At 43.1% G+C, this 144,179-nt stretch overlaps 5 protein-coding genes and 1 long non-coding RNA gene across 7 annotated transcripts in view; 3 read left to right on the top strand and 3 right to left on the bottom strand.

Annotated features, from left to right (window-relative positions):
* The first annotated feature begins 19,661 nt into the window (after positions 1 to 19,661).
* On the top strand, positions 19,662 to 23,797 carry LOC139546839 (heterogeneous nuclear ribonucleoprotein A3-like). Its single transcript, XM_071355692.1, has 11 exons — positions 19,662 to 19,770; positions 21,221 to 21,343; positions 21,428 to 21,574; positions 21,660 to 21,870; positions 21,962 to 22,048; positions 22,150 to 22,218; positions 22,306 to 22,359; positions 22,458 to 22,595; positions 22,718 to 22,846; positions 22,939 to 23,009; positions 23,114 to 23,797. Exons 1-10 carry the CDS (start codon positions 19,765 to 19,767, stop codon positions 22,992 to 22,994), a joined length of 1,020 nt encoding a protein of 339 aa, XP_071211793.1. The 5' UTR covers positions 19,662 to 19,764; the 3' UTR covers positions 22,995 to 23,009; positions 23,114 to 23,797.
* A 4,900-nt stretch (positions 23,798 to 28,697) lies between these two features.
* On the bottom strand, positions 28,698 to 36,163 carry LOC139546838 (nuclear factor erythroid 2-related factor 2-like). The gene is made up of 5 exons (XM_071355691.1): positions 35,966 to 36,163; positions 32,247 to 32,522; positions 31,888 to 31,980; positions 31,581 to 31,763; positions 28,698 to 31,024 (listed from the first exon to the last, which is right to left on the bottom strand). The coding sequence occupies exons 1-5, from the start codon at positions 36,005 to 36,007 to the stop codon at positions 29,774 to 29,776; spliced, it is 1,845 nt and encodes a 614-aa protein (XP_071211792.1). The 5' UTR covers positions 36,008 to 36,163; the 3' UTR covers positions 28,698 to 29,773.
* A 1,772-nt stretch (positions 36,164 to 37,935) lies between these two features.
* Positions 37,936 to 39,734, top strand: LOC139547234 (uncharacterized). The gene is made up of 2 exons (XR_011669369.1): positions 37,936 to 38,130; positions 39,018 to 39,734. It is a non-coding gene; the product is annotated as an uncharacterized lncRNA (long non-coding RNA).
* Positions 39,735 to 41,606: 1,872 nt separating this feature from the next.
* Positions 41,607 to 74,535, top strand: LOC139546837 (alkyldihydroxyacetonephosphate synthase, peroxisomal-like). Of its 2 annotated transcripts, none has more exons than XM_071355689.1 (20): positions 41,607 to 41,831; positions 48,736 to 48,825; positions 51,970 to 52,060; positions 52,162 to 52,282; positions 52,523 to 52,600; positions 53,650 to 53,721; positions 53,968 to 54,047; positions 55,304 to 55,384; positions 56,322 to 56,447; positions 56,797 to 56,905; positions 60,035 to 60,162; positions 60,773 to 60,824; positions 63,769 to 63,845; positions 63,953 to 64,065; positions 65,479 to 65,548; positions 65,941 to 66,002; positions 66,944 to 67,033; positions 70,338 to 70,437; positions 70,631 to 70,688; positions 74,287 to 74,535. In XM_071355689.1, the coding sequence occupies exons 1-20, from the start codon at positions 41,674 to 41,676 to the stop codon at positions 74,406 to 74,408; spliced, it is 1,878 nt and encodes a 625-aa protein (XP_071211790.1). In that variant the 5' UTR covers positions 41,607 to 41,673; the 3' UTR covers positions 74,409 to 74,535. The 2 variants fall into 2 exon arrangements, with proteins under 2 accessions (XP_071211790.1, XP_071211791.1); XM_071355690.1 differs by lacking the exon at positions 41,607 to 41,831 and adding an exon at positions 42,322 to 42,352.
* A 3,225-nt stretch (positions 74,536 to 77,760) lies between these two features.
* pde11a (phosphodiesterase 11a) lies at positions 77,761 to 138,078 on the bottom strand. Its single transcript, XM_071355688.1, has 20 exons — positions 136,921 to 138,078; positions 135,861 to 136,019; positions 125,826 to 125,915; positions 125,001 to 125,141; positions 124,703 to 124,767; positions 122,690 to 122,822; positions 116,827 to 116,902; positions 114,366 to 114,433; positions 114,119 to 114,211; positions 106,739 to 106,789; positions 104,880 to 105,026; positions 103,868 to 103,975; positions 103,313 to 103,422; positions 100,479 to 100,569; positions 98,944 to 99,044; positions 98,556 to 98,633; positions 98,395 to 98,458; positions 98,171 to 98,245; positions 87,730 to 87,813; positions 77,761 to 80,232 (listed from the first exon to the last, which is right to left on the bottom strand). The coding sequence occupies exons 1-20, from the start codon at positions 137,719 to 137,721 to the stop codon at positions 80,020 to 80,022; spliced, it is 2,748 nt and encodes a 915-aa protein (XP_071211789.1). The 5' UTR covers positions 137,722 to 138,078; the 3' UTR covers positions 77,761 to 80,019.
* Positions 138,079 to 143,013: 4,935 nt separating this feature from the next.
* Positions 143,014 to 144,179, bottom strand: part of LOC139546835 (cytochrome c-like) — a 2,498-nt gene continuing 1,332 nt past the window's right edge. Inside the window, exons 2-3 of the mRNA XM_071355687.1 lie at positions 143,808 to 143,981; positions 143,014 to 143,706 (exon numbers count right to left, since the gene is read on the bottom strand). Coding sequence (XP_071211788.1) covers positions 143,561 to 143,706; positions 143,808 to 143,976 — 315 coding nt within the window. The 5' untranslated portion in view covers positions 143,977 to 143,981 and the 3' untranslated portion in view covers positions 143,014 to 143,560. The remainder of the gene's footprint in view (positions 143,707 to 143,807; positions 143,982 to 144,179) is intronic.

The raw sequence follows: 144,179 nt of genomic DNA, 5'->3' as shown, positions 1-144,179 counted from the left end.
CCTTGACAGAACTGCAGAAAAACAGTGCCTGACAGGCGGGAACGAAGGACACTGTCTACCGGTGTCGCCTCCGCTAGTTACTCCGGTACACAGCAGGCGGAAGGCAACATTGTGTGCTAACTAGCTAGCTTGCTACTTAGCGACACAGTGTACTAGCTAGCAAGCTAACTAGTTAGCACACAGTGTCGCCCTCGCCTCCAGCGCACCAGAGTCATCCGTAGGACTAGCTAGCTACCACACAGTGTCCTTCGCTCCCGCCTGCCAAAAAACCTGCCTTCGTCGTCGTTAACCGAACTGCAAGAAAACAGTACCTGACAGGTGGGGGCGAAAGACACAGTCTACCGTTGTCGCCATCGCCTCTTCTTCTGTTGGGCTTATCGCCGGTTGGCATCCAATGTTATGGTACCTACTGTACTGGAGCGCCCCCACCTGTCCTAGCTTAAAGATGATTGGCCAATAGATGTATAAAGAGGGGTTCCTGCAGATGCAGGAATGCCCACATACAGGAATTTCAGGCTGCAATTTCACCCTTCTCATTTTCTCTGCCCCGGCTGAGAGGCTTCCATGGGTATGAGCACTGTCAACCACCCTGCCTGGATAGAATTTCGCCCCTGCCAAAGCTTAATTGAAAATAAATAGGACCCCCTTCGCCCCGCAATGTCTGAGCGCCCTAGACTTCGTCTTATTAAATCAGAGGTCTTCTAGACCCACACTACCAGCTCACTGCACATTCTGACCCACACGACAGGGCCAGCCCCACTGCACATTACAGACGGTCAGACGGTGCTATCCGGACTCCTTGGGACGTCCCACCCTAAACCCTAACCCTTACCGTAACCATTTTAAAATGTTAACTTCAATGGGTTAGAGACCCACTCCAGACGTACACAGGACCAGGCCCACTGCACACTGGAGACTATGACAATGCGACAAGATGGACATTTCCCTCCATTTCGCCCCAAACAAAATGGACTGATTGTTTGGTGTAAACATTGCTTGCTAAATTAACTATGCTATCTCTAGCCCCATCAAATGTTGTGCTTAATATATTGAGAGAACACAAACACCAGATTGTGGTTACCATTAGCGTTTATCTAGACATGTTTAGCTTTGTTTGGTTCCATCAATGTGCTTACTCATCGCCGCTGTTGAACTTCTGAGGTGAGCGCGCCAGTCATGTGATGCTTAGCCACAGTTTACGGGCCTCTCGTTCTTTGGTTCATCCTGGTTCAGGGGTGCACATTGTTTATAAGAAACTCAAACATTTATGCAAATGATCAGATATCATGAACATGGCGTAAGTCACTGCAGAAAATGTGCTTTAAAACTGCAACATTTTATCTACGCCACACTGCAAAAATGTGTAGAATTGTAGCACATTAAAAGATGGAGTCCACAGTAGGTGGAAACAGCCCCACCACCGTTATTGTTTTTGTTGCCGAGCTAGTGCCGTCGTGCAGCATGGTAAAAGACATTGCAGTACATATTGTGTTCTTCTAATCGCGCGTGCGATGATGTTTGAGGAGGGGAAAAAGTGTTTGTTGACTGCAATAACCTTTGTAATATGGCAAATGTGCGTGGCTCCGCCAAGAAGGTGGGGGGCCCCAACCAAATCTTGCTTAAAGGGCCCCCAAAAAGCTAGAAATGGCCCTGATCTTCTCATTCAGGGAGAGTTGCTTGTCTAATTGACATGCGGTGGTTATAATCCAGCCATATACTCAGATGCGTGAGTTTATTGGCTTTTGGCCCTGCGTTTGAGGTGCTTTGCCTTTAGCAAAGTTACCTCCACTTGAGGATAATGGCCAGTTTGTTATTTTGCTCAACAAATTTCCCATATTTTTTCTACATTTGCATATTTTCTAAATAAATCCTCTTAATCCATTCATCACTTGCACTGTAAAATAAATCCTACCAATTCTTGTACCAGAACCCCCGACTCAGGTATCAACTGTTGCAACTCCACACCAACTAAAAAGACTGCCGGGTCCTCCATCTTAACACACAGATATTTGGTCAGTGGAATTACAGAAAGACTGAAGTGCACAGCAGCAATATTTTTTTATCATTCATTAAAATAGATTTTATACAAATTCGTCTTTACCTTTGCATTTCTTTGTCTGGTGGAACTGGACAGCGTTTCAACAAAGAAAACTGTGTGCATGCAGTTCATGCATGTGTGTTTGTGTGTTTACTGTACACAGGCTATATGTGGATTGTATGTATCCTGGGTGTGTAGAGGCCTCACATAGCATGGCACACACACAGATCCGACCCAGCATTCCACTCAACAGTCATTTATTGGTGTGATCCATCATTATCATGTTTTATTATAGCCAGCGTTGGAGATACAATTCACAAATAGGCACACTCGGTTGAGATGACAGCCGGGGAGAGGGATGTCCTTTACCGTTGTCCTCTGCCAAGCGCTTTCAGGGGAGCCTCCATGGCCCTGATCCCAGAGACCCAAAGAGCAGCCCAGGGATAGGCAGGGGAGCATGGGGGGGGCGGTTAGCAGGAACCAGCCCTGACAGCCCAGTACACTGTGGGCTAGGCCAATAGAACCCCATTATTGACCAGAGAAAGAGAGTCAAAGAGAAAGAAAGAGAACTGCTGCTCTCAGTGACAGCAATGTCACATGACTACCTTTGTATTCAGTGGCCATAACTCACTGCCTGAGCGTGGGGATTGATTCCAGGTCGGATGTTCCCTGGAGGATCCCTGGCACTCAACAGTTTGATCTGCAGATTAATGCAATAAGGATCCCCAGGCCAGGCCTTCGTCTCTGGCCAAACGCTTACGCCTCCCAAATTTGTATCCAGCAAAAGGTTGAGTCCCATGTTTATTTGGGTAATGAATTGCAGTAATTAATGCACCTATTGATTCCTCCACAGAGTCTCCTACAAAGGCCAGTCAGATTTTTTATTTAGAGGGAGTGCACAGAGGGTGAGGGGAGGCCAGAAAAACCCAATACAGACAAGACAATTGCAATATGTGCTTGTAGAATGAGAGCGTAATTGTTCTATGAATCATATTTGAATGTATTCAATTAAATCTCACAAGTTGGAGGCGTTAGATATTCCCTGCTTTTATTTCACTTCTCTTTCCCTTCCTGGTTGTAATAAAAATGCAAATAGTGAGGGCAACAGGGAGCCGGTAAGGACGTTTGGCTGAGGAGCGTTTGGTGTCACACTAATAACCACAATGCAATTTCCTCCAACAAACAGGCGAGTGTGCATTAGCATATAATCTTTTGGAATTATGAATGTGCTAATCTCTATCACCTTTCCTTGTAAAAGAGCTGCTTGAGGCATTGGCTGAAAATGAGATGTGGCGGGAAACATTTACCTCAAGTACAGGAACACTTCTCTATTAGCCAGATAGGCATCAGCGATGCAATTATCATCCAACGATGATGAACTTGTATTGATTCAGTTGTGGATCATCATAACATATCCTTGTATTGTATGTGTATTACCCTTGGCTTGGGCCCTTAGCTCATTATAAAAGCACGAGGGCTCTCCCGATTGGTTGTTCTTCCCTGTGCTGTGGTTCTATGTCTCTGTGCCGTAGTGCCCTATGTAAACACCTGGTCACAGCTGCTCTGACACTACTTACCAGGGTCTGGGAGAACAATGAACACTGCCAGCCACCTCATTTATTATTATTTTTTGCCATTTACCTTAAGAATTGTTTGTGCCGCTTGCGAGCAATTATAGGAAAATTAGCGTTTGACCTTCGATTATTATTGGAGAAACTTGAGTTTAGTTGTACTATGATCAATAGTTTTATATTGATAACTATAGTTATTACAACAACAAAAATGCCCGACACCCAAGAGGTGGGTGGGATTTGCCAGGATTATCTCACAGATCAGCATCTGAAGAGACGCAGGCATTCACTAAACAGATACGTTTCCTAGTTGCCATGTGTTCTTTTAAGATAAGAAAACTTAATTGTCCATTTGGTTCGTGCAAAATGGAAATTCGTCTTTGGCGCTCTGGCACACAAAAGAATGGCTCGCCAAGTAGATTTATAATCTCATATACAACTTTTTCCCCCCATGTCTGCAGTTGATAACTTGTGTTAGCCCCGATTTAGCCCTAAAGTCTGAGTTGTTGTAGGATAGGTGCAATTGAATCATTTTCTTTACCATTTCAGTTGACGTTATATACCTGTTTTTCCAGTGGAGTTCTGTACACCATTTGAGTGTATAAGAGAAAATGTAACAGAAGTGATTACCAATCTCATTAATAACACACTTAAACTAAATCCTGGTTGGCAAACAGCTCAGTCTATTGTTAAGTTTTTCCCACTACTTAGAACAATGATTATGAATAATGATTTGTTTTAACCTCCTAAATTTCTCAAGAACCTATGGCATGCCTTAAAGACAAAATAGGTAGAAGACTAATTAAGCTGACCAATAGAAATGACAGCACGCTCAACTGCCAGAGCTAAGCAAGAGCTTGAAAAATGGCTCCTCTGCAGTTTCAATTAATCAGGTGATTTTGCTTAATTTTGTTTGACGTTGGCAGAGGAAACGTCCTCTGGGAGTATCTGTCCTTTGACCACTAATGCTTTAGTAATTCTCCCATCAGTAAGAGCATGATTGAACCAAATCGTGTGTGTGTGTGTGTGTGTGTGTGTGTATCCAAATTAGTATTGCATTCTCAGTTATCAATTACTCCTTGTTTTTTTCCACTGCAGAAGTGAATGGGAGTTGATTGCAAAGCCCACACAACCAAGAGTGGAACCTGATTAACCTTTGGTTGACTCTAGCAGCAGCACGTGTGCATAGCAGCTTCCCTTCCTCTCCATCCGATATCCCCAGCCAGGAGATGTTTCAGCTCACCTCTGCTGCAGTGATTCATTAACAATAGAACCATTCAATGGCCCAGTAATTACCAAACACTTCGGACACGGCAACATTTTTCAGCTCTGTCACACAGGCTTGTCGGCGGCACCGGCTTTCACCTGGAATCCTCAGGCGCCTTGCTCTTCCTAACTTTGTTTTCTCTGACGCAGATTAGATCTGCCACCCCATTACAGATTCATTTTCCTAATTTTTCATGTCTGTGCCGCGCCCCATCTGCACAGGGCTGATAATTGTGGGGACCAGCCCTGGTGATTAACATCAGCAGAATTAATTACGCCCGCCATTAAGGCTCCAGGTTGCACACAATGATCAAGAGAAATTAACTTTCTCCCCAGCTCCTAAATCATCTCACCTTCAAGTGGAGTGATGGCACAGAGAAAGCCAAAGCCCTGGCCCCCGCTTGCCACCTTCTTAACCAAACAAGAGGCACGCATCCCATGCCCACCCACCCACCCGCCTGCCGCCCACTAAGGAGATTACAGCCGGGGCTGACGGGTATCAATTACACCACCTTATGTGGTGGGATGAGAGAGTGGTACCCTGGGCCCTGCGACTAATGGCCCTGGGTTGGAGCCACCCTGCCTGCAGATACCCTGCCTGCAGCTGGAGATCAGGGAGCTAGCTGCCACTCCGGGTAGGCAGGACCTACTGCCAGATGCTGGGGGCTGATTGGTGCACAATCCAACTTGTCAGTTCACTGGCCTGACATACAGAGCTACAGTATATGGTTTATTACTCCAAAAGAGTGGATGATCTGGCTCTGTCGAGTCTTTCTATCATACAGCAATGTTTATCTGTGTGGGTCCAATGCAAAAGAAGAGGTATGGTATTGCAGCTCTGGAAAGCAGCCGAATGTCTCGAGGTTTGCCATTGTGTTTGTGTAGCTGTTCATACAGCATGTGGTCTTAGCTGTGTTGCATTGATAGTGAGCTGTGTAACGTGTGTGAGCATACAGTGACGGGGCAGGCCGGCCCCTCAAAAAGGAGAGTGATGTGTTTTTAAGCTCTGCTAATGAAACAGGCCCCGTGCCCCGGCTGTACCGAGAACAGTGGTAATGTCAGGAGGAGATAAGCACATTGCGCCTGTATCATATTGACTTGTCAAGGTTAAGCAGTGAGAACCAGGGGAGGAGTGGGAGGTGAAAACGCTCCATCCTTTCACTCTTTCCTTCGACTGCTGAGGAAGACGGTGGGGGGAGGGGAGAAAAAGGGAGGCTGCCCTGCTCCAACCTTCAAACAAAACACAGTACAGATCAATCAGGAGCCAGAGAGAAAGAGAGTATAGACAACAGAACAGTCATGGGTTTGGCTTTCTCCTCTCATTTAGATTGGATTTGATTTAGCTCCACATGATCTAATTATGAGCAGACCTAAATCCCTTTGGAGTTTTCTCCGCCATATTGAGGATGTCATGATGTGAGAAATGGCTGTGAGATATTAAACAGACCTGTGTGTATGAGTGTTTTATGGATGCACGTCACAGTGAGCAATAATGACAGTCATTGGATATCCTATTTGAATGGTAATAAAAACTGTCTAAGCATCTGTGTGCTTATGTTTTAAGGCCTATGGAATATAACGGCAGTGCAAATACAATGTGCATAGGGATATTGGATTTAAATCACAGTAATATATATATATATTTTTTTCTCATGATAATTGGCATAGGTGTTCACCTTCATTGTAATGGGGGATCTCAAATTTGCAGGGATTAAGACAGTCAGCATCTTTCCTTCCCCTAAAACGATGAGAGGTGCACTATCGCCACACCAGCCCCCCTGCTTCAGGAGGATTTAAAAGGTTAAAAGACTAGTCAGCAATTACCCTCTGTTCATTTGAGGTAAGCTGTAAAACACAATCGCATTACAGCTGCAGACAAATGCCAGGCACTGCATCTACAAAGGAAGTGGCCATCGCTTACCTCTCACTGCACCAGCTGCCTTTTACTATCCTGCCTGGAAACAGCTCCTTTGGCAAAGGAGATCAGAGGAATGGGATTTATTGTCCGTTGTTTACTTGTTTCTCTGTGTGCAACAACAGAACTATGTTCGTCAATCTGAGATAGTCCAGAGAGTGTCAGAGTGTCATTTACTGCACATATTGCAGGGAAACAGGTAAGCAGAGCACACCATCTACAAAGTAGTCCCCTTTGACTCCAGCACTCAACAAATCAGAGCTGATGGGCAGGCTGGAGAGGGGGCACTGACACAGAGCTCCTTAAGAGCCCTAGTGTGCCCCAGGAATGTGGTAGAGTAAGGCCAGGGAGGGCAGGGCAGAACAAGGCGATGTCTGGGGTTCGTCTGGGGCCCCACCCGATGTCTCTTCAGTCTCCTCTATTAAAACTACAGTATTCCCTTTAGACTTATAGAATGCTCTCAAATGATGAGCTATAGCCAAAAACGGATAAACTTCCAATTCTTTCAGGTTATCGATCAACAAACCCCTAAGAGTTAGGTTGGTGTGTGGGGGGTACCATCTCAATAGAAAATTAGTCCTGGGCGTTTAAGTCATTAGATAATACTTCCCGTATTATTGGGTAGGCAGACAGATTTACAGCACTCTGTGTGGCAGGCCAGCCAGGTGGCTTGCGGTAACGTGGGGGATGTTAACTCCACTCATTAAAAAACAGAGGATGTCATCACTCTGCGCCACCGCTGGACGGTACGTGTCACACGTATCCGCCATAGGGTAGCTTCTGTCCAGCACAGTCCACAACATCCTCTAAATCTGTCATCGCAGCCCAGACCTGCGACCCAAAATTGGCCATGCCACCCTGCTTTAGGGAGAGGACATGTGGGGGGGGGGGGTGTTTTTGTGGGTGGACATGTGTGAGCATTTAGGCACCCCTATGTGTAGGACTGTGGGAGACAGTGCTTGGGACACGGCGGCTGGTGCACATGGTCCGAGGTGTGGGCTTGGCGCTCATTACAGACCCGTTGCTGTACACTGACCAGATAAGCAGAGCAGGACAAGATGAGAGAACACTGCTGCCTACACATAACTGCAGCCAGCCAAAGAGACTGTCATACTGTAGCACTAAATTAAATCCCTTTCAAAAAGGTCTTAATTTAAAAAAAAAAGGAATAACATTGTCCTTGTGTGTTAGGTGTTCATACGCTTACATACACACTGTGTACAAAACTTCTGCTCTTTCCATGACAGACTGACCAGGTGAAAGCTATGATCCCTTATTGATGTGACTTGTTAAATCCACTTTAAAATAAGTGTCGATGAAGGGGTGGAAACAGGTTAAAGGAGGAATTTTAAGCCTTGATACAGTTGAGACATAGATTGTGTGTGTGCCATTCAGAGGGTAAATGGGCAAGACAAAATATTGAAGTGCCTTTGAACAGGGTATGGTAGTAGGTGCCAGGCGCACCAGTTTGTGTCAAGAACTGCAATGCTGCTGGGTTTTTCCACGCTAGAAATGGTCCACCATCCGAAGGACATCCAGCCAACTGTGGGAAGCATTGGAGTCAACATAGGCCAGTATCCCTGTGGGGTTGGTGGAACTCAATATTAGGAAGGTGTTCTTAATGTTTTGTACACTCACTGTATATCTACATTGAAAAATCTAAATTAGTGAACGTTTGCTGTGTGGTGGAATTAGGGGAGATCAGTTGACATACAAAATGAGAGAGTAATTTATTAGGTGCTGAGGATAGGTGCTGAGGATAAACAATTATTGCTATAGATGCATTACTGTGTTGTGTGTTACCAACACAATGTCACTTTCATTTTATTGGATTTACACAGGCTTTTTTTGTTATATGGGGTACTTACTGTGTGTGTACATGTATGACTATAGATACTGTATATAGCACATAAAAGTAAGAAAATGTGTTGTGTAATCAACAGATCCTTACTTTTTTCCTTTCCATGCACTGACATCATTTTCTTAGATCTCTGTGTTTTGCCTGTAATGTCAATGTTTTGCCTGCATTGAGAGAGAGAGAGAGCACGAGAGAGAGAGAGAGAGATGTTTGATCTGCTTCGACATCATGCGTACGGCTCCCTCCTAGGACGTTTTGAAGTATTGCACTATTTGAAGAGTAGTTTATCCTCAAAATTCATTAATTCTCAGTGACAGATATGAACTGTTTTACAATAAAGTTCTTCCATAGTGAATTACCAAAAGGCAGAGGGGCAATGTTACTACAGCAATCTAATTTAGCTCAATAATTGTCATGTTTATAGCCTACGAAACAGACGAATAAGAATGAGAGAACATTTGATGCCAAAGACTGTTAAAATATCGAGAAAAAAACACAAAAGTTCACTAAACAAAAATATAAAAATGCAACACGCATGAGTTACAGTTCATATAAAGGAAATTAGTCAATTGAAATAAATTCATTAGGCCCTAATCTATGAATTTCAAATGACTGGAGTACAGACATTGGGAAGTGGTTTGGGGCTGTTTTTTTTGTTTTTTTTGCCCGAGCAGCAGATGGCTATAGTCAGTGTGCTAATACAGGACTATTAAAAGGCCCAGTGCCCTACTTTTCTGAGAAAAAAAATGTGTATTGAGATTTTTCAGCAGGTGCTACAGCACCCCTACTTCCTTCAACTATGAATACGAATATGCATCTGTTACAGTGGAGGCTCATCCTCCTCAGTGAATTTCATTAAAATGTAAATAGTGAAACATTTGAAAAGTGATCCTTTTTAAATAAAACAATACATGCACGTCACAAAATAATTTATTAAAACACACTATTTTGCATTGAAGGTCTACAGTAGCCTCAACAGCACTCTGTAGGGTAGCACCATGTAGCCAGAGGACAGCTAGTTTCTGTCCTCCTCTGGGTACATTGACTTCGATACAAAACCTAGGAGGCTCGTGGTTCTCACCCCATTCCATGGACTTACAAAAGTAATTATGACAACTTTCAGAGGACGTCCTCCAACCTATGAGAGCTCTTGCAGCATTTTACATTTACATTTAAGTCATTTAGCAGACGCTCTTATCCAGAGCGACTTACAAATTGGTGCATTCACCTTATGATATCCAGTGGAACAACCACTTTACAATAGTGCATGTCAGCATGAACTGACATGTTGTCTACCCAATCAAAGGATCAGAGAATGAATCTAGTACTGAAAGCAATTGACTCAGAGAGAGAAAGACAATAGGTTTTGAACAAATAAAAAAATGGAGCGTTAGCTAAAGCAAATATTTCATATTTTTTTAACTTTCACTTAATTGGCTAGCAAATGCAGCTAGCTAGTTTAGCCTCAAACACCCAGCACAAACCGAGAAGAACGCTATATTAGCTAGCTGGCTATACAACACTGAAACTCTTCCAAGTCAAGGTAAACTTTTGTTTTTATTAATTTATTGCCACCGGGGCCCACCAGTATAACTGATAAACTCCTTGCTGACTGTACACTGTACTGCATGATTGTAGCGGGTTTACTAACACGTTAGTTCTAGTAGCTATGTTAACTATGAGATAATATGGTGACAACGATGTAGGATGTGTGATTGGAGCTAGCAGTTATGATATTTAGGTTTGGAAAGATTTTTTTGCCTGGTCACAGATTGTAGATGTGTTGTGCACTGAAGTCCACATTCGAAGGGAAAAGGTGAGAGGAGAGCGAGTAGATGTGAGAAGGAATTCTACAACGATCACAGGGATCATACTGTGTGTACGTGGCATCTATGAAACTGAACTGTGTTTGCATTTGATCAGGGGTGTACTCATTCCACCTATTCTGTTGAAAAAGGTATTTTAAAATGGAAGCAAACGGAACGAAAAGGGGATAAACATACCTGAATTTGTCCAATAGAAACTGTTGAACTAATGATTACACCCAAGATCAGCTAGATGCAGGCAAGAATGTGCAAGGCAGTATTGAATGTGTCAATGTCGGTCACCTTGATTACTAAAATTTCTCGACCTGTGCACCTACGTTGAAAACCGTCAAATCATAGGCTAAGTTGTAGCAACCTCATGATGGGTATAGGGAAATTTGAGTATCATGTAGCCTGAACCTATCGATGTTACATTGAGCTGAGAGAATGAGCGTCTTCCAATATGCTATAATAGAAATAAGGCCATGCTCATAAAAACAATAAATCGCCTTCCCTCATCTTAAACGGCACCAACCGCCTCTGATCTGTTGGTCACATACCTACAAAAAAACAAAAAGTAGGGGCGTGGATCAGAAAACCAGTCAGTGTCTGGTGTGACCACCATTTGCCTCATGCAGGATAACACATCTCCTTCGCATAGAGTTGATCAGGCTGTTGATTGTGGCCCTTGGAATGTTGTCCCACTCCTCTTCAATGGCTGTGCAAAGTTTCTGGATATTGGGGATAGTTTGTGCAGAAATTATTTGGTTGTGCAAACCCACAGTTTCAGCAGCTGTCCGGGTGGCTAGTCTCAGACGGTCTGCAGGTGAAGAAGCTGGATGTAGGATGTCCTGGCGTGGTTACACATGGTCTGCAGTTGTGAGGCCATTTGGACGTACTGCCAAATTCTCTAAAACAACATTGGAGGCAGCTTATGGTAGAGAAATTAACATTAAATTCTCTGGCAACTGCGCTGGTGGACATTCCTGCAGTCAGCATGCCAATTGCACACTCCCTACAAAACTTGAGACATCTGTGGCATTGTGTTGTGTGAAAAAACTGCACATTTTAAAGTGAACTTTTGTCCCCAGCACAAGGTGCACCTGTGTAATGATCATGCTGTTTAAAATCAGCCACTTGATGTCACACCTGTCAGGTGGATGGATTATCTTGGCAAAGGAGAAATGCTCACGAACAGGGATGTAAACAAATTTGTTCACAAAGTTTGAGAGAAATATGCTTTTTCTGTGTATGGGAAATTTCTGGGATCTTATTTCAGCTCATGAAACATGGGAACAACACTTTACATGTTACCTTTATATTTTTGTTCTTGGTGAAAATATATATATTTTTAATAAAACCGGACATACTGAAAATAAGATTAGACTTGGATGCTTTCAATGCACTATTTACATAAATGAAGAAAAGAAAAAAGTGTGTGCTGTCCAAACGTAGCTGCATATTTTATCCCTGTTAATTGAAAATATGTCTTCCTGGGGGAGAGCGAGATCAAAACGAGACGAGAGAATGGGATTTTCCCTTCCGCGACCACTTCCCTGCACAAGTCATCAAACAAACACTTGCCCCACAATACCCCCCCCCCCCGATACATGTGTAAATATTATAATAGTGCCTTCACTGAGACATTGACTTGTTCGCATTCTTATCTTTTATCATTTATTATTGTTGCACTGTGGAGAAGGAACCTACATGTAACATTTCATTGGACAACGTAATACCATGTGTATCCTGTACATACGACTTCTAAAACTTAACTTGAAACATTAGGAAGATATTTTGGGGATGAAAAACAGCTGGATTATGACATATTTACTACCCTTTCGAGGGACTTTGATGTCCATGTAGCATTCCTTCCATGAATAGGATTTTAATAGATTATGCACTTGATAATTATGTAACAGACATGTTTATGACTGCTAGTGGACATTAGCTAAATAAAACCGGTGTACTATTAACAGATGTAAAACACGATGCAATAGTTCACGTTCTGTATTGCATCATCATTTTAGTGTCTGGAAAAAGAGCATCCAGGACTGGAATGTTGACTTTGGGACATATGCAACAGTAGCATTGTCGATAAGGCTACATAAGTAGTGTGATATTCTTGCAGAGGAACCATAGACATTGTGAATTAGAGCCAGCCAATGTTCTTATTTCAGCACACAGAAACAATATGCATTAAAGACGGTTTACAGAAATAGCAGTGAACTAACAGTGCGTGTGGAGTGTGTGTGTGAAACGTCAATTTTGTGATGGCCAGGTGAGCAGGTCCTTATTCAGCTGGCCCATCCCGATGTAGATAGTGTTTATTCTATCCAAGTGGTGCCATTAAGCATTGTGTCTGCTGATATTTGGCTGTTTCTTTTCATCCAATAAATTGTCCCTCTCCTCTCGTCATCAACAGTGCAATCATTCTCAGTGATGCTAGAGCACTGGGGAGGAAAGAAGAGGCCAGGCCCTCCAAGATGGATGTGTGTTATTGTTTGTGTGATGACAGTGGGTTTCAATCAGGTCCTCGGCACCCTAATCCCAGGTAGAGCTTTTGAGATGCTGAGTCAGGCCCTGCTTCATCGATCCATCACCCCAGGCTAGCGGTGGGCAGGTGTAGTCCCCCTCTCCCCGGAGACACAGGAAACACCTGGCCTGCTCTCCTCGGGACTTCATCATCCCTCCGTCTCAGGCTGCTGGGAGCTCAACGTCGCCAAGCAGAAACTGTGAAAGCAGCACTTTTGTGCTCGTTTGTTGTCTGTACACAAGAATTAGGGAAGGTAGTGTGGCTCTCCCACACCTGCTCCCCCACCCCTACCTCTCTCGCCCAGGAAGAAAGGAAATGCACTGAATGGACCGCACACACAACTGCTTCAGAATTGCCTGAATCTGTGCAAGGCAGACCACATACATTTGTAGAATAAACCTCAATGACACCACACTGTAATTACCAATGCATTTAATCTTTATGACGTAACCCCCAATTTTTCAAAGTGAATGCTCTTTCAATACAGCTTTTAACACATCATTACTTTGATAGTGTGGTAAGAGAATGAGCAGTGGTTATAATTACATTTGAGGCTAGTAACAGGCCAGTGAGGGGCGAGAGTGTTTCTCCTGCAGCAGGTAGTCAATTAGAGGCAGAGGGAGACTGTGCAGCAGCGCAGTCCTCATCTCAGTTGCTTCTCCACTGAGGTGCTGTAAATAAAGTTTTATTACAGCACACTATCTGCTTCTCTTCTCCTACATCAATAGACCAATCCATTCCAATGTAATCACTTCTTCACCTTCTATTTCTCATTGAGACTAACAATAAAAGGTCATGGTTGCCACTTTAATCTGGCCAAGAAGGTGACCATTTTAAAGAAATAATGGCTGCCTCTTTTTCATTTGTTTTTAAATGTAGCTGGATTCCTCTGCTTTACACCCCAAGAGTTATTACGTGTGTTGTCGCTGACAAACTAAAAGAGAAAGAACGACCCAAACTGCTTTATTACTCCCAGAGAGCTCTGTGAAGACAGCTGCTGTTATCTGTCAATATTTAGAAAGGAGAGAAAAATGTTCCTGAGTCCAGCCTTGGCCTGAAGCTCATTAAGAAGGCTTCACCAGCGCCATCTTGACTGTATCAATACACAATATGGCGGAGACCATGTATCAGTCTACACGGATCATTCAATACAGCAAATCAAATTGAGCAAATCGATTTCATATCCTAGGAACTCCCAAACATTGCTATTCCTTTATCAGTCCATACAGAAGGCCATTGCTTTATGAGGATGTTTAAGTAAATTGCCTTGTCTTCCAAATCCTCTGAGGCTTAATGTCCTCGTAAGACGGAAAGCAGGTCGAAGTAGATTAAGCAAAAAAACATCTTGCTTTGTTAGTTCCACAAACACACAAAGTCACTTTGTGGAAAACTAATATGAACATTGGATTTGCACATCGCAGGCAATTCATTTCAATGCAGAAAACCTGAACCGCCGAAGTAAAAATAACATTCCGTAAATGATATACAGCCTGTTTGGAGCAAAAGGTGAAGGGAACCGGTATCATTGGCGGAGAGTAAAACTTCTGCTTTTCCCAGACAACTTGGAACAGTAAAGAGGACATATTCCACATTCAATAAATGGTATTTTCAAAATACAGACATCAGTGTGGAATCAGTTTTTGGCATAGCAGGATACCGAACTCATCAGCCAAAAGAGCAATTCCCTTTTGTTGAATATTTTATGCAGACCTATAAACATGGAGTGTACATGTGGAGCCCAATGGCTCTGGTAAAACTATTGATAGGAGTCCATGTCTTTGGTGTTTGGCCTTGGAGGGGAGACCACGCTGAGCTGTTTATGAGCCTCTTGAACAAAGAATGTACAGTGATCTGACATTCCATCAACTTTAGAAGGCATTTTATCGATGATTAATGTGAATGTCAAAAAATCTGCATGCAAATTGTGGGAAATGTTGAATAGCCCTGGGCTAAAGAGGCTCTAGGACTGGACTAAGTCATAAAATTGTGAGGTGTGAAAAGTTGCACAATTTTCCCTTATTAGAAACTATTAACTCTTTGTCTAACAAGCTTATCTGAAGCTTGTCTGTCATCAGTAGCTCTCAGCCAAGGTCTACAGTTTCGTTTGCAGAACACTCATATATTCACATGACACACACACACACACACACACCAAAAACAATGCCACAAATGCTACCTTTAGCTCCCAATAAGTTGTAGTTACACCATTAATTCTATTTTTATTTGGTGTGATTTACACCCATTTCCTGCATGCAATAGTACAGGAAACAGATGCTAGGAATTGTTCTTTTCCTAAATTCCTGGGAGAGAGATTCTGGTCAACACTGATGTGCGGGCTTGGCTTTGTACTCGCATGAGAAGGGGTGGTAGACAGTGACTAAATTGACTCCCTGGTTTCCCTGCTCTGATGCTCCATTTCCTCACAGTTTCCACATGCGTATGTCCGTTTGCCCAAAGCCAGGTTGGCCATGCTTTATGGCAGGCTTCCCTCGCGGAACAACCGCTGCGTTTTCCCAGGACAAGGTCAAGACTCGCCCTCTGCTTCTGCTGCGACAGACAGGTGATGGGTGTGACGGCTGTTCCCATACAGAATATGAGCCGAATACAGATGCATGGAATAAAGTGGTCGACACTCTGTTTAGACCCAGTTTTAGGGTAAATCATTATTAAAAAGGGAAATAATTAAACACCCTGGAATATTGGTGTGGGTGAATAAAACCACAGTTTGTAACAATTCCAGTTAGTTTAATTACGAAATGTTCCTTGAGTCAGGAAAAATAGACTTACCTAAGGAAACATTAAGGACCTATTACTACTGTTTATGACGTCGAAGAAGATTTTGAAAACAAACGATGTATTTTAGGCTATAGCTTCCAACCATGTATACAATAGGTCAACTGGCTCTTTTGGAATGTGATTAGGCTACAGTAGATATTTCATAGAATTGCTATTTGCATATGAAAATCTTATGGGACGCTTTAATCAATTGTTGTATTTCTGTTGGTGGCCCGCTCTTTGATGGTGTGCACAGTACGCATTTAGAGTGTGGCATCAACCCAATGATAATACTCCAGCCACAAATCATTAATTTTCATGGGCAAGAGCGCCATCTAGAGGAGTTTTGACATTTAAGGGAATGTTTTGACATCGCTTGCCCTATATCTATGCAGAACCCTGCTGAAAATGACAGACACTACTACCCGTTATTGTGGACCATCAAAAATGTACACAGTGATTTTGAAGCCAATTTGTTCACCAGTTTTAGTGATGGTTCAATCACGTATTAATGTTGTATTACTGAAAAAGCTGTTGGAATAATCATAGGAATTGCAGATCGGCACATAGTGACATCTACTGGTCCAATAAGCAATCAGGATCATTTACACAGTATCATTTACTGACAAAAATAATAGGTGACAATAATAATAAATGAATTTATTCCCCCACATAGCTCAGATGAACGCTTAACATAACAAAATGTTTTTTTTTCTTTGATTCATACCAGAAGTATGAATAAGGGCCCAAGTCTTCAAGGCCAGTGTCTTTACCTCTTTTGGGTAGAAAAACACCAACATGACGGAATAGATTTGGTGGCCGAAGATTCTGCATCTCAACGGTTTAATTTGAAAGGAATTGACCAGTTGCATGAATGCTCTCCATCACCTCAAGATACAGTCGGCAGCAAGCTCCTCCTCCATGAAGATTTACTGGATAGGAAGCTTTTGGTGACGGGGGCTACTACTACCACAGATATATGGTAAAACATCATTTGAGTTCTAAAATGGTTATAAAACTTGTATTAAATTATTGTCTTAAGTGCTCGCTTTAAAACCAAAGAGGATGTCATTCCCTTATATTCCAGGAGCTGGTTACATCATTAATTTGTCTGCCAAAAAACAATCTAGTGCAGGACTGGACAGATGTAAGGTAGGTAGCCTAGTGGTTAGTGCGTTGGGCCAGTAACAGAAAAGTTGCTGGATCGAATCCCAGAGCTGACAAGGTCAAATCTGTCATTCTGCCCCTGAGCAAGGCAGTTAACCCACTGTTCCCTGGTAGGCTGTCATTGTAAATAAGAATTTGTTCTTAACTGACTTGCCTAGTTAAAAAAAAAAAGGCAACTGTGTAATTTGTTTTTATGACAGACTATTTATCTGCAGGCTTTTATGCATTTGGTTCAAATCCTTTTAAAATTGTATTAATGAAATTCAAATGTGTCCTTTTGAACAGTGATGGGGTCAATTATAATTGAATTCCAGTCAATTCAGGAAGTAAACTGAAATGCCAATTCTCTCCAATGTTTTTCATTGACTAGAATTGACTCCAAACCTGCTTTAAGTATTTTGATGCTCAGGCACTGCATGTCATATGTACGGTGTATTTAACTACCCAACTCTGTGCAAAGAAGAGCATCGTCTTAATGTGGTATTTACTCTGCGAGTTTGGGCTGTGCTAAACTATTAGTAACATACAATGCGGATTACCCTTGATGTCCTGCAACAAGATGAAAGATGACAAAAACACGTCACTCCTAGAATGTTTTATAGAACCCCAGATTGGGAGAGAAAATATTCCCACCTGTAGCTGGTAATAATGTGTGGGTTGGGTCGGTAGTCTGTGATATATCTCAGTGTCAGGGGGCTGTCACCCCATGTTCAGAGAATATGGGGTGTGATCAACAACCAAACAAACATGCTGTCCAGGGGTTGGGGCAAGGAGAAGTACACAGAGCATCAATCAAACTCCATCTGTGAGGAGCTGATACCGCAGCACACATGCCTCTGCGCTCAGCTCTGCTAACCTCCCTTAACACCCAGCCCGCTTCTGTTTTGTGCTATTTCAGTCCAAAATTTGTGATAGAAACATTTTTTAAATGAAAATTAAGAGGTTGCTGGTTCATACATTCCTATGCTTTGTCCAAAGGTTACTGTCGAGCGCAGAGGTGCCAAGAATACACCAACGTCAAATAGACAAAGTTGGAAAATGCATATCTAGCATCAGGAGAAAACAAATTATTCAATTTGTGTTCTGATAATGGGCACGTCACTCTGTGGAAGTAATGTTGAGCCCAGTGTAAAGTCAACTCCTGTTCCAGGCCTCAAAGGCTTGTTGGGAGCATTTCCTCCTTCAATTGCACCAGGGTATGACTGACTGCCTGGTTTTTGACAGCATGAATTCGACAAATCCCCTCACATCTGCTGCTCCCCTCAAAACAGCAGCGGTTGGCATGGGCTTTGACTGGGCAGCAAGACATTGTTTATGGCTGATGGGCTATCCTTGGCTGTTCCCCCTGCACAACATTTTATCAGGCGTGAATGTTTTCCTTCTTAGCTGGTGCTATGGGCAAATGAGAAAGACTGGAGTCTTTGACAATGTTTTGGGCTTTCCTCTGACACCGCCTAGTATATAGTTCCTGGATGGCAGGAAGCTTGGCCCCAGTGATGTACTGGGCTGTACGCACTACCCTCTGTAGCGCCTTACAGTCAGATGCCGAGCAGTTGCCATACCAGGCGGTGATGCAACTGGTCAACTACTACTGTTCCTTAATTAAGGGAAAGCTCTGAAGCAGAAATAATGTTACCAGGCCTCAATCTCATTATCAGTTTAATTAAGAAATAAATGTGCTGGAACAAACACAGGTGATATGTAATCGACAGTGTCAGAGTGAAGGGTGGAACACAGGACTTATTTCATTCATGGTTATTCATGGCTATAGAATCCTTGTTTTCATCCATTGTAACAACTGTCTTAATAAAATGTTACGCTATAACAATATAATTAATCTCTGTAGTTGGAATGATCTTTTACTTAAAAAAGGTACAATACCACCTATAATATAACAGCACTGTAATAACCAAAACAAAGACATACCACACTACAACTCTAAATAGGCAATAAATAGAAATGAAGGTTAATGACAGTGAAATATTGTCATTTTTATTGGGGCTGTATTTTTTCCTGGCACCCTGTAATGGTAATGCCAGACATTATTCCATCCAATAAAACAGTACATGGATACTTGTCCAGATCTGATTTTCAACAAGATTCTATATTTATGGTGTAGCAGCTGATGGCAATAGCATATTCAAGTTGTACTGTCCAATGTCAACACTGACAGTGGTCAAATCCAAAACATTAACTTACGAGTATTCAGATACAATTTGCACTTGCATTAAAATGTGTATGCTAAAATGTGTATGCCAAGTGTTACAAATACTGAAAAACAGTTGCATTTCCCTGCATTTTATTTTAATAAAAAATATCTGTATTCATGAACCAGTAACATACATTTGCAACAAACAAGCTAAATTCACAAAATATTTATTTTGCTTTGTAGTTATGGGAAAATATGGAAAAACCTGGTTAATGTCTATGGGAAAAACAATCAGCCGAGGCTATTCTGGTACATTGCCTTCAGTGTCCACTAGATAGCAGACAACTTCTTTGATTCACTCCTACAGCTACATGGTATGTATGATACATGGTGTATGATTAGCCTACAAAGTCATCACAAATGTTAAAGATTATACATTATAATAAAAATATAATTTCATTTATATCATTAGACATTTAAATAAAGGTATACTATGCAGCTGAATACATTTACTCTGAATGATTGATCTTAAATCAACTTGCCAGGCCTATCCGGTTTATTATGGTAAAACCACAAAACCGATCCTGGATCAGTTAACGACTGCACGACCCGTTCAGACTTCCTATCACGTGGTGCAGTAGCTTCCTTTCTTCTCAGAACCAAGGAAAGAGAATACTTCGCAAAATGGAGGTGATAAATATGTTGATTGTTTATCAGTGTCTGCATATATTTGCGTTGCACGTAACAATGTTAAGTGTATTATGAGCAAACAGGTCTTTGGAAATGATGCAGCGACATAATGTGCACATGATTCTAACAGCATTTTTAGGAAGGCAACATTAACGTTAGCTAGCTAACGTTAGCGCTGCTGCGTTTCTCAACATTTGGCTAGCAAAATTATCATGCCAGTCACAGGGTTCTACGGTTACAATGTTGCAGTTATTTTGGTTTATAGAACGTCTCCACATTAACAAGTACTTGGATGTATCATTCATTGGAATACATAGGCCAAAAATGTAGGTCAGGCCATGTCTTACCTACAGATTGTAACACCAGACAATGATGTAACCCCCCAAAAGTGGTATCCAGTATACTGGGTGTTACAGGTTAACGTTACTGTTTGGTGTAACAGAGAATTTTCGACCAACCTTAGCGATTCGTCGAAACTGGGGTCTCATAAAATGTTATTGTCCAGTTGCAGGAGGTGTTTTGGAATTTAGAAAATGCTCTGTTATAATAAATAAATTAAAATGTTTTGCGCCATAAAGGAATCCAACAATGAGGAGTGTGTACGCCGCCATCTTGTCTTTTTTCTTGTTTTTTCAAGTCTTCACTCATTGATTGAGGCAGGTGGATCCACCCCAAAGTGTCGCATGTCATGACACACCTGTCTCGATCAACAAGAGAATACTTGAAATGGACAAGATGGCGGCATACATGTGGTTTGATTACTTAATGGAGTCATTTTATTTTAATAATGGAGACTTTTCTAAATTCAAATGGACAAGGACATTTTATGAGACTCTGGTTTCCAAGAATCTAAGACCATATTCCTAAGTTTGGTTAAATTATGTGCTACAACAAATGGTACCAAACCTGTAACTCCCAGTATAATGCATACTTAACCATGTTTGTTTAAATCACATTATCTGGTTTTACAGTCTAGCTAGAGAATAGCCTGTCCTACAGTTTAGGTCTATGTATCCCAATGAATGAACATTCAAACACTTGTTGAACTGTGGAGACATACCATCATTCTACAAACCATAATTACTGCAACATTGTAACTGTAGAACTCTGACTAGCATGATGCAATTTTCTAGCCAAATGTTGAGAAACGCAGCTGTGCTAAAGTTAGCTAGCTAGCATTTTGTCACTGCATCATTTTCAAAGACCTGTTAGCTACATAATATTTGCACTTTAAAATGTATTTTATAACACTTTTAAAATGGCAAAACTGTTTTCCCTAGAATGTCCAAGAGTCTTGGCTAATGAGAAAATTCTATCAATACATTTACACTAAGATATTGCAATCTAGGTTATTACACTGTAAAATGTTTGAAATAAGATGGTATAGTCTGTTATTCATACAATTTCATTGTTGTGTGACATGCATACCTGTTTTGAAATTTTTTAACAGGGTCATGAAGCTAGGGAGCCTGAACAGCTCAGGAAGCTGTTCATTGGGGGCCTAAGTTTTGAAACCACTGAAGAAAGTTTAAGGATCCATTTTGAACAATGGGGAAACCTCACAGACAGTGTGGTATGTATGCATTTCACAAGTGTCTGGTATTTACAATGCATTTATATGAGGAGTAATGTGAGCTAATACGTTGGTTTCATGTAGGTAATGCGGGACCCAAACAACAAGCGCTCGAGAGGGTTCGGCTTTGTAACATACTCCTGTGTGGAGGAGGTGGATGCCTGTATGGCAGCTCGCCCTCATAAGGTGGACGGACGTGTTGTTGAACCTAAAAGGGCTGTATCGAGAGAGGTACGTAAACTCTGCTTCACATTCATTTGCGATTGTCAAAATGTGACAAGTGTGTGCTCACTGCTCAGCTTTTCTTCTGTCACAGGACTCTAATAGACCGGGTGCCCACCTGACGGTGAAGAAGATATTTGTTGGGGGGATCAAGGAGGACACACGGGAGGACCATATCAGGGAGTACTTTGAGACCTACGGGAGGATTGAGACCATTGACATTATGGAGGAACGCGCAACTGGGAAAAAGAGGGGATTCTGCTTTGTCTCATTTGATGACAATGACACTGTGGATAAAATTGTTGGTACGTATGGGGTTGTTGCCGCTTTGAATTGCTCATTTTTAAATATCAGTAAACATTCCTTTGCTGAAGATTTGCCTTGTTTTCTTTTCAGCTCAGAAATACCACACAATAAACAGCCACAACTGCGAAGTCAGAAAAGCACTCCCAAAACAGGAAATGGAGGCGTCCAATCAGAGGAGTAAGCATAATAACCCATCTTTATATTTGTCCAAATGTATGAATGTTTCAGAGTGGCACATAGAACATACTTCAGTGTCAATATTGGCATTTTCTTTTTAGATAGGGGTGGTGGCTCTGGAAACTTCATGGGCAGAGGTGGTAACTCTGGTGGTGGCAACTTTGGGCAAGGTAAGTCCCTTTTCCATTTGATATGTGGATACGTTTGGAACTGTAATCGCACCAGCAATGTAAATGGAATTATCTTGTGTGTTACAGGAGGCTACGGTGGCGGAAGAGGAGGGGATGGATACAATGGATACGGTGGAGAGGGTCAGTATTTATGTAGCGGATCATCAGATAAGGAGCGGGAACTTGACGATGCATTTCTAAAAGAGAGCTTGCTCAAATCTGAGCGCTTTTCTGTCCAGGTGGAAACTACAGTGGGGGACCTGGCTACAGAGGTGGACGTGGTGGCGGGTATGGGGGAGGAAGTCCTGGGTATGGAAACCAGGGAGGAGGCTTTGGAGGAGGATATGATAACTACAACGACAGAGGCAACTTTAGAGGTACGAACACCTGTTTTAGCCTGTATATATTGTCATGCAACATGATCTGTTTGAATGAGCTGAACCCACATTAATTGGATGTGACGTCATTATTCTAAAAAATAAATCTCTGTGACTCGTAGGGAACTTTGGTGGTGGAAGGGGTGGAAATTACAATGACTTTGGCAACTACGGAGGACCGCAATCTAGCTATGGTCCCATGAAGGGGAACAACTTTGGTGGCAGAAACTCTGGTGGTGGCCCCTATGGAGGTGAGTATTCTCTCACTGAGCTGGATGAGGTGATGTGCTGTCTGTCTGATGTTGTGATGACACAACCCTCATCTGTCAATCATTTGTTCCAGGTGGCTATGGCTCAGGCGGTGGAAGTGGGCATGGCTACGGCTCACAGCGATATTGATACTATGACGCTCGGGTAAGTTCTGTTTGAAAACACTGTGCATACCTGACTGTATAGTACAGTGTGAGCCCACGCAACACTAGAATAACTATTTGTTTTATCCTGTATCCATTCAACAGGCTTCAGTTCTTAGCAGGAGAGGAGATGAGCAAGGATTTGTCAGGAAAGCTGCAGGTTACTGTACTTTTAGGCAGTCGTCTGAAAGCATGTAGAGGAACAGAAGTCAGAAAGTTATTGCAGCTTTAACGGGAAACTAATCCTAAGAAAGACTGTACACACAAACTACAAAGTGCAAGGGTGTAGCTAGTACCTTATTTGTGGTAGATGTTCCCCCACTTTATAATTGTTCCTTTTGTGCATCTGAAGTGTATGTATTGTTGTGCCTGTGGAATCAGGAGTTTAAAAAAATAAAATAAAAAAGTATTTCGAACTCCAGTCAGTTTTGAATAGTCCTACATTATTTTGCTGTAGATTGATAGATTTTCTATGGTCTTATCTTTGTCGTTTTTGAAAAACTTGGTCCTGTCAGAAGGGCCTATACGCATCAGGCCCTCAAATAAGCTAGAGCTGTCTTTTTTTTCTTTTGAAGTTAATATGATTGCAAGTCTTTGTATCAAGTGTATTATGATCTGTATTTCAAGAACCCCATGTATTTTATTAGTGACAAGTGGTTATAAGTAGTGCAGACAACAATTTTAAGGAAATGTGTTTTACACTACTTGTATGCAGTAAACAGAATTCTAGATTGTAAAAAATATTTTGACAAGTGGAAAAAAGTTTTAATAAAGTTGTGTAGTAAAGTCTTTTGAAGTATAGTGCATCATTGGCTCAGAGAGATTGAAGGATTTGATTCTTGTCATGTCCATCATCACTAATCAAGTGTAGCAAATCAATATCCTCAGAAGTATGTTTTGTTTTCTCTGAACTTTGAAAGATTCATTTTTTTCCTGCCTGGATGGAAAGGGAGTCTTGGCTAGTCCTAGGGCGAGGGACACGCATCGCCTAGCCAGGATTGCACTAGTAGGATTGTTACAGCTACAAGCCACTTCAGTTGGGCCTCAGCGGGTCAGTATGGAAGATTGCAGAGTGTTTTTTCAGACAGGACCTCTTCAGTCCCAGCACAGTGGACATGTCAGCATGTTGTGAGAGAAAAGAGAAGGCAGCAACGAGAGCCACACCCTTGGAGGAAAGCATATTCTAGCAAAAAAAGTAACTAGAGTTCCTGGACACTTAGAGATCCTGTTGAGTCAGATATGGCAGTTTACCAGGAAGTTCTTACTAGCTTTCAGACCTTACAGGGGAAAGGGAAGTGAGTATTTCACAAGCAGTGGTAACATAAAGAAGATGCAGGTAAGAGTAACCACTTTGCTTGGTTTACAGATCGTGAAAGAAGCATTACGACTACTCTTAAAGGCTGAAAATCTCTAATGACACGATTACATGGACATTTCTGGATGGGTAAGACTTAAGTAAATCTCAAAGTATACTGCAAGGTGTAAGACTGCACACACCAACATTCAAATAGGGGTGAACAATTGCTGTTGAATATGGAATCCCTTCTAAGAGTAAAATGGTATTCACTCCATTTTTGGTCATTTCTAAGGATCTCATGCATTTCTTGCACAGCTCACTGATCTCTGGGAGTCTGCAGATCAGACTTTACATTCACGCAGGCTTACACTACAGGTATCTTGATATTTTGCTCTGCATCATTTTAAAGATTTTCTATACAGTACATCGCTTTGAAAGGTAACATTTAAAAAAAATTAACTTAATTAAGGATGATGATTTTTTCACCCCCTGGTCAGACAAGGTAGGTATCATATATTCTAGTTTGAATACATTAATCCAAGTATGCATGTCTATTAGATGTGTTTCTTAAATAAAGACATCTCCTAAAAGGAATTAGTGATAATCTATGTACAGTACCAGTCAAAGGTTTGGACATACCTACTCATTCAAGGGTTTTTATTTATCTTTACTATTTTCTACATTGTAGAATAATAGTGATGTCATCAAAACTATGAAATGACACATGGAGTAACCAAAAAAGTGTTAGACAAATCAAAATATATTTTAGATTAATCAAAGTAGCCACCCTTTGCCTTGATAGAATGCCAAGAGTGTGCAAAGCTATCAACCAGCTTCACCTGGGATGCTTTTCCAACAGTCTTGAAGGAGTTCCCACATATGCTGAGCACTTGTTGGCTGCTTTTCCTTTACTCTGCGGTCCATCTCAATTGGGTTGAGGTCGGGGGATTGTGGAGGCCAGGTCATCTGATGCAGCACTCCATCACTCTCCTCCTTTGTCAAATAGCCCTTACACAGCCTGGAGGTGTGTTGGATCATTGTCCTGTTGAAAAACAAATGATAGTCCCACTAAGCGCAAACAAGATGGGATGGTGTATCACTGCACAATGCTGTAGTAGCCATGCTGGTTAAGTGTGCCTTGAATTCTAAATATATATCACCAGCAAAGCACCATCACACCTCCATTCTTCACGGTGGGAACCACACAAGCGGAGATCATCTGTTCACCTACTCTGCGTCTCACAAAGACACAGCGGTTGGAACCAAAAATCCCAAAATTTGGACTCATCAGACTGTCCATTGCTCATGTTTCTTGGCCCAAGCAAGTCGTCTTGTTATTGATGTCCTTTCGTAGTGATTTCTTTGCAGCAATTTGACCATGAAGGTCTGATTCACGCAGTCTCTGAACAGTTGATGTTGATGTGTCTGTTACTTAAACTCTGAAGCATAAATTTGGGCTGCAATTTCTGGCTGGTAACTCTAAGGAACATATCCTCTGCAGTAGAGGTAACTCGGGGTCTTCCTTTCCTGTGGCGGTCCTCATGAGAGCTAGTTTCATCATAGCACTTAATGGTTTTTGCGACAGCACTTGAAGAAACTTTCAAGTTCTTGAAATGTTCCTGATTGACAGACCTTCATGTCTTAAAGTAATGATGGACTGATGTTTCTCTTTGCTTATTTGAGCTGTTCTTGCTATTATATGGACTTGGTCTTTTACCTAATAGGGCTATCTTCTGTATACCCCCCTACCTTGTCACAACGCAACTGATTTGGCTCAAACGCATTAAGAAGGAAAGAAATTCCACAAATGAACTTTAGCAAGGCACACCTGTTAATTTAAATGCATTCCAGGTGACTACCTCATGAAGCTGGTTGAGAGAATGCCACGGGTGTGTGAAGCTGTCATCAAGGCAAAGGGTGGCTACTTGGAAGAATCTCAAATATACAATATATTTTGATTTGATAACACTGTTTTGGTTACTACATGATTCCATAGGTGTTATTTCATAGTGTTGATGTCTTCACTATTATTCTACAATGTAGAAAGTATTAAAAATAAATAAAAACCCTTGAATGAGGTGTGTCCCAACTTTTGACTGGTACTGTATGAAAAGTGGTTGAGATTATCCATTTGTTGAGAACGCTGTGAATACTCTATGTGAAGCAAACATGATCTCTTTGTTTTGTTAGCCTCAAAGCCTCCGAAAAGATTGGTTTGAGAGAGGGCGGAGAAAGAAGGCTTGGCGTTCAAAGGTAATGTATGTGGGTGAAAGGGCCTGGAACTGCAAATACTACAATGTGCAGTGCTATGCTTTTTTCCAACGTGTTTGTCCACTGGACCCTTTTGAAGTCGTCATGCATGATTCACATGAAGTGTAGCTGAATAATGGAGGTAAACTGTTATAGACCTGAATAAATGCAGTTGGAACCAGAGCCATACAATGCATTCATAAAGTATTCAGACCCCTTCACTTTTTCCACATTCTGTTACGTGACAGCCTTACTCTAAAATTCATTAAATTCCCCCCCCCCCCCCCCAATTTACACACAATACCCCATAATGTCAAAGCAAAAACAGGTTAAGACATTTTTGCAAATGTATAAAAAAAATGGATCACATTTACATAAGTATTCAGACCCTTTACTCTGTACTTTGTTGAAGCACCTTTGGCATCGATTACACCCTCGAGTTTCTCCCATTCTTTGCAGATCCTCAAGCTCTGTCGGGTTGGATGGGGACTGTTGCTGCACAGATATTTTCAGGTCTCTCCAGTGATGTTCGATCAGGTTCAAGTCCAGGCTCTGGCTGGGCCACTCAAGGACATTCAGAGACTTGCCAAAGCCACTCCTGTGTTGTCTTGACTGTTCTTAGGGTCTTTGTCCTGTTGGAAGGTGAACCTTCACCCTAGTCTGAGGTCCTGAGCACTCTGGAGCAGGTTTTCAACAAGTATCTCTTTGTACTTTGCGCCATTCATCTTTCCCTCGATCCGGACTAGTCTCCCAGTCCCTGCCTCTGAAAAACATCCCCACAGCATGATGCTGCCTCCACCATGCTTCACCGTAGGGATTGTATTGGCCAGGTGATGAGCGGTGCCTGGTTTCCTCCAGATGTAACGCTTGACATTCAGGCCATAAGTTCAATCTTGGTTTCATCAGACCAAAGAATCTTGCTTCCATCTTCTGAGAGCCTTTAGGCGTCTTTTGGCAAACTCCAAGCGGGCTGTCGTGCCTTTTTACTGAGGAGTGGCTTCCGTCTGGCCACTCTACCATAAAGGCCTGACTGGTGGAGTGCTGCAGAGATAGTTGTCCTTCTGGAAGGTTCTCCCATTTCCAGAGGAACTGTGGTGCTCTGACAGTGACAATTGAATTCTTGGTCACCTCCCTGACCAAGGCCCTTCTCCCCCGATTGCTCAGTTTGACCGGGCGTGCCAGCTCTAGGAAGAGTCTTGGTGGTTCCAAAATTCTTCCATTTAAGAATGATGGAGGCCACTGTGTTCTTGGGGATCTTCAATGTTGCAGAAACGTTTTGGTACCCTTCCCCAGATCTGTGCCCGACATTATCCTGTCTCTGAGGCAATTCCTTCGACCTCATGGCTTGGTTTTTGCTCTGACGTGCACTGTCAACTGTGAGACCTTATATAGATAGGTGTGTGTCTTTGCAAATCATGTCCAATCAATTGAATTTACCACAGGTGGACTCCAAGTTGTAGAAACATTTCAAGGATGATCAATGGAAACAGGATGCACCTGAGCTCAATTTCGAGTCTCATAGCAAATGGTCTGAATACTTATGTAAATCAGGTATTTCTGTTTTTTATACATTTGCAAACATTTCTAAAAACCTGTTTTCGCTTTGTGGAGTTTTGTGTGTAGATTAATGGGGGGGGGGGTAGAATAAGGCTGTAACGTAACAAAATGTAGAAAGGGTCTGAATACTTTCCGAATACACTGTATATTTAGTTAGGACTACTTTTATAATATTATTCAAATTCTAGACATTCAGTTACATAGCATTGTTTAAATTCTCCCCAATGTTAATGGGGCGCTAGCATGGCTGTAATAGAATGTTGAAGTGTCTTGTCTGGTTGGAACTATGTTTTATTTAAGTGTTTTGGCTTTCACAAAAGATTTTTATAGATTTGAATAGATTCAGTTCATAATATTCAAAACTAAGTTTAATGTACATCATGGGCTTTCTGTTTTGTGGACAATAAACAAGGCTATTGAAAAAAAACGAAGGTCTAACATAGATCAACCCAATAGCTGTTTTGATTCCATTGTGAATGACATTTGGATCACTGTAAACCGTTTTGGTTTGTTCTGTTTCGAAAAACACAGTTACGCAATCCCAGTCAGCAAAGCCATTATGTTCATCTGGCATACATTGTTGCATACTATCAAATCCAACTTTATTTATATAGCAAAATTCTTACAAATGCTTTTCAAAGTGCTTAAATAAAATTAAAGGTGGCGAAAGATCAAACGTTTCTATGCAAATATAAAATCAAGATAGACATTAAGAATAAAATAGCAGTGGATATGAAATTTTATGCAGAAAAGGCGGATAAAAAGTTCCTAATATTGGTAAGACAACTAAAAGCACTTTAGTTAATAGCACGGCTAAAATGGTATGTCTTAAGACAAATCTTAAGAATCAACAGTTTTTGAGGCCCTAAGATTCGGCAGGCTATTCCAAAGACCAGGACCGTAGAGGCTGAAGGCAGCCTCACCAAAAGTTTTGGTTCTGACATTTGGAATGACTGAAAGACCAGTGCCAGAAGATATATTAGACATTAAAAGCATATCAGACATGTATTCGAGTGCAAGGCCATGTAGTGCTTTATAACCTTCCGGTTACTGGCCCAACGCTCTAACCACTAGGCTACCTGCCGCCGCAAATGATATCAGACGGTAAACCACAGGTATGACAAAACATTTGTTTTTACTGCTCTAATTACATTGGTAACCAGTTTATAATAGCAATAAGGCATCTCGGGGGTTTGTGATATGGCCAATATACCACGGCTGTGTCCAGGCACTCCGCGTTGCATCGTGCTATATATCACACCCCCTCTTGCCTTAAGCAGAAAAGGGTCAGAAGATACAAAATAAATGGAGCTGCAAATCAAAGAGTAAAGTTTATAAAACAGACTTTTAAGTAACAGTGATTGCAACAATATAATTAGCATACTAAAACATGATATATACAATTCACATTTTCATATCTCAATAGCAAATAATGTATAAATGTATTTACAAGCAATATCAGTAAAACAACCTTAGAAGAAAATGGAGACCAGTACAAAAAACTAAAATGTCAAAAATATTATAAAGGCATTCAAGGAGAGTAGGCAAGGACTATATAATAGTTCTGCTATTTTACTAACGCTTAAAGCCAAGCATCTACAACGTTATTCTTTGCATAGTATTATTACTAATGCAGTACCAAGTAGTAAAGCAGAGAAGTGCTAGTTGTCATTTTTCTTGAAAAGCATTTTTTTAATGCGGGGGACAAGGAAGACTGTGCCATCGGTGGTCTGCTGGAGTGAGTACTCGGATGGGGAGTAGGGCTTCCCCTCCTCATCCCTCACTAAACTGAACACCTCCAGGTACAGGGTGTTAAGCTCCTGCTTCATCTGCCGCAAGCTGCTGTAATTCTTGGTCTTCTCTCTCTGCAGTCGCTCCTTTTCCTCCTTCAGTGAGTCCAGGTCATACTCCAGCTCCACGATGTTCTCCATCTTGCGTTTGCGGCAGTTCTGGGCAGCCACCTTATTCTTGCCCCGCCGGCGGATGTCTCTGACCAGGGCCAGCTGGGCCTCGTTGAGCTGGTGCTTGGACATCATCTCGTTGAAGTCGTCCACAGGCAGGTTGATGATCATGTCCACAGTGAAGGGGATCTGGAGGGCCTTGGCACGCTGCTCGTCTCTGGAGAGACGCTTCTCGGAGCGTCTCCTCTTCTTGTCTTTGGTGAAGGGGAGATCGTTGTGGCCAGTCTCCTCATCTGGCTCGGTCTTGCCATGTTTGGGCTTTTTGTCCTGCTGCTGACCTGACACAGAGAGAGAAGTCTGGAAACCATCAGGTTGGAAAGACAGTGAGAACATCTCGGAGTAGTCAGACTCTGCACTCTCAGGGTTACTGTCCATCTCCTCCATGTCTGAATCGCTGTAGCCACCAAAGGAGCCGTCCCCATACATGGATTTCTCAGGGGAGCTAGCATGTGGACTTGCCTCCACAGACACACCTGAATCCGAATCTGGAATTTCTGGCATTATCTCAGTTTTGTTGCCTCTGTCAAATGCTTCTCTAGGAGAAAGGTCATGTAATTCCATTGGTGTAAAAGTAGGCTTGTGTGATATCTCTGCCAAGGAGTTACCTCCATTTCCTTGGCCACAAGGTAGGGTGACACTGGTCACTTTTGTGTTGACAATGTCTGGGTAAAATACGTCACAGAAAGTTGCTGCACTGAAGTTAGTATTTAGGTCTGGAGCCTTTAGGGTCATCTGATTGAGGTGGTGGAGAGGAGCCATGTTGGGAAAGCTCTCCTCAAAGGCATTGATGAATTCAGGTGGGCAGACCTCTGCTGCGTTTGATGCCACCTCTGCCAGGTTGGGCAATGGGTAGAAGCTGTAGTTTGGATCCTGCACCTCAGGGGTGGTGTTAGTGGGCAGATATCCTCCTGTCTGATCCAGTGTGTCCTTCATTTGCATATTCAGGCATTGCTGGAAAACAAGATTCAGAAGAGTCAAAACAAATCCTGTAACCCATGCAGTTTATCAGACGTCAAGATGTAACATTATAGTAATATGCAGTATAGTACCATCACATTGACTAGCTGTTGTTCAGCGTTTAAAAATACTTCTCAATAGTAGGTGAAACTTTGCACAGGTTCAAAATTCCAAATAAATTGCGAATCCTTAAATGGTTAACATCTTAGCATGAAATTTTGCACTGTATTTGTACTGTACGTAAAGTATTTTCTGGTTTGTTTCCATGCTACTACATTCATCCACTGCTAAACATTTAGAGCGCTATTTAAGTGTTACCAAGGACACAAGCAGCTCTGAGGCAACAGTGCTCTGTGGAAACCTGATCACAGTGGATTTAGCTGTATTATCTGCTTCTGCTATGTGTCCCATTTAAACACACAGGACAAAGGTGAGTAGGTTCTCTCATGCGTGCATGGCTGCTGCAATCCATGCATTCTTTGGGTGTTTTTTTTTTTTTTTACATCACAGAGCATCGTGCCATTGAGGTGGTAGAATCTGCCTATTGTACCTGCAGCTCAGGAAGGGACAAAAGCTCCATCCAGGCCTGCTCCAAATCTGGGGAGGTCCTCTGTGGGGGCTGGGAGGCTGGGAGAAGGGGTGGCTGGGTCAAAGCTGGCAGCTCACATGCCATCATGACATGGTTGCTGTTTGGGGCTGGAGCTACGGTGACGTCCCGACAGGCGGAAGCGGTCTACAATACAAAAAAATAAGGGGGGGGGTGGAACACTGTAAATGACCGGAACAGAGATGAGATATTGTTTTTTAATTTGTTTGAGGGATATTTTTTTTAAATCTAATAGTGAATGTATTCTTACCGCCGTAGCATCTACCAGTGGGAAGGTCTCTGCCAGCAGCTGCATACATTCATCAAATGACATGGCATCTCCATTTTCTGTGAAGCTGACATTCTGAAGGAAAAGATTCAAAGCATATGTAACCTCTCTTGCAAAAGAATAGGTAGGAATTTGAACAGAGTGCACTACCTAGACAAAGGTCTTCACAGATTAGTTTCTAAAGAGACAAATCCACCAATGCAAAACTACAGAGCCACCTGTTTTTCCCTAATTACACTGGATGAGGTGGTTACCTAGCTACAGAGGAGCTGCACCCAACCCAGTGCAGGGAGGGCAGTGGCCAGCCTCTGACATGACTGACAGCTGTGTGTGTACTGTACCTGTGTGACTTGAGGGGGTGCGGCGGTGGTGGCAGACTGTGGTGACTGGCCGCTGGGTGCAAGGCGGGGCACGAACTCCCCCGTCTCCTCATCCAGCTGTAGCTGAGCCAGCAAGGCCTTCTCCTGCTCTCTCAGCAGCTGCTGCCTCTTCTCCTCCTCCTGCACCCGCTGCCGCTGCAACTCATGCTCCTTCTGACGGTGGCAGTAGTCAAACACCTCTCGTCCCGCGCCCAGGTCAATGTCCTGCCTCCACAGGATGTCGATTAGGTCCACGTCCTGCCAAGAGACAACAGGTTAGACTGGAACTCACAAAGCACCATACACGAGGAGATTGTGCACTAGGAACAAGGAAGTGTGTGCCTGCTGTGAAGTAGCATGGCTACTGGCTCTCGCTACAGTGCCACACCCCGTCCCTTCGGGTGTCTGTCCTTCGACGACTGGCTAGAATGTAATGAGGAAGAAGCCATCTGAATAATAGATGAACTTCTCCATTTCCCCAGAGTTCAGTCCCCACCCACAGAGAATTACGTGCCTCTTAGCTGCTTTCCAGGCAGAGGAGCAAATAAATGAAAAGACAACAGGTCAAATGTAATATTGTTGCATCTCTGTCTGTTGTATCAGTAGCTTAGACCAAAAACGAATTAAATCAATGATCACTCTGAGGAGAAAAGTTCATTCATACAGCTTGAAATGTAATGTGGTTTACTTTTTATTTGATATACCACAATGCACCACAAGGTCACTACATTCACTACTGTATTTGGAGAACCATATTGCGTTGAGACCTGGCAATAGAGTTTAGTACGGATATGTTCAGAGGAAGTGCTTACTATATTCCCCACTGGTGTATAGCACGTTTTATAACAAGATCATTCGGTCCTCCACTTCTACCTCACTGTGGCTGATGTTTATTAGCTTCCTGCGTGTAAATTCAGGAATGTCCAGAGATAAACTGTGCTGGTCTCCCTTGGGCCTTTTAACATCCATTACACAAACCTTATTTACAGGAAGGAAGTGTTTCACAAGGGCCTTGGGAGATTGCATAAACCGAACATTAGGTCACACTGAAAGCTCTGAGCATGTGACTATTTGTTTCTGGGTAATAAAGGCAAACTATACATTCAGAGAGACTTGGTCACATGAACAGAACAGAGAGAGGACAGAGGATATAAAGAGAGACAGATCAGATGACTAACAAAGCAGAAGTGTAAAGAGGATGTGGATTTGGAACTTGATGTTATTTGTTAACAACTGATCGATTTCAACTTAGGTAACTCTGTATTGTAAAAGGAATGAGCACAAGTAATTGCTTTGTAACTGTGTAGACCAAATCAAGTGTTAAACATGACCGTTATAAGTTCAACCCATGACTTCTTATTCAGAAATGGGTATAATAAACAATAAACATTGGCTTTCTGTTTGTGTGCATCAGATGTGCAGTGCTGCTGACTACTCTTTAACCCTATTTGCCTTGGTCGTTACGTCAAAGCCAGCAATAGTCCATGACCACTAAAGCCCGTAACGTCAGAAGGTCTGGTTAGGGCAATAAGTCCCACTATTAATCTTGGTCAGAGGAGTGAGTACACGCAACCATAAATTATGACTGTGGAGACGAGGAAGAATGGCCTAAACTGACCTAACAGCTGCTGGATGAAAGCAGCTTTTGTGGTCAGCCATGTTTTCTCCTTTCAAAAACAGCAGATTGAGTCCATGTGTCATACCGTTAGCCCACACAACCAACCACAACTATCAGTTGCAGTCTAGAAGAGTGAAGAAATCTTGAAAAGGACAATGCCTTATGCCTTACACTTTCATCATACAGGATTGATGAATTCTGTCATAAAAGACTAACTTTATCTAGTTTCATAAACACTTATTTCATAATCCCTTTTGAAGAAAATAAAATGACTGGAGACACTTTAAGCTTTTCATGTTGTCAATGATACTTCAACTCCACTCATTCATGCAGAGATGAGTGATCTGTGTACATTCACAAATTACTGATCCTCCCTCTCAAAAAAGGATGATGTTGACTTCCATTGGGACCATTTTGGTAAATTGTTTGGATGAGCGACTTCACTTTTTAAACTCAGTAACTATTTTGTTATGCACTATCTTGGTGGAGTGAAGTATTTATCCACAAAATACTTGTGAAAAATTCTGGTTAGTTCACTGATATTTTGCAATAGTACTTGAATGTAATAAGCTATGGGAACTGGGTTTGTAAAAAGAAATGCTAACTTTCCTGGTTGATTCTGCAAATTAGTGTAAATAAAAGCTCCTTTTCCATTCTCAAACAACATCTCTTTGTTTGAATCCCAGACATACTTTGAGTAGCTGATTTTTCATCTCAGAATGTGCAGCAACTCAAACAGAATAAAAACATATTAGGAGTATAGACACCACTTTTAAAAACAAGCCGACCACCGATTCCAACAGTACAGGAATTAAGTGACAGTAAAACAACTGATTCGTGGACCTATATTACATAATTCCTTGAAACCAAAAAAAAAGTTGTATACACAGTTGTACAGTTGCATATTAACATACTTTGCCTTTGTCAAGGCAAATTGTTCAATACACAATCAGATGAGTTTGGATTTGGGATAAGGCCTTTACTTTTTCTCCAAAAAAAGAAACACATCAGGTTACAATCCTACTGAACATTCCCCAACTCAGGTTTACTCTTTAATCTAGGGGAACCTGTTCATCAATTGATTACTAGATTAACATGTTATTAACTGTTTGTAAACCAAGGCCAGCTGCAGAACTACAACCACTTCTGGGTTATTATAATAATGAATAGCCTACGCATTTGTTAATTTGACACAGTTGGCCATATGTACAGAGAACCTATGTACATAGAAAATAAAATAAATTCCAAGATTAGCTGGGACAAAGAGGTGTTGTTTGAGAAAGGAAGAGCTTTTATTTACACTAACTTGCAGAATCCACCAGGAAATTGAGCATTTATTTTTTACAAACCCAGTTCCCATAGCTTACTACATTCAAGTGCAATCGTACAATCAACTGTATATATGGAGCAAAGGTAGGCCTATGGATGCCATCTACGGGATTACAGGATGGGGCTCTAGTGGCACATTGGGAGATCCCGACGGCCAAAAAACAAGCGCACCGACATTAAATAGATGGGTTGTCTGGGGAAAACTTAAGTAATCTTGGCATATTTTTTACTTGACAATAATTGCATCATTACACATATGGATTACGATATTAAGCGGATATTCAACTGTTATTTTTCACCCAATTTAGTTGTATGCACCGGGCAGACAACCATCCATGACTTTGCAGAAATCTCTCTGAACAGACCTGTCGACTACAGCGCAGAGACGGAAATTGTAGCCTAGTGCTAGAAACGCATTTGCAAATGTCAGAACTACAGCACAACGAGCTCACATATGATTATGATAGGCTGTAGGCTAAGAAAGCATGTTTACGATTCGTTTCATTTAACGTAATTAATTAAATAATATACGGATTATTATGGAAAATGCACATTGGGTTGAACATGACAGTTTGTTCATATCAGGTAACATGAGTGTAGGCCTTATTTCATTTCAATAGTTTGAACTATCCATTAAATTGTTTTTCGACTGTAGGCAAAGGGTAGTCTAACATTCTATCAATATATCAACCTTGAGATGTTTTACAACGCCTACTGAGTTGAATATAGTAGCCAATAACAATATAATATTTACCTGTTGACTAGGATTCATTTTATGCATCTCAGTTTCCATCATAGTGGATAGTTGGCTTGTCCCTTCGTAAAGAAAAACCCAATAGGCCTATATAAAAAATATATTTGTAATCCTTTACAGAAATATAAAATGGTGGACTATCCGAAGGCGAGGAGTCCGGCCCAGCAATGTTTTGACTATGAAGGAAATAGTGCTTCTAATCTTGTGAAAGTTTACGGAAAACCCCAAGCAGTCTGATAGCCTTGCCCACAAGTTGCGTCAGCCAGTCAAGGGCTCTGAGAGAGCTGCGCTGGGATCGTCCCCCTCAACATCCTATTGGTTCGATAAGGCCAGTTTGTGGCTGTGCTCCGGACAACCAATGTTACATTTGCTTCACGTTTATAAACAAGTCATTTGTTATTTAACCAAAAATGAAAAGTGTATTCAAGAAGTGTCCAGAAACATTTACATAATATCTGCCACCATGGATTCATGACACTAGAAGAGGTATTTTGATAACAGCATCTTGGTTGACTTATGAACTAATATAAGAATTACAGTTATTACAACGTTATTACAACAGTTTTTACAACTATTGTCAGTGTAACAGTATAACTTTAGTACGTCAAACTAGCTAGCCATTTCACATCCGTTACATCAGCATTGTTCCAAAATGTAAGGTACATTTACCAATTGTATCATCTTGACAGACTAAATACCCACATTTATTTCATGCAGAATGCTACAAAGCTGCAGTGAATAGACTTGCAAACTGCATTTATGTACAGGGTAGGACTACAGGCTACAATGGGAATCAAGTATGCAATGAAGAAAATAAGGATTAGAAACTGAAACTATAATAAGGAACAATTGTTAGTCAACATTGATATCTGTAGTTGTCTGCAGTAGGCCTAAATCTGCTCACAGCTAATCCAACTAGGAGAGAGATGGGATGGCAACTCCTGAAAGTTGATCTATTAAATAGCGACCTCTTCTGGTTTAGATGACGCCTAAGTATTTCATTCATTTGTACAGTAGCCTAACCTATACTACAGCAGGCCCCAGGCCCCAGGCCCTCCCCTTGCACACTCTGTAGACTCAGCCACACCATTGACACAGTTGGCTTAGTATACGTTATTCAAATGTAAAACGGAGATGGTGCACAGTCATAGCCTCACATGTTTCCCTTTGCTTGAGACCCTGAAAAGACAGACTGTTGACTCAAGACCAGATGGTAGCCTCTCCTGACGCTGCTCTATGTTCACGTCCGTGGGCGTGACGTTGCGTTTGGCCGGAGCAAGGAGTTTGGGTAGCCAGGCAAATGGTAGCCTACACACGGTTGCCTTTGAAATTGACGACCAGGGTTAGATACCCAATCTATTTTTAAAAAGCCTATGAAATATTATTTTACATAAAAGTAGGCTATAGGCTACACAATAATTTATATTTTCAAAACAATCGGAACATTTCACATTCTCCAATATAGCCTAGTTGTATGCAGACACGTTGAAAAAAATATAGTATCATTATATTATTCTCCCCATCATCCATAACTTGATCTTTAGGTATAGGTCTTCATTATTTAAAGTAAATAAGGTATGCCTTTGCTGAAACATGTTGTTGGAATATTACACTAGTTACAATGAGATCCTTGACAGCGCCGATGTAGTATAACATTCTGACACGAGTGCAATAGGAGGTTGGCACCACATTGCAATTATAAGCAGCGTTTGAAACGTCTTGTAATGTGGTGGTCTTTATACCACGCTCTCTGACACGTATATGTAAAGAGCCTCACTATACCTCTAGCTATGCCTTACCTATACAGTGCAGCCCACTGTCCCACTATCTGAATTCAAATGACACTATATGGATTTTTCTCTCAAGCGCGCCCACGAATACGCGTTCACGTTTGGCAGCTCCACGTCGACATTCTTCCAGCTGTGCACAGGGCTGAAAGAAGAAGAGGTAAAAGCGGCGTGAAGCCAGCTATACGAACACTGTATGTAGGCTCCAACGAGGGACGTCAACCGCGAAATTGAGAAGAGGAAAATCTCCATTTTTTTTTACAGTTAGTCCTGCAACAATTGTATATAGCCCACTGTTTTTTTGTGCATTTTATGATCTTTTTGCCCTCGTGCTGGATTGCAGCTGGCCCCCTTTAACAGCTCTCTCACATCTGCCAGGTACAGTATGATCAGTTGCTTTTCTTGCTTATTATTATAGTTTTCTCACATTTCGAATATGAAGCTATGGCATTTCACATCTGCTAATCGAATTCCAACATCTTTTAATTCACTGTTTGATTTTGCACTTTGTAACTTCATTACAATTAGCAACTCTCCAAACTTTATTTAATATAAACTTGTATGCTAAACTGAAGTGGAAAATGTGGAATGTTTGCCTTGTTTTATAGGTAGACCGTGTATTCTATATCATTTTAATTGTAAACTTCAGTCTGTGGCTTGTGGAAAACTCAACAAATAGGCTATACATTTGCATAATGAATGTGGGTGTATTACTCCAGGAGGGAAATATTCAGCATAAAGAAATACAGGATTCCAAATTTGGAACCTTTAGACACGTCATCTGTTCTACATATGAAGTGCCCTAATTGTTCACTTTACAACCTTGAAGATAGTCAAGGTTGAACTGCAAAGTAAACACAAAGAAAAGCTAGATTTCCGCATACTGTATAATATTGTATGATTTAATCATTTCTGTGGTGGGTTGGTGGCAGAGTGTGAGAATCAATCTAAGTTCCCAACAGCAGGCTTCTCATTCACTCTATTCTATGTTGTCTTAATAGGCCCAGAGAGTTACTGGCTTACACTTCTAAGTTTCATTTAATGCACTTTTTTAAATCACTCAGCTGTGACTGATTCCATTTAAAAAAATCTCAAATCATGTTGGATTTAACTTAGGTTAAGTCTCAATACTGTGTTGAGAGAGTCAGCTTAACCTCACAATGACATATTTTCCACACTATTGTGTTAAATCAAAGTGTTCACCAAGCAAGCACACCAATGGGAAATGTAGCTACTACAGTTCACTCTCTTGTTATATGTTGCAGGTAAAGGAGTGGTGAAATGGGTTGGCACAAAGGAATAGCCTACGATGTGGCACTCTGGCTTTCCAAGTAAAGTTCTGTGATACACTTCGACTCTAATTGTTTGCAGTCAGTGCATTACAGAACGTTGTTTTGGGAGTTAATGCTCCGGCCTGCGGGAAACAAACCTACCATCTGGAGAGTGGAACCATTATTTCACATGCCACTTGCAGACTGCAAAAGGGAGAATAAAGTTTTTATTTTGACAATTACTCATGAGTTTTCACCAACTTGTGTAGTATGTATCTGCTTATAAGTAAACACGCACTTGGTCTATTGGTATCAGAGTGAAATGTCTGAACTATTAATGAAAAATTGACTCCCAGAAAGCCATGGTAGAGTGTTACATAATTTCCTATAGGACGACAGTGGGCCATATGGAGACTCCAGTCATACCTCACTATCACTTGGTCATGTGACTCAATGGATGTGAGAAGGAAAGATAAACAACAGCAGTTGAAATGTTCAAACCTCATTTTCACTGTCCTGGGTCATACAATGTAGTGGCAAACATCTCATAACCATATCAAACCCATAAACATGAATGTCCCAATTCAGATACTTTTTTCTTCATCATTTTCTGTAGAGTATTGACATTGTGTCATGCGAATGCTGGATAATTGTCTGTTGTATCATTCATTGTTGGAATGTAAGTCTGAATAAAACTATTTCAGAGATGTACATTGAGTGGACAAAACATTATGAACACCGGCACTTTCCATGACAGACAGACCAGGTGAATGCTATGATCCCTTATTGATGTCACTTGCTAAATCCACTTCAATCAGTGTAGACGAAGGGGAGCAGACAGGTTAAATATGGAGTTTTAAGCCTTGAGACAATTGAGACATGGATTGTGTATGGGTACCATCCAGAGGATGAATGGGTAAGACAAAATATGTAACTGCCTTTGAACGGGCTATGGTAGTAGGTGCCAGGTGCACCGTTTTGAGTGTCAAGAACAGCAACGCTGCTGGGTTTTTCACTCAGTTTCCGTGTTTATCAAGAATGGTCCACCACCCAAAGGACATCCAGCAAACTTGACACAACTGTGGGAAGTATTGGAGTCAACATGGACCAGCATCCCTGTGGAAAGCTTTCGACATCTTGTAGAGTCCATGCTTGACGAATTGAGGCTGTTCTGAGGGGGGGTTAGTATGTATCATGGTTCTTTCAAATAAAATCAAAGCTTTCAATACATCAACAAATAGAAGACAGAGAAGAAAATATTAAAATACCTTAAAGTGCAATAAAGTCAATGGCTCCTTCAAAGGGCACATATTTATTAGTCTTAAAGACACATGCATAGATTTAAACAGTACACCAACATGGCATATTTTGGTTACCATTAAATTAGATCACTGTCTTAAAATGAAACCAATTTTTTTCTGTGATTTTAAAGTTTATTCATAGTCTAATATTTGGGGAGCTGGGGTGTATTCAATACGTCTTGCAACAGAAACAGTTTACCGTTTAAGAACCAAACGGAAGCAAACAGAACAAAACAGGGAGTGACCAACTTGAATTTGTCCAATAAAAACTAATTTTTGTTGCAAAACGTTTTCAGTTTGGACTAAGTGGTTCCTGTTGCAAAACTTTTTGCGACAGTTAAAACATTTTGCAATAGAATTGGGGTAATGAATACACCCCTGGATTCTGTGGTAAACTATAAAGTCAAATCTGTTAAAGAGAAAGGCATACATTTTCCATTAATTAAAGGCTCACTCTGTAATTTCTGTATCCAGCAACAGTCTGACCCTGCAACTTTGTTTGTAAGGCTGATGGGGCTGGGGAAATGTAACTACAGTCAAATTCATACCAGACTATGAATTCAACTGACAGTCCAGATCAACATGATTCTTTTTAACATATGTTGATTGTAGGTATATGCTACAATACTTACCATGGAGTAATAAATTGCAACCCCTCCCATTCCAATACAATTTGTTGGAATGACCGTTGCACAGCATTAAATCACAGATTGCGCCTTTCAAAAACAGATTATTCTACACAACAGTGACTGTGGCTTTATAAGTAGCAATTCCATTGGTTACAGTAACAGCATGAACTTTACAAAAATCATGTGATCAAAGGTCATGCAGTTTTGAGGAAATCACCTTCAGGTCGCTGCAGTTGCTTCTCTCCAGCTGCTCTATGCAGCCATCACCTGCATTGTGGGAGGCACTATTTGTCTACCAATCATTTGGGTGTTTTGTTTGACCCAAGTAAACGTGGCCAAATACCTGACTGAAACAGCAACCAACTTTGTGCAATTCTAAAGCTACAGGAGATACAAATGAAAAGTGATATTTGAGACCCCACTCTAACCAATGAATTGTACACACATTTTTCCAGTTGTGAGTGTGTGATATGGGGATATAGAAAAGTTTAGACAACAGACAAACTATTATAAACAATAGCAGCTATGTTGACACTGCATGTCGATCTGAGCCTTGCTGTTGCAAAACCATTAAAGTGTCCGACTTGTGCCTGTTACAGATGCCCCTCCCCCGACTTCACTCTACAGTCGTCTTCGTTAGGCTTACCGCTCGAACACACCCATTCTATCCCTGTGCTGACCTCTGACAGCTGCCTCTCCCTACACAAACACGGAAGCAGCATGGCGTCAGACAGCAACAGCTCCGAGAGCCAACGAATTGCACAGCAAAGATTGAGGATAATTGCCGGGCATTTACAGAAACATAAGGACGATGACTCGGGAATTATCGCAACTGAGTGCAAAGCTGAAGCGAATAAAGGGACGGTGCCGAGAAAGAGGTAGGACTTGGCGGTGGTGATGCGATAGCAGTAGATGGAGGATGGCTATGATGAAATGCTAGCTGGTAGCTAAAAGTGATTGTCATACAGTAGGAAACAGCTGTCATGTATTTCCTTGTTTTATTAAAACACAGAATTGGTGTCTTTTACAAACGGAGATGGCCTCCTTGGCATATTATTATTCAGACATATCCGATTTCATTTAACTAAGGAAATTAGCCAGCTATATGTGCGCCAACGTTAATGGTCCCCAAACAAAGTGTTCATTAATCGAAGAAGTGGGTGCGGCGGGACTGTATTCTATCCAACTCTTTTTTTGTATTTTTATTGTAGGCTGCTTAGAGTGTGTTATAGGAATGTTTGATATTGAGTTGAGGTCAATCCTACATCATTTCCTGTACCATTTTGTCATAACTTGCCAACGTTATGTGAGCACCACTAGCCACTCGCAGTGACAGTGGGCAGCTGGAGTTTATGTAAAACTACAAGATCAGCTTGCCAACATTTCAAACTATTTCAAGGTAGCCTATTTCATTTCACATCTATATTGTTAGCTATAGCTTAATAGGCTACTTGCATTGTTTTGATACTGACACTATTCTGAACAACTAGGGAAATCTCAGCTCTGTTTGACTGACATGACCAGAATTAGAAGCTACATTCTTGAGCAGAAAAAAGTGGTCATTATAATGGTGAAAGTTCTATATGTGGTCTTATAATCTATTTTTATCTAGAGGTTGTTTTTACATATTTTGTTGGGATTTAGGTGTGGGACACCCTCTCCCAGTCAAAACAATTGACAGAAGTCAGAATGGGATAAAGTTCACCAGTAAAACTTTCCGCCTAAAACTTGGATCTGATTGGCCAAGAGCTGTGGTGGTCTGACTCTCAATTCCTTATGAGGCGAGTGGGCTGTTCAGCTTTCACAATCATGCTGTAGTGACATCTAGTGTCAGATATGTTTAAGCAACAAGGATGACTAGAGGATACTTTCATATTTATACAGAACAAAAATATAAACTCAACATGTAAAGTGTTGGTCCCATGTTTCATGAGCTGAAATAAAAGATCTCAGAAATGTTCCATATGCACAAAAACCTTATTTCTCTCAAATTCTTTGAACAAATTTGTTAGTGAGCATTTCTCATTTGCAAAGGGTGCTGAGGAGTATTTCTGTCTGTAATAAAGCCCTTTTGATCGGAAAAAAACTCATTCTGATTGGCTGGACCTGACTGCCCAGTGGCTGCACCCCTGCCCAGTCAAGTGAAATCCATAGATTAGGGCCTAATGCATTTATTTCAATTGACTGATTTCCTTCTATGAACTGTAACTCAGTCAAGTCTTTGAAATTGTTCCATGTTGCGTTTTATATTTTTGTTCAGTTTACATTTCTAAGGCTGGGTTCACACAGGCCTGCCCAATTCTGACCTTTTTCCACTTGCCTATTTGATCTTTTGACCAATCACGTCAGATATGTTCACATCAGATCTTTTTCAGAGCTGATCTGATTGATCGAAAGACCAATTACTAAAAAAAAATATCTAAATTGGGCTGCCTGTCTAAACGCAGCCAAACAGACTGTTTTGTAAGAACCCACCTATGTAACAATTTGTGCAATAGGGGAAGATTTCCAATGTGAGGAAATGCTCCTGTGTTTCTACCACAATAATTAACTATTTGTTTTTGCATTATGTATGGCCCTTCATTGGAACATATTTGTCATTGGAACATATTTGATTGATATTAGTTAGCCTATAGGAAGTGTTTGAGGCAGAGAAGTGCTGAGGTTTTCTTCCGATCAACCCTAACTGTAGGTCAAGTCAGTTATGCTACCGGTGAGTTTGTCCCTCGGGAGCCAGATTTTCAGGTTTGGTGGAATCTCTCTCTCTCTTACCCAATGGATGGTCATTTTAGTGCTGGTTCATGGACACTATTGTTTGAACTATGACAATAAATAAGACATAAGCTATGCCTATTCCCCTCATTTGAGTGCCCCCCTTCAACCATTATCCAAATTAGGAATAATTTTGTGGACCACTTGCATTATTATCAATACAAATAAAACTAATCTCAATGAATTTGACTACATTTTCTGGAATTGCACTTGGGTCGTTCCATGTCATTTCAGCAAGCAATGACACCCACCATCTCAGATTGTTTTGAATGGTTTCTGCAGTTAAAAACATAAAGATAAGCATTCCTGTAACATTATTATGTTGAAATATAATTTGACCTCTGGTAAATTTAAGCTAGATGGCCCTTTTTTAATTTACAGGATTCAGACAATATGCAATAAATATAGCTGTATACGGCCTTATCGTAGGAATGGTGTGGGAGGGGATGTATGCCGTTTTACGGGCTCCTAACCAATTGTTCTATTTTGTGTTTTTTCCGCATTGTTTGTAACTTATTTTGTACATAATGTTGATGCTATCGTCTCTTATGACCGAAAAGAGCTTCTATCAGAACAGCGGTTACTCACCTTGAACCGGATGAATACTTTTTTTTTTAATGAGTCAGACTCAAAGGATATAATGTTGCTCCCAGACAAGGCCCAAATCCCCGTCATTCACATAAAGAAAATAAGGAAATACAGGGGGCGGAGATCAAGGTGCCTTGTTTGAATTCGTTGGCAAGTGGGTAACCCGCCTCTACCATCCGTTCTATTAGCCAACGTGCAATCACTGGAGAATAAACTGGATGAGCTCGGTTCGAGACAATCCTACCAACGACACGGATTATATACAGTTGGCTGGGTTTTCTGTGCATCGACAGGACAGAGCAGCTACATCCGGTAAGACAAGGGGTGGGGTGTGTGTCTATTTGTCAATAATAGCTGGTGCGTGATGTCTAATATTAAGGTAGTCTCGAGGTATTGCTTGCCTGAGGTAGAGTAGCTCATGATAAGCTGCCGACCACACTATCTACCAAGAGAGATCTCCTCTATATTTTTTTGTAGCTGTCTATTTACCACTACAAACCGACGCTGGCACTAAGACCGCACTCAACAAGCCGTATAATGCCATAAGTAAACAAGAAAATGCTCATCTAGAAGTGGCGCTGCTAGTGGCCAGGGAATTTAATTCAGGCAAACTTAAATCCGGTTTTCCTAATTTCTACCAGAATGTCACGTACAACCAGTGAGAAAAAACTCTAGACTACCTTTACACCACACACAGAGACGTGTACAAAGCTCTCCCTCGCTCTCCATTTGGAAAATCTTGACGATAACTCTCCTCCTGATTACAAGCAGGAAGTACAACTGACTCGCTCAATACAGAAGTGGTCAGATGACGTAGATGCTACGCTACAGGACTGTTTTGCTAGCACAGACTGGAATAGGTTCCGGGATTCATACAAATGGCATTGAGGAGTATACCACCTCAGTCACCTGCTTCATCAATAAGTGCATCGATGACATCGTCCCCACAGTGACTGTACGTACATATCCCAACTAGAAGCCATGGATTACTGGTGACATCCACACCGAGCTAAAGGCTAGAGCTGCCGCTTTCAAGGAACGGGACACTAATCCGGACGCTTATAAGAAATAACGCTACGCCCTCAGATGAACCATCAAACAGGCAAAATGTCAATACAGGACTAAGATTGAATCCTACTACACCGGCTCTGACGCTCGTCGGATGTGGCAGGGCTTGCAAACTATTACAGACTACAAAGAGAAACCCAGCTGTGAGCTGCTCAGTGATCACGCTCTCCTTAGCCGATGTGAGCAAGACCTTTAAACAGGTCAACATTCACAAAGCCGCGGGGCCAGACGGATTACCAGGACGTGTACTCAGAGCATGCGCGGACCAACTGGCAAGTGTAATTTTCAACCTCTCCCTGATCGGGTTCGTAATACCTACATGTTTCAAGCAGACCACCATAGTCCCTGTGACAAGAAAACAAAGGTAACCTGCCTAAATTAGTGCTTTGAAAGTCTGGTCATGGCTCACAACACTATCATCCCGGAAACCCTAGACCCACTCCAATTCACATACCGCCCCAACAGATCCACAGATGGCACAATCTCAATTGCACTCCACACTGCCCTTTCCCACCTGGACAAAAGGAACACCTATGTGAGAATGCTGTTCATTCACTACAGCTCAGCATTCAACCCCATAGTGCCCACAAAGCTCATCACTAAACTAAGGACCCTGGAACTAAACACCTCCCTCTGTAACTGGATCATGGGCCGCTCCCAGGTGGTAAGGGTATGCAACAATACGTATGCCACACTGATCCTCAACACGGGGGCTCCTCAGGGGTGTGTGCTTAGTCCCCTCCTGTACTCCCTGTTCACCCACGACTGCGTGGCCAAGCACGGCTCCAACGCCATCATTAAGTTTGCTGATGACACAACAGTGTCATCACCGACAACGATGAGACCGCCTATAGGGAGGAGGTCAGAGACACAATTGGCCTAGCGTCGTCCGGGTTAGGGAGGGTTTGGCCGGTAGTGATATCCTTGTCTCATCGCGCTCCAGCGACTCCTGTGGCGGGCCGGGCGCAGTGCGCGCTAACCGAGGGGGCCAGGTGCACGGTGTTTCCTCCGACACATTGGTGCGGCTGGCTTCCGGGTTGGAGGCGCGCTGTGTTAAGAAGCAGTGCGGCTTGGTTGGGTTGTGCTTCGGAGGACGCATGGCTTTCGACCTTCGTCTCTCCCGAGCCCGTACGGGAGTTGTAGCGATGAGACAAGATAGTAATTACTATCGATTGGATACCACGAAAATTGGGGAGAAAAGGGGGTAAAATTTATAAAAATTAAAAACAATAACGAAACTGAGAATTTTCAACAAATGGCAGAAACAGCACCGCCTTGTGGTCATAACCTGGTAATATCAACCAACTTAAATCAAGAAAAAATTCAGAACAGGGCAAAATAACCATCACCAAATTCACTGAGAATCCATTACATGGTGTGAAGAAACAATACTCCTAGCTGCAGCTTCATAGTACTTGTCAGACATAAAGAACTGATACTGTATACTGGCCGTTGGGGTGGGCTTGGTTTGTGTGGTCCGTGGGTGTCTTCTGACTTCACGTCTTAATCATTGTTAAGAAGAGGTTTGGTCCAAACTGGATATTGGTTACTATAATTATAGAATTTTATATGAATCCTATAAATTGAAATTGCCAATTTGGGTGCAATCAATTAGTGTAATTTCTTAGAGTTCAAATCGTTTTTCAACAAAACAATGTTGCAGGAATGCAATCTGAGATGGTTGTCATTTCTCTTTCTTGTGTTTTTTGAGGTGGAACGACCCACTTTTCACTGGAGTGTAGGAATGTTGTACACTTCAAAGCTGGGCTACTGGTTTTTGTACTGCTGGAATGTCATTCTGGAGTTGTCTTGTAACCTATACCTTTGGGCACGTTGTTTCAAAAGGCGTTTTAAGGCCAGTCCTTTTAATAACAGTCAGACCTTTTGTCTCTTTCTGTTGGAGCAACTTGAGTGCAGACACAAAATGAGGCTACCAATATAATAAGGTGTTGAACTAGCCTAATGTTTTCGGTGATCAGCATTTTCTTATGCTGTGTGTAATATTTATTACAGTACTTTGAAAAGATTCCCCCAGCTCTCTTAGGATTAATGTTAGCTAAGGGACAGAGACCAGACCACTGTTGCTTCCATTTAATTGCACAATAAATTCATTAACCTCTGGACAGCCGTATTCGGCTGCTTGTTGATGCGTGGAGTTGTGTCATCGTCCAGTGTGATGACAGGAATCACACAGACTGGCATGGAGAGTATGTCTGTCTCATTTCTCAGGCTCCTCATAATTTACACTGCCTGGCTGTTTTGGCAGGCATTCATCATGGTTTTACTCCACTACGTTAGCATCCCATCACGTGTACCAACGTGATTCATGGGTCCCTTCTAGGAGTAGTGGGCCTATTTCATCTGTCTGCTGGGGAAATCTTGAATCATGTCGTATTATAACTTAGTGATTTCTGAAAAGCATTCCCTTAGGATGAGCATAGTGATTTACCACTGATGAAGAAGCACATTACTGAACTGTCAGAGCTCAATTATGTAGTAGATATTGAGATACAATTCTGCCTGACGTTTGAGTTCAGTGCTCAACCCTGTTTCTTGTGTCCTCTTCCATGATTATCATTAGGCCTATGCCGACAATGTTCCTTCTTGGAAAATCATTTTAGGAGAATATCCGGTTGTTGGACACACCTTCTTTGGTAATGCCCTTCTATGATATGCATCATGATGCTTCTCCATGGAGTGTTATTGTTGAAGGGAATGTACTTAACGACCTGAGATCTAAGCCACACCCTGTCTGATTGCTGTTGATGATGGTGTTTGAGATTAATAGGTTTTCTTCCCCGAAGTTACTTTGCCAACCGGCTTTTCACTGTTACCCCTATATGCATTTAGTATTGGCGCACCACCGCTGCTAAATTGTGGCCATCACCCACCCACCGCTAACTCTGCCACCGCTGCTGATAAAACAAATCCTAAGGGGAAACGCTGCCTGTGGTTGGCTGTGTGCAGTACACATGGGAAGGTCATCTGTCAGGGGTTACGCCTAGGTGTGACTGCAGCCTCCCATACTGCAAATATGCTTACTGATAGCCATGTGGAAAGCCCATTGAATAACTGTTAGCAAAATGACTAGAACATTTCCCCATTGCAACAGTTTGATAAGTGGCAAATAAACCACTTTTTCAACTACTACTGTTTGCAACAGGATGTCATGTATGGACAGTCTGACGTTTTCATGAGGTGCAAGGCCATGGCCTTCTAAAAGTGCTTCCTTGTATTGTCTTCCTGCCTTGAGATTTTTGTCCTGTGTCCTCCTTTGACCTCAGACAGCATTAGTACAGTATTAGCTGCTGGTACTATAACAATGAAACTGACTTCAACTGTTTGTTTCCCAAGGCAGGAGATTATGAAGTGGAATGGCTGGGGGTACAGTGACTCCAAATTCCTCTTCAATAAGAAGGGTCAAGCAGAATTCACAGGCAAAAGGTACAGTATACTGTCCCAACATTTTCAACCAATTTTTTTATTCTCATGAATAATATGTATTATGATCTGTAAATATGAATGTATCCATTATTCAGTGATGGAATTTTCAATCTGGATTGTACACATTCTCAATCTGGATTGTACACATTCTCAATCTGGATTGCGCTCTCCACTCCACTACATACCACCTACAGTTGAAGTCGGAAGTTTACATACATTTAGGATGGAGTCATTAAAACTCGTTTTTCAACCACTCCACAAATTTCTTGTTAACAAACTATAGTTTTGGCAAGTCGGTTAGGACATCTACTTTGTGCATGACACAAGTCATTTTTCCAACAATTGTTTACAGACATATTATTTCACTGTATCACAATTCCAGTGGGTCAGAAGTTTACATACACTAAGTTGACTGTGCCTTTTTAAACAGCTTGGAAAATTCCAGAAAATGATGTCATGGCTTTAGAAGCTTCAGATAGGTTAATTGACATAATTTGAGTCAATTGGAGGTGTACCCGTGGATGCATTTCAAGGCCTACCTTCAAACTCAGTGTCTCTTTGCTTGACATCATGGGAAAATCAAACAAAATCAGCCAAGACCTCAGAAAAACAATTGTAGACCTCCACAAGTCTGGTTCATCCTTGGGAACAATTTCCAAATGCCTGAAGGTACCACGTTCATCTGTACAAACAATAGTACGCAGTATAAACACCATGGGACCACGCAGCCGTCATACTGCTCAAGAAGGAGACGTGTTCTGTCTCCTAGAGAACGTACTTTGGTGCGAAAAATGCAAATCAATCCCAGAACAACAGCAAAGGACCTTGTGAAGATGCTGGAGGAAACGGGATCAAAAGTATCTATATCCACAGTAAAACGAGTCCTATATCGACATAACCTGAAAGGCCGCTCAGCAAGGAAGAAGCCACTGCTCCAAAACCCCCATAAAAAAGCTAGACTACGGTTTGCAACTGCACATGGGGACAAAGATCATACTTTTTGGAGAAATATCCTCTGGTCTGATGAAACAAAAATAGTACTGTTTGGCCATAATGACCATCGTTATGTTTGGAGGAAAAAGGGGGAGGCTTGCAAGCCGAAGAACACCATCCCAACAGTGGAGCACGGGGGTGGCAGCATCATGTTGTGGGGGTGCTTTGCTGCAGGAGGGACTGGTGCACTTCACAAAATAGATGGCATCATGAGGATGGAAAATTATGTGGATATATTGAAGCAACATCTCAAGACATCAGTCAGGAAGTTAAAGCTTGGTCGCAAATGGGTCTTCCAAATGGACAATGACCCCAAGCATACTTCCAAAGTTGTGGCAAAATGGCTTAAGGACAACAAAATCAAGGTATTGGAGTGGCCATCACATAGCCCCGACCTCAACCCCATAGAAAATGTGTGGGCAGAACTAAAAAAGCGTGTGCGAGCAAGGAGGCCTACAAACCTGACTCAGTTACACCAGCTCTGTCAGGAGGAATGGGCCAAAATTCACCCAACTTATTGGCTTATTGTGGAAGGCTACCCAAAACGTTTGACCCAAGTTAAATAATTTAAAGGCAATGCTACCAAATGATAATTGTGTGCATGTAAACTTCTGACCCACTGGGAATGTGATGAAAGATATAAAAGCTGAAATAAATCAATCTCTACTATTATTCTGACATTTCACATTCTTAAAATAAAGTGGTGATCCTAACTGGCCTAAGACAGGGAATTTTTACTAGGATTAAATATCAGAAATTGTGAAACTGAGTTTAAATGTATTTGGGTAAGGTGTATGTAAACTTCCGATTTCAACTGTAAAACCTCCCCCTCCTTGGGTCGTCACTAGTTACCACAGCCACAAAGTCATGAACCCTGCCTATTTCTACAATTTCTCTTCTGAAAATGTGATTTTTAACCCTAACATTAACCACACTGCTAACCTTATGCCTAACCCTAACCTTAAATGAAGACCCAAAAGCACATTTGTGTGGTCATGAATTTTTACGATGTACACAAGCTTGATATTGTGGCTGTGCTATCTAGTGGACCCCCCCCATCCTAATTTAGAGTGGGGTGCTAGTGCCATCTAGTGGCTGGTATCTGTATCCTGCATATCTTGCCTCAATTCAGTCCCCGACATAAGAGGTCAATTAGTGTGATTATCGGTGATTTGAAATTCCCCGTTGGAAACTCAGCCTTGCATGGAATGTTTGTACTTCTTCCCATTGACCATAGATAGGCTAACTGTTTTTTGTTGTTGTTCTGTGTACGCCAACAGTTCTCATGGTGGATCATGGTTGAATGTGTGCAATATAACATTTGAAGAAATATGCTGAGTGCTGTCGGAAATGATTACTTTGAATCTCAGTGGATGTAGAGAAGCCTTTTATCTCTACTCTGTCTCTCGTGACTGAGGATGTGTTCAGTACACACCGGGCAGCAGAATGGATCGCTCTTTTCTTTGGCAGTTGTTTTACACCTTTTATCTATCGCATTATCTTTGTACTTGTGATGTATAGTTTTAAGAGCAAAGCCTTGCCTGTCAGACTCAAATCAAAGGGATCTTGTAGACTGCGTGCTGTACTCCGCTGTACTGTATGTGAAGCCGTGTTTGCGTAAGGGGGGGGGGGGGATTATACAGGATGCTGTGCAGGAAATGATTCCTCTGTTATTCTAGGTTCTAAATTGTATCAACCACCTCTTTCCATTCCGTGCCTTCTCTTTTGAATTATTTCTGGGTGCTACATATGCGTGGCTGGGTGGAAGAAATGAAAGTCAAAGAGAGATTTCTCCTCTGTGACAGAGGCTTTTTCATTAAGGAGTGTTTTTCATGGTCTGCTGGACAAAGGCAGACTACATTCCCCTGATGTGCTGGCCTCTGCTGTGCCAGCGGTTCAATTATACAGCGGCTGGCGTGACGGGGACGGCACGGACAGTGCTGTCATTGGTCTCGCCTAATAACTTCATTCAGCTCCAACCACCACACACTGACGTCACATCAATGACAGTCGAACAGGGTTTCCTTTGCATATTTCACCAGTTCCCAGCATAACACCTAGGTCTGAGGGGTTATGTTTACAGGTTGGGTCAGAGGTCAATTGTGGGGTAACTTCCTTTCTTCTAAGCCTGTGTGTTTCTGTTCATTGCAGGTATAGGCTAAGCGGGATGGTCCTGCCCAGTTTGCAGGACTGGTTTGAAAACACCTTTGGCGCCAGTGTGAACCATAAAAGCCCCGCGACAGTAAGTGTCGTTGTTTTCAACCCTCGTCACCTGTTGGTTTGAATTCCAATGACCGCAGCAGTCCGTTAATGGCTCCTCCTCCTCCCATGTCTTTGTCCCAGCCCGCTCTGAATGCCAGTGCTGTGCCACCGGCCAGACTGAACAAGGCGTTCGTTGAGGACCTGAAGGCCACGGGCATCCCCTTCTCCCATGAGGCTGAGGACAGGGTGTTCCGTGCCCACGGTGAGGCATGCTGGGAAGGCTGTGGTCCTCCAGGGCGATGGGTGTAGTCTGGAGGGGTCTCACACAGACACTGTGAATGTTGAGATCATGATGTCACCTTTTGTTTTTACGTAGGACAACAGCAGCCTGAATCAGAGGAAGCTGTCAATATCACACTATTTATACTGATCCTACAACCATAATTGCTTTTTTTCGTAGTATACTAAGTATATTACATTTTTTTTCCTCTTATGTTAACAGGTCATTGCTTACATGAAATCTTTGCTCTCAGAGAAGGGAAGAAATTTGAGCGGGTTCCAGACATGGTGGTGTGGCCAAGTGAGTTTTTGCGACACTACTATTCTAAACGGTCCTTGTTTTTTAATTTTTTTTATTTCCCTCCCACATTGCTTCTTTCCATCCTGGCTTAGGTGATTTAAAGGGTTAATCTCTGCAGAGGCGTAGGGATATTAATATGTATGAGCGGAGGCTTAATAAGAACCGTCAGGGGGAGGGCGTTTGATATCCAATACACCACGGCCGGGCCCAGCACAGTACCCCCATGAATTACGCCACTGAGATTGGTTCACTGTAGGTATGGCCGGCACTATTTTATAATGTAAATGAGTGTTGACTTATGGCTGGAACTTGATTAGCCGGCTCCCAAATGGCCAGCAAATTACTAAGCTCCTGTAGCAGCATTCAAATTGGAACATCCCCTGAATTTTAAACTCTCCAAATCCACACAAAATTGCACTCCCTCTAGCCTCAGTGATGTAAAACACGAATGCCAGTGTAGTTACTTTAGTATGGTTGTATATTTAAGTGGAACGTTGTTAGTCTTGTGAACTCTTATACCCACACCAAAGCCCTTTGTTTAATTGGACGGCAGAGTGTGTCGGAACGGAGACATTTCTCATTGGCCAGCGAGGGAGGGCTTGAGCCCAGTGAAGCTGATCCATGTAGGTGGATTTTTCTGCTCTGTCTCCTCACCCTCAGTCGCTCAGCCAGGGGACCAGTGTGAATGGACGTGGGATTGGCCAGAGCACCTTGTCCGCATTGATCCCCCTCACCCCACCCCAGAGACCCAGGCTTCATGCTCTCTGGCTCCATCTCAGGAATGCCCCCAGCCAAATCAGAGACATCTTTCCCCGGAAGCCCCCCCTGCCTATCCCTGTCTCTCCCTGTCGCTCTGCTCTAATAGCCCAGGGCTTATGTGAATGTTTATTGTTTTCCGGAGGCTGATGGTTTATGTGGCATTTCTTAGTCCCTTTGCCACATGAGTACGCTTGTTATCGCCTCAACACTAATTTATGGCTGTGTGTTATATAATGACATGGGATAAAATGTCCATCCAAATATTGTTGTGGTGTTCTTTGCCTCCGCAGACTGCCACAACGACGTGGTGAAAATTGTGGAGCTGGCATGCAAGCACAATGTTTGTTTGATACCGTACGGCGGTGAGTATTTTAAAATGTCTGTAAACTCAATAGTGCAATTCATTCTAATAATATCTGCTTTTTTTAACGTTTCCCAAATGTAATAACTGATTTTAGACCAGATTGATAATGATACTGTTATGCCATACCTTCACCATATGACCTAAACAGGATAAAGTCTGCTCCGAGCCCTAGTAGTATTCTCCTGGTCATGCGACCTGGTCCGGGAGAACTGCAGGCCCTAACCCCTCTCCTGTCCTCCTCCAGGAGGGACCAGTGTGACCAGTGCTCTAGAGTGCCCCCCAGAGGAGACTCGCTGCATCGTCTCTCTGGATACTTCACAGATGGTGGGGAATCAGAGCTGCACACAGACATGCATCCCACACAGCAATCTGCTCTGCTCAGCATTTTGTCTCAACACAACTTACGATTTTCCTCTTTTATATGACAGTATAATGTCTTGCAGAGTAAGATCAACTGACAATCTCTATTTTAGTAGGGACAGCAAGCCAGGGTTTATTTATTTTGGATGTTAGAAGCTCCTACTGCTGTGAATGTTGGAGTCTAGAACTAACTGTAGATGTGCAGACAGGAAAGGTAGCGGTCAGCGGAGGATCAAAGGTCATTCAGACTTCCAGCCGAGACTCGCTCTCTCATTATCGAACTTTGGGAGAATCCTGTAGCAATAATTTGCCAAGCTATTCTCAGAGAAATTACTGTTAGTGAAGGATACCCAATAGGAAACAGCATTTAATAGCACTACTGTATCACGGCGCTGTTGGACAACTCTCTGCCCAGGTGATATATTGGCAGTCTGGACAGCGCTAGTCCAGCAGTCACTGAGGGGGTGACGTAAATACTAGTGACCAGTGCGCTGGGTCAAGGGTCACGGGGCGTAGCGGGTCTGAGGGAGTCACATGAAAGGCTGTGTATGACAGCAACAGACACTTTTACTACCTCTGGAGAATGATTGATGGCTCTGGGAGGGGAGCTCAAGCTGGGCCAGGAGGTTCCTGGAGAGGCTGAAACGAGAGGGGGATTTGCTGGATTGAATGTTTAAAAGGAGGTTAACCTTTTGGAATCTATCTGACTGATGCTGTGTCCTCCCCACGGCCTAGTCCTCTAGTCATGCCAGCCACATGTGTGCTTCACCTCGCTGTTGGGAATTGCTACTGAAGTACTCCCCCCGCGTCTTCAACAAGCAACGAGGTTGGCGGTTATTGCCTTTCTCATTGGTAGATGTTGTGGTCACCATAGAATCTGTCTTCTCCTCACAGTCGTTACAAAATGCTGCACGCTGACCTGTTTGGGCTTTTAGAAGTAAGACAAAAACAACCGGAATGTATTTTAAGGCAGTGATTCAGTGGCTGAAGGCAGACTGGAGTACAGTGAGGACAGCCATGAGTATTTGGTGTCAATGCCACTGCATTTGAATTTAAATCCTCTGACCTGTAGCAGGTGTATCAGATACAGAGCCTGCTTTTCATTTGGGCTCAACTCATAAGGCATCGAACCAAGAGCTTGTTTTGTTTGTTCTAGTGGTATAAGTGATCAAAGCAGTGACATTTTCTGACCACCTGAGTTTTTGTCTTTGCATCTGCAGAACCGCATTTTGTGGATCGACGAGAAGAATTTAGTCGCCCACGTTGAAGCGGGCATCATCGGTCAGGATTTGGAGAGATTAGTAAGTGTTTTGCCTTCGTCAGAGCTCAAGTTTCTAAACCATTTCATACCCAATCATTTCCCATGAAAGGCTCATGTCATTAAGATGGCCACGAAATAAACTCCCATCCTTTCACCTGTAGGAAGCCATGCCTCTTCACCCTGGGTTAGTTGTTTACTGGGAGTACAGAGAGACCATGCTAGGCAGGTCTGAATGGGAGAAGAAGGGCTAACTATGTTCCACAGCGGAGCAGTGAAGGGTAGAGGCTCGGGCGATGAGCAGATGGCACCATGAAGCTAATTCAGAAAAAAATGGTGAAGGAGCCAGTGTTTGATGTGGAGGAATGCGTGTGCTGCATCTCAAACAGGCGCCACTTTTGCATATAGAGAGAGGCCATTTTGACTGAGCAGATGGCTCAGTATTGAAAGCTGCCTGTCGGGGAGAGCAGTGCCATAAAACACACACGGCCTGACTCTCCTCACCCGGAAGAGAGGAGACATTAGAGCAGACCAGGGCCATGCCTGCCTGCCGCAGGGGCCCAGCACTCAGACAGGGCTCTACAGCTTTATTACCTCAAATATCTTTCATTGTGCTCCTAAATGGCTTTGTGTGCGCCTTTAAAAAAAGGTCAGCGTAGAGCCTTGTCAGACCAGGGCCCAGCCCACCATCCAAAACTATCTTTTTACTCGTTTTTTTCTTTTTCTGCTCCTCCACTTTATTTTGGTCGGTTTATTTTAGACCGTTGTAAAATGGATGATGTCATCAAGCCAAGAATTTGACCACAAAAGCCCCATAACGATCCCACGATTTGAATCCAACAATGGAAGAGGAGTTTTGTTTGTCTCATGCTGTTTTGGTTTCATACCAAATTCTTGTGGTTTTAGTGGTTGAGTTCTTTTACAGTATGTGCTCCTATGAATACAGATGAGTGTACTTCTCTGTTGTGTTTCCTCCGCAGCTCAACGAGAGCGGCTACTGTACGGGGCATGAGCCCGACTCCATGGAGTTCAGTTCCCTAGGAGGCTGGGTGGCCACGAGGGCATCGGGCATGAAGAAGAACGTATACGGCAACATCGAGGACCTGGTACGTGCCCGCCCTCTTCTCTCTAACGAGCTCTGATCTTACTAGGAGACTCAACAGGCAACAGGTTTTAAAGCGAAAGGCACTAATTAGCGACTTGCACGTGAAGTTGCTGGTGCGGGCCATCAAAGCCATCTGTATGGGAACCATTCTATTTGTGTTTCCTGGGAAGAAGCCTGCTTGCTTTGGTTAAGATCGGTCAATGGTTGACAGAATGTAACGTTGAATATGACCTCAGCAGCCCAGGTAGCTCTTGTTTTTAACATTTTAACATGGATATTCCACTCCTCTCTGCGGCTATTGAAGTCAAACGTAGTGACTTGAGCTGCCATCTTGTTTGTCCTGTGTGCAGGTGATCCACATAAAGGTGGTGACCCCTCGAGGAGTGATAGAGAAGAGCTGCCAGGGGCCACGCATGTCCACTGGGCCGGACATCCACCACTTCATCCTGGGCTCAGAAGGTAAGACTCACCTCTCCTCTCGTGGCGCGTGACTGCAACATGATAAAAGTTCACCCTATCTGCATGAGTTCACGTGTGTGTGTGTGTGTGTGTGTGTGTGTGTGTGTGTGTGTGTGTGTGTGTGTGTGTGATGGGGGTGTAGTAGTAACGCGGTACTTCTCACGTAGCGGCTCAGGTTAACTTGAACCAGAGTGGGGGAAGAGGTATAGCCATGAGAGAGGGCTATTGGTTTTGGGGCCTCTGTGCTTCATGCCTGCCCACGCCCCCACCCCTTCTGCCCCCCTGTCCTTGTGAGAGAGCCCAGTGAGAATAGTGCCATATGCCAGCCCCCCCCCCCACACACATACACACACACACACATAAAGAGGAGGTGCAGGGACTCCTGGCACTGCAGTGTTCAACAGCTGTGGGTACACACGCCCAACAAAGCACTGCAAGCTGCTCACTGACTACACACTGGGGCTGGGCAGACATCTCCATTTGTACTCATTAGAATGGTTTTTTGGGATACTTAACGCACATCTGCGAACGAAAGCCTAACAACATGTATTTAATTTAGTCCAATCATCTCTTTTTAAATTACCTTCAATTCAGGGACACAGAGTTTGAAATAAAGACTATCGGAATTGTTGAAAGGGGAGAATGGGTTGGGTCAGATGTGTCGACTAGTTGTTCCTCATATAAATGATATTAGGCTTGAGTTTTGGGCCCTTTTTTGATCCTGCTTCATACTGTGAAGCCAGCCCCTGTTAGGTAGGAGAGGAGACAGGACCACCTTGTCCCCAGTCTCAGACACTGTGTGGGCTCCTGGCTGGGCGGCCTGCTCTACTGCAGGAGCTGAGAGAGGTCATACCTCTGCTTGGTCTCATTACAATATCTCCCCTTGCACACGCATCCCACACGCTGACACCTGGCCACACAACAGAGCCCCTAGCACTGGAACCCAAACACTGCTCTGCATGTTAAGTGGCCAGGCATCCATTTCATTAAAAATGACTAAGAACCCTCTTCCTCTTCTCATTCCACACACAGTATCTCGCCTCTCGCTAATCTCCCTGACCTTGAAGTGGACTGAATACCAAAGTATTTCCCTCTGTCCTTCTCTAAGCAGCGTAAAAAGGGATTGATTGGAATAATCAATAATAATCAGGTTTCTGTTTCTAAGCCATTGCCAACGTTATGCAGGTGTGTGAAGCAGACCAGCACTAATCTCATGTTGTGTGGAATTAATGTGATGTGAAACTGCCTCCTTTGACTCCTAACGAGTGGCCTCAGGTTTCAGCTGCATGGCATCTCCCACATCAGGCTTGTTCACTGCCGCTTTTGACAGGAAGTACTTTTTTCCCCTCACTGTTGGATAACAGAACGTAGGAAATACTGCATGGTGCTGACTCCTCTGTTGGAAGGGACATCTCCTCTAAACAACCCTGGTTATAGCAAGGTTAGAGAGGGCATGTTTACAGAGAGGATTGCAGTAAAAAAGGCTCCTGCTGTCCCACTCGCATGCGATACTGTCTACCCCTCTGGAGTCAGCATGTTAGTTGACCTTGCTGAGCCCGTTCTGCTGGTCCTACCCAGCCTCCTCTCGCGCACTCTCTCCGTCTCTCTCGCGCGCTCTCTCCGTCTCTCTCGCGCGCTCTCTCCGTCTCTCTCGCGCGCTCTCTCCGTCTCTCTCGCGCGCTCTCTCCGTCTCTCTCCGTCTCTCTCGCGCGCTCTCTCCGTCTCTCTCGCCCGCTCTCTCCGTCTCTCTCGCGCGCTCTCTCCGTCTCTCTCGCGCGCTCTCTCCGTCTCTCTCGCGCGCTCTCTCCGTCTCTCTCGCGCGCTCTCTCGCTTTCTCTTTCTCTCTCGCTCTCTCTCTTTCTCTCTCGCTCTCTCGCTTTCTCTTTCTCTCTCGCTCTCTCTCGCTCCGTCTTTCTTGTTATTAGAAGTGTTATTGGTGATTTTATTTTGAGGAAACATTATTGTGTGAATTCAGAGCTGAGAATAGACCAAGACAATGTATGGTTCAACTTGACCTGACAGTATGTAATTATTGTGGATATTTTCTCAAATTAGCCAACGTTCATAAACACTCATTAAGCCGTTATCAAGACATCTGTGTTTTTTCATAGAAATAGTAATTAAAGACAATATATTAAATTTAAAAAATCACATTTTGATTTCCTCCCGCAGAATTATTAACTGGTGCCTCTGAGGTTATCACTATTTACGGTGTGATCTCATTAGATAAAGTCTTTGTTACAATCCTTTCCACCATTCAGGTTTTATAGAGCGAGTTACTGCATCTATACTGTCCATGGGATTTGTAAACAGAGCTAAGCAAAACAGGATTCCTTTATTGGTGTGTTTACTGCGTAGTTTGGCCCATTAGTTGTCCAGATTTTGCCATTTGGGAGTCCGTCCATGCCAATAACATGCATTTGCATTCAAATTGTCATCTTTTTCTACAACCTCTTCTTCGTTTTTCTGAAACACGGGAAATAGCATTGTCTGTTTTGATAGAGAACATTCATTAAGGGACTAGTGCGTCCCAAATGGCACCCTTTTCCTTCAATAGTGCACTACTTTTTACCGGAGCCCTATGGGCACTGATAAGAAATAGTGCTCTATAAAGGGAATAGGGGTCCATTTTGGACATAGACATTCTTGCGGCAGGGAAAATTCTACGTAGAACGTGGAACATGACACGTAAAGCTACAGACACAGTGGATACTTTGTGGGGTCAGAGGTTAGCTGGGAACCCTAGGCGACATGTAATGGGTTCCTGGTGTTGGCCTTCCTTTGATATGGACCTGTTTTATTTCCTCGATAAATCTCATTGGTCTCCTGTGAGCAGCATGAAACCAGATCACAGAGGTGGAAGGTGACACACAGGTCACCACCAGTGACGTGGTGGTAAAGAAACTAGGTGGGTAAAAGCTTGAGCAAAATAAGAAAGGTGCGGAAACGGCGTTTTACATGTGGTTACCCTCCACTACACCACTGATCATCACCAACCCAGTTAGTTAAGTCGGGCATTAACGCTTCAATTATCAATCAAACCACAACCAATGTCAGGCTATTGTTTTAAAATCATTATTGTGTGAGAACCTCGGTTTCTATGGTATGTTCCCTTGTGTTTTCCCCTAGGAACTCTTGGTGTGGTTACCGAGGTAACGATGAAGATCCGGCCAATCCCAGAGTACCAGAAGTATGGCTCGGTGGTCTTCCCAAACTTTGAGGCAGGAGTGGCCTGCTTACGAGAGGTAGCCAAGCAGGTAAAAGACCATTACCATCTTGTGTTGAGTGTTTGTACAATGTACCTATAGGTTACATTATAATAACAGTGAGAACAGTAGCTAAACTATGCAGGTATTGAACAGTGCAGATCAATGCTATATTGTAGTGTACAAACAAAGTGGTCAGTTAATGATTGGCAGATCACCTATTCTGGGAAGGAATTCATTTGAATGATAATGAAGACCATAATAATGAATAAGCTACCTCTTTTCACTCTTACTGGGTAGTGCTGATGCAAACATTATCGATGACTACAAGCATATGATTTGTGCAGCCCCGTTCGTTACAGAAATGAGTTGAGTCGGTACACTAGTATAGCACACAATTAAGGTATCGACCATTGAGCCGTGACTTTTCATGGACGTATCCACACACTACCAGGAATGTCTGCTCATGTCTACAGGTTGTGTATTATTGTGTAACAAATGTTATTTCAAAGTCATTTGAAAGGTTTTTCTCTAAATTACGAAACGTAATGCAGGTTCAACTTTCACAAGGAAAATTACTAGAATATAGTGTGGGATGGGGAAATGTTTACAAAATAAAATGAAACATGCTCCTAAATTATACCTTATTTTTTTCTCCAAGAGGTGTGCACCTGCATCCATCCGGCTCATGGATAACGAACAGTTTCAGTTCGGTAAGTCAACATCATTCAAAACCCTGCCATTTCATCTCTGCAAAGGAACCTACATTGAATGTATAAAACATTAAAACACCTTCCTAATATTGAGTTGCACCCCCACCCCCGTTTACCCTCAGAACAGCTTCAATTTGTCAGGGCACGGACTCTACAAGGTGTCGAAAGTGTTCCTCATGGATGCTGGCCCATGTTGACCCCAATGCTTCCCACCGTTGTGTTAAGTAGGACGGATGTCCTTTGGGTGGTGGACCATTCTTGATACACACAGGAAACTGTTGAGTGTGAAAAACCCAGCAGCATTGCAGTTCTTGACACCGACCGGTGCGCCTGGCACCTACTACCATACCCTGTTCAAAGTCACTTAAATATTTTTTGTCTTGCCCATTCACCCTCTGAATGGCACACATACACAATCCATGTCTCAATTGTCTCAAGGCTTAACAATTCCTTCTTTTAACCTGTGTCCTCCAATTCATCTACACTGATTGAAGTGGATTTAACAAGTGACATCAACAAGCGATCATAGCGTTCACCTGGTCAGTCTGTCATGGAAAGACCTCATAATGTTTTGTACACTCAGTGTGTCTTTGTTTAACACGGGAGCTCAAAGTGAAGTAGTAGTCTATGCTCTCTGGCTCCACACGCTGCCTGTGCTGTGTGGATGACCTGGTTTCCATTTCTAAGTAATTCCCTCTAGTTCCCTCCACAGTTCACCCCCCTCTGTAGCCTTTCTCAGACAAGGCTGGAATCTGAGGAACATGCTAGTACTTTTTAGTGATGGGGGGGGGGATCGATATACATATCGGGATATTTTTCATGATATATTGCATCGTTTTGACAATAAAGCAATATTATTTTGGGGCTAGTTGGCTGTACCTGCACCAAAACTCCAGTATTTTTCCTTCATAGCTTGTTCTCCATCTTTTTAAAAAGGGAGACAGTTTGTTTTCAGCGCTTTGATTTCCACGACTGATCAAAAGTCGTTTTCTCATGGCTCTCTCTGTCCCTCTGCAGCAGACATATGGTGAGGAATATGTTTGGAACATCGAATCTCAATAAAATCACAGTATCGAATCGCAATGCATGTAGAATCACATGCAAAAAAGTATCGTGATAATATCATATCGTGAGGTCCCTGGCAATTCCCAGCTTGAGTCTATGCCATGTCTTTCTGCTCAATCATTGTATTTTGAAAATAGTCTTATTCCTTGAATCTGACATTCTTTTTAATTGCCATTTGGCCTGGTTTTGTGTGAGGCTTTTTCCCCCAACTGTAATCCATTTGAGAAAAGAATACAGCATTGGCAATGTTTCTTCATGTATGCTTTTGCCTCTCTCTGCTGCGTTGCATGAAGTTAAATGTAGCGTTATTTCAGCAGAGGATCTAGCTACACACACACACACACGACTCGTGGATTGAAGCCCAATGAAAAATGACCTTGGCAACAATTAAGCAGTTGTTATATTGAAGTTTTACAATATTTTTCTTTAGGTCTGGGGGAATGTATCAGGCGTTTGTGCCCGACATCTTTGTAAAGTTCTTCAGTCTCCTGGGATCTCATTAGTCTCCCTATATTCCCACTTTTCACCGAGTGAGCACTTCTTAGCATTAAGCAGGCAAGATGAAGCGACCAGGTTTCTCACTAATAACTGAACCTCAGTCTGGACTGATAGGATACCTTCTTAGACTTATTAGTGCCTTCCCAGCAAACCGGGAACATTCCCAGGATATTAGCGAACATTCTCATTAAGTTCTAGTTAGGATTTTATCTAACATGAGCATGATAACATTCAAATGTTTTTGGTTTAAAAATAAAATACAAATTTATTTTAATGTTTTAAATTAAATATTCTTGGAATGTTCTAGCATCCACTAAAATGTTGTGCACAACATCTGTAACAACCACCACATAACATTCCCCTAAGGTTTTTTATTAGGTTTCCAAGTAATGTAACAGAATGTGTTCTGTGAATGTTCTTGCAACGTCAGGCAAATGTTTTATGCAAACACTGTATAATCATCAGCACACCTGGACAGTTTTGGTGTTATTAGAACTTTTGAGGCAATCTAATGAATGTTCTGGGAATGTTCACAGAACCAATTTTTGTTTGCTGGGTTGCCTTCCCTTTTAATCACCCTGGCTGCTGAGTGAGGGGATCTGATGTATTCAATGGGCCTGCTCATTTCCGAATTGTACAAAGTAAAATATAAAATATAGGGGCCACTTATCTCAATACGCTAGTAAGATGAAAATGGCAAGTGGTATGTTAGCCATTGACATGCATTAAATGCAAATGAACAAAAGGCAGACTGGGGGGAAATGACACACTGTATGTATAATCCCTCTCCTCTCTGGTCGTTGAGTATTTAATTAATGAGCGTGATGGCTGCGGGAGACCTAAAGACCCACAATCAAATTTGGAATGGAAACAATTGGGACACTAAGTGATGAAGAGACTGTGAGACGGAGGGGAAAGAAATGAAGTGTTCAGTCTCCACAGAGTCACCCAGGACTCTACCCCACTGTGATTGATAACCATCCCATCGGCTCCAGACCCTCATTTTAGCTTGTCCACAGGCGCTTTGTGTGTCCGATCACGAATAAATCAAAACGTGCGGTGGCTGAGGAAGACGGATATGGCCGTGTCAAGCCCACTTCCCCTCGGAAACCCACTGATTTATTGTCCCTGTCGCAGGCACTTGTAAAGTTATTCAAATGTTACCATTTATTTTCCTCCTTTTGTTTCCACACCCAAATAAATGTGACTTAGTTGCCATGTTAGTCCTGGAGGAAACAGGCAGGAGATGGGTGGGCTAAGTGGGACCAAATGTGTGAATAAACGATATTGGTAGTTCCTCTAAACTGTATTGTTCTAAAGAGAAAAGACAGAGGTCCACTTGGCTTTTGAGTTAAGGGACTTGGCCCTTCTGTTTCTACAGGTCATGCCCTGAAACCTCAAGTGTCGTCCATTTTCACAAATTTTGTGGAAGGGTTAAAGAAATTCTACATCACCAAGGTAATTCTTAATGATTTGGCAGAAATACTACTCCTCATTTCTCTCTTGTATGTCATTTGTACTTTCTGGAAACGGTTAAACAAATTTTACTTCCCCGTTTTTCCCAGTTCAAAGGTTTCGACCCCCACCAGTTGGTTGTTGCCACCCTGCTGTTCGAAGGGGACCGCGAGAGGGTCTTGCAGCATGAAAAACAAGTTTACGACATTGCTGCAACATTTGGGTAAGTAGCCACCATTTCCTTCTCTCAGGTCAGTAGATGTTACCCAACATACATCCTAAATTTGTGAGGGTTAAATTCCCCCCTTTTATTCTGGAAGACTGTCTTCAGCGCACAGGTTGCATACAACACGTGAGAACCACAGTTGGTACCTGGTACACTCCTCATTGTGAGAAATCTGCCTTAGGCCTTGCTTGGAGGCATTCCATTGCCATAGTGGAAGAGCTTGGCCCCTCAGGCTGAAGGTGGTGTGTTTGAACCAATCTAAGACCAAGTATAAAGAGCAGTGTGATGGATCACATGTGGCCGTCCTCCTGTCAGACCTACTTTGGTGACGGGGGGGGGGGGGGCCTGGCCTGGCTATTCTGATTGATTGTGAGGTAGATCAATAGAGGCCCTGGTGGAAATAAGTGATCTATCAGCCTGAAAGGGATGCTATCTCTCTCCATTCTGTATATCTGCACCTTAACTACAACAGCAACAAACCTGGGTTCCTCATAGTTCCCCTACATGTTCAATTCACCTGCGCTCGTGGAATTCTAGAGACATTCCTTCGCTCCTCTAACAACCCTGTATACAACTGAAAGGCCCAAAATAATCGATTATATATACAAAAGTGTGTTGTCATGTGTAGTGCCACAGAGGTCAGCGAGTAAGGACTTGGTGATGAAGCCGTGCTGTAAGGCCCATGTCTGAGGTGCCTGAAGGCCTCCGCTGGGCTGGGGGTCCCACCCTGCCCGGAACCACACTGTTCCACACCATTAAAGAGGAATCAGAACATACTGTAGCAAATAACTCACTTCTTCATCCCCCTGAACACACCTCATCCGCTCTGCACCTAGTCATCATAAACAAACCTTTCATGAAAACACTGGACCCATGAGAAATACCGTTCTTGTCTTGGTGACCCTATGGATTGTGTATTAGTGTTGCTCCTTGGCCCAGTGCACAGCTTCCAGTCCATTCCTCAGGTCACTGGCTTTGTGCCCTCAGGTAATATCCTGACCAATTCATAAGTTTAATCATTGAAAAGGCCTCACCTACCAGGCAGTGTGTTGTTTTAGTTTTTCCATAATTTCATCATCACTTGTCGAGAGCCTGTGATCGATTGGGGGGGGTCTGTAAGGGATATTGTCTTCTGGTTTTAAGAAATTAGGGGAGAAAAGTACAGGTAAATCAATTTAGTGATTTCTTAATGAGCGCGTCCTGATTTAATTTGGGTTGTTGGTTGAAAATGTTATTACCCGTGGCGGGTGATGGATGTGTGGTTGACCCGCAAGGAGGCACAGAGCGGCAATCATTGATTTGAACATTGTGGCAGTGACAGGTACTGACGGGCATCACAGGCAGCTGTGGTCAGGGAGAGATGACAGGGCCAAAAAGGAACCTGTTAAATATTAACTTATCTTTTTCCAGGGGCCTGGCAGCTGGAGAGGACAATGGACAGAGAGGCTACATTCTGACCTTCGTCATCGCTTACCTCCGGGTGGGTCACTTCTTCTCCTCTATTCTGCCATACTCTCCCAGTGTCCAGAGACAGCTCGGGGAGGGAGGGAGGGGGCACTGCTCACAGTGGCAGATAGAGACCTCTGTCAGCTGATAGGATAGAAGGAACATACACACAAAGGCTGTAGAATGTGACCTCCGAGATATCTGGCACCTCTGTTCAGCCAGGGATGTCATGTTGTCATTCGAGGAATCTTGGCATGAGCAATTGACCATGAAAAGCGCAGATCTTTCCCTTACGCGAATTGTGAAACACTAGCTATATTGTGTGCCTCTTTATTTGACTTCCAATAAAAGTTATTTTATTTTATCATATATTGTCCCCTTCGATTATGTTTTACTTCAGCATTTTTCCTGCGGTTTATTTAACAGGACTTGGGGATGGACTACTACGTGGTCGCGGAATCATTTGAGACATCGGTGCCTTGGGACAGGTAAAGACAAAGATGGCAACTTGTTTAACCTTTGTGAATGAACGAGTGTCTCTGAACTGGTGTGACAATTCGACATCACTCTCGTCCCACACAGTCAGTTTGAAGAGCCCCAAAGACAAGTAGCTCGACCCCCACTCCCTCTCTGACATTCACCTTCATGCCTGCCTTCTCCCTCCATTAACTGGCTCTGCGTAGGAGGGAAGACTGCCTCTTCAGCCCCAGCCTGACTCTGTGCAGGGGGAGCGAGAGGGAAAGAGAGAGACATGGCCAATGTGATGCATTCATGTGTGCTGCTGGGTGTGAGATTGAACATGAATTTCCAACATACAGTGTTGGAAATTCAGTGTAAAAAACCTTCCCATTATGAAACCACACAGTTCTTCCCACACATGAACAAAAATGACTGACTCCCTTGCACCTTAAAGCGATATCTCAGGAGAGTAACCCACCCCCCCCCCCTTTTTCACGGGCACACACACACACACGGACAGACACGCGTGCTCAGCACCCCACTGTGTAGACTGCCTGATGGGGGTTAGCAGGCGAGCATATGTTCAGGGCTCATTACCCCTCTTCCTCCTCCATCTCTTCACACTAGGCTGCACATGCCTGGGAGTGACGGCCATTAGAGAACAGAGTGAGCCAGTCTCTCCCAGCTACAAATACCTAGCACTACAGTCTCCATAATGGTGTGAGGTTTTCCATTTTGTCTGTCTCTCTGTCTGTGTACCCCACAGTTCAGGGCCAGAGGCCTTCTCTTCACATAACTCTCGACAGCTCAGCTCCACCTGTCGTACTGGGTTAAATCATGGGGCTGTGCACCCTATTCCCTATATAGTGCATTACTGAGTCTCAGGGCTTATATCATGTTCTAACATTCTGCTACTCTTCAGGAGAACATGCTAGTCTTTATGTTTCTTCCTCCTGTTGTCTTTCTTCAGGGTGTTGGACCTTTGCCGGAATGTCAAAGAGCGTATTAACCGAGAGTGTAAAGAGCGAGGGGTCCAGTTTCAACCCTTGACCTCATGCAGGTACGTTTAGGAAGAGACCTTTCAGCCGTCTTGGTTTCCGAGCGACAACACACCTGCTGACATCGTGGAGATCATGTTGAAAACCTGGACATGACCTCTGCATCTCTAACTCCATGATTCAACTTGTGTACATATTTGACCGGTGTGGTTGATCATATCCGATGATTATATCTTCTAAAATGTGTTCCCTGCTATGAGTGGGCCAGTAGTGTGTGCGCGCAGGCAAGAGAGGAGTCCTGTGTGTGACCTTCCCTGTGTGACCTGGCCACACACGCACAGACCGCCTGCTCCTTGCTCACTGTGGACAGATTAGGGCCCAACCTGATTAGGCTTCAGCCATTTATTTCCCGCCTGCAGTCTGTCACATGATTGATTTGCCCATTTAACCTCTAGAAGCCAGTACACCCTCCGAGCGATGGGCCACGTCACAGGAACAACAGCTCTTCCCACAACTCCTCAAAAGAGACGGGAGGCTAGGGCAAAACAACACAGTAAAGAGACGGGAGGCTAGGGAAAAACAACACAGTAAAGAGACGGGAGGTTAGGGCAAAACAACACAGTAAAGAGACGGGAGGCTAGGGCAAAACAACACAGTAAAGAGACGGGAGGCTAGGGAAAAACAACACAGTAAAGAGACGGGAGGCTAGGGCAAAACAACACAGTAAAGAGACGGGAGGCTAGGGAAAAACAACACAGTAAAGAGACGGGAGGCTAGGGAAAAACAACACAGTAAAGAGACGGGAGGCTAGGGCAAAACAACACAGTAAAGAGACGGGAGGCTAGGGAAAAACAACACAGTAAAGAGACGGGAGGCTAGGGCAAAACAACACTGTAAAGAGACTGGAGGCTAGGGCAAAACAACACTGTAAAGAGACGGGGGGCTAGGGCAAAACAACACTGTAAAGAGACGGGAGGCTAGGGCAAAACAACACAGTAAAGAGATGGGAGGCTAGGGCAAAACAACACAGTAAAGAGACGGGAGGCTAGGGCAAAACAACACTGTAAAGAGACGGGGGGCTAGGGCAAAACAACACAGTAAAGAGACGGGAGGCTAGGGCAAAACAACACAGTAAAGAGACTGGAGGCTAGGGCAAAACAACACTGTAAAGAGACGGGGGGCTAGGGCAAAACAACACTGTAAAGAGACGGGAGGCTAGGGCAAAACAACACAGTAAAGAGACGGGAGGCTAGGGCAAAACAACACAGTAAAGAGACGGGGGGCTAGGGCAAAACAACACAGTAAAGAGACGGGAGGCTAGGGCAAAACAACACAGTAAAGAGACGGGGGGCTAGGGCAAAACAACACTGTAAAGAGACTGGAGGCTAGGGAAAAACAACACAGTAAAGAGACGGGAGGCTAGGGCAAAACAACACAGTAAAGAGACGGGGGGCTAGGGCAAAACAACACTGTAAAGAGACGGGAGGCTAGAGCAAAACAACACTGTAAAGAGACGGGAGGCTAGGGCAAAACAACACAGTAAAGAGACGGGAGGCTAGGGCAAAACAACACAGTAAAGAGACGGGGGGCTAGGGCAAAACAACACTGTAAAGAGACGGGAGGCTAGGGCAAAACAACACAGTAAAGAGAAGGGGGGCTAGGGCAAAACAACACTGTAAAGAGACGGGAGGCTAGGGCAAAACAACACAGTAAAGAGACTGGAGGCTAGGGCAAAACAACACTAAAGAGACAGGAGGCTAGGGCAAAACAACACTGTAAAGAGACGGGAGGCTAGGGCAAAACAACACTAAAGAGACGGGAGGCTAGGGCAAAACAACACTGTAAAGAGACGGGAGGCTAGGGCAAAACAACACTGTAAAGAGAAGGGGGGCTAGGGCAAAACAACACTGTAAAGAGACGGGAGGCTAGGGCAAAACAACACTGTAAAGAGAAGGGGGGCTAGGGCAAAACAACACTGTAAAGAGACGGGGGGCTAGGGCAAAACAACACTGTAAAGAGACGGGGGGGCTAGGGCAAAACAACACTAAAGAGACTGGGGGCTAGGGCAAAACAACACTGTAAAGAGAAGGGGGGCTAGGGCAAAACAACACTAAAGAGACGGGGGGCTAGGGCAAAACAACACTGTAAAGAGACGGGGGGCTAGGGAAAAACAACACTGTAAAGAGACTGGGGGCTAGGGCAAAACAACACTGTAAAGAGACGGGAGGCTAGGGCAAAACAACACTGTAAAGAAACTGGGGGCTAGGGCAAAACAACACTGTAAAGAGACGGGGTGCTAGGGCAAAACAACACTGTAAAGAGACGGGGGGCTAGGGCAAAACAACACTGTAAAGAGACGGGGGGCTAGGGCAAAACAACACTGTAAAGAGACTGGGGGCTAGGGCAAAACAACACTGTAAAGAGACGGGGGGCTAGGGCAAAACAACACTGTAAAGAGACGGGGGGCTAGGGCAAAACAACACTAAAGAGATGGGGGGCTAGGGCAAAACAACACTGTAAAGAGACTGGGGGCTAGGGCAAAACAACACTGTAAAGAGACGGGGGGCTAGGCCAAAACAACACTAAAGAGACGGGGGGCTAGGGCAAAACAACACTGTAAAGAGACTCTTGTACTGGTGTTTCCTTTCCCTGAAGCACAGTGTTACATTGATACGGGTTTAGTTTAATTTTCAATGCAGATCTTTTTGCCCTGGTTAGAGTTATAGTAAATATGCACATGCCTACTAAGATGGTTAATATCCAATAAATGTTTAATGATAAGGGAATCAAGCATCATTTTATCATATTAGCCCTGCGCTTCTTAAAAGGAAGCACGTAACGTTTTCAAATAGTATTCATCTTTTGAACTGTGCAAAATGTCAGTCATTATTATAATTTATTGTTTTGCGTATTCATGTGAAAGCACAATCTTTTAGCCAGTTGCGGACAGCCAGTGTTGAAGCATATTGTGTCCTGAACCATTGTAAATGTAGCTCAGATAATCCAATCAAAGTGTGCTGATGGCTATTCAATGTCCTGATAATGGGATGTTATTAAAGGTGACTGATCCACCGCATCTCCTCCGCGTCTCAGAAAACATGAGGGAGAATTGGGGTCAGAGGTTCACGAGAAAACACCAGCCTCTCGCCTCCATCCGTCTGCTCTCCGATTCCAATGAGAGAGAAAAAAATAGCATTTATTGTTACAAAATTGATTTTGGTTCTACTAAACGATGCTCTCTTTGGATTCATGTGGAGATAAATTGCAGTGGGACAAGTGTGGACAAAAGCATTTAAGAACATAACTCAGCCTTTATTCTCTGTTGTGAACATTATCATGTTGAAACCCTTTCCTCTTGCCTTGCAGAGTGACTCAGACCTATGACGCTGGCGCATGTGTTTACTTCTACTTTGCCTTCAACTACAGAGGACTGGCGGATCCAGTACATACATATGAACAAGTGGAGGTAAATCTACGGAGCACTCCAAATATGTGCTAGCTACCCACTCACAGACATGCGTCCTTTCTGACCTGGAACTCTAACCGTTACCACTCAGGAGGATGTATACCACCATAGTTAAGGGTGATGATAGTCATTGTGGAAATAATGGGTTCATTGATGCATTGATTGATGTGTGTCGTCTGTTGTCCATTCCTAGCACGCTGCTAGAGAGGAGATCCTAGCCAATGGAGGAAGCCTCTCGCACCACCATGGAGGTACAGTCAAGTGAACATCCCTACATCTAACCATTTCAGCACGCTTTGGCACCGTTTCTTCGGATCAAAACCCGACAAATTCATAATACTGACCTGCCTCCTCACTTAGAGATGGGTGGCAGGGCAGTGGTTTAAAGTCACATTAGGGTAGTCTGACAGGCTCTTTCGGTATGCTGCTCTATGTAAGAAAGCAGGCACAGAGTCTTTTGAAAACCTCTGTTTTGGCTAGGAGGAGACATTTCATTGCTTCCTTGGCGCGTCCAAACTTTCCCACAGTGCAGACAAGCGAGTCTGCCATGGCTCTTTTGTTCATTTCAACACGGGCCAAATGAAACGTGAGCAGGGGAGCGAGGGGGAAAAACGACTCTGTGGTGCCCTATCAGGGCTAACCGAAATGGCTACCTTACCTTATCTATATTGCCATCCGCCTGGCCGTTTTCATACATCACTTCAGGCTATTCATCATGCCTGTCAAAAACAGCATGCAGTGAATCAGCTGCGATATTAAATCACAATTTCTCCTGAAGGCGGGGAAGGTTAAAAATTAAAAGATTGCTAATACTAGAAGGCAATGGGCCAGGGTAAATGATGCCGGTCTTATCGCCCGGTATTTACTGACCTCCAATCGGTGGGCCAGCCGGCCACCCGGGGCTGAGCAGGGAGGCTAAGCAGGGGGGTGTGGGGCCAGGGGGGAGAGGGGATATTGATGCAGCTTCTCGGTGCGAGTCCCACTCTGTAATTGTGATTAATAACAGCTGGGTCTGCTATCTGAGCGAGGACAGGCCGGTTTGTCTGCCCACAATCACCGCGTGACAAATGGAGCTAGTTTCACTGGGTTTTGTGTATCAAACAAAACAGATGTAGTCTGGGAGGACGAGGTGGGAGGCCACCGCAGGAAATATACATTTTTCTAACCTGTGTTTACACCAGGTCAGGCTGCCCAGGGTGCGTGCGTGCGCGCGTGTGTGTAGTGGCTCTGGGTGAGTGGAGTGTTTTGTTTGTTGGTGTGTGTGTGTGTGTGTGTGTGTGTGTGTGTGTGTGGAACCCTCTATCTACAGTTCTCCACTATCCATCCCTGCAGCTTAATACACTCTTGCTACAACAAAACTACATTTTTACACAAATATATGTGGACTGGATTTGACGGGTCGGTTTAAGTACATTTTAGAAGTAGTCAGATACCATCCATTCATGACAATATATTCTATTGTTTTGTTGTTCTATCCCCATTGTTTAGCTCTAAGGTGGTCACTGTTGCGTCAGAGTAGAATGTAAAAGGAAAAGTAATGTTTTAGCAGGAGCAGAGCTGTTGGCACACCAGTCAGGTTGAGAGTCATCCGTCTGTGTAAACACAGAAACAGTCCTGGTTCTTCAGACACTCACTCCATTGGACTTGTCCCTGTTCATATCAGAGAGACACAGGGCCACTACACTACCCACTCTTTCATGTCCTGGTCTCCATTTGTCAAAACAGGCCAGTACACACAGATAGACTGAGTGGCAAGGCTCTCAGCTCAGTCCTATACTCCACATGAGAAGTACTCCAGAAGAGCAGGAAGGCAGCTCATTCTGACCGTGTGACTCTATAGAATGTCGGCCTAAATGCCACCGGTCAACTGCACTACTACACAGGTCACCGAGTAGCACAGCTGGAAACCAAGAAAAGTGGGTTGAATTAGCTTATTTTCCGTCCATTAGCCATAGCTCTCGTTGTTGGGCCGTCTCCCAGAGGTACACAGAAATATCCGCTGTTTCTAGACCTCAGTGTTTCTCTTTCTCATTCATTTCCAAAATAAGTGCCTGCCTGCCTGCTCCTCTTTGCATGTCTCAGCTGTATGGCTAAACCCAGGGTAGATTGATTGCAATAGCAGGCGAAAAGGAGGGAAAATGACAAGATAGATGTGTAAATTATCACTGTGATGGAGGCAATGATGCAGTCCCAGCACCTTCTGTTTTCTCTCCTTCCTGAGTGGAGGGAGGGATGGAGGTGGGACGAGGGAGGGGGGAGGAGGAGGAGGAGAGCAGGCCACTTTGTTAGTTATTGGGTAGCAGCGGATTGGGTGACTGACTGGTCCCACTGTCACCATCTGGGTGTGCGTGGCGTGGCCCCCCTGTTTGTCCTGTCTTGTCAGGAGACGGCCCTCTGTGGCCCCATGGCTGATTTCCATCTGTATCCCCTGGCTGCTCTGCCTCGGCGTCACTGATAGCATGGCGCCCTCCCATCTCTCCAAGCCTCCCCCATGCTCCAGGTCTCAGTCACCACCCCACCCCCTTTCTCTCAACTCCCCCCATTTAACATGGGAGGCTGGGCTGGCTCTCTTCAATGCCAGTGACGTAGAGACAGGGTGGGACAGTTCAGTTACGGGGGAAGGGATGGTATGTGAGCACCCCTTTTCTATCTTGCTCTGTTAAATTTGTTGCTGTACTCTAATCTAATCTCTGATGGTTATATCTGCGCATTACCTGCAGGAGCTTGAGCTCCCAAAGCATGTACTCATTTCAGTGGCACCTGTTTAAGATCATTCCATTCTCAGGGCTGTTTTTAGACTAGTGGAAAAAAGATAGCTGTATGTGCTTTTCCAAGAAAGTGCGACCTTACGCTTGATGTTTACCCAGAACAAACAGACTGCCTGGTTCCCTCTCTTCAAAGACACAATGTCGCTTTCAGATCGACTCTTATCTCAGCACAGGTTCCTCAACTTTTTTGTTTGTTATTTACTTTCTAAATGAATTGTGTGTTATCAGACAAAAGGAGTGAGGTTGCTGTGACCTGTTGTCACAATTGAGGACAGGTGGGGGTTTGTCATTCTAAAACTGATAGTGGATTGAACGCTTCTGTAGCAGTTTCAATGTGGAGGCAGTCCCATGAATGCTCCTGGTTTCCAGCCATGCTCTGGTCAGTGTTAGGACCTCGGTGTTGACTGTGTGCCAGTGACCAGTGAGAACCTGTCCCCTCTCCCAGAGGCTCCAGACTCCCTGCTGCGGTCCTGGCAGGACTGGGGGGACTCTGGAGTGTGTCTGTGTCTGGCCAGCTGGCAGAGCGCTGGTCTGGGCTCTCTGGCCAGGCCTGGCCCACTCTGTTCCAGCTCCTCAACAGGAGCCTCCTCACAGTGGGCCTGCGGCCAGAGCCATGACAGAGGACCATTGTGTCCCCACGCCACCGGCACAGTCAGTGGCCAGGGTCAGAAGGATGGCGGTGTGTGTGGAGCGTGGCACGCTGGGACTTTAGGGCTGTGCTGGTCAGCCTGAGGAGAACACCCACCCCACACCGTGGTGGCGTCTGTGGGAGGGCGGGGGAATGATAAGGTAGTGGAAGCCTGCTCAGGGAATGCGGGAGGGAGAGGCAGAGCGGGGCGTGCATGCGGCGGCCAGCCGGCACCTCCTCAGGGAACACACAGGGCCTAATGAGTTTGATAGGCTGCTGGGCTCCATAAATCATGCCATGCAAAACATTTCTCCTCTCTGAATAAAAGCATTTATCACCTTCTGTTTATTCACTCACTCTCACAAGATTGATTGGCTCCCAGCAGCCTGCTGCGCAATCAGGCGTGCTGATTTCTCCTTTCTTTGTGTTTATTTTTTTCTTCTCTCTCTCCAGTTGGGAAACTTCGGAAGGAGTGGATGAAGGAGAGCATCTCCAGCTTGGGCGTCGGGATGCTCCAGTCCGTCAAGGATTATGTGGACCCAGATAACATTTTCGGCAACCGAAACCTCCTCTAATTTACTCCTTGCTTTGTTTTCCACCTTTTATCTTCACACCTTTTCTAACAGCCTCTCGTGCAATTGGCTTTAACAGTTTTACTAAAATGTGAAATTGACATGAAAATAAATATAAACGTTTCCCCCCCCCCCCTCCTCCTGTATGACTTGAGTTGAGCTGTCATCATCAGACGTGGTTCCATTCCTAGGGTGTGTGTCTGGTTCTTGAGGAAAGCAATAAGCTGGTCACCTTTCACTTTCCTCGCGTTACCTTCTGTTGCAGGCGGTAACAATAATCATCTATGATTCATTTTTGAAGATCATTGCATCAAGGCCTCAGTCCTTTCCAGAGTGTGTATCATACTAACTATAGTACTGTGAGTGTGTACTGTTGCTCTTTTCAGTCACGTGTACAACACGCCATAGGAACGGCCTTTCATACTGTACATGATGCGAGCTAACTTTTGTGATCCCATGTTTGCCATTTATTAATTCATGAATTGTTTCCTACGATTTATGCCATCTTCACTAACTTAATTTGTATTTGTACACATTGTTTATTCACCTGTGTTTGGCACTACTTTAGCAGTAAGTTTGAGATGAACGCGCTCTGTAAATCCCTGTGCCTTTCTGAAGACGTCTCCCTTTCCTCCTCATACTCCAGGCACAAAGGTTACCGACTGGAAGCTTGACTGGTTTGTCTTTTCTGATGGCATCCTGTTTCTTCCCTAATAATGACCATGCCCTTCATTAGAGATTTCTGTTTCCAATTGGTCTTTGTATCTCAACTCAAGCCCTCATGCCTTTTAGTTATGACTTAGAATGATGAGTTATTGCCACAGGAGATGTGTATTTTGTTTGGATCTAAACATGTACCTATCTAGGAGTATTTACATTATGCTTGAGTGGTGCCTACTGAAAATTGACCTCAGGGTTCAAACGTCCCTACCCTAAAACCTTAACTATTACGTTAAACTGTCATTGAAGAAACTATGACAAGGTTAGATGATGCATCTATCAACTCATATTATTCATATTTTTGTATTGATTTTTCTGAATTAGATTTGAACCTTGCATGGTCTTTGCTTGTCATATAGAGTTCAGTTTGTGGACAAAGCCAATGTACTTGGATCGTACATGCTTTAGTGTGTACTTTAGTGTTAACAGGTTACAGACAACTGAATCCCAATGCCCATGTTTGTACCAAAGACTTTTCACACAACCCATTCACCATGCAAACATACTGGATGTATATGTTTGTACATGTTGTATAGTTAAATACATTTAGTATTACATTAACATTTATATATCCTGATGATACTTTTTTATTATTCATATATGCAAATACCCAGAAACCATCTCTAGAAATATCCAAAAATATATAACTGTTACTGTAAGTATTACATGTACAGTACTTATTCCTGTTCATATCAGACAAAACTTCATTAAAATGTAATTACAATTGTCACTACTTCAAAATAAGTTGCTTGTATTTACACACAAATACATCAGAATTCATTGCTAGTCTGGTGAGCGTCCCAGTATTGTGGTTTTGTTGGAAAGGATACATTTGAGTCTAACAAAATTGTACCTTGTCACTTACCGATGATTGTGTAGCTAAGTTTGGCCTCTCTTTTGGAGGCATGTGTTGATGTTGTGGCCAATCCTGAACTCGCAGACATGGATTCTACTGTGCGGTGCTAGAGAAAGATACATGAAATGTTGTGTGACCATTTTCCTGTCACTACTACTGTATGACTTTGTTCTTCCTGTTCCCAAGCTAGCCTCACAGCTTTCCCACAGTGCATTGTGTCACCATGCCACCTTCCTTCCCAAGTGTCTCATCTCCAATTAACATTTTGCCTCAATGAAGGAAATGGTGGGGCCCCAGCCAGTATTTTCTGATCAGTTTCATGCTTTTACTTGTGATGGTATCGAAAGAGAACTTAACGAGAGCTTGAAAGTTTGTTATTTTCCACTTGATAGTATTAATATTCAAGTACATTTTGTTAATGATGTTTGTGCAATAAATTGAAATAAAACAAGCAGTTGTCTTGTAGATTGACACATCAGTTTTCATTCAGTTTAATGGAAATACTGTATCCAATTGACAGGAAATGTCACTGCTTGTCTCTCACATACAGGTGATGTCAGAACACACATTCTCTCCCACACACACACACACACACAGAGGGCTTGACGGTCAGCAGAGCAAAGGGCCCGGTCCTCATAAAGATACAGGCATTGTTCGGCCGCCCACTCGTCCTCTTAAGACACGCAATTGACTCTACCTTCTTCAAGCTCAAGGTAATCCAGAACGGAGGAGTTGCTGTAACACACATCCTTTCTGTGCTTCCAGTCAAAGGTATCTCCAGCAGCTCCCCTGAGATTCATCCTCCCACTCACCCACCCACACACTGCTGCTGTTGCTGACGTCAACATGAACACAGCACTTATCTGGGGAACAGCTATGTTCAGATATGTAGCAATCCCAATCTTTCAGAGAGATTGTAATTACAAAGGATAATCCATGTTGATTTATATGCCACCACCATCGCCCTGATTTTACACTGAGTGTACAAAACATTAGGAACACCTTTCCATGACAGACTGACCAGGTGAAACCAGGTCAAAGCTATGATCCCTTATTGATGTAACTTGTTAAATCCTCTTCAATCATTGCACTTGCCCATCAAGGGGAGGAGACTGGTTGAAGAAGGATTTTTAAGCCTTGAGACATGGATTGTGTATGTGTGCCATTCAGAGGGTGAATGAACAAGACAAAAGATTGAAGTGCCTTTGAACTGGGTGTGGTAGTAGGTGCCTGGTGCACCGGTTTGAGTGTGTCAAAAACTGCAACGGTGTTGGGTTTTTCACACGCAACAGTTTCCCGTGTGTATCAAGAACGGTCCAACACCCAAAGGACATCCAGTCAACTTGACCAACTGTGGGAAGCATTGGAGTCAACATGGGAAAACACCTTGTAGAGTCCATGTCCAGATGAATTGAGGCTGTCCTGAGGGCAAACGGGGTGCAACTCAATATTAGGAAGGTGTTACTAATACACACTTTGGAATGTATGCCACCAGGTATGAATATTTCTCAGTTATTTCTACAGTAGGTCTTGTGCGGACACATTTCAAACTTAGTCCTGATTTGAATCACTGCTCAGCAGGTAATCAGACACTATAATGAGATAGTGCTGGAATTCTCCAATGCGACTGTTCAGATTGCATCCATCCTCTTCATTCCTATATACCCATTTGTCCACATGGGGTCAGTATGGTAACAGGAAAAAATTGTGCATGTGTACTCTTCATTAGAGAATAGAATCCCTTACACAGCCTTACAAAATAATGAAGACACAGACAACTAGCAGCACATTTTTATTTCAACTTAACAAAAACATTGCACATTTTCCAGTAACATGCCTGTATAGGTCCATCAAGTTCACCTCGCTTAATGAGAAAAGAGTAGTAACCAATGATGTATATAAACCCTGAATTGCAATGCTATGTATTGGCAAATGAGAGGCTTGAAGCCGCAGGTCGGCCATATTGGCACTCCCCAGTGGGAGCAGTCCTCCATAGGAATGAATGGAATTCTACAGTATTTCAATTAAAATGTTTCAAGGACAAAATTACATGTATTTGAATATTTGTTTTGTCCTTATAAATGATACTTTAAGGAAAATGTTGTTATATGTTTTATTTAAAATGTGTACGTTTAGCTGACATAATATACTTTAAAAGTATGCATTAAGGTGTCTGTAATAGAATAAACTTGGCTAAATCAAAGGTAAACATTAATAAATGCATTTCCATACAATCCAAAATATGTTTTACAACGGTGGGGGAGTGCCAAGATGGAGGTGAGGTGGCTTCAAAACAGCGCCCCCTGTCAGTCTTCTAGTGTATATATAAACCATTGGTAGTAACAGAGGGAAAATATGAATAAATACAATAAGCTGTTTCCAAATGCTAAAGAAGACAGTACCAAGTAAAAATTGGCCACATTTGAAACCAAATGTAATAAAAATATTACAGCAATGTTAATACTTCACCAAACATGATGCAATTGTATAATCCATGCAATTAAATTAAATAGTCATATGCATATTAATAATAAAGTTCAAAATACGAGGTATTTGTTGGCTCACGTTTTTGTTTGCTACATCTATAGCAGTTGTTTGATTTCAATACTGTAGTCACACCTCATGCAATTCAATTTCCCATTGTCAATTTGTTTCAACCCAAATACAGTAGCACAAAGATCCATGCCACACAATGCGCACAGCTACATTTTTAAACTCCAATTAACAAAGCTACAACAATTCATACCCCAAATAAAACTTCAACATGAAACCTAATGCAGCTACAGCATGGACACGTTCTGTTCTAAAGGGATCCAAAAGTGTTCATAGTTTAGGACAATTGTACGTTTAGATTTTTGTGTGAATACCTAGTTCTGTTATGTACTGACATGGTATTCTGAGGTACACTAGTAAGGAATGAGCTGCCATTACACTATTTGTGTGACATTCCTGATGCACCTTTCCCTCAGCTGAAATAGCTTCAGCAGAATATATAGCCATTCTCTGTTGAATCAACCTGCATCTAAAGGCCATAGACTAAAAACAAGCACATCGTTGAAATTAGTAAACCAATGGGATGGGAGCCTAATTGTAAATTGGCAAATTATTCATAAAATGTGAAATGATCAGAACAATTTTGCAAAGGCACATTGTCTATGTGTGTGATTGATCCCTTTTCCAATCATGTGGCTTATAAAACAACTCTTCTGGGTCAGTAATACTTCTAATGTAACGTTACATATATTATATATATGTATTATATATACTCTCTAACTGAGATCAAGACAAAACTCAGAATGGTCAAATAAAATCTCTCAAACTATAGAAGAATCTCAGTGTGTGAAGACGCCATGCATTTTTCATAAGGAGTTTCAAACAAGGCACAAGGAGCGGAGTGGAGCGAACGATTTGCATTGCAAGCATAGCCACAGGACCTGCTGGTTCCCAACACCTTGACCCTCAACACTAGCTAACTCCAGGACTCCAAATCAGCCAAGCATCTAAATCAACAACTGCACTTGCATGTACCATCTCTTCAAATGTCATATGTACAAAAATAAATAAATAACCACCCTCCCCAAGAACAATATTCTAGCAACAGATATCGAAAGCAACGTAAGGGATGACATAATGACGGTACAGAAAAACAACAGTTAGGTCCTCTCTACATACACTCCATGCACCTTGTAGTGAGGTTGCAGATTTCTCCTAAACCTGCCTTATCACTGGTTGCCATTCTGACACAGAGGTCTGAAGTTTCCTCACACTTGCAATGGTCAGAGGAATAACTAGCTGCGCTGCTCTGACTAACATGTCAGACACAGCTCTCTCTGTTTCCCACACAGGAAGTAGCTGTGGAAGGAGCAGGAAACACCTTGACCGTGGCGACAGTCTAAAGCCCATCTCTAGTGGCAAAAAGCAAGCAGAGCCCAAGAATCTCTGCACTGCACTGCACTGCACTGCCTATTCTGCAGGCTGCATTAAAGAGTAAAGAAGCTAAGAGGCGGAGGAAATATTGCCTGGAGAGGTCAGCAGGAGCTAGCTTGCTGGTTTGGGAGGGTCACCTGCACAGCAAGGTGTGTCGCCCAAAGAACAAGTTCTTGTTTCTGTGGTGTCACTGCTGCAATGGCTTGTGGGTTTGGACTCACTCTGGCTGCGTTGTCGCTCTTTGTTTAGCTCCTCCCACTTGGCCCTGTTAGCCTGGATCAAGTCAACCATTGGCTGGAGCTTAGGGTTTATTTTCACCAATGTCTGGAGAGAGGGAGAAGAGAGAGAGAGGGAGAAGAGAGAGAGAGAGACAGGGTGTTATAAAGTGAGATAAATGAAGACCATCTTTCACTTAGTACATTATTCATCATACAAAAAATATGCATCTGACTGCTAAGCTACCTGCCACCCCGATATGTACAGTAGGCTACAGTAGAGCACATTGCCATGCAGTACAGTTTAGTGCAGTAGAGTACAGTAGGGTACAGTACAGTAACATACAGAACATTACACTGTACTCTACTTGTTACTAAACGTAACTGTACTGTCCTCTACTGCAGTGGTTCCCAAACTTTTTATAGTCCCGTATCCCTTCAAACATTCAACCTCCAGCTGCGTACCCCCTCTTGCACCAGGGTCAGTGCACTCTCAAATGTTGTTTTCTTGCCATCATTGTAAGCCTGCCACACACACACTATACAACACACTCATTCTTATGTTTAATAAATGTCTGTTTTTTTCACTACCCGTCTCGTGGGAAGTGACAAAGAGCTCTTATAGGACCAGGGCACAAATAATAATATAATAATAATCAATAATTTTGCTCTATTTAACCATCTTACATTTAAAACCTTATTTGTTCATTGACAATTGTGAATAACCACAGGTTAATGAGAAGAGTGTGCTTGAAAGGATGCACATAATTCTGCAATGTTGAGTTGTATTGGAGAGAGTCTCAGTCTTAAATCATTTTAATACAGTCTGTGCCTGTATTTAGTTTTCATGTTAGTGAGGGCCGAGAATCCACTCTCACATAGGTACATTGTTGCAAAGGGCATCAGTGTCTTAACAGCGCGATTTGCCAAGGCAAGAAACTCTGAGCACAGCCCTATCCAGAAATCTGGCAGTGGCTTCTGATTAAATTCAATTTTCACAGAACCGCTTGTTGCAATTTCGATGAGGCTCTCTTGTTCAGATATCGGTAAGTGGACTGGAGGCAGGGCATGAAAGGGATAACAAATCCAGTTGTTTGTGTCATTTGTTTGAGGAAAGTACCTGTGTAATTGCACACCCAGCTCACTCAGGCGCTTCGCTATATCACATTTGACATTGTCCGTAAGTTTGAGTTCATTTGCACATTAAAAATCATACAATGATGGAAAGACCTGTGTGTTGTCCTTGTTAATGCACACAGAAAAGAACTCCAACCTCTTAATCATAGCCTCAATTTTGTCCCGCACATTGAATATAGTTGCGGAGAGTCACTGTAATCCTAGATTCAGATCATTCAGGCGAGAAAAAACATCACCCAGATAGGCCAGTCGTGTGAAAAACTCTTCATCATGCAAGCGGTCAGACAAGTGAAAATGGTCAGTAAAGAAAACTTTAAGCTCGTCTCTCAATAAAAAAAAAAGTGTCAATACTTTACCCCTTGATAACCAGCGCACTTCTGTGTGTTGTAAAAGCGTTACATGGTCGCTGCCAATATCATTGCATAGTGCAGAAAATACATGGGAGTTCAGGGGCCTTGCTTTAACAAAGTTAACCATTTTCACTGTAGTGTCCAAAACGTTTTTCAAGCTGTCAGGCATTCCCTTGGCAGAAAGCGCCTCTCGGGGGATGCTGCAGTGTACCCAAGTGGCGTCGGGAGCAACTGCTTGCACGCACATTACCACTCCACCATGTCTTCCTGTCATGGCTTTTGCGCCATCAGTACAGATACCAACACATCTTGACCACCAAAGTCCGTTTGATGTCACAAAGCTGTCCAGTACTTTAAATAATATCCTCTCCTGTTGTCCTGGTTTCCAGTGGTTTGCAGAAGAGGACGTCTTCCTTAATTGACCCCCCATAAACGTAACGGACATATACCAGGAGCTGTGCCAGGCCCGCCATGTCTGTTGACTCTTCCAGCTGTAACGGATAGAATTCACTGGCTTGTATGCGAAGCAGTAATTGTTTCACAACATCTCCTGGCGTGTCACTAATGTCACTGATGTCACTGATGTCACTGATGCGTTGTGAAGCAGTGTTGTTTGAGGAAGTTTTTGTTGGCCTTTTCCCCCGTCATTGTCCCAGCCATATCCACGGCAGCAGGAAGAATGAAGTCCTCCACAATAGTATGGGGCTTGCCTGTCCTAGCCTCTCGGTAGCTCACCATATAAGACGCTTCGAGCCCCTTCTTATTAATTACATTTACATTTAAGTCATTTAGCAGACGCTCTTATCCAGAGCGACTTACAAATTGGTGCATTCACCTTATGATATCCAGTGGAACAACCACTTTACAATAGTGCATCTAACTCTTTTAAGGGGGGGGGGGGGGGTTAGAAGGATTACTTTATCCTATCCTAGGTATTCCTTAAAGAGGTGGGGTTTCAGGTGTCTCCGGAAGGTGGTGATTGACTCCGCTGACCTGGCGTCGTGAGGGAGTTTGTTCCACCATTGGGGTGCCAGAGCAGCGAACAGTTTTGACTGGGCTGAGCGGGAACTGTACTTCCTCAGAGGTAGGGAGGCGAGCAGGCCAGAGGTGGATGAACGCAGTGCCCTTGTTTGGGTGTAGGGCCTGATCAGAGCCTGAAAGTACGGAGGTGCCGTTCCCCTCACAGCTCCGTAGGCAAGCACCATGGTCTTGTAGCGGATGCGAGCTTCAACTGGAAGCCAGTGGAGAGAGCGGAGGAGCGGGGTGACGTGAGAGAACTTGGGAAAGTTGAACACCAGACGGGCTGCGGCGTTCTGGATGAGTTGTAGGGGTTTAATGGCACAGGCAGGGAGCCCAGCCAACAGCGAGTTGCAGTAATCCAGACGGGAGATGACAAGTGCCTGGATTAGGACCTGCGCCGCTTCCTGCGTGAGGCAGGGTCGTACTCTGCGAATGTTGTAGAGCATGAACCTACAGGAACGGGTCACCGCCTTGATGTTAGTTGAGAACGACAGGGTGTTGTCCAGGATCACGCCAAGGTTCTTAGCACTCTGGGAGGAGGACACAATGGAGTTGTCAACCGTGATGGCGAGATCATGGAACGGGCAGTCCTTCCCCGGGAGGAAGAGCAGCTCCGTCTTGCCGAGGTTCAGCTTGAGGTGGTGATCCGTCATCCACACTGATATGTCTGCCAGACATGCAGAGATGCGATTCACCACCTGGTTATCAGAGGGGGGAAAGGAGAAGATTAATTGTGTGTCGTCTGCATAGCAATGATAGGAGAGACCATGTGAGGATATGACAGAGCCAAGTGACTTGGTGTATAGCGAGAATAGGAGAGGGCCTAGAACAGAGCCCTGGGGGACACCAGTGGTGAGAGCACGTGGTGCGGAGACAGATTCTCGCCACGCCACCTGGTAGGAGCGACCTGTCAGGTAGGACGCAATCCAAGCGTGGGCCGCGCCGGAGATGCCCAGCTCGGAGAGGGTGGAGAGGAGGATCTGATGGTTCACAGTATCAAAGGCAGCCGATAGGTCTAGAAGGATGAGAGCAGAGGAGAGAGAGTTAGCTTTAGCAGTGCGGAGCGCCTCCGTGACACAGAGAAGAGCAGTCTCAGTTGAATGACTAGTCTTGAAACCTGACTGATTTGGATCAAGAAGGTCATTCTGAGAGAGATAGCAGGAGAGCTGGCCAAGGACGGCACGTTCAAGAGTTTTGGAGAGAAAAGAAAGAAGGGATACTGGTCTGTAGTTGTTGACATCGGAGGGATCGAGTGTAGGTTTTTTCAGAAGGGGTGCAACTCTCGCTCTCTTGAAGACGGAAGGGACGTAGCCAGCGGTCAAGGATGAGTTGATGAGCGAGGTGAGGTAAGGGAGAAGGTCTCCGGAAATGGTCTGGAGAAGAGAGGAGGGGATAGGGTCAAGCGGGCAGGTTGTTGGGCGGCCGGCCGTCACAAGACGCGAGATTTCATCTGGAGAGAGAGGGGAGAAAGAGGTCAAAGCACAGGGTAGGGCAGTGTGAGCAGAACCAGCGGTGTCGTTTGACTTAGCAAACGAGGATCGGATGTCGTCGACCTTCTTTTCAAAATGGTTGACGAAGTCATCAGCAGAGAGGGAGGAGGGGGGAGGAGGGGGAGGAGGATTCAGGAGGGAGGAGAAGGTGGCAAAGAGCTTCCTAGGGTTAGAGGCAGATGCTTGGAATTTAGAGTGGTTAGTGGTTAGTGGTACCATTATTAATGGTATCTGTTACTACTCGAAAGTCGTCTTTCTTCTCGCTCCAAAAACTTTTGTGGCTTATTTTTCAAATTGTCATGTTTTGTTTCTAAATGTCTGCACAAGAGTGAAGGTTTCCCGCGATAGAGTAACGGTTAATGTGATTGGATGTTAATTATTTGACTAGGCTACCTGTATTTGACATTGTGTTGTTATTTCGCTGAACACTAGATGGGTGAATTTTTGGGGGGGCAGTGAAACGAGGCTACTCAGGCGGGGAAAAAACCTCACCCAAATGTATAGCCCTGTTGGAAAATATAAATGTAGTTTGAAAATGTGAAGAATTTTTATTTGGCGTACCCCCGACGGTATTACGCATACCCCAGTTTGGGAATACATGCTCTACTGTACTGTGCTGTCAAAACTTGAACCATATCTCTTTCATTACTTGTTACTTTTATTTCTTATTCTTATTTTCTATATACATTTTTTAACCGCATTGTTGGTTAGGGGCTCGTAAGTTAGCATTTCACCGCATGTGACTAATAACATTTGATTTGATTTGATCTGAACCAATCACAGACGTCTTTTTTGGGGCCAAATCAAGAATGGTCCGGGAACAAATCTCAACCAATCATAGACGTCTATGTTTAGGCTGAATCAAGTCCGGTCTAGACCGGACATCTGTGGACGGACCAAATTTCAACATCTTTTCAACGTCCATGGATGTCAGCGTTGGACGGTGCACACTGGGTTAATATGAAGAGAAAATGACTTACTGGACTGTAATTAGTTACTAGTGTCATTCTTGCTGTGGAATTATAAACGACAATTCAGTCAGTGTGACACATTGCCTTTCATACAGCCTTGAATGAATTACCTCAGAGACGTGGGGGGTTCTCTTTTCTTCACACTGCATTTAGGCTCCTTTAAATATAATCTAAATCACTTGGCTTTCCATTGCACACTAATTAACCCATGTTTCATATGAAAACACAAACACTTTCCACAACAGACACAAAACACAAAGCCGCCATTTAGGAAGAGATACCGTACACATTGCCACGACAACAGGGGATCATTTAATTCACGCTATCAATTCAATTCACATAACTTTTATATCCGGATAGGGAACTTTATATGTGGTGATGGGCTGGGGCATGCAAGACACATAGCAACTTAGGACACAATATACAGTATAAATATATATGAGTGGAATAACTCACAATGTTATAAAACGCTACAAGAATTGTCTATGAGTATGTGCTCAGTATCTCATCATCCCCGCCAGTGTGCAGTTATGGCTGGCCCATGGAGCATCTCCATACATGTTTTATGAGTCAAATCAGTACAATCTCATGCCAGAAAATGATCTACGGTACTGCCTGTTGCCTGAAACTGTCAAACCTGAAACTGTCAAACCTGTTACAACAGCTAGGGGGATTTGAAAAGCATGTGTATTCAGAGGGTGTACTCATAAACTCACACAACAATTGCAACAATTGCGGTGGTACACTGAAGTTATGCTTTCTAATTGGGTGCAGTTCAGAAGTCAAGACTACATTTACATGATCAAAAGATTCCACATGGCCTCTCATTCATATGCTATGCATAATCATTTCCAGAGGGCTTTTAGTTTGCACTTCTAACTAGAACCTAGTGACCGTATGTCCACAACATTCCATAGTGAACATTAAATGTTCCAAATGGTGTTTCCACTGCGAACTTTGGAGAGCTCCAAGCACATTGATTCATACAGTTTTACCATTACCAGACCACTAGGGTACGTCCCAAATGGTACCTTATTCCCTATACAGTGCACTACTTTTTGGCCAAAGTCATATGGAATAGGGTGCCATTTGGGACTCAGCCGTACACTACACAGGACCAGCTCCCTGCTAGTCGCCATGGCAGGTTGTTGTTAGAGCACTCAGTCTCCACATCCACAGATGGTGAGGGTTCAGTAAAGACTGACTCCTGTTAGGGAGTTGCCATTGCACCCTGTGTGTGGTGCTGTAATAGCGCCACGTTCCTTGGATGGACAAACCCACTCTGTGATCAACTTAATCTCTCTGAGTTTGACTAGTACAGCTGGAGAATAGAGGAGGATTCCAACTAGGATCCTGCCAATGTCTCTCTTCTCTTTCCTCCTTCATTCTAAAAACCCCTCTATCTTGTTCCAGCATCAGTATTCCAGTGCAGTAGACGGAACGAGTGGGGATAAAGACGGAGAGCCATGGTTATCTGGTAGGCTTTGAAGATGGGAGGTTACATAACGCAGGATTAATATTCCACACAGTAGCACGAGGAGAAGGAGATCAGTGAGATGCTCTTCCTCCCACAGACACAAACCCCTGGCGCCTCTGAACTTCCTCCTGCTCCCCTCTCTCTCTCTCCTCTAATTGGTGGCGGTATGGTCGTGAGCTGTATATCTGCATTCTCTAAACATGAGCATTTGCAGGCCACTGTGTGAGTCTGCATCTAAAGACACACAGAAAGCAAATCCCTTTGTTCTAATAATGTAGAGTTTTCAAAGCTATAGGGGAAAAAATTTCAGTCTACCATCACTTTTAACACAAGTTGCTCCTGAATTAATCCAACGTTTGAAAGCACATTTGTCCTAATATTACAATATAGCAGGCCAGGTTTGTCAATCAAAATATATGTGTATGTGAAAACATATTTACAGTTTTTTAATCTGGCAGCGTTGATCTGGCAAAAATCATGTCTGCAACTATCTGCATACTGTATGGCATTCCCTGTATTTCTCACTTGTTTGCTCTGTGCTCTCGGCCTCTAACTCTCTTTGTCTTTATCAGTGGCCTTGATCTTCCCTGGAAGTCAGTCATCCAGTCTTCCTCGGTCTCCCACACACCCTCACTGCCGCAGACGTCATGACCTGGCTCATCCGCACCCACCCACCCACCCACCCACCCACGCACGCATGCACACAATGAGAGCACAGAGCTGACTCTCCCTATTCATTCCCTCTTTCAGTGCTGTGCAGTTGAGGCACACTATACCTGCATTAAAGGGAGTTAAGCATGTAATATACTGGATCATCATCACTAACGTCAATGCTTCCCTCATTCATTTGTTTGCTTGGCATTCTCAAGATCCGGAAACGAGGTCTCATTCTAGTGCAGTATTCTCAAATAGATAGTACACGTCCTTGGAGTTATTTCAGAGATTAAAAAATACCTTATTTTTCAAAGAAATGTCTCTAAAAGGAAAGAATGTTTACTGCAGTGACATTTCCACTGCTGGCGTCATTAGGGACAATGGCAGGCGAAGGACGGCCTCCTCTGTAGAGGGGGCTATTCGGCTAGTGGTGCTTGGTGGTAGTGAGAGCAGTAGATTGAGTCCCTTAGGGTTTGGGGAGGCTGTGGAGGCATTGCGGAGGATTACCTCATAAAGCGGAGCACAGATCCCATCGATCCACTCCAGCTGCAGCCCCGGCAACTCGTCCTTCCGGTTTCGATCAAAAATGGCCTGGAACACAAACACACGCTTAAACCTCATGATTCCTGTACTGTCTGTTCCACTTCCTTCCTACACACACACTAGCCCTGGATCATGATTCTCAGTTCCATTACATTACACATAAGAGCCCAGATACTCGGTCTGAACATTAACACACACCGCTTGCGGTACGCTTTTGGAAGCACAAGGACTTTATCTTTCATATCAGCAAGAAATCATTTCCAAAAAAGAAAAGGTTAAATTGATACACCTTTATAGGGTTAGTGTTTCCAAACTGTCATATCTTCATGTTACAGCAAGTGTTTCCGGAAGAGAGATAGAAGATCGAGGGACCACCTGTGCTAACTAGCTATCTAGCATGCGCCAGTAAATGTATATTTTGCATTTGTGAATTTATTTTAATGTGATATAAAAGTAAAGGGCTTTATGTTTCTAGAACCGTATTGCAATTGAGAATCGATTCACGTTTCGACTTAGTTTTTGTCTGTTTAGGCTGCCAGAGCCAGTCTACCTTTGAGAGTAACATATATGGCTCTATTTCTGGTGTTAAGGCAGCGCTAGTGTCAAACGCACGTTAGTTTGCAATTTCGTCATGTAAAAACTGTCGCACTGGCATTTTCCAGCCCTAACGCCAGGTTCGGCAATTTATCTGTCTAACATCATCTAACTCAGATGGGAGGGGTGGATATATTTAAGGTGTGTCCTTAAAAACATGATCCAAAGTGCTAATTTCAGGCAGCGCTGGTCGGGATGTTTAAGACCAACCAAAAGCTGGTTTTAGCGGTAACACAGTTGGTTATGGCATGAATTTTGACAGCGGAAATGCAGCTTATCCAGCCGTGACAAACAGCCCATATGCACATGGGACAAGATGTGCTTTTAGTGCCTGTATACTGTATATTTTATTAAAAACCAAGCATACCCTCCCCTCCCCTCCTCTTAATGAGAGGGGGAGGGTATGCTGGGGGGCTCCCGAGTGGCACAGTGGTCTAAGACACTGCATCTCAGTGCAAGAGGTGTCACTGCAGTATTCACTTTTTCTGTCCGTTCCCAAAAGCATTATTTGGCTTTCTGCCCGTTCCCAAAAGCATTATTTGGTGATTGGCCGTGTAGGCTATTTGGTATGTGTACAATTAAACCCTAAAGTTTAGGCTTATGCACTTAAATACTAGCACACAGCTCGGACCCCTGTGGTTCGAATCCAGGCTGTATCACATCCGATCGTGATTGGTAGTCCCAGTGGGCGGTGCACAATAGGCCCAGCGTCGTCCGGGTTTGGCCGGGGTAGGCCGTCATTGTAAATAAGAATTTGTTCTTAACTGACTTGACTAGTTTAAATTAAGGTTAAATAATTTAAAAAAATGAAGGCTGTTTTCTTTTTGTCCTGCCCAATTTAATCAAGTACGTAGACTAGTCTAGACCGTTGATATAGTGTTTAGCTCGTGAGACCGCTTGGAAATAAATCTTAATCACCAAAGTTTTATTAAAATATTAAGTTTGAGAGGAGCTGACATTCCCTTTTTATCTATGTATTGCAGGCAGACCTACATTATTTTAGCCATGCTTTGGACGTGTGTAAAACCCCCTCCATGATGTAGGCTACATGTGTCCATGCCCATCATGAAACGAGAGTTGAAACCCTCTGTGAATACCAGTGACCCTCCTATTTAGAAGTTATTTTCCTGTAACAATAGTTTGTTTTCCATTTCCTATTTTTTAAACCCAAGCCCTCCGTAGGATACCCTTACCCTAGGCCTACTACAGCGAAGGCTGGTTCAACAGCAATTCGTTGTGCCTTTCTTTATGCTAGCGATTTTAGAATGTATTTATTGTTGTTGAAGAAAAAAAAACGGATTGCTTGTTTTTCGTAGAATTGTATTAAAACCAAATTTATTACAAAGATTCACTGTCCTGGTTTTATGGTGAGAACGTCCATGGCACGCAACTTCTGGAGAAGTGTGAATGCGATCTGTAAGATGGTTCCAGTATGTCTATAAAACATTATATTTGGGAGCAGTATAACGGTTAGGGGACATTCTCCCTTTCTCTTTATATTGGATCTTTGTCCAGCTATTATGAAAAGTTTAGATGTGTGTAAAACCCTCCACAGTCTGTGTTGTTTTAATATTATATGGGCATGGGAAGCAATTATGGAGCCTGTAAGTGTACTTAGATATAGCCTATTTAAAACAAGTTGTTTTGTTAAGAATTTGATTCAAATCTCTTTTTAGGCCTTATCAATAATGAATTTAATCTTATTTATTGAAAACCTTTGGCATGTCCATAGAGGCCTAGCCTCTATATCAGTATATTTCTACATTGAAGCTATGCAATTTCTTAGAACAATGTGGACTCCAAACAGGTTCAAGTTAACATATTTAGAATAGATGGGATAGGTCTACATTTTGTTATTTTGTTTCTGTAAGCTGTTTAACAAACTATAACGGACTAACATTGGAATTGGAGTTGATTCCAAGGCAATACATAAAAGACTGTAAATATACACAACTTGAAGCAACAACTTATTTAGCCATGGAGCACATCCTGATTGGCCAGTGAGGGGCCAAGCCTCGACACACCCACAACTTCTTCATTCATCAAAACCCAACCCTTTCGCGCCAACGCCAGTAACTGCGACGATAATTGTGGTTGTGAAAACAGCAAAAATATTTATGAGACACCCCGAACCTATAACGCTACCGCCAGCGATTAGATTGAACGTTGCGCTCGGTTTGTTCAAATAGAGCCCATAAGGTCCTCTTAAGGAGTAACGCTAGGCTCCTTAAGAGTACAACTTGGGCTACACAAAGACAGGCTCACACGTGGGGAAATAAGAGTATGAGAAAAAGGGGGAATGGCTCCTAGCCCTAGAACAAGAATGTACACTTCAGTACTGCAATAGAACTGTTGTAGAAATGAATGTATAAAATGCACCCTTTACCATTATGCCAAACAAGTTCATTCCAGTTCCTATTTCCCATTCTGCCTCAGTCTCCTCTCTTGCTGCATGAACTTCTGAGGCTCCAGAGAGAGAGAGAGGCTGCGCTTCACAGATAGTTACTGGGCTACGCTTGAATATCGAGTTGAATATTTAATTCACAACACCCACACACACGCTCAGCGCTAAAGGGTTTGACACAGGCTGCAAAGCAACCTGAGGCTAGTGCATTAGCTAGCTACTTCAGAGGGGAACCAATGTGGCCGGGCGTGATTAGTCAACCGGCAGTAATTACAGACGGACGCTACTCTGCTCTCCTCCCTAAGAACCTGCAGCACTGTTTGGACTTCAAAGCTCCAAAATAAAACACCAGCAATTCTTCCATTTTAGTGCATTGGCTTTGAATACAGTACTTATACATGTAGAATATTCACTGAGTGTACAAAACATTAAGAACACCTGCTCTTTCCATGACATAGACTGACCAGGTGAATCCAGGTGAAATCTATGATCCGTTATTGATGTCACCTGTTAAATCCACTTCAATCAGTGTAGATGAAGGGTTTTTAAGCCTTGAGACAATTGAGACATGGATTGTGTATGTGTGCCATTCAGAGGGTGAATGGGCCAGACAAAATATTTAAGTGCCTTTGAACAGGGTATGGTAGTAGGTGCCAGGCGCACCGGTTCTGAGTGTGTCAAGAACTGCAACGCTGCTGGGTTTTTCACTGTCAACAGTTTCCTGTGTGTATCAAGAATGGTCCACCACCCAAAGGACATCCATCAAACTTGATACAACTGTGGAAAGCATTGGAGTCAACATTGAGGCTGTTCTGAGGGCAAAAAGGGATGCAACTCAATATTGGGAAGGTGTTCCTAATGTTGTGTACACTCAGTGTAGAACGATGAGTTACCTGATGTCAAGGCTGACCAAAGTAAGACACTGAATCTATATTTATCTAGGATTATCTTGCAGGATTTAAAAAAAATTATTCATAGAAGAGTTATGATACATTTTATGGGCCCTGTTGTATACAGGTTAGGACACGGCAGCCAATGGGATTAGAGGAAGGTGTCGTTGTCACTTCTTTCTGTAAACTATAGACAGGGGCAGAGGTTAAATTGATGTTGTAAGTGTTTGGTAACAGGCTTGTGCAAGAGCATTATTCTAGGACATACAGAGCCACCTGATTAAAAACCTAGTCCAAATACTGCTTAAGGTACTGTAGCGCAGGGATCATCAACTAGATTATTTTTCTTGAGCGGATGGTCAGAGGGACGGAATATAATTACAAATAATTTTAGACCATAAGAAGCCCAAACAGATATAATATTTGATTAAAACATAATCATTTCAAACGTTGCTTACATTTGTATACGATCACATACAGTATATCTCTCTATTATGCGTGGGAATACTTTGGAACAGTATTCAAATCACTTGGAGCTGATTTGCTGGTGTTTTTTGACAGTCTTTTATGTCCAACAATTAACCAATTTTGCTCCGAAAACTTGGTGGGCCGCCAGTTAGGGAACCCTACTGTAGAGGGACACTTTGTACGAGCTGACAACTCTCCTCTCTCACACAGTGTGATGCAAGCTCTATGTAACAAGTGAACCATGTCTGGACTATAAATCCTATGGCCAGGGGTGAGAGTAGATTGAATTTCTTTACCGGTGCAGAACCGGTAAAGACAAGCTTCTTGTCAAACCACATCGCATTTTGGAGCATAAGGCTATACCACCGGTTTTCAAGGCCATGCGTTCATTTTTCATGCCTCTGACATGCAGTAATGATAAATAATGGTGTAAAAGCCTACAGTTTTCTTTATATATATTTTTTTATTATTGTGATAGCCCAAGCCCCCCTCCGCTTCTCCTTCACCCAAATCCAGACAGCTGATGTTCTGAAAGAGCTGCAAAATCTGGATCCCTACAAATCAGCTGGGCTAGACAATCTGGACCCTCTCTTCCTAAAATGATCCGCCGCCATTGTCGCAACCCCTATTACTAGTCTGTTCAACCTCTCTTTCGTATCGTCTGAGATTCCTAAAGATTGGAAAGTGGCCGTGGTCATCCCCCTCTTCAAAGGGGGAGACACTCTAGACCAAAATGGTTACAGACCTATATCCATCCTGTCCTGCCTTTCTAAAGTCTTTGAAAGCCAAGTGAACAAACAGATCACTGACCATTTTGAATCCCACCGTACCTTCTCCGCTATGCAATCTGGTTTCCGAGCTGGTCACGGGTGCACCTCAGCCACGCTCAAGGTTCTAAACGATATCATAACCGCCATCAATAAAAGACAGTACTGTGCAGCCGTCTTCATCGACCTGGCCAAGGCTTTCGACTCTGTCAATCACAGCATTCTTATAGGAAGATTCAACAGCCTTGGTTTCTCTAATGACTGCCTCGCCTGGTTCACTAACTACTTCTGAGATAGAGTTCAGTGTGTCAAATCGGAGGGCCTGTTGTCCGGACCTCTGGCAGTCTCTATGGGGGTGCCACAGGGTTCAATTCTCAGGCCGACTCTTTTTCTCTGTATATATCAATGATGTCGCTCTTGCTTCTGGTGATTCTCTGATCCACCTCTACGCAGACGACACCATTCTGTATACATCTGGCCCTTCTTTGGACACTGTGTTAAAAATCTTCCAAACGAGCTTCAATGCCATGCAACACTCCTTCCGTGGCCTCCAACTGCTCTTAAATGCTAGTAAAACTAAATGCATGCTCTTCAACCGATCGCTGTCCGCACCCGCCCGCCCGACTAGCATCACTACTCTGGACGGTTCTGACTTAGAATATGTGGACAACTATAAATACCTAGGTGTCTGGCTAGACTGTAAACTCTCCTTCCAGACTCATATTAGTAACGTAGTCAACACTGCTACCTAGCCAGCTAGCCACCGAACAGCAACACTGTAGTAACTATTACATTCAACGGAACGACTCGATTAGTGTAGTGTTAGCTAGCTACATAGTTGTCTTTGCTGTCTTTGTTTCTAAGATAACTGCGTAGTTTAGACTAATTCGGTTAGCTAGCCAGCTATTTTTCGTCCTTTTAACGTAACGTAGTCAACACTGCTCGCTAGCCAGCTAGCCACCGAATAGCAACACTGTAGAAACTATTACATTCAACGGATCAACGGAACGATTGATTAGTGTAGTGTTAGCTAGCTACATAGTTGTCTTTGCTGTCCTTGTATCTAAGACAATTGTGTAGTTTATACTAATTAACGAGCCAGTTACCGAGGTTACATAGCTAGCTACCGAGGTTACCTAGCCAGCGACACTCTCAAACAAAGTCAACAACGCAGCCACTGCTAGCTAGCCCACTTCCGCAGTACTGTATCATTTTAATAATTTTGGTCAATAAGATTTCTGCAACGCAAGCTTAACTTTCTGAACATTCGAAACGTGTAGTTCACTTGTCATTCCAATCTCCTTTGCATTAGCGTAGCCTCTTCTGTAGCCTGTCAACTATGTGTCTGTCTATCCCTGTTCTCTCCTCTCTGCACAGACCATACAAACGCTTCACACCGCGTGGCCGCGGCCACCCTAACCTGGTGGTCCCAGCGCGCACCACCCACGTGGAGTCCCAGGTCTCCGGCAGCCTCTGGAACTGCCGATCTGCGGCCAACAAGGCAGAGTTCATCTCAGCCTATGCTTCCCTCCAGTCCCTCGACTTCTTGGCACTGACGGAAACATGGATCACCACAGATAACACTGCTACTCCTACTGCTCTCTCCTCGTCTGCCCACGTGTTCTCGCACACCCCGAGAGCTTCTGGTCAGCGGGGTGGCGGCACCGGGATCCTCATCTCTCCCAAGTGGTCTTTCTCCCTTTCTCCCCTTACCCATCTGTCTATCGCCTCCTTTGAATTCCATGCTGTCACAGTTACCAGCCCTTTCAAGCTTAACATCCTTATCATTTATCGCCCTCCAGGTTCCCTTGGAGAGTTCATCAATGAGCTTGATGCCCTGATAAGCTCCTTTCCTGAGGACGGCTCACCTCTCACAGTTCTGGGTGACTTTAACCTCCCCACGTCTACCTTTGACTCATTCCTCTCTGCCTCCTTCGTTCCACTCCTCTCCTCTTTTGACCTCACCCTCTCACCTTCCCCCCTACTCACAAGGCAGGCAATACGCTTGACCTCATCTTTACTAGATGCTGTTCTTCCACTAACCTCATTGCAACTCCCCTCCAAGTCTCCGACCACTACCTTGTATCCTTTTCACTCTCGCTCTCATCCAACACTTCCCACACTGCCCCTACTCGGATGGTATCGCGCCGTCCCAACCTTCGCTCTCTCTCCCCCGCTACTCTCTCCTCTTCCATCCTATCATCTCTTCCCTCTGCTCAAACCTTCTCCAACCTATCTCCTGATTCTGCCTCCTCAACCCTCCTCTCCTCCCTTTCTGCATCCTTTGACTCTCTATGTCCCCTATCCTCCAGGCCGGCTCGGTCCTCCCCTCCTGCTCCGTGGCTCGACGACTCATTGCGAGCTCACAGAACAGGGCTCCGGGCAGCCGAGCGGAAATGGAGGAAAACTCGCCTCCCTGCGGACCTGGCATCCTTTCACTCCCTCCTCTCTACATTTTCCTCTTCTGTCTCTGCTGCTAAAGCCACTTTCTACCACTCTAAATTCCAAGCATCTGCCTCTAACCCTAGGAAGCTCTTTGCCACCTTCTCCTCCCTCCTGAATCCTCCTCCCCCTCCTCCCCCCTCCTCCCTCTCTGCAGATGACTTCGTCAACCATTTTGAAAAGAAGGTCGACGACATCCGATCCTCGTTTGCTAAGTCAAACGACACCGCTGGTTCTGCTCACACTGCCCTACCCTGTGCTCTGACCTCTTTCTCCCCTCTCTCTCCAGATGAAATCTCGCGTCTTGTGACGGCCGGCCGCCCAACAACCTGCCCGCTTGACCCTATCCCCTCCTCTCTTCTCCAGACCATTTCCGGAGACCTTCTCCCTTACCTCACCTCGCTCATCAACTCATCCTTGACCGCTGGCTACGTCCCTTCCGTCTTCAAGAGAGCGAGAGTTGCACCCCTGCTGAAAAAACCTACACTCGATCCCTCCGATGTCAACAACTACAGACCAGTATCCCTTCTTTCTTTTCTCTCCAAAACTCTCGAACGTGCCGTCCTTGGCCAGCTCTCCCGCTATCTCTCTCAGAATGACCTTCTTGATCCAAATCAGTCAGGTTTCAAGACTAGTCATTCAACTGAGACTGCTCTTCTCTGTATCACGGAGGCGCTCCGCACTGCTAAAGCTAACTCTCTCTCCTCTGCTCTCATCCTCCTAGACCTATCGGCTGCCTTCGATACTGTGAACCATCAGATCCTCCTCTCCACCCTCTCCGAGTTGGGCATCTCCGGCGCGGCCCACGCTTGGATTGCGTCCTACCTGACAGGTCGCTCCTACCAGGTGGCGTGGCGAGAATCTGTCTCCTCACCACGTGCTCTCACCACTGGTGTCCCCCAGGGCTCTGTTCTAGGCCCTCTCCTATTCTCGCTATACACCAAGTCACTTGGCTCTGTCATAACCTCACATGGTCTCTCCTATCATTGCTATGCAGACGACACACAATTAATCTTCTCCTTTCCCCCTTCTGATGACCAGGTGGCGAATCGCATCTCTGCATGTCTGGCAGACATATCAGTGTGGATGACGGACCACCACCTCAAGCTGAACCTCGGCAAGACGGAGCTGCTCTTCCTCCCGGGGAAGGACTGCCCGTTCCATGATCTCGCCATCACGGTTGACAACTCCATTGTGTCCTCCTCCCAGAGCGCTAAGAACCTTGGCGTGATCCTGGACAACACCCTGTCGTTCTCAACTAACATCAAGGCGGTGGCCCGTTCCTGTAGGTTCATGCTCTACAACATCCGCAGAGTACGACCCTGCCTCACACAGGAAGCGGCGCAGGTCCTAATCCAGGCACTTGTCATCTCCCGTCTGGATTACTGCAACTCGCTGTTGGCTGGGCTCCCTGCCTGTGCCATTAAACCCCTACAACTCATCCAGAACGCCGCAGCCCGTCTGGTGTTCAACCTTCCCAAGTTCTCTCACGTCACCCCGCTCCTCCGCTCTCTCCACTGGCTTCCAGTTGAAGCTCGCATCCGCTACAAGACCATGGTGCTTGCCTACGGAGCTGTGAGGGGAACGGCACCTCAGTACCTTCAGGCTCTGATCAGGCCCTACACCCAAACAAGGGCACTGCGTTCATCCACCTCTGGCCTGCTCGCCTCCCTACCACTGAGGAAGTACAGTTCCCGCTCAGCCCAGTCAAAACTGTTCGCTGCTCTGGCACCCCAATGGTGGAACAAACTCCCTCACGACGCCAGGACAGCGGAGTCAATCACCACCTTCCGGAGACACCTGAAACCCCACCTCTTCAAGGAATACCTAGGATAGGATAAAGTAATCCTTCTGACCCCCCCCCCCCCCTTAAAAGATTTAGATGCACTATTGTAAAGTGGTTGTTCCACTGGATGTCATAAGGTGAATGCACCAATTTGTAAGTCGCTCTGGATAAGAGCGTCTGCTAAATGACTTAAATGTAAATGTATGTTAAATGTAAATATTAAGCATCTCCAATCCAAAGTTAAATCTAGAATCGGCTTCCTATTTTGCAACAAAGCCTCCTTCACTCATGCAGCCAAACATACCCTCGTAAAACTGACTATCCTACCAATCCTTGACTTCGGCGATGTCATTTACAAATATAGCCTCCAACACTCTACTCAGCAAATTGGATGCAGTCTATCACAGTGCCATCCATTTCGTCACCAAAGTCCCATATACTACCCATCACTGCGACCTGTATGCTCTCGTTGGCTGGTCCTCGCTACATATTCGCTGTCAGAGCAGCTTACCGATCACTGCAGCTCTACACAGCCCATCTGTAAATAGCCCATCCAACCAACTACCTACCTCATCCCCATATTTGTTTTTGTTTTTCTGCTCTTTTGCACACCAGTATTTCTACTTGCACATCCTCATCTGCACATATATCACTCCAGTGTAAATTGCTAAATTGTAATTACTTTGCCACTATTGGCCTATTTATTGCCTTACCTCCTTACTTCATTTGCACACACTGTATACAGATTTTTCTATTGTGTTATTGACTGTACATTTGTTCATCCATGTGTAACTCTGTGTTGTTGTTTTTGTCGCACTGCTTTGCTTTATCTTGGCCAGGTCGCAGTTGTAAATGAGAACTTGTTCTCAACTGGCCTACCTGGTTAAATAAAGGTGAAATAAAAAAAATGTCACCTGTACAGTGTACCCCCACTATTAATTTTGCCGGGACGCCGTACCGAACTGTACAGCCTTACTTTCACCACTGCCTATGTCATAGGCTTTATATATCCCAAAAACAACAGTGAGATTTGCTCATATGATGATGAACTCACAGATGGGGTGAGCTTCAGTTCAGATCTCTCTCTGTCCCCCTGCTCAAAAAACTCACTGGTGACCAGTTCTGCCACCTAACAGGAGAACATCAGAACAACTATTAGCATGAGAGAATACAAGGATTTTTACAGGAATACAGTGAAATGCCAGGCCTGAGAGTATTCACAATATCCTAATATAAACTTTTCCGGTGTGCGTGAATGAAATAGCCTGTCCTTTTTACCTTGCGTGATATTTCCCAGGGTTTGGTGACGGCCCCCAAGTCACACGCTGTCATCAACATGGACCTGTGAAAGTTCAGTCAGACATTCGTAATCTCAGTTGAAACACACACAATGCCCTCAGAAAAACACCCAGTTTTCTACATCACAATGATGTACTTACCTACACATGTCTCTGTGGCCTTTCACGTTCCAGTTGTATTCGCCTTTGTTGACCAGCTCAAAAAATGTGTTCCTGTTCCTAAAAGTGAGGAATAATGAATTCTAGGCCATTTTGATCATTCTAGTGTGAGTGATATACAATCCACAAGGAGGCAGTACAGACTATAATATTTGTTATCTAACCAAGAGCTGTGAGCATGAGAATACAAACAATGCATTCTTACCTGTACGTCATGTTGGTATGTAAAAAAATAAATAAGATGAACTACGCTATAATATCGACAAAACAACTAAACTGACTGCACTACGCTTTATGCTTGCTGTATGAGACGATATCGTCAAATATGTTTATATCAAATCCCATCTGCCGGATACAATAAAGCACATACTCAAAGTATAGAGTGAGGTCTGTGGCCAGGATGGACTGTTTCAAAAGCTGCATGAGGTCACCGTATTCTCTGGACGACAGGTTGGAGAAGATGTTGTGTCCCTGCACACACAGAAGAAGAGGCTCACAAAACATTTCATGAATCACTGTCTAATTCAGCCTGAGTGCCGGTCTGTTTGTGCTATTATGCTCCCTGTAACTCCCTGTCACTCTTGGCTCAACAATGACAGCATATATGTTGGCAAGAGCACAAACAGATCTGGTACCAGGCTTTGTTTACTTCATCAACGTGAACACAATATTTTATATGGATTTCTTTAACCCGGTACAGGTGAATAAATGACCTAAACAGTGTTTTGTGGCGAAATCTAGTCCAATCTGTACATGAGCAAAATAAAGGTGTCATGATCTGACTAGCAGCTCCAGCATGACTTTGTGGCTGTCAGCACATTCAGTCTGTGACTTGAGAGGGACTCCTCAAGTGTCACATCTTTATGTGTAGTGGTGATAAAGGGGATGGTGTGAGCGTGACACTCACTGTGTGTGTCTGTGTCTGTGTGTCTGTGTGTCCGTGTCTGTGTGTGTGTGTGTGTGTGTCTGGAGTCAAAGGCAAATCTGCCAGAGGCAGGAAGACGAACCATCAGGGATCAGAGGGAAAGCTCTTAAGAAGTAAGTGCCACTTCTCACTCTCTCTCCTTTTCATATCATTCCAACAGATCTCTCTTCATCATATATATAATATATCCCAGTCCCACTTAGAGTGCCCTTCACCAGGGGAATGCCCAAGAAGAGAGATATGGGGAAGGAGAGAGGGGCTTCTTGAACAGGGTGACCCCTGATTCTCTCTGTTCACGCTCGAGCTGAGACTGAGGTTTTCTCCAGCACTGCAAGACCAGCCTCGATCCTCAGTTCATTGGTTCCCATGAAATATTGAATACCTTAACGTCAGAGACATTGAGTTTTTTTTCTTCTTCACTCTATCTTAATGAGAGGAAAAGAGAGAGAGAGAGAGAAAGACTGATAGCGGAGAGAGTGGCGTTCGTTCGTCGAGACGTTCCGTTTTAATTAATGGTTCCTGCTGTTTGGTGGACTGAATCCGTGCGCTCGTTCTTTTCCCCTTCAATTAGACGCACTGCTCAATGATATGCTAATGACCATGGCAGTAATTCAGCCCCTGTGTCAACAGAAACCATTATGCTAGTCACAGCAAACATTTGTCAGCTTACTGTGTCGTCAGCGTCGTGATAACGAGTCTATTAGAGCCCTGCTGGCTAGCTCTTGTTTCAGCAGACACCATGAAAACACAGCTAATTACCACCTGTCTGTCTGACCACACAAAATCAGTCGCTTGCTTAAAACTTCTCTCTCAACCAATCATTGTTTTTGTAATGACATTGATTTTTTTGAGGGGGGGGCGGGGAGTAGCGTGATGTTTGTCTATTCTGATCGCTTCTCGCGCTGAGAACGTGGCTTTTTGTAATCCTGCACAAAATGATGTTTGTAGTCTGTCAGTAGTGACACAGTGATGTAGCTCACCTCACTCTGCAGGATCATTACGGCGTGGTTGAAGTGGTGATGCTCGAGAGTAGCTGAGGTTCCATACAACAGAGACAAGGCTGAACCTGTCCTGAGAAAGTCAAAGAGAGAAAGACAAAGCGAGAAAGGGGGATACATAGCGAGAGAAAGAGTTAAACAGGCAAAGCACAACAAAAACACTGGAAGAGAGAGGATCCTCCATTGAGACCTCTCTAAGTCTCTTCACTAAATCACTCCACAGTCCACTGTCAACATGTTCTCACAGCTCAATATTGCAGCTAATATCAGAGTCTGCGGAGGGAAAACCTTCAGTGTTCACCATCTGCAATCATTCTGGGCCAATGGGTCAAAATGACACATGGGCTCCTGATGGTGACTGCGGTGTGTGGGCAGATCCACTAGATTCAACAGTTGTTTTTCCTGCGGCTCTAATTGTGCTCTCCACCCCAGCCGCGTTTAAACTCTCTCTCCTCTCTCTCTCTCTCTCTCGCTCTCTCTCCCTCAAACAGACTCCTATGTACATCTTATGCAATTTGTTTCTCCACTCTAGTTGAGCTGGGCTGGATTATAACAGATTGTTGCAGGTGGGCTAGCAGAGCACAGAGTGTGTGTGTGTTAGTGATGGGTGGGTTGACTCATAGAGAGAAAACAATGCATAAAAGATCCATGAATGTATAATTATTGTGCAATTAATACTGATAGACTACATTGAGTTTTTTTCTTTCATTATTTTTATCTGGCGTTAGTGCGTAAGCCTAAGCTTTAAGGTCTAACTTGTACGCGAGCCAAATACACAACAATTACCAAATGCTTTTGGAAACTTGGGTAGAAAAGTTAACGCTGATCCACTGAGGCAAAAAGGTTGGAGATGAATTCAGTTTGAGAAAAGTTGTGAAATGGAGAGATGAAAATAAAGACAAGGGAGGGCCAGAACAGTAGCCTAATGTTTGAGAAAGATCTTATGTGTGATGATTGTGAGGCCCTGTACAAATTTGACAGTCACAAAACTGGGACTTCAAATATGGCACGTCAAGGGAACTGTACTGTCTATAACAGTGGAGGCTCCTCAGAGGAGGAAAGGGAGGACCATCCTCCTCAGTGAATTTCATAAACATTTTAATAGTGAAACGCTTAAAAAGTTAGATAATAACTATACAAAATATATTCACATCACCAAATAATTGATTAAAACACACTGTTCTGTAATGAAGATCTACAGTAGCCTCAACAGCACTCTGTAGGGTAGCACCACGGTGTAGCTGGAGGACAGCTAGCTTCTGTCCTCCTCTGGGTACATTGACTTCAATACAAAACCTATGAGGCTGATGGTTCTCACCCCCTTCCATAGACTTACACTGTAATTATGACAACTTCCAGGGGACATCCTCCAACCTATCAGAGCTCTTGCAGCATGAACTGAGATGTTGTCCATCCAATCAAAGGATCAGAGAATTAATCTAGTACTGAAATCATAAGCTACAGCTAGCTAGCACTGCAGTGCATAAAATGTGGAGAGATTTATTTTTCTTTTTTCACTTTCACTTACTGAGCTATCAAATGCAGCTAGCTAGTTTAGCTTACTCAAATACCCGGCTCAAACAGACGGATGCTATGCTAGCTAGCTGGCTATGACTATCCAACACTGGAACTCTTCCGTCAAGGTAATTTATTGCCACTGGAGCCCACCGGTATAACTGCTCAACTGCATACTGGCTGTATACTGTACTGCATGATTGAAGAAGGTTTACTAACGTGTTAGTTCTACTAGCTATGTTGACAATGACGCTACTTTAGCTAATATGGTGACAACGATGTAGGCTGTGTGTAAAGTTTTTTTTGCCTGGTCACAGACAGCTGCGTTGTGCACTGAAGTCCACAAGCGAGGGGAAAAGGTGAGAGGAGGAGAGCGCATAGATGAGAGAAGGAATACAACGTTTGCGTGTGATCAGGGATGTATTCATTCCACCAATTCTGTTGAAAAACGTTTCCTAAACGGAAGCAAACGGAACGAAACGGGGATAAGCATACCTGACTTTGTCCAATATAAACTCTTGTTTGCAACTGTTGGACTAATGATTACACCCTAGATCAGCTAGATGCAGGCAAGAGTGTGCAACAGCACCGACCGCCAATGGTCTACAACCTCTCACATAGCCTAACATAATATAAACTCCTGCTGAATTAAGCAGTTTTTACATTAAAATTATACACCAAATGTACATTTTTACTAGGGAACAGGAGTGGAGAAATGTGATTTCTTTCTTTCAGCATCTTGAGATAATGAATACGTGGTTAGGGACCATCTGTAAATGTGCCATCTTTATCAGCGTCATAAAAGCTGATAGTATTTCCACCACATAAAATATGCATCCAAGCCGAACTGAAATCGTATCAGAAACATGTTGGGCTGTTTTCACAGCTTGTAATTCCCTTAAAACAGGTCAAACTGATGTCATTTGGAAATGTAGTCTTCTTCTAGGGCAACAAGTAATGACAGAAGAGATGTATCTAATTATAGACAAGTTGACAACCAAATGTCAGAAATTCTAAGCAGAAATATAGGGCGATGTAAATTAATCTTTAAAAAAGAAATCCTAAAGCCCCCGTAGCAAAATAATTCTGGCATCTCTGACTGAGCATTTTCTATTTTTGCGGGTTAGGGTTGGGTGCGGCCTCAGATTTTCACTTGATCATATATAGCTTGTCGGTTGCGGATAGATTATTAGCAATTACGGGCGGGGTGCGGGTGAATAAACAACTGACCCACGCATCACTAGAGTGCTTGTGCATGTGTGCCTGCAAGCGTGCGTGTGTCTACAGACAGGGTCACCCACTTGGCCTGGAAGGCGTTGTTGGTTCCTCTGTGGTCCAGGTCGTGACAGACACAGCCCACTATAAGAGCCAGGATCTCAATCTCCGTCAGGGTCTCTTGGAAGCCTGCCGTCTATAGGGACACAGCAGGGACAGGATGTCACCCAGGGGCCACACACACAAGTAAACATAAACCCACACACACACAAACATAAACTAAAACACACACAACATGTGTAAATTGGAGTTAGGTCGCTATGGGGTTAACAGTTAGTAGTAGTGTACTGTAGGTCTGAGTTATTTATTAAAACACAGCACTCCTGGGCTCTAAACGGCTTACACACAACTATTTAATCTCTCTCTTGGCACAATCAATTCAGATGGGACATGCATAATGCTGTGCTTGATTACATAAAAAAGATTGAGAAGGAGCGGAGAACAATGGACAGAAGATGAAGCAGTTGGTGCACATTAGTCAGTGTCCACATGTGTTGGGGCAGGTGTGGTGTATTTGAACGGTCTCCGTTTAGGCTAATGATAGGCTAATGCTAGACTCCCTGTGCGTTCTCCATATTCACCGTTAGTATGGCGAACATGCACTGGCAGACGTTGAAGGCGTGCCTCCAGTTGTGGTACAGCACCATGCGGTAGTTCTTCCTGACCGTCAGCAGCCATCTGCACAGAGTCTGTAGAGAGTCAGGGGCACAAGAGGAATGGACAGAACAGGGTCCGTCAGCAGACAGTAGGCTGGTGCATCAGCTCTCACACTCAGGCCGGGATTCAATCCGATCGCCCTTTGTCTGCAATGTACGTTTTAAATACATCATTTACGCTGCATATGTAGGCTCAATCGGAAATGTCTTTAATGGCGCATTGTACAAATCTGCAATCCTATTGAATCGCGGCCTCAATCTAACCTGCCATAGCAGTGTTTCCACTGCTGTTGTTAACAAACACACACTTCCTATTGTGAAGCTACAGGTAACTGCCAAAATAATGGAAACACTTGAGTAAATGAGGGATACAAAGTGTATTGAAAGCAGGTGCTTCCACACATCCCATCATGCTTAGGGTCATGTATAAAATGCTGGGCACGCTATTATTTTGGCTACCATGGCTATGCCCCCATAGGATGACAATGCCCCCATCCACAGGGCACTAATGGTCACTAAATGGTTTGATGAGCATGAAAACAATGTAAACCATATGCTATGGCCGTCTCAGTCACCAGATCTCAACCCAATTGAACAGATTCTGGGGCGGCGAGACAGTGTTTTCCACCACCATCAACAAAACACCAAATTATGGAATTTCTCGTGGAAGAATGGTGTCGCATTCCTCCAATAGAGTTCCAGACACTTGTAGCATCTATTCTAAGCTGCATTTATTTCCTTTATTTTGTCAGTTACCTGTGTGTGGCAGCAGTAGCAGTAGTAGTAGTAGTAGTAGTAGGAGTAGTAGGTCTTTCCTGTTGAAAACCATTCAGTAATTGTATTTTACCATGTGGAAAAAGCTACTGTGTAAATACCACACTGCATATTTGATTGAATAGCGGTCTCTGTCAGAGCATTGGGTCAGAGCCGCTCTCACCTCGTAGTCGATCTTGAACTTCTGCACCATGCCCAGCTCCATAAACATCCTGAGGGCTGCGGTTATCATGGCGTCTACATCCAGAGAGAAATCATCAAAGGAAAGCTTATCGATGCCAAAATCGCAAACAAGGGGGATGTTAGCAGCCTGGGTTATGGAAAGAAGAGAGAGAGAGGTCATTTTGAGACACTGAAAATTCAACACATGGAGAGTTGCTAATGAAGACTCCGAGAGCTCGTGTTTAGAAAGGGTTGAAAATTAATGAGAAAGTATCACCAGTGGAATTCATTGTTGTTAACTTCCTGTGAGCTCATTAACAAATCGTGGTAGTATTCTATATTTAACCTATAATACTAACACAGAAACACCACTAAACCAATTTAATTATCCCAAGACTTCAACCCACAGAGAGCTCTCTAATGAAAATCAAAGCATAATTGTTCAGAAAGACTGAGAATTTAAGTTGTTGTCTTATTGGATTACATGTGCCATTGGTTTTTCTTTCTAAGGGGGATAAGGTAACATCTCAGAATATGAAGGTTTTGCTGTTCTCCTTCCCCAATCCCTGTGATGTACCATCCAGCCTCACTTCCACCAAGAGAACACAGCAGAGCAGAGCAGCCAGGAAAGCCCACCTTTTCTAGGAACCGTTTGTCTTTCAGGTCAGCAGGTGCGTCGGGCTAATTCAACGCCTTAGGTTATGAATTGTAGCCAAGTTTTTTTTTGCCGGTGACATTTACAATTCTCCGGAATCTGGGGTAGAGTGTGTTTACTGAGGTTCTGTATGTAGGCCAGTTATGAAACGGATAAAGGCAGGGTGGGTGCTGCTGAGCACTGTGCTGTGCCTGCATGTGGTGAGGGGGAGATCTGACAGATGTCACATTGCATGGCTGATTCTCAGTGCTAATGGCCACCGGGACAAGCCCCATATCAAAGAGCAAGAAAGACATTTAACACATCACACATCACACAGTTCTGAGAATGTTTTTTTTTCTCGGATTGGTTCCAGAGGCACGCTCTATTACTCTCTAAATAATGCAATGAAAGTGATTGGCTATTGATTTACTTATTCATTCCAAATACCACAATTAGTTGTTTTCATGTGGGACTTGAAGGAGTACTGCCCCGACCTGTGTATACAGTACGCTGCCTTGCACCACACTGCAGTCCAGGGAAGCAATTGGAAAATGAGGTCTGTGAAGCAAAGCCATCAATCTATTCCTATCATGTAGTACCATTAATGATTTCTCATTTTACATTGGAAGGTAATGCGTGACAAAGCTTCATTCCGAAAGTTATCTCTTAATTGAAAAAAACATATTACTCTGGGCGGTGAACTACAAATGGGGTTTTCCTCACAGTTCACGTTCTTTTGTTCAGTATATATAATATTATTATTATTCTGCAAAATATGTGTATTTAGCATCAGTATAAGCCAGAAATGAAGAATGTTTGTTTGCTTTACTTAAGCTTTAATAGATAATGCATCACAAACATCTCAACCAGTCGGTTGAGTTGCCCAATTATAGTAAAATAATTCAAGTAATAACAACACACGTAGTTCTTTTGTATTATAACTGTATTATAGCTCCCGTACCATTGTTGTGAATGATATATATATATATTCATGTCAAAGTCATCAGTCAACTCCATTACACTCAAAAGTTACTTCAACTTCAACCAGTGAATGCTAGCGATGACTAACACACACACACACACACACACACACACACACACACACACACACACACACACACACACACACACACACACACACACACACACACACACACACACACACACACACACACACACACACACACACACTTTCTCTTTCATATAAGAATAAGACCTAATACCTTGAATTTGTCGACCTCAGTCTTGGAACAGGTTGCATGGTATGACAGAACCTGCAAAAGAATACAGAACACATTGGTGAAAAAAGTACCCAATTGTCATACTTGAGTAAAAGTAAAGATACCTCTATAGAAAATGACTCAAGTAAAAGTGAAAGTCACCTAGTAAAATATTAATTATGTAAAAGTCTAAAAGTATTTATTTTTAGTATCAAAAGTCAATGTAATTGCTAAAATATACTGTACTTAAGTATCAAAAGTAAAAGTATTAATCATTTATAATTACTTAAATTAAGCAAACCAGACAGCACAATTTTCTTATTTGTATTTATTTATTGATAGCCAGAGGGACACTCCAACACTCAGACATAATTACGAACGAAGCATTTGTGTTTAGTGAGTCCGCCAGATCAGAGGCAGTAGGGATGCCCAGGGATGTTCTCTTGATACGTGCATGAATTGGACCACTTTCCTGTCCTGCTAAGCATTCAAAATGTAAGTACTTTTGGGTGTCAGGGAAAATGTATTGAGTAAAAAGTACATTATTTTCTTTAGGATTGTAGGAAAGTAAAAGTTGTCAAAAATATAAATAGTAAAGTACAGATGCCACAAAAAAACTTAGGTAGTACTTTAAAGTATTTTTAACTAAGTACTTTACACCACTGGAAGCACATACAGTATATTTTACACTGGCTATAGATATCAAGTCATGCTCACTACACTTAGGACAGTCATAGTCAGTAATACTTAATAGGTCTTAAAAGGACTTTAACAAAGGTTATTTATGGAGCCCTTTTGCTAAGCTATGCCTGTGGACCAAATAAGAAAAACCTTTGGTGGCAATGACTGACCACCTCAATCTGCTCTAAAGGTTATGTGAGGGAAAATGTTATTGTCTGATGAGCTAAGCCTTGAATTGTAAACAGCATCTCCTCTCTCTCCATCTTGGTTTGTGCAGGTGACTGTGACCTCCTCCTCAGACCAATTGGCAGCACGCCCAGAACACTGTTCTGGGAACCAAAAGGAGTATCTCAGTTTCAAGGTCCCAGCATTTAGAGAAGAAGCCTTGTGAGGTGTCAATCAGTCACGTGCAGGAACCAACGTTAATGATGAATAATGAATAATGTAAATCATGCTTATATGACTTGTTTGTGTAGCAGTAGAAGAGGACTGAAAGGGAATGGCCTCTTCAGAGTTTTGATCATGCTTGGATTGAGTTTGTGAACCTCTCCGGCCGTGATACTAAAGATTGGTTCATTTACATTGAGTTTGAGTCCTTATTGGGGAATTTCCACAACAGTTACTATAAGCTTCCCACCGTGGATCTATGTGCCTGCGTGCACGTGGGTGGAGATTTTTGGAGTAGCGGACACCTTTTGGTAACATGAATTCCAGAGTAGGAATTCCCTAACAGAAATATGCAAATACATGCTAGAACGCACCAGTAGGATCTCGCTAGCTCGTGCTTGGCTCTGCCCACCTCCTTGCTTGTTCTGCCCACTATGATTAATGTGTTCCCATTGGAAACAACAGGCTGTGGTCAATCTTGGGTTAGTTATTAAAAATATTAGATAGTAGCTAGCTGTCAGCCTGGCTAGTGGGCTTTAGCCTGTTAGCCAGCCTTTTTAGCTTTCGACATCTCCATGTGAAATAATCAAATGTACTGTATGATTAAAAAAATATGCCTTCATGTTTTGGTCAGGGAGAAAAAATGCACATGGCTAGCTAGTTGGCTCCAGCAGGTGCTACCATTTCACATAGCCTATAGATCAGATCAGGAACCAAGTGACAACACTGCCCCCACGACTGTCTCGGTTTTCAGCTATTACAAGGAGCCGCCCCTTGTGTGACGACATTGCAACACTCTGTCTTGTGTCTGCATAGCGCTTGTAGTGAGCTTTAACGGACAGTTCTACACTTACATGTTGCACCACCGCTACATGCAATATTTTAACGCAAACACTGCAGAAGAAGTTGATCTTTCGTCTGGGTGAGGCTACAATACATAGAGTTTCCCGGGAAAGCTGTGAAGCACAGGGGAAGCTGTGAAGTGAGCTGTAGCCTATTGCGTGATTCTGTTTATGAGTCTGTTATTAAATCATGCCAAACAATGTTTACTGCTTTTCATTAAATTATGAATGGCTATAAATATTATATAGCCTATAAGGTACATTCGTTCATATGGGCAGGCACTGCATGTTTATGCTATTCATTAAATCACACATGGCTACCAATATTGTATATACATTCATTCATATGGGCATAATATTATATATATAGCCTACAGAAATTGGTTCAGGTATGGCCTACAATTAATTTGTTCCTATGGGCAGAATATTGTAGGCTAGGCCTATATACATTAGTTCATATGGGCAGAATATTGTAGGCTAGGCCTATATACATTAGTTCATATTGGCAGAATATTGTATATAAATTCATTCATATAGTTCTATAAAGGCTGAAGGCCTGTATCTAGTTTCTACAATGTATTTTTGTTTCAAAGAATGGATTTAGTTTTATCTTGTTTTTGCACCATCCATTAGCACCAACCATTCACTATAAAACATTTAGTTATCAACAAAAAAGGCTTAGCAAAATACAAAAAATTATAGTGCAAAAACAAGTAGGCCTAAAACATTTATTTCAAGTAACCCAAAAATAAGAGTAGGTTACATAACAATGCTCTTCCGTAAAAACAAGTTCATGAACAAATCGTCCAAGAGTGTGCTTTGTGTTCTGGTCTGATAAGGATTTTGGAGTTGTTGAAAGGGTTGAAATTGATAAGTGTCACGAACAAGTGTCCAAGTAGGCTAGGTCCTATTTTTTCTCTTCGGGGAAGACTCCAGCTATTGAGTCGTATACTCCTCAACCAGTGACTTCAGATACTTCTATTGCTTGCGGTAGTGGGGTCTTTGCCATGGCGGTGGAACACCAGTAAGTTGCTGCTTCATTCTCATTTCACCTCTTTGCTGCTGTCGTTGCAATGCCTCTATGTGCCAAGATTTGCCTACATTTTACGATGCCAGCCCTCCACTCTGTTGTTGGTCTCCACCAAGTCTTGCAGGACAGCATCATAGCACTTCCATAATTCTGAAAAAAAAAGAAAAGATAGGAGAAGATTAGCAACCATGTTATTGGCCTTGGGCATGCTGTAATCATAAGAAGAAGACTGCCATTATTATGCTAAACAACAAACAAGACATACCTATGGGAAACATTGTCTTTCTTGTGTTCTTCAGATAACTTGGAGATAACCCCATTAGTGAGGGTTATGCGACCTCAGCATTCAAAAAACATCATATTCAGTGCACTTCCAGGAAGACTTATTTTGCAGTCTGTCGTTCCCGCCTGTAGGTGTATCCATGCGGCAGAATATTTTTTCCACACACAGAAAGGATAAATTCAGGTCCCATTTCCTGTTCTGACCTCCAATAAGAATAGTGAATGCTGAGGGTAGCAGTGCAAGATCTATTTAAGCAGAATATTTGGATTATTAGCATATGAATGACTTGTAATTCGATTGCTGGACTATCGAAGTCATCCATCCAACCCATTTATTCAGACCCCCCCACAGTAAATTGTGATCTGCCCCTAAAGCTCTGAACCCTTCATGCTGAGGAATGCTGGGGGAACCGAGATGTCAGCCCCGATGTCATTCCCTTTGCTTCCTCCATCTCCTAGGAGAAATACCTTGCGCAGCAGCCTTGCAGTTCCTTATTTGATCAAGAGAGCTCATGTTTATTCATTGCTGCCAAAGGCAATGCATCTCCACGCTCGTATTTTCCCTATAGCCATTCCTTCCTATGCCGCTCTTCACTATGCTCTATCCCAGGCTTCCTTCCTGCCGCCCTGTCCCCAACAACGAGGCAACCTGCACAGCCCACTTGAGAGCACTGTCCTCTCTCTCACAAAAAGCATAGAAGAAGCTGATCAGTCTTGCATGCCTTATTATTGATCAGATAAGGGATTGCTTTTCACAATCTCTCTTTAAAAATGTATATGGCCCTTTGTGGAGTGCAGACTACAAACAGGGATCCATTGATGCTCACTGATGTAGAAATATGATGTAGAACTATGACACTAAAAGCTCCTGAGTGGTGCAGCGGTCTAAGGCACTGCATCGCAGTGCTAGAGGCGTCTCTATAGTCCCTGGTTCGATCCCGGCTGTATCACAACCGGCCGTGATCGGGAGTCCCATAGGGTGGTGCACAATTGGCCCAGCGTCGTCCGGGTTAGGTGAGGGTTTGGCCGGGATAGGCTGTCATTGTAAAATAAGAATTTGTTCTTATTAACTGACTTGCCTAGTTAAATAAAGGTTCAAATAAATTAAATAAAAGGAGGCACTGAGTCCACTATAACAGAAGAGAGAAAAGGAGAATGTGAGAGAGGAAACCAGGAAAGAGGAGAAGAGAAAAAGAGAATGTGAGAGAGGAAACCAGGAAAGAGGAGAAGAGAAAAAGAGAATGTGAGAGAGGAAACCAGGAAAGAGAAGAAGGGAAGAGAAGAGAAAAGGAGAGTGGGAGAGAGGAAACCAGGACAGAGAGGAAAGAGAAGAAGGGAAGAGAAGAGAAAAGGAGAGTGGGAGAGAGGAAACCAGGACAGAGAGGAAAGAGAAGAAGGGAAGAGAAGAGAAGAGAAAAGGAGAGTGGGAGAGAGGAAACCAGGACAGAGAGGAAAGAGAAGAAGGGAAGAGAAGAGAAAAGGAGAGTGGGAGAGAGGAAACCAGGACAGAGAGGAAAGAGAAGAAGGGAAGAGAAAAGGAGAGTGGGAGAGAGGAAACCAGGACAGAGAGGAAAGAGAAGAAGGGAAGAGAAAAGGAGAGTGGGAGAGAGGAAACCAGGACAGAGAGGAAAGAGAAGAAAGGAAGAGAAAAGGAGAGTGGGAGAGAGGAAACCAGGACAGACAGGAAAGAGAAGAAGGGAAGAGAAGAGAAAATGAGAGTGGCACAGTAGCCAGCATGGGAGAGCTTTCCTGATGGTGTCAGTGGACTGTCTGAGTCAGACGCCACAGTGGAGTCACCAGAGCCCTGCAGTACAGTCCATTGTAGTAGGCCAACTGCCCAACCAAATGTGTTGCCACACTAAAACAACAGCACAGTATCCCAATATCCATACTGGACATCTACTACTGGAACCAAATTGGATAGACTAAACGCAGACCAAATTCCATTCAAATATCAATCCTGCTGTAATTTTGGTCACTATACACAATAAAATAGGATTTGATGAGAAACCATTCAGGATACCACTGCCACAATATATTTTGTTTAAAGAGCAACTGAACGCAAAAAACAACTGAAAACAGCCTATGTTGTAAGGACAGACGCTGGGAGACGAGAAGCAAGTACAGGAAGTGAACATTTAATCAATAACAGACAAGAAACAAAACACGGACAGCGTCTGGACAGGGGAAACATAACGACATTAATGCTGACACGGGATGACTCTGAGGAACAGACAGATATAGAGGGGGAAATCAACAAAGTGATGGAGTCCAGGTGAGTCCAATGAAGTGCTGATGCGCGTAACGATGGTGACAGGTGTACGTAATGATGGGCAGCCCAGGCGTGACATTACCCCGCCCCCTAGGGGCGCCACCTGGGCATCCCACCTGGGCGAGCCTGATGGGCCGGCCGAGGCATGGGAGCCCGACGAGCCGGCCGAGGCGTTGGAGCCCGACGAGCCGGCTGAGGCATGACGTGAGATGGGAGCCTGCCGAGCCCGCTGAGGCGTGGGAGCCTGCCGAGTCGGTTGAGGCGTGGGAGCCTGCCGAGCCGGCTGAGGCGTGGGAGCCTGACGAGCCGGCTGAAGCATGACGTGGGATGGGAGCCTGCCGAGCCAACCAAGACAAGAAAACCTCTCGAGCGAGCTAAGGCATGGAAGCCCAACGAGTCAGCTGTGGCATCCCCGGTTCCTTCGGCAGCCGCACCCAACATCACCAACCAAAACAAAAAACAAAAAAACTCCCAACATTGGTGTCAGCATTCTGTAAGGACAGACACTGGGAGACGAGAAGCAAGTACAGGGAGTGAACATTTAATAAATAACGGACAAGAAAAAAAACACAGACAGTGTCTGGACAGGGGAAACAAAGCGACATTAATGCTGACACATGGATCAAACTGAAGAACAGACAGATATAGAGGGGGCAATCAAGAAAGTGAAGGGGTCCAGGTGAATCCAATGACGCGCTAATGCGCGTAATGATGGTGACAGGTGTGCGTAATGAAGAGCAGCCTGGCACCCTCGAGTGCCAGAGAGGAGGAGTGGGAGCAGGCGTGACATACACTACCGTTCCAAAGTTTGGGGTCACTTAGAAATGTTTTTGAAAGAAGCACATTTTTTGTCCATTAAAATAACATCAAATTGATCAGAAATACAGTGTAGACATTGTTAATGGTGGAAATGACTATTGTAGCTGGAAATGGCTGTTTTTTATGGAATATCTACATAGGCGTACAGAGGCCCATTATGAGCAACCATCACTCCTGTGTTCCAATGGCAAATTGTGTTAGCTAATCCAAGTTTATCATTTTAAAAGGCAAAATTATTAGAAAACCCTTTTGCAATTATGTTAGCACAGCTAAAAACTGTTGTCCTGATTAAAGAAGCAATACAACTGGCCTTCTTTAGACTAGATGAGTATCTGGAGCATCAGCATTTGTGGGTTCGATCACAGGCACGAAATGGCCAGAAACAAAGACCTTTCTTCTGAAACTCATCAGTCTATTCTTGTTCTGAGAAATGAAGGCTATTCCATGCGAGAATTTTTTTCTGATTTAGCTAAACTAGTCTGCCTGCCTAATGTGCCTGCTAGCTACTACTAGCTAGCTTCATTGACAAACACAGAGATGGAAATTAGCTAGCTAGCTATTGATTTTCGGGACTGATAAACAGTGTAGCTTGTGCTTTATTTAAAATAGTTTGACAGATTGCTGCTGATGAAGTTGTAGACATGTTCTCAGAAATCAGTCCTGAGCGCAACCAGCAGCAGCTGGCTCGATTTACTTTCTAAAGCGCACTGACTAGTTTTTCATGCAAATGTTTTAACTTGAGTAATACTGCACCAAACACCTTAACTAGATGTACAATTGGGTGACTAAGACCTCCTCTGCAAAAACCTCAAAATTAATTACAGATTTTTTGATTTATCTTAAATTAGTTCTGACTATTTTGAGGAAGTGGTGGTGGCTGTGTGGTTGCTAGAATGACAAACAACAGTAACTTCCAGGGTACGATAAGCGAATATAACACAGGCACATCAAACCACACCCCCAAGATCCAAATTGTATTTTTCTTAAGGAGCAGCAGAAAAACACATGCAGAATTGGTGCGTTCAGCCCCCCTTTAAGTGCTATAAAAAGGAATGAACATTGGTGCTTACATCGAGAGCCACGGACTGTTTGGCCCAGGACTTCTTCACCTGGTCGTACATGATGGTGTTGTTGATGCCAAGGCCACAGAAGATCACAAAGGCCTGAAACACACCACACTGCTGTTACACTCTCAAGGTCACGGCACACCGAAACAGGGAGACATGTTTGACGTCATAACACACAAAAAACTTGTTCACACACACACACGCACACACATGCAGCACCTACGCACACCACGCAAAACAAAAGTCCTACCTCGAACAGTCTCTGGTCTGCATCATCAAACTGGTTACCATCCAGCCTGTTGAGCACCTGAGCCACACCTGCAACAACAGACATCAGGATCACTGACACTACCACAGACGCAGACCAGGCTAAAGCCCTCCTCTTTCTGAGACAACGGCCATTCCTGAGAGCCATAATTTTATCTGACACTAGTTCATTAGGGCTGGGCTACCATTGACTGGGCTGTCGTACACACACTAGTTCCGCTCCCACAACCCCAATTAGCAGGAGGAAATCACACCCACACATTCATTAAAGTCATTGATAAAACAAGGCATTTTCTGCTATCACTTTTCAGTGCAATATGCAATGCTTCTACACTGTTATAGACGCATGTCGCTGTATTTCCTAGAAGAAGGAGTAAGAAACAGGAAACAGTAGTGTTGTTGACCTGAGTAATTAAAGTGTCTAAGCCTGTTGTAATGTAAGGTTGGAGGTCATGTCGATGGCAACAATAGAACACTGTGTATCCTTTGATCTTTTATTTCAAACACAAGTCCCCTGGTTTGGAGGCACGCCAGCAAGCAAAGACAGGCTGCTCTCCTCAGTTTATCTACTAATTAAAAAACCCAGGACTTTGCTGATAAGGCTAATTGTTAGTTGATAGAGAATCGTCTTCTATCACCCGAGAGAAATTATGCTAACAAGCAGATATTCAAGTTAGCATTGAGTCCCTGGAGAGGTCATTGTACGTTCTACAGTATGTCTCTATGGGTTGTACTGTAGGTTACTGGGGTGCTGTCAATATCACTGAAGATGGAATCATATTTTTACAACCTATATAGAAGAGCATTGAGATAACAGTGATGTAACAATCTAGCCCAAGGCTTTTTTCCTCTATACTGTTATATCATAACCTCGGTACGTGGCAGGAGGATATCTACCTTCTGAATAAACAGATCTTTGACTTGATCATTTCTCTGCTGCTGTTGTGCTTTATAATGGCTTTATAATGGCTTTCAGTCCAGATCCTGATAGTTTCCTCCCACACACACATTATTCTCTCTCCTGCTCACTCTCTCTCTTATCCCCCTCCCAACCTCCATGCACACACGCACGCACACGCACGCACACGCACGCACACACACACAATGCTTGCACGCACGCACGCACGCACACACCCACCCACCCACCCCTCTTCTCCTGCTCCCTCTCCTGCTCCCTCTTCCCCTCCCAACCTCCATGCACACACACACACACACACACACACACACACACACACACACACACACACACACACACACACACACACACACACACACACACACACACACACACACACACACACACACACACACACACACACACACACCCCTCTCTCCTGCTCCCTCTGTCTCTCATTCTTCCATCCCCCTCCCAACCTCCACAAGCCCACACACACGCATGTACACGCATGTACACGCATACACACACACACACAATGCTTGCACGCACACACACACACCCACAATGATCTGTGGTCGCGACTGACCGTCTGTAGCAGTGCTTTCCCTGGCAGCCATGCTGCTGATCACTTTGCACAGAAACAAAACTAATGACTTCCCAAGTCAGATCTCTGTGGGCCTGAGTCTAGCTGCTAGCATTGCCTCTCCTTGCAATATCCAGCACCAACACCAGACTGTAGATCAATGATGTATCAGAGTGTCAGAGTGGTGAGGACCTTGGGGTGGTTGAGGAGCACAGAGCACTGCATGGTGGAGCAGCCAGCACTATGGAGGGAACTCCACCTCTGTGAGAACTGACTGATATGAAGGCTTGGCTTTAATCAGGCTACACTGCTTTAAAAGGGAAATCTGGGAATCACAAAACCACAAAGCGTCACCTTTCCACTTTTTCGGTAAACAGCTGAGTGATGGGGCAGGAGAAATGTAACCACAGTCAAATTCATAAGATGGAGCTATGGATGCAAGGACTGATCATCCGTGGAATTAAAATGACAGTTTTAACCATGTTTTGAAGCTATACAGTGTTTGTTTGCAATTACAGTGTTCACAAGCAATGGAGTAAAACAAGCTTTGGGTTGCGATGGATTTAAACAGTTGAACTAAGGGTAATAGACATTAATGCATTATATTCTTCAAGAATCAATGGCTATATATCATTCATTTAAAAGTCCAGAAATTGATGTATCAATCCCAGATCGCCCCTTTAATTGAGCATCTAAATGCTACCTAGGAGAGCATTACAGGCAGAGTATCCTCTCTAGATTCTCCAAACAAGACACAGTGACATCTGAGGTTATCGGAGGTTTGGGACATCATGTACGTTGGTTTGTTGATGTTCCTCTCTCATGATTAAAATCACTTTAAGCTTGAATGCTGGATTATGTCTTAGTTTTGACATCTGTCAACATAGATTTATCAACGGACATGTAATGGCACAACTGACTATCAAAAGAAGTCAGTGAAAAAAGGACAATTTGAGAATTTACCAATGATTTGATGGTTGCTGTTCCAAATAGGTACACAAAGCACTGAACGAATGTGGAAGCCGGAGAACTGATCTGCCTAAACGAAAGAGAAAAGAGACTGGAGCTGAAACTGGGCTGTTATGATTTATTAGACATGTAAACTGTATCCTAAAGAGACATACAGTGCCTTCAGAAATATTCATACCCCTTAATCTACATTTTGTTTTGTTACAAAATTGATTATATATTTTTTAAACCTCACCCATCTACACACAATACCTCATCATGACAAAGTGAGAACATGTTTTTAGAAATGTTTGCAAATTTATTGAAAATAAAATACAGAATTATCTAATTTACATAAGTATTCACACCCCTGAGTCAATACATTGTAGAATCACCTTTGGCAGCGATTACAGCTGTGAGTCATTCTGGGTAAGTCTCTAAGAGCTTTCCACACCTGGATTGAGCAACATCTGCCCATTATTCTACTCAAAATTCTTGAAGCTCTGTCAAATTGGTTGTTGATCATTGCTAGACAACCATTTTCAGGTCTTGCCCTAGATATTCAAGCCGATTTAAGTCTAAACTGTAACTCGGCCACTCATGATCATTCACTGTCTTCTTGGTAAGCAACTCCAGTGTAGATTTGGCATTGTGTTTTAGGTTATTTTCCTGCTGAAAGGTGAATTAATCTCCCAGTGTCTGGTAGAAAACAGACTGAACCAGGTTTTCCTCTAGGTACTTTGTCTGTGCTTAGCGCCATTCCGTTTCTTTTTTTTTATACTGAAAAACTTCCCAGTCCTTAAAGATTACAAGCATAGCCATAACATGATGCAGCCATCACTATGCTTGAAAATATCGGGAGTGGTACTCAGCATTGTGTTGTAATGGATTTGCCACAAACATAACAATTTGTATTGAGGACAAAAAGTGAATTGCTATGCCACATGTTTTGCAGTATTACTTTAGTGCAAACAGAAAGCATGCTTTGGAATATTTGTATTCTGTACAGGCTTCCTTCTTTTCACTCTGTCAGTTAGGTTAGAATTGTGGAGTAACTACAATGTTGTTGATTCATCCTCAGTTATCTCCTATCACAGCCATTATACTCTGCAACTGTATTAAAGTCACCATCGGTCTCATGGTGAAATCCCTGAGTGGTTTTCTTCCTCTCCGGCAACTGAGTTAGGAAGGACGTCTTTATCTTTGTATTGACTGGGTGTATTGATACACCATCTTATTTTTGATCTACTGTTGATCTACTGTTTTGATCTACTGTTCTTTGCAAGGTATTGGAAAACATCCCTGGTGTTTGTGGTTGCATCTGTGTTTAAAATTCACTGCTCGACTGAGAGACCTTACCGATAATTGTATGTGTGGGGTAAAGAGATGAGGTAGTCATTCAAAAATTATGTTAAACACTATTATTGTACACAGAGTGAGTCCATGCAACTTATTATGTGAGTTGTTAAGCACAAAATTACTCCTAAACCTATTTAGGCTTGCCATACCAAAGGGCTTGAATACTTGACTCAAGATATTTCAGCTTTAAATGTTGTATTAATTTGTAAAAATTTTGAAAATCAGAATAACACTTTCACATTATGTGGTATTGTGTGTAGGCTGTAACACAACAAGTGGAGAAAGTCAAGGGGTGTGAATACTTTCTGAAGGCACTGTAGAGAATGTAATACATGCATTACTTCAGCAGTATTTCAACTCTGCACAGGTACAAGGTTCACTATGGATCGGATATAATAATTTTCAATACAATTACAAAAACATGGGCATCGTTGGTTGCATCAACCATTATTATCACGTGAAGATCAACAGTTGAGATCGGAACTCAAACATCAGATAGAAAAGCCTCGGAGCCATATCAAATGGATATTATCATATATAATTCATAATCATGTGACAGCATACCAATGATCAAAGCTGTAATATTGTTTGAGTCTTTTATGAGGCTAGCTTCTCCGATTTTAACCAATAAAAATAGCTGCTGAATGGTTTCGGTTATCATTCAAATACATACAGTAAATGTATATACTGTACAGTAAGCACCTAAACCCGGTATATACAGTGCCTTCGGAAAGTATTCAGACCCCTTCACTTATTCCACATTTTGTTACGTTACAGCCTTATTCTAAAATGGATTAAATGGAGAAAAAAATCCTCAGCAATCTACACACAAATACCCAATAATGATAAAGCAAAAACAGGTTAACATTTTTTTGGCACATTTATTAAATATAAAAAACAGAAATACCTTATTTACATAGGTATTCAGACCCTTTGCTATGAGACTATAAATTGAGCTCAGGTGCATCCTGTTTCCATTGATCATCCTTGAGATGTTTCTACAACTTGATTGGAGTCCACCTGTGGTAAATGAAATTGGAAAGGCCACACCTGTCTATATAAGGTCCCACAGTTGACAGTGCATGTCAGAGCAAAAACCATGGCATGAGGTAGAAGGAATTGTCCGTAGAGCAATCCGAGACAGGATTGTGTCGAGGCACAGATCTGGGGATGAGTACCAAAACATTTCTGCAGCATTGAAGGTCCCCAAAAACACAGTGGCCTCCATCATTCTTAAATGGAAGAAGTTTGGATTCACCAAGACCATTCCTAGAGCTGGCTGCCAGGCCAAACTTAGCAATCAGGGGAGAAGGGCCTTGGTGAGGGAGGTGACCAAGAACCCGATGGTCACTCTGACAGAGCTCTAGAGTTCGTCTGTGGAGATGGAAGAACCTTCCAGAAGGACAACCATCTCTGCAGCACTCCACCAGTCAGGCCTTTATGGTAGAGTGGCCAGACGAAAGCCACTCCTCAGTAAAAGGCACATGATAGCCCGCTTGGAGTTTGCCAAAAGGCACCTAAAGAACTCTCAGACCACAAGAAACAAGATTCTCTGGCCTGAATGCCAAGCGTGTCCCTGAGTGGCCCAGCCAGAGCCTGGACTTGAACTCGATTGAACATCTCTGGAGAGACCTGAAAATAGCTGTGCAGCAACGCTCCCGATCCAACCTGACAGAGCTTGAGAGGATCTGCAGAGAAGAATGGGAGAAACTCCCAAAATACAGGTGTTTCAAGCTTGTAGCGTCATACCTGAGAAGACTCAAGGCTGTAATCGCTGCCAAAGGTCCTTCAATAAAGCACTGAGTAAAGGGTCTGAATACTTATGTAAATGTGATATATATATATTTTTTTATATATATACATTTGCAAAACATTTCTACAAAACTATTTTTGCTTTGTCATTATGTTGTATTGTGTGTAGATTGATGAGGGGGAAAAAACAATTTAATTAATTTTAGAATAAGGCTGTAACCTAACAAAATGTGGAAAAAGTCAAAGGGTCTGAATACTTTCTGAAGGCACTGTATACAGTACAGTTTGAAGTCGGAAGTTTACATACACCTTAGGCAAATACATTTAAACTCAGTTTTCACAATTCCTGACATTTAATCCAAGTAAAAACTCCCTGTTTTAGGTCAGTTAGGATCACCACTTTATTTTAAGAATGTAAAATGTCAGAGTAATAGTAGAGAGAATGATTTATTTCAGCTTTTATTTCTTTCATCGCATTCCCAGTGTGTCAGAGGTTTACATACACTCGATTAGTATTTGGTAGCATTGCCTTTAAATTGTTTAACTTGGGTCAAACGTTCTGGGTAGCCTTCCACAAGCTTCCCACAATAGGTTGCGTGAATTTTGGCCCATTCCTCCTGACAGAGCTGGTGTAACTGAGTCAGGTTGGTAGGCCTCCTTGCTCGCACACGCTTTTTCAGTTCTGCCCACAAATTTTCTATAGGATTGAGGTCAGGGCTTTGCGATGGCCACTCCAATACCTTGACTTTGTTGTCCTTAAGCCATGACCCCAAACTTTGGAAGTATGCTTGGGGTCATTGTCCATTTGGAAGACCCATTTGCGACCAAGCTTTAACTTCCTAAATGATGTCTTGAGATCTTGCTTCAATATATCCACATAATTTTCCATCCACATGATGCCATCTATTTAGAAAGTTTTAAGTTCCATTAACATCTGCTAACCACTGAATTGGTCCACCCACACAGACAGTGTGGTGAAGAAGGCGCAGCAGCGCCTCTTCAACCTCAGGAGGCTGAAGAAATTCGGCTTGTCACCAAAAGCACTCACAAACTTTTACAGATGCACAATCGAGAGCATCCTGTCGGACTGTATCACCGACTGGTATGGCAATTGCTCCGCCCACAACCGTAAGGCTCTCCAGAGGGTAGTGAGGTCTGCACAACGCATCACTGGGGGAAAACTACCTGACCTCCAGGACACCTACACCACCCGATGTCACAGGAAGGCCATAAAGATCATCAAGCACAACAACCACCCGAGCCACTGCCTGTTCACCCCGCTATCATCCAGAAGGCGAGGTCAGTACAGGTGCATCAAAGCAGGGACCGAGAGACTGAAAAACAGCTTCTATCTCAAGGCCATCAGACTGTTAAACAGCCACCACTAACATTGAGTGGTTGCTGCCATACATGTAAAAAAATGTATCACTAGCCACTTTAAACAATGCCACTTAATATAATGTTTACATACCCTACATTACTCATCTCATATGTATATACTGTACTCAATACCATCTACTGCATCTTGCCTATGCCGTTCTGTACCATCACTCATTCATATATCTTTATGTACATATTCTTCATCCCTTTACACTTGTGTGTATAAGGTAGCTGTTGTGAAATTGTTAGGTTAGATTACTCGTTGGCTATTACTGCATTGTCGGAACTAGCACAAGCATTTCGCTACACTCGCATTAACATCTGCTAACCATGCGTATGTGACAAATAAAATTTGATTTGATTTGTGAAGTGCACCAGTCCCTCCTGCAGCAAAGCACCCCCACAACATGATGCTGCCACCACCGTGCTTCACGGTTGGGATGGTGTTCTTTGGCTTGCAAGCCTCCCTCTTTTTCCTCCAAACATAACGATGGTCATTATGGCCAAACAGTTCTATTTTTGTTTCATCAGACCAGAGGACATTTCTCCAAAAAGTACGATCTTTGTCCCCATGTGCAGTTGCAAACCGTAGTCTGGATTTTTTATTGCAGTTCTGGAGCAGTGGCTTCTTCCTTGCTGAGCGGCCTTTCAGGTTATGTCGATATAGGACTCGTTTTACTGTGGATATAGACACTTTTGTACCTTTCCTCCAGCATCTTCACAAGGTCCTTTGCTGCTGTTCTGGGATTGATTTGCACTTTTCGCACCAAAGTACGTTCATCTCTAGGAGACAGAACGCGTCTCCTTCCTGAGCGCTATGAAGGCTGCGTGGTCCCATGGTGTTTATACTTGCATACTATTGTTTATACAGATGAGCGTGGTACCTTCAGGTGTTTGGAAATTGCTCCCAATGATGAACCAGACTTGTGGAGGTCTACAATTGTTTTTCTGAGGTCTTGGCTGATTTATTTTTATTTTCCCATGATGTCAAGCAAAGAGGCACTGAGTTTGAAGGTAGGCCTTGAAATACATCCACAGGTACACCTCCAATTGACTCAAATTATGTCAATTAGCCTATCAGAAGCTTCTAAAGCCATGACATAATTTTCTGGAATGTTCCAAACTGTTTAAAGACACAGTCAACTTACATTTCTGACCCACTGGAATTGTGATACAGTGAAATAATCTGTCTGTAAACAATTGTTGGAAAAATTACTTGTGTCATACACAAAGTAGATGTCCTAACCGACTTGCCAAAACTATAGTTTGTTAACAAGAAATTTGTGGAGTGGTTGAAAAACGAGTTTTAATGACTCCAACCTAAGTCTATGTAAACTTCCGACTTCAACTGTATATTGTAATGTAGTTCCAGAGGAGATTATTTTACCTCTGCGTCAAACCGGGGATCCTGGTAGGCATCACTGATGTTGACGGGCAGACCAGTGGACGCTACCAACTCTGCTATACTGTTGTTGATGAGCCAATCAGAGTAGGAGGACTTCTCCATGCTGTCTTTAAAACTACAGGGACACCCGGACGTGGAGGGAAGAGAAGAGAGAAAGTTAAATATTTGGGTCGTTGTAATTATTGACATGCAGTGGAGAAGAGGAGGAGAAGGACCCTAGTCACATGCATGTTCACTGAGAGGACAAATCTTCCATTGTGGGTCGGATCATTTTGTTCAACCGTTTGTTTGGTTTGTTTGGTCTTTGATCATTAATAACCGTCATCATTATCATCTTAGAAAAGGGATTATTTTTCACATCTCAAACTCAGGCACATGCACGTCCGCTGTTGTTGTTTCCCGTTTTGATTTGTATTTAATGAATGTCTCATGGATATCAATAAGGCTCTCCAGCACCTTCTGAAGTAATGAAAAGTTAATTGTGGGATTGTCTTCCTCCCCAGTAGACGCCCACACTGCGGGAGAATTGACTCCTTCCTCGACACAGGCTTCCCATTCAGGTTAGGGTGCATCCTTAGCATATTTCTCAGCTAGCGCCTCCTGTGCCTTTCCCCTAACAACACCATACTGTACATACTCGTTTATTGACAAGGAACTTTAAAGATTCACATAGAGACACTGTGTCCTCTGAAATCTCTCTGATATCTCCCCCATGTAGATGTAAAACCCACACAGACGCAGCGGGGAGTAAACCTCAGTAGTGTGATCGCTTCTCTAGCTTCTTCTGCCTCCCGTTAGGTGCAGCCAGAGAACCAGCAATGGAAGCACACAGTACCTCAACATTATTCTCCCCAAGGGTATAGAATTTCCCAGGTGCTTTAAAAAGCCTATGCCTTTGACGTCAGATTTATTCACTTAATTAAACACATAAATCTTGCACAATCCCCTACGCAAAAATAACCTTTTGGAATAGCATCATAAACACATATTCCTTTGAACTTGGTGATCATTTCTGTTTACTTTATAACTTGGAATCAGGCTATGGTCATTTGTCTGCCATTATGGGAGAGCAGTGTGCACTTCACATGATAAGAGCAACACAAATCAAAGGTGATGCGTCTCCTGTCAGAAAAGGCTGAACTGGCCAGCCATGCAGCCTGACATTTCACTGATTACTATATTATTATGCTAAGATGCTTTTTTAAATTACTGCAGTAGTTATCATTGCAGCCTTGAAGTGGGCATGTCTGTTGTAGCCTGCACCGGACTGGAGGATAATTTGTCATCCTTTTGGTGAGGTTTTTCATCCATAAACAACTCACATTGTTTCCAGCCCCTCCACTTCCAGCCCCTCCCCTGCCTCGCGGGGGAGAGAAGCTCCAAACCCCAATTAAGGAGGACTCCTACAACATGGCCTTCCCCATTTACAATCCCCATATTACTTCCGCCATATTTAATCTCCACATTTGTTTCCCTTTTTTGAAGAAGTTCCACAGAGAAAATAAACAAACAGTTTTCACTGTTTGAGCTTAGAACTAGTCAGATGAGGCATTGCGCAGACTTCGCAGGTCCGCCGGCGGTGTACGTCTGCAAAGGCGGAGCTGCGATTCTTTGGCAAGAGCCTTGACATCAGGAGCAGAGGGAAATGGGAATATTTGTGTGACAGAATACGAGCTGCACTCACTACGTAGAAGCATGCATGCAGCTCAAAGAACTCCTGCTTTCAAAGGGCTGTAAAACTGGACAGATTTGAATCTTTAAATCCATAAATGTCACACAAACTCATTTGTCAAATGTGCATTTAAGTTGGCCAATTCAGCCACGGGTCTTTTGATGAATCTGATAAATATGAAGAGATTTTTTATAGAGGAGATTCCATATACAGTATGAGGTGGGGAAGTGTTCATATGTTAATCAGTAAATCCAGACTGGACAGTGGATTTCTCCATGGAAACGAGTGGACTGTTGGGATGGACAACTGTGCACCAACTTTACCTGCTTTCTATGTCTGCACTGCATTTGGGGGACAGCAGTTCGAACGACTTGGTGAATTTCACCACCTGTGGGATGAAAAGAGAAAAAACATCACTGGTAGAACTGTTTCAAATGGAAATGTCCCTCCAGCATTTCCTCAGGTACTGGAGTCACAAACAATTTGTCAAGTACAAAGCACAATACATCAGAAAGATATTAATTCTGTATAGAAATCTAACCCTAGTCAGTGAGGAAAGATAGAGAGAGACAGAGGGAGAGAGAGCGAGAGAGAGAGAGAGAGAGAGAGAGAAGAGCATACCGGTGACTCAATGTCCTCCAGCAGTTGGACAGAGCAGCGCTCACACTTGAGCAAAGTCTGGGCGCGGTACATGATCTTCCTCACGATCTTCTCCAGGTCGGTCTGCTCCTCAAACAGGTCGTTGACCACCTCCAGGAGCGACTGTAGGTCAAATGTCACAGCACAGACACACAGACATTACTGCTGCTATTAGTCAATGCATGTCTGGTCAACTAGACACTGCACAACACATAAGATAACTTTTCAGACGCAACTAATAAATACTCAAAGCCATTTCAATGGAGATGTTTCACCTCACAGAGCTAGAATTATAATGGTTTCTAATACATAAGGGAACAGGATAATATCATATGCCACCGTTCCACAATAAAGTAGATCAGACACTATCTAAAGCACTACCAACTCAATAAGACACAGCAGAGAGCATAAACCAGTGAGTAACGGTGGAGGATCTCTGTATCTCTCTCCCCTCTTCGCGCTGGTCTCTGTTCTCATTATGTTCTCCCCCATCAGAGATCAATGTGGGACAAGCATTAGAGCGTCTCTAGACGCCTGCTGTGAGATTTACACCCTGGACCCTCTCAGCACACTGCTGGTCCCGCCCCTCCTCCAGCAGAGAGGTCCAGGCAGGGCTGTACATGGCTCCCTAATCCCCACTGCAGTGGCAGCAAGTGGGCTCATAAAGATCAATACCCGGCATCACTAGTGTCAGCAATGGGGAGGAGGTGGGCTGCTCTATGGGGATGTATAGACACCATACTTGGATACTAGTGCACTCTCCAACCAAAAACCCTGCCTTGGCTTGTCCCTGCCTGCTTCCCTTACCCGACTCCTGTCATACTCTTTTCTGGAGGCAGCGAAGAGCTGTGCGTTGGAGATGGCGATCCCACAAAAGGGCAGGTACATCTGCAGCACCTGTGGAGACATCACATCAGACAGACAGTCAATAGGTTGGACATACAGACGCTGAGCTCAACACAGGAAAAAAGGGTTTACTGTTCAAAGGATGCCCGGCCTGACACTCGGTGACCAGCCAATAGATTCAGAGGAACAGTTACTGTTCAATAGACCAAGGTCAGGGGGGAAAGGTTAGTTGAAGATAGGACAGTCAATGTGAGAGCAATAAGCCATATGGTTGGTGAGTTCAAAGTCTTCCAAGTCAGAATAATGATTGCCAGCTGCCTTGTTAGGCTATAGGCTATGGCCACACAGAGACGCATGAACACAAATGAAATTGTATATTTATTCAGCTATTGTCCGTATTGTCCGTCAAAAGTTCAACTCATCGATTTCGGATGAGCTTCAAATGTAAATAGGCGGACATATTGTGCATTTATGGACAGACAATCATATCTGTTGTCCATTATCCGTCAACATATGACTACCATTGAAAAACAATTGGCTTAATCTGTCATTTTCTGACCAAAAAAATATTGCCTTTAATAATATTGAGGCCAGTTTTACTCTATAGGGGAATGAAAATACGACATAGCTGTGTGCACGGTTATATTCTCATACCATGCCCGGGGGGGGGGAAAGCACACCTTTAAAATGGACCTAATAAAGAATGGCCTTTCATCAGTGTCATTTAATTGCCAAGACAAATAAATCAATCCAGTTTACATTTCCCCGTTTGACTGAATGGTTTGACCCTTTGCCTCAAGGTGATAACATGAATTGCATAACAGATTTCATGTTCCACTCCACCTTTTCTTTCTTTCTGTATCACAAAACATGGGTCCACCTGCTTACAGGGCAGGCTAGATGATGTATGACTCTTGATGGCTGGGGGTTCATTAGTGTGTTATGAAAATCTAATCAACGCTTCGCTGGCAGAAATCGAACGGCATTCCTTCTGTTGCTGCCAATCCAATATTCTCGACAATGCTCTGAGGCACATGCATGCACGCATAGCCAGGGACGGAGAAGGGGTGTGTGGTACTTTACAGTGTGCTGTGGAGATTGCCGTACTAATCAGACCTACGGTATCTGGGACAGAGTAAGGTCTATCTCACAGACCATGGGGTCTTACCTGAGAGACACTTACACCACTGCCCTTTGACAAAGGATCAAGAGCAATTAGAGTCCTTTGCTTCACGTTTAGTCAAATCACCTCTGTTTTTGGTTGCTGCTTATACCACGTCAACCAACAACGTCCAACGAATGCACTGAGGTGTCAGACCCTTAAGAACAATGGGGAGTTACTCAGCTGTTACCAGTGATACATCAGATACTGTTACACAGATCACCTCGTCCACCAGCTCTCTTGAGCCTGCGTCAAGGCTACACTGAAGAAAGCGGATGTTTCACTATCTGAAACTGTCTTTGCTATTTGGGATGCTTGGGACGTCCCTACCCTAAACCCTAACCTTAAACCCTACCCTTACCCATAATCCTTGCCTAACCCTAACTTTAACCATTTTAAATGTCAATTTCAATGAGGGGTGGGGACGTCCCAAGGAGCACGGACCATCCGTGGGCATATCAGAAGATCAGAGGGAGTAATCGTGGCACTTCTCACTAACGACAACTACAGACAGCCTACTGTAAAACAGACAACCCATTTCCAAGTTTGGGACTTTATTTGTGCCAGACGTACAACTATGTCCATGTATAATGCTGGCTATGGTTTATTCTACACATTTCCCTTTAGGACTAAGCAGCTTACCATCTCTATCACCTCACCTCACCTCTGTATCTCCCGCCGGTCACTACCTTACCACATACATTCACTATCATGCTTTCTAAGGTGACTCTACAACCTACACAGCATTCACTATACACACACGTACACATCATAATGCATGGAGCACGTTCACATTCAAAAAATAAGAGGAAAAACAGCAACCCTATATATAGCATATACACCTGTACATCCACTAAAGCTATTGAATTATTTAATAATGATCTTCCAGAGAGGCTGTCCAGCAACCATCAATTGAGCCAGCAAGATCACATTAATTACAGACAAGACTTCGAGGACCCAGCTATGGATCTGCCTGTATAAGTAACAGGAAGAGGAGAGGGACACACACGCTCAAGTAAAGCATAGGTTGCAGCAGGTCCATTATACTACAAGGCTGCATTACAAATAAGAGGCTTCAGCCCATAGAGGCCAGAGGGTTGACCAGTAAAGATGTGGTTTAATAATGAAACTGACTAAGGCCTTGGGGACCCACTACTAATGTAGGAGAAGCCAAGAGGACGTGACGGCGTTGCAGTATGCTACTGTGAACCTAAGCCTGGCTCTTAATTATTTCGTTAGCTACACAAGCTGTTTACAGTAGCTAGTTGAGCTAGCTAAGGACTGTATTCAATCTATTCAGAGATGTTATGCCATTGAGCCCATTGTTGCTGTGCCAAGAGTCTTGCCGTGTTGCGTCTATTCTCCCCCTGCGTACAGCAGTCGGTCTCCCGTTTCCCTCTGATGTCACTAGGGTTCTCTCTAACTTGCGTCAGCAGTGCATGTAGCACTTTCCAAATGCATTTAGCTGTGATTGCTCTTTATGGAGGTGGCATCAATTATTGATGTAAGAGGATTCCACACTGAGACAAATTCTCACCATGCAGCTGGCTCTTATTATTCAATTTGACCATGAATAATTCCAGACACTTCACAGATCAGGTGAAGATGAATTATCTAGTTTCCTGTGGGTCTTATGCGTGGCTCTGGAAGCTATCAGGGCGGGTTCACAACCCTTTATATGCCTTTATTGACTGTGGAGCTACGTTTTCACAGAACACTTTAACAGCACTGAGTGGCTCTAACTTCATGCAGACCACTACTGATTGGGTAAAACAAGCCTTCTAATGCCACCACATGATGTCGAACGGTGCTGATTAACTGAAGACAATGTAGGGAGATGAAACAACTGAAGCCATTCCTTTTCAATGGAAGTTAAGCGAAATGGGCGGGGGACCGTTGGACAATGCGACCATTGGCGAGGGAGTGTGAACAAAGCAGGACCTAAGTTGGGGAAAGCCAGAGATACTGTATATAATGACAAGATGGTCTAGTCTCCGGCCTAACAATGGGAGTTGTTGTCACAAAGGCTGTAAGGCAGCCGATCTGCTTAACGCTATATTCACATTTTGACAGGAGTGGACCCTCTCGCTTCAACTCTTCCTCTCTCAGCTTTCCCCAACTTAGTTAACATGCACTGGCAAGACAAATATGTTTGAATTCTGTTTAAAGTATGAAGATCTTTTATATTCACTAGTAACTAATTACTAATTCAGAAATACAAATCAAAATCTACCACTTACATGATTGTAAACAATTAAAGATTAACCAATGTTGTAGAGAGTACATAAAAAAAGAAAAAGGCATAAAAAAAAACACATTGCATTGAAACAACAGTAAGTGTTGCATCAGCGCAATAATGTCAAGTTAGGTTATGTGTGAAAAGACTTTGAACTACAATATATTGCTCCTGCGACATATTCTCCAGAAGTGCTTTGGCTATAAAGTGCTCTGGTTCTTTATGTAGCTTAATTCCAGTAGAGGATGGAGAGCCTTTAAATCGTGGTGACTATTATGGTGTCCTTGTGTTCTGCAGACTACAGTTCCATCTGCAAGCTGAGAAATGGTGCGGACTAGAAAAAAATGGAGGACAGGGGTTTGTGGACTCAAAACACAGCTTTATCAATGGTACGACATGTAGTGTGACTTGACATGATCAAATACACAGACATATTTTGTCACATTAATAACTGACAGTCATTGTAGTGTATGCCCTGTATCATCCATCTCTAGAACAATATTCAACACACTGTGTTACTACAGTATTACCACAAAAAATATTTCTCCCAAATTCACATTTGAGATGTTAATGAGACCTTCAACATTTGTAGAGTTTTTACAAACCTCATGCCAAACAGCTAACCTTGAAGATCACACTGCAGTGATCCCTGAATCAGGGAAAATCCCCCCATGGGTAACAGGGTGAATCAACAGCAGAGAAAGAGGGCATTTGATGAAAGGTTACAGGCCCAGTCCTCCATAATGATCATCACTTCAAGCCCAAATTGCCACTAATTACTCTGATTTGCTCCAAGGGTCTGGCCTTGTCGGGAGCGAGCTACACTACATAATTTCAACATCAGTTCAACATGAGTGCAGCCAATCAAAAGAGCCAAGCACCATTTCCTGCTCTGTGTCACTGAGGGCTGTCCAACGAAGCATTGTCGGTGGAGCTCATAAAGAATGATAGAGGCCTCTAGTGGGCAAAAGGCCATTTTAGCATGGGCAGCGCCATTAAGAGTTTCCACCATGCCTCCGACATTTTAAATTAGTCAAAGTAGACAACTGGGGGGGATTCCTATGGGTGGTAGCCTCACTGGCGATGCCCATGCTGTCACTGACATTATAATAGCAAAGATAGAAAGATGAGTCTTCTATCTATCTCTATGGTCAAGCTGCACCGCCCAGTCCTCTTGACAGCTGTCAGCCAGGGGAACGAGTCAGCACTGCGCGCCTCACATGATGCTAGCCCACGTTCAATCTCTCTCTAGCTCATACTGTTATCCCCCTTTGCTTCAAGATATCCACTATCATCCCTGTGCCCAAGAAAGGGAAAGTAACTGAACTGAATGACTACTGACCTGTAGCAATCATTTCCGTCATCATGAAATGCTTTGAGAGGCTAGTCAAAGACCACATCACCTCCTCCCAACGTACCATTGGGTGCACACTGCCAGGCCTCCAGGACACCTACAACACCAGGTGTCGCAGGAAGGCCAAGAAGATCATCAGGGACCTCCGCCATATCATGCTGAATAGCCACCACCATTGAGCAAGTTGAGGAGGATAAACTCCTAGGTATGACATTGGATGGTCAATTATCATGGGCAAGTCATATTGACAAAGTTTTTGTGAAGATGGGGAGGGGTATGTCTGTTAGAAAAAGATGTTCTGTGTTTTTGTCACAAAAACCAAATGTACTAGTTGTTCGGGCTCTGGTCTTGTCCCATCTTGATTACTGTCTGGCTTAGAACAGAGCAGCACACCTTGCATAATCAAATAACATTCAGCTCAGACACCCATACATACAGTACACGACATGCCACCAGGGGTCTCTTCACAGTCCCCAAGTTCAAAACAAATTCACGGCGACGCACAGTTTTATACAGAGCCATGATCTCATGGAACTCCCATCTCCAATTTTTCAATTTGTGTGTCTGTCCTTGTGTATCAGTGTTTCGTTACTTGTTGTGTTTTATGTTTTTTGTGGACCCCAGGAAGAGTAGCTACTGCTTCTGCAAAAGCTAATGGGGATACAGGTAAAGAAATAAACAAATGTCTCAGCATCATTCTAGTAGGCCATGTCTCAACGCCCAAACACTAGCAATATCCTGGTAAGACTGATGCCACTGTTACCAGACATTCTCAATCATTTCATTGGGATCTTTAATTTACATTTCCTTTAGCCAGGGCAGGGGACAGGAGAGGAGAAGGTGTATGGTGACCGTACAGGCATGCAGCCCAGCCCCCAGCAATGTACACCTGTCACGCCCTGACCGTAGAGAGCTTTTTATGTCTCTATTTTGGTTTGGTCAGGGTGTGATTTGGGTGGGCATTCTATGTTCCTTTTTCTATGTTTTGTATTTCTTTGTTTTGGCCGGGTATGGTTCTCAATCAGGGAAAGCTGACTATCGTTGTCTCTGATTGGGAACCATACTTAGGTAGCTTTTCCCCACCGATGCTTTGTGGGTAGTTATTTTCTGTTTAGTGTTTTTCTGCACCTGACAGGACTGTTTCGGTTTCGGGTTCTCACTTTGTTATTTTGTTCTAGTGTTCAGCGTAAATAAAAATCATGAACACTTACCACGCTGCGCTTTGGTCCGATCCTTCTTCATGCAACGATGACCATAATAAGGCTCCCACTCCAAAGTGATCAGCATTGAACCCATGGTAAACTATCAGCTGTATTGGTCAGCGATATAGGACTTTATTGTCTGATTTACTGTCTTATTATCACCTCACTTAATCTCAGTTATCATACAGGCCGGGACTCTCTTACAGCAATGTGTGAGGTATGATTATAGTTAATTGTACTTGAATACCAAATTGAAAATGTCTAATCATCGGCCATACAGATTGGTCTTTCCCTCCAGAAATAGAGAAAGAGACAATGCTGGTAACCTCAGTCCAGGATTGTATTTATTTACGTTTTTCAAATCTTAATTTTGGAACATTTCAGATGGGACCTTGGCTCCAATGAGAAATGGTGTTCCCTCATCCTTCTCTTACAAATGTACAGTGGTGAAATTGAGCGAAAGTGGATATTACAGTATTACAGTAACTCAATTGGACAGGGAATGTGGCAGAGCCATGCCAAAAACTTGAGAATGTGGGAATAGGCGTTGTTTGGCTGCCAATACCGTTTCAATTGTTGCAGCTCAGTCACCTGACAGGTGTATAAACAGGTATACAGACAACACACTTTTTGACAGACAGGGGAGCGCAATCTAGCAGTGTTCAATTAGCTAATTTTACACAATAAAATTTTAAATGATCTTTGAAACAGTAATATTATAGTATAGTATCATGCAAAACTAAATAATATCGCAAGGACCAGACACTGCACCATGGGGTCAAGTTATTTGCGTCTGAGAAAGTCTATTGGTGTATTTATCCAATAAAGATAATGAGAAAATACAATTATGCATAAATTATCCAAGCTACCCAAAGTACTCTAATCCTGTAGGGTATCAACCTAACACAATTTACAGAGCGTGGCATTTGAGAACAAAGACATATAATATGTTTAGCTATAGTAATATATTAAATGAGCGTGCAGTATGTTGGTGATAAGCACTTATTTACAACAACAGATGGGGGGAGTCTACACAAAATTAAACATTTGCAGCAAAAATGAAAAGTCTGTTTGAAAGGGTGCACTTCATACATTTAATTCTACAAGGTCTTTCAATTAAAGCATTACTGCATTGTAGCATGCAGCTTCTGCCGTCCTCAAATGCCAACATAGGATTTCATTACTAATTCAGTTGTAACCATCCCGTGCATTGGCGTGATGCTAATGCAATGTGAAACGTGCTGAAAACACAGTGAAGAGACTGTGTTAGTCCCTCTACCCATTATACACAGTGGGACAACTCTAAACCTTTAATAAGTGCATTCTACCTACCATAACATATCCGAAAGACAAAATCTACAAAAACAAATTGTGCTGGGTTTCATTTATATTTTCAAAGAGTCCTCTGCGTTTAGCTTTATGCAGTTGTTGTTTTTCTGGAGCTAGCAAGGCTAAGAGATGCACTGATGAAGGAAGACAACGTGCCTTGGAAATCTACCCTGCACAACTGTGAGCCACGTCACAGGGCTGCCTGCCTCTGCCTGGCCGTGGAAGGGTTTGAAGTGCGTAAGTACAGAGCGCCAGTGCAGACTCGTTATGCCTCTAGCTGAGACTGGCTAGAGAGCTAAATGAATAACTGTGCCAAATAACAGCTCATTAGAAATCAGCAGATCCCATCAGGAAGATCAATGTGAGACGCCAGCCCCTTCCTACCTCACTGGATCTACCTTATTATTTTGTTCCTTCACGCAGAGACGATTGTGTCTTTGTCTTGGGTGCAAATGTCAACTCAGCTCATCTGCTTACAGCGTGAGTCAATTCAGACTGTAAAACATGTCAGTAAAACTCACTAACCCTTGTGTGTATCCACTAACAGCTTACTACTTACTGTACAACCCCAGTGTTTAGTCACTTTGGCTAATACATACCTATTAATGTGGTGGCATGGAGTCAAAGGTTCTTGTAATTCCATTGTAAATGTCATCTAGTACTAGAAGATGGTGTAGTTGCAAACGCCTCTGTGAATGTTTCAATTCTACACTGAATGTAATTGGTATTTGGATTACTTCACTGTGACAGAGTCAATAAATACTACAAACTGGGTGTCTTCTATTTATAAACAACTTCCATAAATGTGTCTTACGGCGGTCCAAGATAATGAAAGACAGTTTTTCTACCTTTGAGTAGAAGCATGGCAGGTTAAGCCCCCGTTCCTGGGGGTTTATTGTTAGAAAGATAAATGATGGGGAAAGCCAATTAGTTTTGCTCACACACATTAATGCTTAGGTAATTATAAAGTACATGACCAATCAGTCTCCACTGCTTTACAACGTGGACAGACAGCCATAAGGAAGACACCACTGCCCCTGCACCTTTGCAAGCCTTGCAAACCCCACAGCTATAGACCGTATCACTGAAAAAAAATTGCCACTTGTGCTCTAATGCAGGACAATGATAATGTTACCTAACCGATGTGAACATCTGTTTGGACTACAAAACTCTTATCTTTGCCTGAAATGCACAGGTCAGTATTTTGTAAATGTATAATAATGGTATATCTTCCCCCTGGCCTTATCTATCATTTAGTCGTTACCAACGGAATGAGAGCAGCTTAATTAAGAATGGCTTAGATGGATTTCATGTATTTTTTTCTATCCATTTCATGTGATTCACAGACGAGAAATCGTCAATGGTCTCTATAAGTGGTCTTAATAATACGGTCCACATATCACTCTGTATTCTGCCTCAGTGACTTCATTGTTTCTGGGATCCTATAAAAAAGGATGTGGGCTGTTCCAGAGACGATGGAGGCATGCCTTTTTACACATGAGATAAAACAGAAGTCTATATCTGACATGTCAGGACCATTACATGTGTGGGCTCTCTCAGAACAAGGGGACAATTGAAGGCTGGAAGGTGCGACAGATGAAAGGGGAGAAACAGAGACCTACACTGAGAAATTCAGCACAAGCAATTGGCATTCGTCTAACACTCCTGTTAAAGTAGTTCAAAACTGAATATTTTGAGTTGTTCGATGGTAATGAAATAGTTGAGTGTTGTTACTAGTGTAATAACAGTGTTACTACAGAGGGATAACATGTTATAAAGTATTACCTATCAAACAATCAAACTGCAAAAAATGTATTGCCTTGAAATGGAAATCTGAAGTAATTGTATCCCACTGGAGAAAATGACTTACTGGTTGAGGAAGTCAGAGACATTTTACAGAATTTGGCAACTCTTTATTGATTTTATGGAGAATCTCCCCTAACATCACATTGATTCCATCTAATCCACAGGTAATTTTGTACACTCAATGTACAATATGTAGCCTACTTCAGGTGACCATATGATCTAATAAAGCAATAAGGCCCAAGGGGGTGTGGTATATGGCCAATATACCACGGCTAAGGGCTGTTCTTCAACACAACGCAACGCGGAGTGCCTGGATACAGAACTTAGCTGTGGTATATTGGCCATATACCACAAACCCCTGAGGTACCTAATTGCTATTATAAACTGGTTACCAATGTAAAAACAGAACAGTAAAAATAATTTTTTTGTCATATTTATTTATTATTTAACCTTTATTTAACTAGGCAAGTCAGTTAAGAACAAATTCTTATTTACAATGAAGTTCTACCCTGGCCAAACCCAGACGACACTGGGCCAATTGTGCGCCGCCCTATGGGACTCTCACGGCCGGATGTGATACAGCCTGGATTCAAACCAGGGACTGTAGTGACGCCTCTTGCACTGAGATGCAGTGCCTTAGACCGCTGCGCCACTCGGGAGCCCATATCCCTGGTATACAGTTTGATATACAACGGCTTTCAACCAATCAGCATTCAGAGCTTGAACCACCCAGTTTATAATGTTTCTTAATCATTTTTTATTTTATTTACTTTTTGTCTGTTAGTTGTCTTGTAAGGAGGCTATTGTCACTTTGTTATATTGTTGTCTAATGTCTTTTCATTTCGGTTTTGAATGTTGTTCTTGATTGGAAAATTAAAGAAAAAAATAACAGTCAAATTGCAGTTACCTTCTCATCGTCTTCAGTGAAGAGAGCCCCTCCTGGACTCTTGTTGATGGCCTGGGCTACTCCAATAATCTCCCCATCACTGTTGTGAATGGGCATACAGAGGAGGGACTTGGTCTTGTATCCTGACAGCTTGTCAATCTCATCACTGAAACGACGGTCCTACAATCCATGGAAGATGGAAGGACATAAGCGCACATAACAAGTATTAGTAAATTAATGTTTTAAGGCAGATATAAAGTGTATAACTCAACATCATCACTTCCTGTGAGATCCCATGATCAGGCACTAACTCATTGTGGAGTGTTGACATTGTGTTGCATGTAAAAATATTGTGGGAAAAACTGATCTTCAACCGTGAATGGATATGTCAACCTAAGCACCCTGCCTGACTATACCTTTAATATGTGTTTTGTGTTTGATTTGCAAATCTTCAAGTGCGAATGAAAGCAATATAGTTTGGCTTGGCACTACCACACTAACTTCAGGAATATATTTGCATGAGTTGTGCATTCAATGTCTGCAGACTGGATTGTAAATCAATTGATCAAGACTACTTCAAATAAAATCAGCGTTAGGTCCTGGGGCCACCGGGGAGTCAGCTTGGCAATAGTCCACATCATCCCTGGTGGCTGGTGCAACATCACATTACCACTGAAGTATAAACACGCACTTCTCAATTTAATTTCATTACAGTAGGCTTTCTTTACTTCATGTGGTGAGATCAATTTTCTGTTGATTAATCAAGAGTCATCGGCCATCATAGGCTTGTGTGTATGGTGATAGATGAGGTACGGATGCAAATTAATCAATTATCATTCTGATGCAAATGCAAAGCTGTGTGTTGATGTGCCACATGATCTCATCTGTTGCACACAGACAAACAAACACAAAGGTGGGAGTGCGCTCTCTCTCTCTCTCTCTCTCTCTCTCTCTCTCTCTCTCTCTCTCTCTCTCTCTCTCTCTCTCTCTCTCTCTCTCTCTCTCTCTCTCTCTCTCTCTCTCTCTCTCTCTCTCTCTCTCACACACACAGGCATACACACACACAACCACACACACACACCTGATAGGCATCTGGGATATTGACTGTCTCTCCATGCTCAGCAACATATCCAATGATTCCCTTTCCCCAAGGAACCTGCACTTCATCCGAGTTGCTCATGGAGGGTAAAACTGTGATACCTGCATGAACATCAAAGAATTTGGATACCAATGTCTTCTTATTTGCTGAGCCTTCCACTAAGAATAAGGAACAGCGGTCTGCATCGACCATTATACACACAAACACCAGGATTTTGTAGCTGAGGCTAGTTAAATCCAAGTCGTTAGATATGTCTTTTACCAATTCCAGGAAAAACTCTCTTTCGTTGTGTTCTTTAAGGTAATATTTGAAATCGACAGCTGTGGATGGATACTGAGGTATGTTCACTCGCGACTCCAGGAGCGCGCTCAGGATGTGGGCAGTGGTTGGAGGCAACGAGCTGGCTTTTCTCAGCAGAGCTCTCCTCCTCATACTTGTCAGTGGCTCCTGAGCCCTGTAGTTGACTTGCTCATCGTATGTCCTGTTGCAATTCATAGCTTTGGACCTGGCGAAAGTTTTCCGCAGTTCCTTCTGCGATGCTCGTCTATGCGGGCCCCCATCACCTTTGCAGCTCGCCCAACTGTCTTTACAGGCGCTGACGCTTGTTTTCTCCGACTCGGCGACTGCAGTTGTACTTACTGAAGTTTTGCTTGCCTGGTGATTCTTGAGCCATTTCTCCACCATACTATGTTTCCCTTTTCTGTTTAGATAGTCCTCAAACAACTCAGGATGCGTATCCAGAAAACTTTCCACGTCAGAGAATACCATATTGGACACTGCCATGTCGGTTGTGTTGATGGTCCTGGCTGAACCAAATCCATAAAATTGCACAATAAATGTTCATTTATAATATTTTACAGAGTATCAAAAATAAAGAAACATAGACGCTTCTGTAATACGACTTCCCTTAATCCATTCATAACGAAACTATCTTTGAGGTCTAGGCTACATATCTTGTTGCCTTCTGTACAAAATATGATGGAGAAATTATGAGGAATATACCACCTCACCTCCAATAACATATTAACTCTCAATTGCAATTAATAAAAGCCACCTCTCATGGATGAAAGACAGGATGCAAAAAGACTCACGGACTTCGACTGTTCTTTATTCAGAGAGCAACTGCTGCCGCGCACTGGCCGTGCATCACCGGAGTGGAGAGTGCGCAAATGACGTTGGCTATTGCCGCGTTCAAAACAACTGGGAACTCGGAAATCTCCGACTTCCGTGGAATCAAGATAACTGGCAACGAGCTCCGATTGAGAAAAATCGTTTTGAACATTCATTCAATTCGGAAACTCGGGCATCTTTCTAGAGCACGGACTTTCCGACCTGAAGATCGCTAACGTCATGATTTTACCTCGTTTTTTCCGGAGTTCCCAGTTGTCTTGAAAGGACAATATGGAGCTGCTACCAAAGCTCAACTTCGGAGCTCTACCAAATCTATTATGTACAGAAATATTTAGAGTAGTGTTTCCAACTTTTTCCAATTGTATTTAATTTTCGAGTTTATAATGAGTAGATCAGATAAAATAAAATAACATTTATTTGTCACATACACATGGTTAGCAGATGGTAATGCGAGTGTAGCGAAATGCTTGTGCTTCTAGTTCCGACCATGCAGTAATATCTAACAAGTAGTATAACCTAACAATTTCCCAACAACTACCTTATACACACAAGTGTAAAGGAATGAATACGAATATGTACATAAAAATATATGAATGAGTGATGCCCGAATGGCATAGGCAAGATGCAGTAGATGGTATAGAGTACAGTATATACATATGAGATGAGTAATGTAGGGTATGGAAACATTATATAAAGTGGCATTGTTTAGTGGCTAGTGATACATTTAATTACATCAAGATGGCAAAATGCAGTAGATGAGTAATTACATGATTGTTTAAAATAAACTATTCATTATTGAATTTAGTTAGGCCTTAATATAGCCCGTGTCTAGGTGTATGTGACAATAAAAACATGTATTTATTTAGGCATATGAAAAAAAAAATGTTTAACAAGAGCCTTAATCGCATTATATAGGAAGTGTGATAACAGTGGCCTCTAGTGGAAAGTTACGCTGTCACGTTACAGAACACACGCACTCATGCATACACACACGCACACTTTTCATGTTGTTCTTTTACCGTAATTAAGCTGTGCAGTGCACAACTGTTCACTTTACCATTGTGTTTATGGCTATCCACAACACCAATTCCTTGATCTCATTATGTTTCCACCAAGGACCATATCTCTTGTTTCACCTGTTACAAAATTTCTGTGATGTGTAACTGCATTCTCCTCTAGAGGGAGCTGTACTCCACAATGTGGAATACGATCAATGGTCTTTCACGTTTGCACCATAGAGATGGATAAAGGACTCACCTTTGTATCTGTGCCATTATAGCATCTGTGACAGCATGGGCAGCACCATTGAGGCTATCTCCATTCATTAGTAGTCAGTTTTCTTCTTCACGATTGGCTGATCGCTCCTGATGACCCAGTTGGACATGACTCCAACAGGGTCACCAGGAGGGATCAGCCAATGGTGGAAGAGTTTGGCCAGAGGATGAGTCTGAGTTGTATTTCACTGTTAGTTTTACAATTTTTTATATTTTATTACAAATATTGATAATGGGTAAAAAATAATTTCAAAAAAAGAACTGGAGACTGCGTCCAAGATGTCCGACAGTTGTTTTCAACTGCCAATTCATGGACTGTCTATATATCCGGGTTGCATCTGGTTTATACAGACCAACATCACATGCACACTAGCACTCAGTGCACACAGGGTGCAGCGACGACGTCATCACCTCCAACAACATGGCAGACACTGGATAAACATAAAATGTTAATATCTTCGGCTGTGAGTGATGTAAAAAATTGGATGTTTTGTGTGCAAAGGTGATGACTAAAGTGTCTTATTAGGAATTTTCAAATCTGACTTGTATGGAAATGTTCTTTCTGGGCCGGGCGACAGTTAAACTGCAGTACCAAAGAAAAACTGTAGGAGCAATTTAAAAAGTGCTTCTAATGACCCCTGGCCCCTAGGGAAGCCCTCAATGGTGTTGCCAATGCTAAAATGCCTTTTGGCCACTAGAGGCCTCCTTTATTCTCTATGGTATGCACTTTGCAGCATGTTTTATTCTGTGTTCAAAACAGCTGGGAACTTGGAAATCTCTGACTTCCGAGCGTTCAAAACAACTGGGATCTCGAAAAAAAACTATCTCTGATTGGGAAAACGTGATCATCCAACTCGAAATTCCAAGTCGGAAACTTTCTGGAGCTGACTTCCCGACCTGAAGTTCACTGACATTTGACCCCTTTTTTTCCCGAGTTCCCAGTTGTCTTGAAAGCACCATTAGCCCTCATTCATCCTATTCACACTTCTGTGTTAAGCTTGTGAGATAAAATGATTAAACATTTCCAAAATGTCATTAAAATTGAGGCATATTGATTATACAAGTGATGCAAGGTGTTCACACACCATAAAGTCAACTTTCATATGTTCACTAACCAAAACATTACTGTACTGGCTCTCTCCAAGAATGACCTACATTATGTGTAACATGCATCTGTAGGTTGCCTAAGTCCATCAGATGCAACTTGACCTGCCCTACAAAACACAACTGTCATGACTGTCCACAAGAATCCAAATAGGTCAGATCAGGTTTGCAATGAATAACTTCAACCAGACCCCCACTCACCCGTAGAGGGGGAAGGAAAGAACTAGTGGGGATTAACAACTCACGTCCTGTTGTAAATCAAGGGAGAAGATCCAGGCCTCCGCTCTCCAAAGGAATATGCTTTGTCTCAACAGACATTTTCCCCGCTGAAACTCTAACACATTCAAAAGCAAATACTGGAACAATATTTCTAGTATATAACATAAAAAATGTTATAAAGGAAATACTGTAACTTGGAAAGTATAACCACTACGTACGTATATGACGTTTCCATACTGTGTTACGCATGTAATATGAAAAATGATGAAAGTGTTTTTGTTAAGAGAGGGATGGGATTTGAGAAGTTATAAGAGATAATTGTTTTCCATAACTTTGCACAGTGAGTAATCACCGCCCCAGAATGGGGTCAGGGAGCGAGCCAGCCTGTCGGAACTGCGCCTTTCGAGCAAAAGGTATAAATGATGGGTTATGAAACACATTGGACCAGAAAAAGCGTGAAGCGGCAGCTACACGTTGTAAAATGGTTTGAACTTTGAATCTCAACATGAGGTGGAGACGATAAACTCACCTCCCGGACAATCACTGATATGGCTGATTAGCTGTCCTAAGTAAAGTATCTTCGAAAGCTAATTTAAGTAGGACCCTCCTGTTACTCTGCTCAAACCATCATATTATGCTACTCTCATCATCCCATTGGGGAACCATCGATACAGCTGGCTAAGCCTATCATCAAAGAAGCATCTTCAAGAGTGAATGGAGGGATAATCAACACTAGTTCTGTTCAGGACTACACGACAAGTCACCGGCTACCGGACAACTACGAAGAATGACAACTGTAGAAGAGTTGTTGGAACCATTTTGGACAATCAGAGCCTTACAAGCGTGTCGCGAAAAGTCCCAACCCCCTTTCCAAGGCTGCCCTGTTCACCGAGAGATCCGTGGCAAACCCAGGCATTTCAAGTAAATACATTCATTTCTTGCTCAAAGCCGGCGGCGGTTAGTGTGCAAAATATATGGTTATTGTAGATGAGAGTAGTTTCTGAATGTGGCAATGTTAAGAGTCTCTGTCCCTCTCTCCCTCTCCATCTCTTCTTTAACAAGTATCCATGTTGTCATTCCACTAGGGACCTGTTTTCAGTGTATTACGTCTCCAGTCAATAAGTGTTTATCCTGTTCCCATTTAATTAGCTAGTAAATAAATAAACCAATTTGTGTAGTTCTGAATCATAAGGCTCAGGTTTTTACAGATGCAAGGTTTACGACTTCAGAATGGTGATATGATACAAGGTTATGATTAATAAGTTGACTGTTTATAGATGTGATAGGTAAATAGGTGAATTTAATTTGTGAGATGGTAACTCTTTAAAGAACCGCTCTTGTGGTGCCCCAGATCCTAATGAGTTAATTGTTACATGATTAATTTAATCAGGTAACAATTAAACATAGTTATTTATATCATTAACTGTTCAGATTAATGTTAAGGTCAAATCACAACACAGCTTATTAGTAAAATTAGGTGTTAGTGCAGGGCTGGAACAAAATGCTGTACTCCAGGAGTAGGTTTCACCATTCAATTCAGGGTTGACCTCCCATGTAACAACCCACAGACAGAGGATTGAGAAACACTAATGGGCACTTAAAGGCACTGCATGATCAATCTGACATCTGATTTGGCAGTGCAGCATTTAGGGTGATACGGCCTCTGCAGAAGTCAGGGCATTCATACTTTTGAGTAGAGCTGTTGTCAAGGAAGTGAGTTTGTGTTTATACAGGACCTCCCACCAACCAATCATGTCAATGCGGAGCTATACAGAGCCCTCCGCAGTGATACAAAATTTGGGAGGCGCACAGCGATGCGGTACGGAGCTCAATTTGATATCTGGGACCCTCCGGAGTCACCACTATTGCATCACACCCTCGATACCGAGCCTGCAACCATATTTTCAGATCACGCATAAATTGGGTAGGGGCCTCCCGGGTGGCGCAGTGGTCTAAGGCACTGCATCAGTCTTAGTCTCACATCCTGTAATGGTGAGACAAGGTCATTGAAGTGTCCTTCAAACTCTGCCATTTTGATATATACAAAAATAAACTTACAGGGGCCTTATATTGTGTGCTCCTGCCTTCAATCACAACTGCTGAATAAAACCTGTCTACTACCTGTACCGGATCTCAGCCTGTGGGTCCAAGTCCCTGAAAACCACATTTGGGAACTCCGCTCAAGCGTCTTATACACCTGCAACGTTAGGTCACTGAACTCAAGATGCATTTTGCGCCTTAAAAAGCAGAGGTTTTTGCTCAATTCATGCACCCTGGTTGGAGAGGGAGGTAGTGTTGCCTTCCTGATACTTGAACCAGACCAGATAAAAAAAATAAACAATTGGGATAATTGTTTAGCATGTCATTTATTCAATTAACAAACTCAAATAGAACCATATCATGAGGTATTGTCATAAGACATTACCATGGTCTGAAGTAGAAGTTACTTTCAAGACGACCCTTTGAAATTAGACTATTCCAAATCGGATTGAGCGTTTGCATTAGCAAGTATTAAAACCACTACCCATATAATTAGTTAGTAGAAACTTTTTTTGTGAAACAAATATTACACAGCTTTGACCCAATAAATTATGGAATACTTACAGTCTATGGATCAATAATGTATGTATATTAGAGCCTGTTTAACCAAGGGATATAATTTACACCATCAAAATGGAGGTACAGCTGTGAAATATGGCAACTGATCATGCAAACACCATTCAGAGTCCCAGCAGGTATGTCAAGCAGGCTATCCAATTTATTTATTTTTTAATACTAAGAATTAAAGTCTTAGCTTCTTGAAAGAGCCATCCCCCTTCTCCACTGAACACTTTATGATATTTATATAAGATACAGAAAGGGAAATCTATACATTGAACAAAGCGTAGAGTGGTCTACGAAGTTGCCGACTTCAAATATGCTATAAGATCTGTACGCTCGCCCTTCTTCTTGATGCCAGCAAATATCATCTTTGTTCCAGGAATGTATTTCTTGGGGTTCTCCAAGTACGTCATGAGGGTATCGGTTTCCCAGACAATGCCTGAAATCACATGTGAAAAGCACAAGTTAGAATGAGAATGCAATATGTTACTGTCAGATTCCCCCTTTAATTTCCTGTAGGATGGTGAGAGAATCTCAGACCTTTGGATTTGTTGGCATCTGTGTAGGAAAAGCCTTCAGCCTGTCCAGTCTTGCGTCCAAACAGACCCCAGAGGTTTGGACCGACCTTGTGCTTTCCTCCATTTTCAACAGTATGACACTGGGCACACTTCTGGACAAATGCCTTCTTTCCCTTAGCAATATCACCCATGCTTCCTATTGGACAAAATACAAAGAGGTAACTATAAAAACAGAAGACCATCTCTGTAGTAGTACCCAAAAACACAGAAAGGGAGGGAGGTCTCCACAATTTCCCATGACACGTTGCTGACAATTCCAAGGGAAGATTATTTGTTAGGGTGGTTCAACGTGCTGACTGGAATTTCATAATTGGAAAAGTCTAAAGGGTATGCC

Source organism: Salvelinus alpinus, chromosome 20 (genome assembly GCF_045679555.1).
Source record: "Salvelinus alpinus chromosome 20, SLU_Salpinus.1, whole genome shotgun sequence".
NCBI lineage: Eukaryota > Metazoa > Chordata > Actinopteri > Salmoniformes > Salmonidae > Salvelinus > Salvelinus alpinus.
This window is presented reverse-complemented; position numbering and strand designations above follow the sequence as displayed.

Coding starts and splice junctions, on each gene's coding strand:
- LOC139546839 (XM_071355692.1), top strand. Junction 21,871..21,961: donor CACTGTGGATAAAATTGTTG/GTACGTATGGGG, acceptor TTTTCTTTTCAG/CTCAGAAATACCACACAATA. Junction 22,847..22,938: donor TGGTGGTGGCCCCTATGGAG/GTGAGTATTCTC, acceptor CATTTGTTCCAG/GTGGCTATGGCTCAGGCGGT.
- LOC139546838 (XM_071355691.1), bottom strand. CDS start 36,007: ATGATGGAAACTGAGATGCATAAAATGAATCCTAGTCAACAG. Junction 31,764..31,887: donor CACTGGTAGATGCTACGGCG/GTAAGAATACAT, acceptor TTTGTATTGTAG/ACCGCTTCCGCCTGTCGGGA. Junction 31,025..31,580: donor TGTCCCTTCCTGAGCTGCAG/GTACAATAGGCA, acceptor CTTGTTTTCCAG/CAATGCCTGAATATGCAAAT.
- LOC139546837 (XM_071355689.1), top strand. CDS start 41,674: ATGGCGTCAGACAGCAACAGCTCCGAGAGCCAACGAATTGCACAGCAA. Junction 63,846..63,952: donor AGAAATTCTACATCACCAAG/GTAATTCTTAAT, acceptor CGTTTTTCCCAG/TTCAAAGGTTTCGACCCCCA. Junction 70,689..74,286: donor CCTCTCGCACCACCATGGAG/GTACAGTCAAGT, acceptor CTCTCTCTCCAG/TTGGGAAACTTCGGAAGGAG.
- pde11a (XM_071355688.1), bottom strand. CDS start 137,721: ATGGCAGTGTCCAATATGGTATTCTCTGACGTGGAAAGTTTTCTGGAT. Junction 125,916..135,860: donor TCACTGAAGACGATGAGAAG/GTAACTGCAATT, acceptor ATGTCTCCACAG/GTGCTGCAGATGTACCTGCC. Junction 114,212..114,365: donor CAGACCAGAGACTGTTCGAG/GTAGGACTTTTG, acceptor GGTGTGTTTCAG/GCCTTTGTGATCTTCTGTGG.